Source organism: Colias philodice, chromosome 10 (assembly GCF_061535455.1).
Source record: "Colias philodice isolate Cphi_HAF_F1 chromosome 10, ilColPhil1 Martin Lab GWU primary, whole genome shotgun sequence".
Lineage (NCBI taxonomy): Eukaryota > Metazoa > Arthropoda > Insecta > Lepidoptera > Pieridae > Colias > Colias philodice.
In genome coordinates this window covers 11,312,948-11,439,005 of record NC_143095.1, presented here as the reverse complement: position 1 = coordinate 11,439,005, position 126,058 = coordinate 11,312,948, and the positions used below count along the sequence as shown (strand labels likewise).

The 126,058-nt window shown below is 34.1% G+C and overlaps 4 protein-coding genes across 4 annotated transcripts; 2 read left to right on the top strand and 2 right to left on the bottom strand.

The window, feature by feature from the left end:
• Nucleotides 1-19,973: 19,973 nt before the first annotated feature.
• On the bottom strand, nt 19,974-75,423 carry LOC149485474 (uncharacterized). The gene is made up of 8 exons (XM_089700331.1): nt 75,130-75,423; nt 60,005-60,181; nt 25,732-25,875; nt 24,922-25,083; nt 24,232-24,408; nt 23,298-23,501; nt 21,027-21,271; nt 19,974-20,503 (listed from the first exon to the last, which is right to left on the bottom strand). The coding sequence occupies exons 2-8, from the start codon at nt 60,153-60,155 to the stop codon at nt 20,438-20,440; spliced, it is 1,149 nt and encodes a 382-aa protein (XP_089556457.1). The 5' UTR covers nt 60,156-60,181; nt 75,130-75,423; the 3' UTR covers nt 19,974-20,437.
• A 1,617-nt stretch (nt 75,424-77,040) lies between these two features.
• Nucleotides 77,041-78,930, bottom strand: LOC149485473 (uncharacterized). The gene is made up of 4 exons (XM_089699635.1): nt 78,831-78,930; nt 78,252-78,346; nt 77,660-77,901; nt 77,041-77,139 (listed from the first exon to the last, which is right to left on the bottom strand). The coding sequence occupies exons 1-4, from the start codon at nt 78,861-78,863 to the stop codon at nt 77,090-77,092; spliced, it is 420 nt and encodes a 139-aa protein (XP_089555761.1). The 5' UTR covers nt 78,864-78,930; the 3' UTR covers nt 77,041-77,089.
• Nucleotides 78,931-82,711: 3,781 nt separating this feature from the next.
• LOC149485472 (uncharacterized) lies at nt 82,712-109,050 on the top strand. The gene is made up of 8 exons (XM_089700279.1): nt 82,712-82,848; nt 84,966-85,050; nt 85,521-86,242; nt 103,555-103,573; nt 104,398-105,557; nt 106,462-106,572; nt 107,821-107,951; nt 108,391-109,050. The coding sequence occupies exons 1-8, from the start codon at nt 82,745-82,747 to the stop codon at nt 108,558-108,560; spliced, it is 2,502 nt and encodes an 833-aa protein (XP_089556405.1). The 5' UTR covers nt 82,712-82,744; the 3' UTR covers nt 108,561-109,050.
• A 6,468-nt stretch (nt 109,051-115,518) lies between these two features.
• Nucleotides 115,519-124,880, top strand: LOC149485471 (uncharacterized). Its single transcript, XM_089700326.1, has 5 exons — nt 115,519-115,712; nt 119,937-119,955; nt 120,222-120,893; nt 123,813-123,943; nt 124,420-124,880. The coding sequence occupies exons 3-5, from the start codon at nt 120,370-120,372 to the stop codon at nt 124,488-124,490; spliced, it is 726 nt and encodes a 241-aa protein (XP_089556452.1). The 5' UTR covers nt 115,519-115,712; nt 119,937-119,955; nt 120,222-120,369; the 3' UTR covers nt 124,491-124,880.
• Nucleotides 124,881-126,058: the final 1,178 nt, after the last annotated feature.

The following is a 126,058-nucleotide window of genomic DNA, read 5'->3' as shown; positions in this document are numbered from 1 at the left end:
GTAAAAGTATAATTTCATAGTTAACACGTTGAGAAGTTCCCTGTATAAATATATAATATACATATCTTGTATAAATACATACATAATATGCCTATAGATCTTTACTCAATTATTTTATTTTATTGATTTTTTACAAATTTTATTTACACACTATTTTATTTTGCACCAAATTTCGAAACAGTCAGAAATTAATGACGCACATATTATATATACGTTTTAATATAGAATATTTTTTATTTTACAACCTTTACAACTTGATCATTAGGAATTTATTACCTCTATTGTTCGAACAAAAATAAGTTACCGACTTTAAGAACGTGCCGACAATGTAAGTACACTATTGTTTCTTAGAAAACATTTTAGGAGTATACGATAATAAATCTATGACTCACGTAAACACGTGTTTGCTTGATTGGTGTCAGGTGTTCAATTATAATTTTATGAATTCAAAATTTATAAGAATAAACCTCAAACTCTCTGTCCAATCAAAATCCGCCTAAGTCGAAATCCTTTATAAGCTGAAAACGGCAGTGGCCGGCGTAAATATTCAAATAGGTAGCGAGGAGCGAAGTGACGAGCATCTTAGGTTAACTTTTGAACTACCGCACGAGCCGAGCGAGCGAAGCGAGCGAGTTGCAGCAGCGGCCGGTGTAAATATTTAAATAGGTAGCGAGGAGCGAAGCGACGAGCATCTTAGGTTAACTTTTGAACTACCGCACGAGCCAAGCGAGCGAAGCGAGCGAGTCGCGGCAGTGGCCGGCGTAAATATTCAAATAGGTAGCGAGGAGCGAAGCGACGAGCATCTTAGGTTAACTTTTGAACTACCGCACGAGCCGAGCGAGCGAAGCGAGCGAGTTGCAGCAGCAGCCGGTGTAAATATGTAAATAGGTAGCGAGGAGCGAAGCGACGAGCATCTTAGGTTAACTTTTGAACTACCGCACGAGCCGAGCGAGCGAAGCGAGCGAGTTGCAGCAGCGGCCGGTGTAAATATTTAAGTAGGTAGCGACGAGCGTGTGACTAACGTATTTCTTTAATATTGTATATAGTAAATTATTTTTTGAAAAATAAGGACATAAAGAAGTTTCACTTCTTACGTGTGTACTCTAGTACACGCACACATTTTTTTTTTTTATTATTAATGTTACTTTACATTATCATGTTTGTGTGTATGTAATGTTATGTTGTTCGATCGTAGGACTTTATTAGATTGTATTGTTGGCAAATGGCCGCAATGATGCCAAGAGAGGACATCATAACGTTACATCAAACACCATGGCTGCAGACTATAGTAATTTTTTATAGTAAGTTAAGTATATTTTTTAAAATAAATGTTCGTGTGTTTATAAAAATGTTTCACCGACTCTTGAACTAATATTGTATTGTGTTTCACATTGTTATCTTTTGTCTGTCAGCAGAATTGTTAGGGTTCGTTGTGCGAGTTAGTAATATAAATAAAGATAATTTAATTTGATTTTGTTTAAAAATGTTCCACATTTTTTTTGAAAAGGGGGGAATATTGTAGGTGCTGTGCTGACGCAGGATTTTCGGTCGCGTCGCACAGTCACATAGCGTCGCTCCCCAGTTGTCCCGTAACTCTCGCCACCGACCCACGTATTGTAGTAATAAATTAAAATAGTATATTTTTTGTGTAATTTAGAAGAAATATAAAATTTAATTGGCCGCTATCTTTAATTTCATCTCCCTACACACAGCTACACTAAATGTACTTACGCCAACAATTTCATAAAATGTCAGTTATTGATACAGGAGGATCGCCTTATGAAATCATATTAGTTCTTAACAAATTTTACATTATTACAACCAATATTGATGTATCTGATGGCTTAGCCAACGGTTGTGTTGGAAAGTTAGTGTATATTGAACGTGATGACAGTGATAACATCATACGCTTATGGCTTGAGTTTCCTGGTAAGATAGGAGAGAAAATTAGGAAAAAAGCTGCCCATCATATTCAAATTCTAAACATTAGTAGAACAGCAGTCCCAATTTTATGAAGATCGTCATCTGTACCAATGAATAGAAATAAGACAATATTTGCAAAGAGAAATCACTTTCCATTAGTATCTGCTTGTGCGCTTACAATACATAAGTCTCAAGGTGGTACTTTTGATCAAATCGTTTATGAATACAATAAAAGTCACAGTCAGCAGCTGTTATATGTAGCATTATCACGAGTAACTGATATAAATGGATTGTTCATTGTCTCAAACACCGATGACAACAAATTTTATCATGGAAGAAAGCGTCCAGGGGGAATAGTTGATTTACAGTGTGAATTTGAAAGACTTTCAAATTATCGCCTAATAACACAACAGGAAGAATTATATAACCTTGTAAATGAGAGTAACATTACACTATTTTCCTTCAACTGCCAAAGTTTACGTGCTCATGTTTCTGATCTGAATGATAAAGTATTAAAAAGGTCCACATTGCTGTTATTTTCCGAAACTTGGATGAAAAATGACGAACAAATTCTTATTGAAAATTTTTATTGCGTTACCCAATACAAACGACCCAACTCAACTGCTGGTGGAGTAGCTGTATATAATTCATCTACAGATACACTGAACAATGTAACACCAATTCAAAATATTTCACAAACGATATTATCACAAATTTCCGATGAGGTTTCACAAATTGGTGACATCGCCTTGGTTCGATGTGTTAATACGAATGACCAACCTGTGATTATCGTTGTTATTTATATTTCTACAAATACTAGCCTGACAAATATCATAAAATTTATTCATCAGCACTTCACAATTGAAGGTTCTCGACTTTTACCGATGATTCTAACTGGAGATTTTAATGTTAATTTTCGCTCTCAGGAATCTCAGCAGTTAATTGATTTTTTAGAAGAAAAATTTGATTTATCTATGAATACTTCTCGACTTCATTCAACAACGCGTTTCGGTACAACGATAGATGCTGTAGGTATTTTCAAGAAAAGTAGCAAATTTAGAGAGTAAAATTTATGTTTCACATTATAGTTACCACAAACCTATAATTTCGTACGTAAGAAATTATTATGACATTCAATTACCTGTTTCGAATGAATAATATTAATATAACATTTAAATAATCTTTGTAAAGCACATGAATAATAAATATAATTAAATTATAATATAATATTTATTTATTTAAGTTAATATTTAATCATTTCAGTGATATATGTCGTCAACGCCAAAGAAGTTTTACTTCGATCGCGCGTAAAGGTTACACGCACACACTTTTTTTTTTTTTTATTATTAATGTTACTTTACATTATCATGTTTGTGTGTATGTAATGTTATGTTGTTCGATCGTAGGACTTTATTAGATTGTATTGTTGGCAAATGGCCGCAATGATGCCAAGAGAGGACATCATAACGTTACATCAAACACCATGGCTGCAGACTATAGTAATTTTTTATAGTAAGTTAAGTATATTTTTTAAAATAAATGTTCGTGTGTTTATAAAAATGTTTCACCGACTCTTGAACTAATATTGTATTGTGTTTCACATTGTTATCTTTTGTCTGTCAGCAGAATTGTTAGGGTTCGTTGTGCGAGTTAGTAATATAAATAAAGATAATTTAATTTGATTTTGTTTAAAAATGTTCCACATTTTTTTTGAAAAGGGGGGAATATTGTAGGTGCTGTGCTGACGCAGGATTTTCGGTCGCGTCGCACAGTCACATAGCGTCGCTCCCCAGTTGTCCCGTAACTCTCGCCACCGACCCACGTATTGTAGTAATAAATTAAAATAGTATATTTTTTGTGTAATTTAGAAGAAATATAAAATTTAATTGGCCGCTATCTTTAATTTCATCTCCCTACACACAGCTACACTAAATGTACTTACGCCAACAATTTCATAAAATGTCAGTTATTGATACAGGAGGATCGCCTTATGAAATCATATTAGTTCTTAACAAATTTTACATTATTACAACCAATATTGATGTATCTGATGGCTTAGCCAACGGTTGTGTTGGAAAGTTAGTGTATATTGAACGTGATGACAGTGATAACATCATACGCTTATGGCTTGAGTTTCCTGGTAAGATAGGAGAGAAAATTAGGAAAAAAGCTGCCCATCATATTCAAATTCTAAACATTAGTAGAACAGCAGTCCCAATTTTATGAAGATCGTCATCTGTACCAATGAATAGAAATAAGACAATATTTGCAAAGAGAAATCACTTTCCATTAGTATCTGCTTGTGCGCTTACAATACATAAGTCTCAAGGTGGTACTTTTGATCAAATCGTTTATGAATACAATAAAAGTCACAGTCAGCAGCTGTTATATGTAGCATTATCACGAGTAACTGATATAAATGGATTGTTCATTGTCTCAAACACCGATGACAACAAATTTTATCATGGAAGAAAGCGTCCAGGGGGAATAGTTGATTTACAGTGTGAATTTGAAAGACTTTCAAATTATCGCCTAATAACACAACAGGAAGAATTATATAACCTTGTAAATGAGAGTAACATTACACTATTTTCCTTCAACTGCCAAAGTTTACGTGCTCATGTTTCTGATCTGAATGATAAAGTATTAAAAAGGTCCACATTGCTGTTATTTTCCGAAACTTGGATGAAAAATGACGAACAAATTCTTATTGAAAATTTTTATTGCGTTACCCAATACAAACGACCCAACTCAACTGCTGGTGGAGTAGCTGTATATAATTCATCTACAGATACACTGAACAATGTAACACCAATTCAAAATATTTCACAAACGATATTATCACAAATTTCCGATGAGGTTTCACAAATTGGTGACATCGCCTTGGTTCGATGTGTTAATACGAATGACCAACCTGTGATTATCGTTGTTATTTATATTTCTACAAATACTAGCCTGACAAATATCATAAAATTTATTCATCAGCACTTCACAATTGAAGGTTCTCGACTTTTACCGATGATTCTAACTGGAGATTTTAATGTTAATTTTCGCTCTCAGGAATCTCAGCAGTTAATTGATTTTTTAGAAGAAAAATTTGATTTATCTATGAATACTTCTCGACTTCATTCAACAACGCGTTTCGGTACAACGATAGATGCTGTAGGTATTTTCAAGAAAAGTAGCAAATTTAGAGAGTAAAATTTATGTTTCACATTATAGTTACCACAAACCTATAATTTCGTACGTAAGAAATTATTATGACATTCAATTACCTGTTTCGAATGAATAATATTAATATAACATTTAAATAATCTTTGTAAAGCACATGAATAATAAATATAATTAAATTATAATATAATATTTATTTATTTAAGTTAATATTTAATCATTTCAGTGATATATGTCGTCAACGCCAAAGAAGTTTTACTTCGATCGCGCGTAAAGGTTACACGCACACACTTTTTTTTGATTTTGTATTGTGCATATTTTAGGCATATCAGTCGTTTTTAGTGCATATTTCGGCCTTTTTTAGTGCATATTATTTGCATGCATATTTTGGCATTTTGTTAGTGCATATAATCCGATGTCTAATAATAACTATCAATTTAAACCTTTAGAGCTATTACGCACTGTCGACCAGTCGCTGGCGACTCAGTCGCCGGCGACTGTGACTTACTATAGTTTAAATAGGGGCTTGCGCACTTAGTCGTCAGTCGTCCAGGAGTAGGTAAACGCGTTTACGCGACATCCCTGTTTATAGTCAAATTTATTACATACCTACGAGGTACATGAATAGTGAATACGCTACAAATTGAGAATTGTCGTATTTCGAAACGACGGAGTTCAATACTATAAGACAAAATTAAAAATATTGTAATGACGTCAAGCTTAGTACCTACTATTTTTAGTGTCGTCAATGATTGCGATTATTTTTATCGATCTATTTTAGTCCATGCGTTATAATTTTGTCAATTAATGCTTGTAGTCGGGGCAAGAAACTAGTCGACCGATAGGCAATTATTAGGTCTACCAGCTGGCAGCTACGCTACTATTTAAGTTACCATAGATAAAATTAATTACACACTAAAGCTATACCGGTTACATTATATTATTAACTATATTTCTGGAATAATATTGAATTCCTACCAGAAAAATATAAAATAACATCTTAAGGTAGCATTCGGATCTGGGCGGTCGCGACCTGGCAGCCGCTGCCCCGCAGCCGCGACCGTGGTCGCGCCGTACCGCTTCGTAGGGAATTGTATGCGATAGTTACCGACGCAAGCGGCTTAGTTGCACCATATTAATAGTTATTGAAGATAAATGACTATTTTAACAATAACAGTAACGGTTACTTTTCAGTGACTGCAAAATGTGTTTCACGAAAGTATTTTTTTACATAGGTAAGGTAGTTAAAGCTATCAGAGTTGCAATTCAAATGACATTTTATATTTGTAATTTGACGCTTCTAACAGTTATTTAACGTTAACGTTAGCTTTAACTGGTAAAATTTGAATTCATAGTACCTATAGGTAGGGCCTACATTCGCTGTTGATTTTTTATGTTGACATTTAAAAATAAAGGTCCAGCAAAGAAGTCAGTCGTACATTACACAGAGCAAGTAATATGTAGACCGTACATTATGTAAGGCCTACATCAGCTGTTATGCTCACATAAAAAAGGTCCAGCAATTTTATTTGTTTGTTTTTAGTTAATTAGTTACTTACCAACATCTATTTCCTCAATGGTTAACCACAATTAGTTGTAAAAAGATAAATTCGCTATCAAAATGATGTTATTTGAATATACCATTTCCCTAATCATACTTTAAATAATTTATTTACACATTAGCAGTTATAGGTAACATACTTCAAATATCTAATCCTTCCAACTATAATAGGTATTATAAATGCGAAAGTTTGTGAGGATGGATGTATGTGAATGTGTAGGTGTGTATGTTTGTTACTCTTTCACGCAAATACTACTGAACCGATTACAATAAAATTAAGCACACTTATGTAGGGTAACTTGGATCAACACATAGGATATGTTTTATCCCGGAAATCCCACAGGAACGGGAACTATGCGGGTTTTTCTTTGAAAACTTCGTGAATTTGTGGTACCCCTCTAGAATTGTTTAGAGATTATTTATCAAATAGGACTCAATTTGTTAAAATTGGTGATGTACAGAGTCAAAAGCGGTCCATAAATTTTGGCGTTCCTCAGGGATCGGTACTCGGCCCTACGCTCTTTTTAATATACATACCTAAATGACCTATGTAATCTACACATACCTGACGCGAAGTTAATAAGTTTTGCTGATGATACTGTTATTGTTTTTCAAGGGGAGACATGGGAATCTGCTCGTTTGGCAGCTGAATCAGGCATGCGATTGGTAATAAATTGGCTAAATCATAATCTTTTAACTTTAAATTTTTCTCTTAAAATAATACTAGACCTCCCCAAAATTTTACCATAAAGGCGCATACGTGCTTAAATGTAGGAAACTGCGATTGCTATACTCTTTGTCCTGTCGTGACTGTGAGGCAATTATTTATCAAAGTAATAGTCCTGGAGCAGCACACAGTTCCTCCATCTACTTCCGTTGTTACAAAAAGAAAAACCCGCATTGAAGAGATTTACTGTGTGCCGGGTTGTAAAACTCGTTTTGCGAAAAATTTTGCATATTATATTGCTCCCTATTTGTATAATTATATTAACAATAAAATTAAAATAAAAGAAATGAGTAGATACCTTTGCAGTAAATCTTTGGATAAATTTCTGCTTCGCCTCGACTACAACGAGACAGAAAAACTGTTTGTGGCTAGTGCCTTTTAGTACCTATTACTTAAAGTTACCTAATTATTGTTTATCCTCATAAGTTTTATATCTTTAAGCCGTAGTGTAAACTTTGCAAAAAAATAAATAAATAAAAATAAAATAAAAATAAACTTCCCTACTGTAACACAGTGGCGTCAGCCACTAGCACGGAGGGAAGTAATTTATGTTTATTTGTAATAATTACTATGTCTTACTGAAATAGATATTGATGTTTGATGTTTGATGTAAATTGTTTGGAGGTAAATATATAAATATAAATATACTAAATATACTAAATAATAAATTGTTGTGGATAGTTTTTAGAATTTTATAGTAGAGTGCTAGTTATGCATTTAATTAATTTATGGCATTTTTTTGTATGTAATTTCAGTATTTATACTCTAAGAACAAGCATATTTTGTATGTCACAAAGTTTATCTCGTGCCTTTTATACCTACGAATCTATGTTGATAATACTGTGATTTCAAAGACTAAAATTGTTACATTGTAATATTGGTGGTGGCATGGGCGTAGCTAGCCAAAGGCACAGGGTGGGGCAAAAAAAAACCGGCCAAGTGCGAGTCGGAGTCGCGCACCGAGGGCTCCGAACAAACCTACTTTTTATTATGTTGTAACTCTAAAATGAATGTTTTAGCAATTTTTCCTTTATCTATGCTATAAGACATTGCTTTTAACCAAATTTCAAGACTCTGTGTTCACGAGAAGTACAATGTAGGTTTTGATTCCCTTGCGAATTTCGAATTTTGCGATAATTTGCAGCATAAAATGGCTGTATCTTTTGATTGCAATGGCTTATAAGTTTGATTTTTTCACAGCTTTAAGAAACCGTATACTTGAGTATTCGATATAAATTTCAGCTTGATAACTTTACGCGTTCCTGAGGAAAAGTGTGTTGACAGACAAACCGACAGGCAGACTTTGTTGTGCGTCTGTCTGTCTATCTAAAAATAGGTACCTTTTTTTTCAAGAACGCGTGGCGGTATCAAGCTGAAATAATAATGAATAAATCAAAACAAACAAAATATACCTACAGCCGTTTATGTTGCAAATTTCATTCCTATATTATGTACCTATATAGTTTATCTGTCTAACATACAATAATATGATTTCTTTTTACCATAAAATATAGGTCTGTGTAAATAGAAAAATAAACCATTTTAAATAACTCAGTAAATAAAGCAAAACCTTGCACTTCCGATTTCATGTTTGTTTTAGGTTAATGGTCACTTATTGACCATAAAAACACAAAATGCAGACAGATCCAGGTGGAGCTTTGCTCGCCATCCTATAGTTTTTGACCGATATCTCGAAAACTATCCACTTTAGGGCAAAAGTTGCTTAGACTTTTTTGTAGAGAAGTAAAATTTCGCATATTTTATACCATGTAAAATTTTTTGTAAAACATACTATTTACGATTTATGGCCTATTTGATGAACCGGTTGATCGTTAAAATATTGGATTAATGAATAAAATGCATGTATGTAGGTACTTAGTTTTTAGGTCACTTTATTCTCTACAAGTTTTGTTTGAAATTTTTTTTCTAGTGCCCATATTTTTTGAGTTGTTCCACGTATAATGTAGAAATGCCGCCGCTCGGCGGGTGACGTGGCAGACCAAAAGTTTTTTTACGGATGTAATAAAAAAGAAGAAGAAATTTCCAATGCAAGTGGATTTTCACCGTTTCCGAAACGGCAAAATTTATGATTTTTTTTACTTGTAGAAAATTTTTAATACCTTTTTTAAAATATTTTCCTTAATTTTATTCTTGCATCCGAATATAAAATAACTACTCAATATTATTTAGTTGTACGAAATATATACGAAACATACATAGGTACCTTGAAATTTACTATTTATCGCCAAACGTTAAATAACTCAAAAAGCATTAGAAAAAAAAGTTTCAAATAAAGTAATCTTAATAAATGGATAATGCATATGTATAATATATTAATGCCTATGCATTTCATTGATTAATCCAATATTTAAAGAGTTACTTGCCAAAGATGATTAACCGGCTCATTAAATAGGCCATAAATCGTAAACGGAAAGTTTTACAAAAAGTTTACAAGGTATAAAAGATGTAAAATTTTACTACCTACAAAAAATTCCCAATATGTTTGCCTTAAAATGGATAGTTTCCGAGATATCGGCCAAAAACTTTTATGTAAGATTGCGAGCATAGCTCCACCTGGATCGTCAGCATTTTGTGCTTTTATGGTCAGTAACTTATCCTAAAACAAAAGTGAAATTGGATGGGAAATTTAGTGCGAATTTGGCTAAATAAAAACAGCTTTGAATGGGGTAACAGTAGGTACTACACTACTTTTTCTGGCACCAAAAGTGGTTTAAATCATGTAACATAGAAGCGCAAGCTTTTTGTTTAGATCGCATTTTTTTTGTGTCGCCTGACAACTTTCGAGTGAGAATTTTTTAACGGATATTAAGTTTTGTAGTCAGTACCTAGATAATTACGTTTTTAGGATTTGGTTAGGTACCTTCCAGGTCAGAGCCAGGGTGGGGCAAGTGCCCCACCCTGCCCCACCGTGGCTACGCCCATGGGTGGTGGTAAGGTGAAATAAATAAATAAATAAAAGGCGGGCGAGGCCGCGGGCGGAAAGCTAATTAATAATTCAAATAAAATTTACCTAACTAGCTATATTTTCTTTATCCGTACTACGGATTCCGTAGATACCTACATTAAAGTAGATTTATTTTTACACCTAGGTACACGCACTGCCTTTGCAGTAATGATAATCGGAAGCGACGGAATATGTGCTAGTCAATTGGCAATACTGTATGAATTTTAACCAAATAATGTTTAAGGGGATTACTATGGTCAAAACCGAAAAACACCTTATACATATTGAATTTTGTTGAGGAAACTGTTGGTACGATTGTGTTAAAAAAAATATATGTGATACTCAAGGATATAATTAACAAAGTGTATTGTTTACTTTTCATTTTAGAACGGCCTAAACATAAAAAAAATACATACAAATCAACCCCTTTTTGAACATAAAACGCATTTTGTTAGGAAAACGGCTACATATTTATACATGAAATTTATATCAAAAAATATGTTATGATATTTGTAATAACTTGTATTGTTTATTTTTTCAATTTTCATTATTATCGTTAAATTATCAAGAAAAAACTCGAAATTATAGTAAAACCCACATAAAACCTCACCTCTTTTGCATATTTTCGACGAAAGTTGACGGTGTCAGTTCGACTCGGACGGGGGACTGTACGTGCGGTTTTTTTTGCAAAATAACGCTAAAAATGTCCGAATTGAATGTTTTGTTAAATTAAACCAGATTGTAATAGGTATTTACATGAGCAGTGCATGAAATGAAGGTTTAAAATAGGTATGTAAAGATATAAAAATCTGTTTGTTAATTAGTTTTGTTTTTGAAAGGCGTCATTGAATTATATCCAGTGTCGATAATTTTTGACAGTAAAAGTAAAATATTATCAGAAAACACAATTACCTATAAAACAGTAACCAGACTTTCCCTGTGCCTTGAATATTAAAAAAAAAGATTAATTGCTGTTCTATCGTATATTTTGCGTCCAAAACAATCCATGTACTATAGGCCGGGAGATACTGACACAAAATTTTGGGTCATTTGTAATAGGATGGCGGTTCTACAGGGGTCTTAGTACGCAATGACAAAAAGAAAAATGATGGTCAGAACAGTGGTACCGGCAGACTAGTCGCGTGGGCTTAAGTCGAACTCATCGGATAAATTACGGAAGTCTAACGATTTGTAACACATTAGTTTTAGGATTTACCGATAGCCCATAAAAAGAAGTAGGCGGTAGTGTCATGCCATGCTTTTCCGGTGTGATTTAGAGCCCACAATACCGACGTGAATGCTTTGATTTAAAAAAAAATTAACCATTTGTACCAGGCTAATTTTTGCACAGGTAATCATCGTCCAGTAGCCATATACGAAAATCGCCATGCCATACTTTTCAGACAGTTCCAAATGGTCGCCATACCGCCGAAAATCAGCAATATTTTTTTTCGCTAAACGATTTATACCAGTATTGCATTTGGATTTTTGGAAAGTATTAGATAAAATGTGTCCATTATTATATTTGCCATACTTCTAGGGAAAAGTGCTTAAAAAACTTATTTATTCGACACGTTTCAAAAATACGACTGTACAATACGTAAAATACTTGTTATAGTATGGGATCGTTATATGTATTTTGTTTGTTTGTATACAATTCTACCTTCAAAAAGTTATCCCAGATTGCAAACATAGGGCGGACGATTGTGAGATTAAAAGCCAAGACGTAAAAAATAATGACGATTCGTACCAGTATGGCATTTAGATATTTGGAAAATGACGCAATGTGACCATTACTATATATTTGCCTTACTTTTAATAGAGGAAAAAATAACTACGGTAAAAATAAAAAATAAGAGATTTGATATTTTTAATTACTACATAAGTATTATTTATATATGTGCTATTTATTAAATAGGTTTGATGTCGGTGCACGAGCTTAATGCTAAGTGCTTAGTGCTTGGCACTTTGTTGAAACCGACTTATTTTTTAACGTAGTTATTTTTATTTAATACTTTAATAAAGTATTAGTCGGTTAAAAATTTGTGCCATACTGCTACAAACCGTTCAAAATCCGAGTAAAATCTTACAATGAAAAACTTTATTACTTATACACATTCGTCTCCTCCCATAGATATGGCATTATCACACTTCTGTTTATGATCATTCAGGAGCTGTTGAAAATAAAATTTAAGGTGGTACAAATCGTTTAGCAAAAAAAAGACGGATTGCACTCCCGGAGTGCCTGCAGAAGTGAAAACTTGATTATTAACGTTGAGCATGTTTGATATTTTGGAATGGTATCCGTCTTACGCTTTTTCGATCAGGTCACGTGTTCTGAAGCGAGTTTAAGATTTTATACCCATTCCAGAAAAAGTGCTCAACGCCGTTAAAAAAGTTTTCACTTCAAAAAATTGCTGATTTTGTAATGTGTTCAAAGATAAACAGTAGAAAGAAATAAACTCAGTTTAAAACACGTTACAATATTTTTGATAACACATTTTTTTTCTCGTCATCATTTCAAAGACGTAAGGGATTTAAAAAATTAACCTCGAACTAACTACAAAATACATAACAAGTCGAAAAAAACGTGATTTCTTGTCTGTTCCCCTATTTTTTTAGGTGTGTGTAGGTTGCATGCATATATTCCTACTAGGTATGAAGAGATATACAGAGAACGCTAAATACCATGGTCACCATTACCATTAGATACACCATGACATGGTAGAGGCCGTTCTATAGAATTACGTCAAATAATGTACTCCATCTTTTATATCTCTGTAGGTGAGATGTTCTCCACCCTAGTCATCATCAGGTCTCCAAAATATAGTAGAGTCCGTGTTGAATAAACTTAATTTCTAAATCGGTGTTTTCTTTCCCACTCTAGAACTTATAATTACTTGCTTAGTCATCTTAAGGTCTCCAGAATGGGTCATGTAGTAGAGACTTTGCTTAATACGGTAAATTTTGAAATATGAGTCTTCCTACATTCCATTTACAACATATATATAGTACACAATATTTACTATTCATAAATGTTATATGTTACTGCCTCTGAGAGAAAGCATAAATTAGGTGGAAACCACTAACACATTACGATACAATACGATACATTTTACAATTCCATAATCTTTGGTCACTTTTACTTCAACAATGATGTATATTATAGAGGGCGGTTAAAAAAACAAATTCAAATATAGTGACAGAATCATTAAGGTCGTTGAACCATGTAATTGCCTTAAACATTGTACTATTCAATATGTACCTAAACATATGTTTAGGTTATTGTTTATATAAACACATGAACGCACAGAACGATCACATAAACACATGAACGCACTTATGTATTTTATGGTATCTATATAAAAATTAAAAACGTCAATGTAGTTATACTGGTCCGGGAGACAGCAGCAGATTTTATGACCAAGTTCCTCTCAAGCGGTAATTAGTAAAATGCATCAAAGTATAGTATTATGAAGCCTCGTGAACGTCAGCTGGAGCTCGGTTGGGGGGAAGAGCGGTTGTAGCCTCCCGTATCAGCTGACGGTTTTTCCACCAAGATACAGCCAGCTGACATATATATTTATCCACAGTTACATATAAGCTATCATCAGGTAAATTTTTGTTTGAGAGGAAATAACGGAAAATAAATTTTTCTTTAAATTTAACTTTCATGTTCGAGACACCAGCTGACGTATAATACACCATGTTGTAACCAGCTGACTATTTTTTTTCGTTGAGATATTGGGTTAGCTACAATTTGACAAATTTTTAGCTGAGAGGAAATGAATGAATGAATGTATTTTTTTTCCTATGTGCGTGGGAGGCTACAACCGCTCACCCCCCCTAACCGAGCGCCAGCTGACGTTCACGAGGCTTTATAATACTATACTCTCATGCGTCTGACGAATTATCTCTTGAGAGGAAATAGTTGACCAAATTTGCACCTGGCTCCCTAACCATACGGATATCTAATCTATATTGTTCATATCTATATTTTTATGACAGAGGAAGAGTTCCAATGGGGATCAAATACCTAAGGATATTGTGGGCCAGTAGTTTGAGTCAAACTAGTAAAACACAGCACAACTTATATGTTACATTGTAACTGCCATAAAGAGGAAGACACAGACAGGGCACCTACGACCTACCGACATAGAAACAGTTATGCTTTAGAATTCAGATAATTTATTAATATAAATATTTGAACTTCAAGCTATTTGAATACATTACACGCATGCCGTGTGTTTTATAAATATAAATAGCTGTGCCCCGCGGTTTCACTCGATTCCAAATTTATTTACAACAATATATGTATTTAGATTCAACGAATTCCAGTTTAATTATTATTTATTAATAAGGTGGCTACTATAAAATAGAACCTTACATTAATTACAATCTGGTACAAATTCGAGTGTTTATTGTCACTTGCTTAGTGTCTGTTAAGGGGAAGTCACTTTGTTCGTACGCATTGGAATTCAAGGAATTGAAGTGTCAATAAATAATTGTGGTTGTTTACACAATAAACGTTACACTTATTCATTTGTTTAATCTGTGGTTATGACTTTCGTATGATATTCCTGTCTTAAACAATTATTATTTAAACTAGCTGCGCTCCACGGTTTCACCCGCGTACGTGAATGAGTTTATGCGTTTAGTCCTAATGTTCCTGTAGGAAAATCGGTATAGCCTGAGTTACTCCTTATAACAACAGCTTCCTATCTGTCAGTGAAAGTCCCGAAAAATCGGTCCAGCCGTTACTGATATTAGCTGGAACAAACAGACAGGCAGGCAGACTGACAAAAATTATAAATATATGTATTACTATTTTGGTATATGTACAGTGTATACCTACAGACACTCCAATTTTATTATTGTTATAGATTAATGAGAAACACCAAGTAGGTAGGTACTTTATCTGTGATGGGAAATATGTGTTTGGGTTTTAATATGTCATGTGTCATCAGTAAGCCACGGAATCTGTACTGCAAAGAAAGTGGTGGTTACGTTATATTATGTAGTAATTTATATACCTACTTACTAAAAATATAAAGCTGAAGAGATTGTTTTATTGTTTTAACACGTTAATCTCAAGAACTACTGGTTCGATTAAATATAGTATTATGTTCGACAGTTCATTAATCGAGAAAGGCATAAAATATATATCTAAATTTCCAAGTTTATATATAACAAAAAAAAATGTTTAAACCAAGTTCGGTAATTAATATCTAATACAACAAAGGTTGGTAATTAATAAACATAAATCAATATGTTCAAAAAAGGCTAGGCTTTTGTTAGTAAAGGAAAATGTGAAATAAAAGTCAACATAATCGTATTTTTATATTCATCTTTTAAACAGCAATGGATCGATCGTTTTACAACAGTATCGCTCAATCAAAATAACGTTACGCATTCTTGTGCTATACAAAACAACGGACAAATTACCTACGTTTATTTTATACTTATTATAAATGTTGATCATGTTTGACAAGGCAGAGGACATAATATTCCATCTATGGTTGTAAAATATGAAGTTATATAGTTCGTATGTGGTGACCCCGATTCTATATAACAAATTAAAATACGAAATGTCATTGTTTTTCATTTTATGGTACGTTGAAACGCGTTGCAAACTGCCTGGCAAGCACCTATTATATATGTATATACCATTACACCCACTAAGTTAAAGTTAAAGGTTTATAATTTAAAGATAATATAAATGTCAAAAACTCAATAAAACTGCTATAGGTCAGTATATAATGAATCAAAAACATTGATATGTACATAACTTCATATATTACAAATTTCATTGAATAGAATAAATTTTTACTTTACCTATCTAAAACTGCTAGATTCTTATTAATTATATATCTATTATGTCTAAGGGTTCGTTAGAATTCATGGCTTTGTAAAAAATTCAATTACTTATAGTCTTTTCCCTCCAATATAGTTAAAGATTTTTTTAATTGGGTTCATTTAAGTGATAATTTGTACTTTATCCATTATGTAAGTACATTTTTTCACATATTTTTAATAATTTTCAAACTACATCAAAAGCGCAATAGCCGCCTGAAAGCTTGTCGAAGCCTGAAATCCAATTTTCCATAAGAATTGAGAGTAAACGTTTTTAAGTTTAAATTATTATTAATTACTCTCTCCTTATTTAAATTCATTGCCAAACGACTTACAGACAATTGTTTTATTTTGCCCTTAATGCCAGCATCGACGTCACCTTAATTGCAAGGAATCTCTGTACACCTACGAAATAAATTGTTATTTCGAGTTACAAACATATTTCACTCACTCTATTGGAGTCTCACTCTATTGGTCACTATATTGGAGGAAACTAGACATCCTTATAGTTAATCATTTCGCCTTATCAAACAATCAATAGCATTCAATCGTGCAAAACACATCGCTCCCAAAATAAAACAATCCATTTACAATAATTTGGCAATAAACAATATTAAAATCTATATTAAAACAGGGGATCTTACATTACATGGCAATACGACTCTAAATAAAAGCTCTCATATACAAATATATATTTATCTAATTCTATTCTAGCAATTACAAACGTATTTGTAATACACTATTTTAATGTCATTGTAATAAAGTGTAATCGGCCAACAAAATAATTGTTGTTTTATAAAATTACGAATTAGAGTGACGTCTTTTAGTTTCCGTTGCTGTTACATAAGAATAATTAAGAGAAATATACGAAAAATAACGGAAAGTTTTAAAGCACTTTAAATGCTATGATCATCATCATCATCATCTGAGGCTCTACAGCCGCGAGTGGGCCTTGGCCTGGTCCAGTATTTTCTTCCAGACCTCTCGATCCTTTGCCCGGGTTCTCCAATTTTTCACACCTATCGTTTTTAAGTCCTGTTCCACGCTATCCAACCATCGGAGCTTTGGTCTTCCTCGATTTCTACGTCCATCTGGTTATGATCTTTAAATGCTATATCACTACATAGTATAAAACAATGTCGCTTTCTCTGTCCCTATGTCCCTATGTATGATTAAATCTTTAAAACTACGCAACGGATTTGATGCGGTTTTTTTAATAGATATCGTGATTCAAGAGGAAGGTTTTAGTTGTGGTTTTAGTATATAATTTATTATGTTTTAGACAAAGCGGGCGAAGCCGCGGGTGGAAAGCTAGTGATAATATACATATAAGTATATTATGTTGGTATCAGTAGGTTATATTGATCAAAATATTATATTGCTGGCCGCATTACAAGTACATTTAATTTAATTATTATAAATTACACAGCTCGAATTTGTTGAAAAATAAAATATAAATAAAATAAACGATAGCTTTTATAAATATCGTTAATATTAATATTTTCGAAATACAGTTTTTTCTTAAGAATGTTGATCGACTCTAATTCTAATATGTTTGTACCGTTACTACATTCGGCTTTGTAAGGTACAATTTAAAGATGAATTTGAAAGCGTATGTAACAATTTTAGATAGTTGAATACAAATATACAGTAATAATAATCAACTTATATATAAATAACTATCACATACATGCCATCCACATTTTATCTTCTATCCAATGGAAAATCTATTTTCATAAATTTCTCTCATCTCAATTTTCATCTAGATTCGTAAAAATTATAAAATTTATTAGTATAATTTAACATTCTTTTGAACTTGATCTATCACGAGATATTCTGTGTTTAAATATTGTAGTTCTGAAAATAAAATATGTAGTTTGTTAGTAAAATGGACGTAAAAAAAAGTTTATTTTAAATCATTTTTAAATACAGATTTTTTTTCTACAAGGCGAAGGTTATACGACTAACCATGGCACTAGAATAGTTGTAGACAAAATAAACCAGCCTATTTATACACTCACGTCAGTAATAATTAATCAAAATAAACTTGGAAATTCTTGTTCATATAAACGTTTTTTATTTTTAAAATAAGGGATTTGATTCTATACTTAGTATTATGTATTTACGATTTTGAAAGTATTTTTACTGGTGAGGAATCAAGTTAACCACTAGCACCCAAAAATCATATTTTAGGTGATAAAGGAAACCTAAATAATATGTATGTATAAAAAGACAATCTGTCTGAGGGCTGATTTTTCAATCCTTGGATAAAACTTATTCGTCGAATAATGTATAAAACTACCATTTTAAAAACGTATTCTAATTGTCCGTCTTTGATAGTTTACGTGACATTTTAATATTATCGTGTAAAATACTTTATTGGCCGAATAAGTTTTAACCAAGCATTGAAAAATTAGGCCCTAGATGGCTATCGTCTTTTTAATTAAGTAACAATTTATTGCAATTCTCATATTATATTTCATTCTATAGCTTCATTTTATATTCTTCCACGTTCATTTAAATAATGACTAGAAAACATATCACGCCAATCGAAGACCTCATCCAGACATTATTCTTAATTTAGTTAATTATTTCTAATTTTGTAAACACAGCAGCATTTAATAGCTAAGTAACTTTGATATATTTGTTCTGATTACAGTTTTTTTTGAAACCATCGTGTTTTACGAAAATTTAACAAAAAAATTAATGTAAATATTTATTCGACATCAGCAAGACTGATGACGAAATAAACTCTATTGCACGCCTCATAAGCGAAGCGTTGAGGTGGTACTGTCACTTCGCGCAAAACATCTGATTTTTCAAACTTAAAATGTCTTTATGTATCATACATTGCACTTGTAAGATAATACATACACACACATATTAAGAAAAAACACTATTTTTAACGTTCATGATATTTTTGATGTCATTTTTGTTATTTAAACTAGTTAAAAAACAGTTTAAAAAAGTTCTGTCTTGGACGTCCGTGTGTCTGTATGTGCGGATCCTTTTTCTTGTTAACACGATAGCGACCGAAATACTTTACTAATCGAGTCTTTTTTTTCTCTTACGCTTGAGTATGCTCAGGAATAGAACCCTTTCATTTTTCAGGGTCTGATTCGATGTGGTTTAATTGTTATTAAATAAACAAAAATAATAATTAATAAATATTTATTAAAAAAAATTATGAGGCGTGCACTTTTGGATTTTCCAAATTATTTTATATTACTCTAACAAAATCTGGAATGTGAATGAATTGTAACTTTAATAAAACGAGAAAAATTACTTAAGTAAGTATAATATATACAGGGTGATGTTTTTTAAATCATTACTCAATGATTTTATTTTCTAATATTTATTAAACGATTTCGTGGTTCTAATTAATAAAGCGTTTGGTTTAACTTTCAAGATGAAACGTCTGCTCATATGTTAATCTTTGCGTAGGTATCTTTGGACATTTTTAAATAAAAACAAATACATACATATTAAATGTATTATGGCTGATTTTTCAATCCTTGGTTAAAACTTATTCGTCGAATAACGTATTACACGATAATATTAAAATGTCACGTAAACTGTCAAATACGGGCAATTAGAATACGTTTTTAAAATGGTAGTTTTATACATTATTCGACGAATAAGTTTTAACCAAGGATTGAAAAATCAACCCTAAAATTTAAAAAATGTAGTCTAATTGCCCGTATTTGACAGTTTACATGTGACATTTTAATATTACGTGTAATACTTTATTAGAGGGCCGGGGTTAGTTTTAACCAAGGATTGAAAAATCAGCCCTTAGTGTAGATAAAACCAATGTCATCAAATTGATGACTATTTATTATTGTTAGGCCTTCAAAGAATATTGTTATCTCATGTATTCTTTCGTGTGATTCAAAATGTCATAAATTAAATGTATTATAGTTAAAAATACAAGCCACGCCTAATGATAACTAAGACTATCAATCTGGTGTCCGGCGGGGGTTAATGAAATTGTGCTTATAAACTAATAACACTCGATAGCATCACAATATCCACAGAGTACAAAAAGTCTTCATTCTCTAAGAGTCACTGAAATCACTTCACTCCAATAACACATTATCGTTAACTTCGCCAAGCCTGATGCATTTTGTTACACTATATATTTTTGTCTGTTTGTTCACTACATCCACGCAACGGCTGGAGTGCCGTCAGAGGACAGCGAGTCCATGGACCGGATGACGGTCGATGTCATTTGTTGTCAGTAAAGCGAAGAGCTGGAACACGGACCGTCAACTCCTTGGAGCTGATCGGCGTTTGTCACCAGCTGGAAGATAATATAACGATATAATATGCCTCTCGATGCATTTTAGAGTCTACGATTTTTAAAATAAAATTCACTTAACTCAACCAGATCTACGTTTTTTATACAATAGTTGATTTTGTATTAAAATTAGAATAAAAGTAGAGCTACTCAATTGAGTGCTTTTTATTTAAAAAATCGTAGTAAAATCCTTTCCAATAGACTTCCCAATTAAATATTGGGGGGGGGGGGAGGGAAAGTAAACACCGCCACGAGGCGAAATACTTGCCCTCCAACATTTACAAAACGATACAAATTATCGCTAAGGTCTAAGAAAAGATATATCTTTCAGGCTTACAAAACTATGGCTGTGCCTATAGCTTCCATCCAACATGTGCTTAGGTACGTCATAATTACATCACAGGGGCTTAGTTTTCTAACTGTATGTATCTGTCAATTGTGACTATGGTCTAGAAACAGTTTTTTTGGCAACTAACTGATATAACAATTTAGGTTTTATTTCTGTACATTATAAGAATGAACGTACTTCTCGAATTTCGCATACAGCCGGTAAAAGCCCATCGGTAGAGTTATTAGGAGATCTAGGAGATGGGGTCGGCGCGTGCTTCGGCAACTCTCGTCCGGCCGCCATCTTGTCGTGCAACTGAGCGAGACGCATGCTCATCTGCCTTCTCTCTTTCTGTTCTCTCTCTCTCTCCCACTTCTTCGCACTGTAACTCCTAATTGACGATGAGCTGCTTTGAACTGAACTTAGACTTGGACGTCGCGAACCTAGAAGTAAATTTTGAATTAGTTGTCTTTAAAACCATGCCTAAAGGCGAAGCATGGTAATTTGGAAGCGTGTTTGAATGCTTATGACTTCTTATAATTCCGAATGGAACCGCTACTGTGTACTTACTGATTATACTGTGGTAATTAATAATAAAGCTATAAAATTATATTTTTTATTGGTGGATAAAAAAATTACGCATGCTATTCATTCATGAGAATAATGTGTAAATTTTTGGGCGTAATAGCACACAAGGTTTATTTTTATCGAATCTTATGAATGTGTTAAAAAATCCTACAAGCTTCCATGTTAATTAATTGAAAGTATTTATTTCATATTGTTATTGTAAGCACTTATAATTAAACATAAGGCATTATACATGACACTTTTCACACGTTGACATGCGGTGTAACAGATACGGAAAGCGTAAGCAACGTGCTTCTTGTGAAACTGAAAACACAGCTCACCTTTTTTATCTGCACAATACCATTCGCAAAGCAAGCACTGGCAACATTTCTTGTGAAGCAGCAGTTAATTCAAAATTAGAATTGTGTTATTCCAAATTTAAATTTGAATTAGGAATATGAGGCCAACGTTACTTTCAGTTTCCTGGTTACACAAAAGCTGAAAGATAGAGCACGAAGAGAGATACAATATGAACATCGACGGCCATCTTGCTCACACCATGACGAGTCATGCGGCTATCAAGAGAAACAAAATGAGAACCGAAGTCTTGCTGGAAATTAAGACTGGCTGTTGTCATGTGTGCTAAACTACAATTTTTTGTTCACCAATGTTATAATCAAATCTAATAATGCCTCTAGAATTTAGATGATATGTCAGATTTCAGAAGAGAATAAATTGAACCTATTTCTGAATGTTTTACCAAACTAATTAATTATCTTTGAACTTTTGGAATCAGTTGTAAGTTTTTTTTGCAAGATGTGGATTTAATACATCTTTCAAGAGATATAAAAGTATCATTAAAACACTATAATGGATAAAATACAACATAATTGTTACAGTTCATTTTCAGTAATTAAGAAAAATTCAGATAACCAGCCAAAGAGAAATTAATTATTCTATTTAATTTTCATCAAAAGTTGTAGTCAAGCACACATAGCAGCCTCACACACAGCAGACAGGCTAACACCAAGACGCGACAACTAACGACCGGGACAACACATGCGACACACGTGTGCACTCTCCGAATACCAGCGTGCGAATGACGAGAAACTTTGTAAATATTGTTTTGACGGGTAGTTTAGAATTTGATTTTTTTAAATTTGTTTTAGTCTCGTTAATACAATATAAATATAATAATTTATTTAAGGTTAAAATGTAGTTAAGCTATCGATATTTTTTTAGATAAAAAAGTTTTTAATACATTTTATATTTCAGACTTGAGACAAAGGACACCCGCATAAATCAAGATGACTTCTTCTTCAAGGCTGGATGAAAAATATTTTTATAAGAAAACATTTTTAAATTTAGAAATTAAGAGTTGTTCACCTTTCCCGCGTTCATTGATATTGGGCTTTAAAAATGGAACACAGCTGAAGTACGGCATTGAGCCAGTAATTTATTTTATCTATCATCATGTAAATCACATTTGTGAATTTCGAAAAAAAGAATTCTAAATCACATTGTATCAATGACGCGTATCATATTGATTACAAACATATGGCTTGGTAGAGATCGCTTCCTGCATGACATCAAGATTTAAATACTTGTTTGTATTTTATTTTTTTATTTTCAACCGATTTCCAAAAAAAGAGGATTAAAATTTATTTTTAAAACATTTAAATGCTTTATATATGAGAAATTATTTCTATTAATAAAAAAATCAAAACGCTGACATTCCCAATTGGATTGTATTTTTTATTTATTTATTTATTTTTGTATTCTTTAAAAATTTCAAAAATAAGACAACCCAATTACTATTTTTTTTATTCTTTATTTATTACATTTACACCGCGGTATTCAAAGAGGCACGTCAATAACCCTTGCTGCATACATCCGCATCACCTTTGGCGGCGCACTTAGCGCGCGCGCCGCCGTGCCCGGCCCCGAGGTGGCGCGAGATGAGCAAGATGGCCGCCGTGCGCGCCGCACCTGCGCGCGACGCCGCGCGGCGTGACTCGCGGCGGGAGTCCAGCTCCAGCGTGCCGCTCGTGCAGCCGCTGCGGGACGACGCGCGGGAGGACGCTCGGGTCGCGCTTAGCGTGCCGCCTGTGGATAGATTGTAAAAAACGCATAGTTCCAATTCATGTGGACTAGATTTGTGCGTTTTCAAAGAATTCCGCATAGTTCCTGTTAATGTAGAAATTCCGGGATAAAAAGTAGCCTATGTCTTATTCTGGGTCTTCAGCTATATACAAAATGTCATTGTTATCGGTTCAGTAGTGTTCGTGAACTGGACCGCTCGTGCAGCCGCTGCGGGACGACGCGCGGGAGGAGGCGCGGGTCGCGCTTAGCGTGCCGCCTGTGGATAGATTGTATTAAAAAACGCATAGTTCCAATTCAGGTGGACTAGATTTGTGCGTTTTCAAAGAATTCCGCATAGTTCCTGTTAATGTAGAAATTCCGGGATAAAAAGTAGCCTATGTCTTATTCTGGGTCTTCAGCTATATACCAAATGTCATTGGTATAATATATATAATATATAATTAATAGGCGGTTTAGATCGAGTAGTGCAGTAAATCTAGTACCGACACTGCAAACTATTATAAGTGATTCTCCGTCGCCAAATTTCAGTCCATGATCGCACCTGATGAAGACTACACACTATTCGACCACCATCGCCATCACCACCAAAAATTAAAATATAAAATAAAAGGTGAAAAACATTTCATCAAAGTTCCGTATATGTAGAATCTGTAAACAATATCAATACTATTATTTTAAGTATAATTCACTTCACATCGATAAAATTTAGCAGGATAGATAACTAAAAACTAACCAGTATCATTCAAAGAGTACAGACAGGGTGGAGTGAGCCGCGCATCAGCTAGATGCGCGGGGTGGTAGCGGGCCTTCGTGTAGAGGTGCAGCACGAAGCACAGGAGGCCCGCCAGAACAAAGATGCCCGACGCTACTCCCAGCAGCGTCGGCATGTCCGCCGTCAGCAGCACCAGGTCTGGAAACGGTAATGAGAAATGTGGTTAAAATGACACCCCATCAAGTCAGAAAACTGGTAAATCCAGCCATACACGCGGTTTTATGAAAATGGTTTTAGGGGTATCATGTCAGTAAACCGGTAAATCAGTTAAACGCAGTTCTATAAAACCGGGGTTAAGTAGCTCGTTGTTGTCTGTTGTTTTCTACAAATGCGTTTATTTCCTATTACCGAAACGAATCTACGGAAATATCGAGAATCCATTGCAAAATCATCTAAATCATGTCAAATTGTTCAACAACATTTGCGTGTACTTACCAAAAAACAATACAAGAAATAATTAAAAAGTTAAAACTATAATGATATTGTGATTCAATGAAGCTGAAAGGGAAACATTTGTACCAAATTTCAGTTATAAAAAGTACGTATTTGAAGTTGATTATAGGAAAAAGCTAGATCGTAATATGTTGTTTCAAAAAGCATTTGCTTTGTCTTGTAAAAGTTCTACAAGAAAGACTTTGTTTCAAAGTATACCTTCAGTGCAGAAAACCCTCTGCGTCGGTCGCGAGTGGCTGGTGGTGTGGAAGCCGGGGTCGCACTGACAGTACGCGTTGTGGTTGACCTGGACGCAGGACGCGTGCGGGTCGAACGCGCGACACGTCTCCCGGTAGAAGCATTGCTCGCCAAGCTTCTTGGCTGGAATTCAAGTTAAAGATGCCTCGATACAGATTACCGCACATTAAAGACAAAAAAAGAACAAAAAAGGCATGTTTCTTCACTTACAGGAAATGATAACCTTAAAAAATATATTGACCGGATAACAATATTAGTTGTTTATCCATAATAGTGTAAATTAAGAAAAAGAACAAATAAAAACTGGTTTAAATTATTCATGAATTACTCGTGCATGAATGTTTGTACATATACAAATTTCAAATATTTCGTCGTCTATATGATTGTTTGGTTGTATCACTTTTATCACTCGTACCTCGGAAGTTTTGTAGTAGTTTCGCCCGCGGACAAAAGCAAGCCAAGTTAAGCGAAGCCAAGTATTTCTATAGCTTATTATTTTGTGTATGTACGTGGGTTACATCACTGCCATGTTATATCAAAATCCGTTCAAAAGATTTCACTTGAAAGAGAGACATCAATACGTTCTAAGATATTTTCGCGCTTATAATATAATTAGTTATAATTATTAGTTTAGAGGAATAGGTTTAGCACAATCTGTTATTAGTATCTATAGATTTAGTAGGATAAGTTTAGCAGGATAATATGTTTAGTACGATATATTCAACAGTCTATGTCCACTAGGATATGTCATATGTACTACAAAATACCCACGTTTAGCGCACCCCGTCGCAACACCCAGCTCCACAGAATGCTTGGGGTCACACTGGCATGTGCTCGACCTCGGCTCGCAGTAGACATGCAGCAGCTTCGAGTTGCACGTGAACTCGCAAGGGGAGCCCAGGTAGCGACCCTTTTCTGGAAAGATAAAGAAAAAAATTAAAAACAGACAAAAGGTTATGCCGAGAGCCGACACGAACAATAGTATCACCATTAGATATATACAAAATTGCATCCCGCTGTCTGTCTGTCTGTCACTATGTATGAATAGATTTTTAAAATTACGCAAAGGATTTTGATGCAATTTTTTAATAGAGGAATATTTAATATTTATCCGCACGAAGTCAGGGCGGATCGCTAGTGTAATATAATTAGGAAGCTTAACTGTTGTTAAACTGTAATTAACTGTAGTTAAGGCCTCCCCCACATTGGGCGTAGGCCGAGCGTACGCGTTTCCTGAGCGTGCTGCCGGCGTCGGCGCGGCGCGGACGTCGCGTCAGCGCGCCGTCTGTGGGGCGCGGGCGTCGCGCCATCGAACGCTATGCAAGCGCTGCGCAAGCGCCGCGCCGACGCGACGTCGCGTCTAAAGCACTCGGCCGCCCGCGCCGTGCCCCTCGCACTCATGGAATGTGTGCGCGGGGCACGGGCGGCCGAACGCCCATGGAACGCGACGTAAACGCGGCGTCTGCGCGGCGTTCACGCAGCGCCCGCGCGGCGCTGGACAACGCGTAGCCCGCGCCCCACAGACGGCGCGCTGACGCGACGTCCGCGCCGCGCCGACGCCGGCAGCACGCTCAGGAAACGCGTACGCTCGGCCTACGCCCAATGTGGGGGAGGCCTAAGTGTTGTAAACACGTTTATGTGTTATTTTGTATATCACTACATAGTATAAAACAAAGTCGCTTTCTCTGTCCCTATGTCCCTATATATGCTTAAATCTTTAAAACTAAGCAACGGATTTTGATGCGGTTTTTTTAATAGATGGAGTGATTCAAGAGGAAGGTTTTAGTATTTAATTTATTATGTTTAAGACAAAGCGGGCGAGGCCGCGGGCGGAAAGCTAGTGTGGTATAAAACAGAAGTCCCAATTAATCAATCTGTCCTAGCTAGTATTTCTAGTGGTAATTATAATTTATAATAATATTATCTGTGGTCCTAGTTACTATTCTTACCTATGATTCGACTTAGATTATTAGATTCATGTACGAGTATGTCTATATAATTTCGCTAAAAATCTAAGCTTCATTTTATCTTGACAATTGATTATACCAAAATATCAATATTATAATAATAACCAAACAACAATACTCCACAAAAATTACATTCGACATTTATAAAAAAAATACAAAACATTTCATTGGCAAAATTCTCATTTATCTATACTAATATTATAAATGCGAAAGTAACTCTGTCTGTCTGTCTGTTACTCAATCACGCCTAAACTACTGAACCAATTTGCATGAAATTTGGTATAGATATATTTTGATACCCGAGAAAGGACATAGGATAGGTTTTATCCCGGAAATCCTACGGGAACGGGTTTTTCTCTAAAAACGCGGGCGAAGCCGCGGGCGGAAAGCTAGTATTCTATAAAAATATTTCTTCACGGAAAGTAAATGATGAGGCCACTTCGGAAGTAAAATAACGCCCAAATAAGTACACATGTAATAAAGATTGTGCTCCATTTTTATTGTCAAGTCAGATAACTGGACCATAAAAGGCAACATCCTGTATAAGTAGATGTAAAGGGCACACTCTGTATATGTCACATGTTTGCGTGCAAGGCATTCGATGTCAATGTGAATTAGAATTTAGAGCGACTCATTTTTAGGAATATTTTCAGGAAATACGATGTATAAAGTACAGAATGTATTGAGGTTTGCGAACATTTTGTTACCGGTTTCCGCGTAGTCGCAAGTCGCAAATCAATTACCAAATTGGGTAGCGAGGGCACCCTCGTAGTCGCAAATTAATTACCAAATCAATATCAAATCAATAAAAGTGGAACAAGAAAAATCGTGCCGAAAAAGGCATAATAATTATAAAAAGTATCCTGCAAGTCATAAACCATTGACCACTGTACTACATAATTATACGGATTGTAGGATATAAAAATATTAGTAGGTACACATACTTAATTACAAGAATTGCAGAAATCTCAAATGATAACCTATAAAAGGTATTCTTAACGTCAGGAAGTTATAAGGCCACATGGCGGAAGGAGCTTCGGAAGCGTCTGCCCTTGAAAGTCTCTATAGAAGCAGATTGAATAGCAATATTGTTCTATTACTCGGTTGCGTCTGTATTGTTCACCTAATGAATTGTTTGCGAGTTTTCAAAACGTACCTACAAAGCACACGTACCGCGCCGGAGAAATTCGAGTTCAGTTCGGAAATTTCCCTTCAACTCATTCAAAGTTATAGGGAAATTTTTGAACGAAGCTCCTCAGAATTGACAATTTACGTGTGAATATCGCTTCCTTTTTAATGATACTCCTCATGTTTAAGGCAATGTTGTTTTGTTTATATCAACACCATTAAATGAATGAAAACTGTAACATTCCGAAAAATATGCGTTGATATTAAATATCTATGTAAAACCACATAAACTTGATTATTCAACATCTCTCATCTATTCAATTTATTGCAATTCAAACATTGTTACTAAAACTAATCTTCACAAGTCGAAATTCAATCCATTAGTTCACTAACTATCCTTTAGTAAGGACCCGACTCCGACCAATTTCTCTCCTGCCCCCCTAGTCAAGTGGCTTTCTGTTAGCGTAGCGTTCAATAGAATAGACTACGAATGTATGAGATTGACGTAACCTGTAGATACGTAGACTACGAATGTATGAGATTGACGTAACCTGTAGATACGTTTATCTACAGCCTACGTCAATCTTATACATTCGTAGTCTATTCTATTGAACGCTACGCTAACAGAAAGCCACTTGACTAGGGGGGCTGCACACTGTAGTTAGCATCCCAAATAACCAACTATTATGCCCTCACTCTAAAAATAGCAAATAATTAAGCCATACTGTTCAATTGTATTCCAAATAAACGTTGCATGAAACGACCTTAGTTTAGGGTAATAAATAAAGGCAAGCCTCCAATGGAGCCATGACCTACCGTTATGTCACAGCTTCGTACAGATTTTTGTCCAATTAAAATGTGCATTCAATTATCACGGTCGACAAATTGTAAGTAATTAATTCAGTGGCCCGCATTGCAATTCGGGTCAGGCTTTATGCCTGTCTCAGATGCTTTCCAAAATTGGATATGTCTGTCTATTATACCACAAGTGCTATTTTCTAGACGGATATTTTACGACTGTTCTTTATACGGAACCTAGTATATTATTATAGCCCAGTGAAATTAGGTAAAAAAAGGGGTCAACCTCGGAATGAAAGATAATAAGCTGGAAATTGGTAAAAACCTTTGTTTTGGTACCCTAAATATTGTCTCAAAAGTCACAAATGCTATCGTGTCCGCGTCTTAAGATATTGAAGGTCAAAGGTCACAAAAAATGATTTTTCGCGAATATCTCGGTTCCTATTGCTTAAATGATATTTTCACCTATAATGAAAGTTGGAGAGTATAAAATTCTCTACAACTTTTGTCTAAACTTTTTTTTTATACGATCAACCGTTTTTGCGGTAGAGCGCGAAGAGTGCGCAGCGTACAGTCATATATGAGCTAATGCAGGGTCAAGCGTGAGTTACGGTTATAATTAAAAAAATTATAATTATTAAGCAATGCCCATTATTTCTGTACTTATTCTTAATTATTATATTTAATTATTCAACTATAGTATATTATTAATTCTGGATTATCTATTTTAGTTATATTTTAAAATAAAAAGACAGTATGGAAATATATTTTAGATATATCTTTATTTTTCACTAGCGGGCCGCCCCGGCTTCGCCCGTGGTACATATTTCGCAATAAAAAGTAGCCTATGTCCTTTCTCGGGTATCAAAATATCTCCATACCAAATTTCATGTAAATTGGTTCAGTAGTTTAGGCGTGATTGAGTAACAGACAGACAGACAGAGTTACTTTCGCATTTATAATATTATGAGATTGATATGTTGACGGGCTGCTACACTTGTTGGTGGAAGTGTTGACAATTGTACAGGTTTATTTAGTTTTGTTAATTTGATGAATTGCGTGTAGCGGAAATAATCAAGGTTGTCCTCAGTCACACAAAATCAGTAATTAAAAATAGATTTTCATTAAGAAATGTAGCACAATTGCAAACTAAAAATAAAAGCCTTGTGAAAGAGTTAGATAGATATCATAGGGACTTAGAACATTATAAAATGATATATGAAGTGGAAACTACTGAACTAAAGGAGAAAATAGACTCATTAAATGATATATTACATGACCTCAACCAAAAATATTCTGCTGCCCAGTTACAAATCAATGAGCACATAAAAGAGGCAGATTACCTTATAAAGTTAAGCAATGAAAATATGGATCGTTTCGAGTCTCTAACCAATAACTATGTATGTAAGTGTTCCATAAGTGACAAGGAGCAACCGTCGCCCCATAAGCCCATTGACTGCACTGACATGCATAGTATTCCATCCACGGCAACAATTTCATCTTGTAAAACAAAACATCTTTCCATGCAGGAAATTATTGTGTTGTCGGATAACATTGGTCAGGGATTTGGCGCTTTGCTTAACAACTTAGGGCATAAAGTAACTAATTTTTGTACTCCTAATAGTTCATTTACATATATCATGAATTCATTAGATAATTTTAGTTTTAATGAAAATAGCATTGTTGTTATATTATATGGAGATAGTCTTAATCTAAAAAAACATGACATTGATATAGGATTTCAAAAAATGTTGAAAATTAGTAGTGAGACAAAATGCAAATTTATGTTGTGTACATTACCATATTTGCCTGGTTTGACACAAAATCAATATAGATTTATCTATAACATTAACTTAAAATTATATAATTTAACAAATCATCATAGTGATGCATTTATATATTTTGACATAAATTCATGTACAAAATCTTTTTGCTTGACAAGGAATACAGTGTATCTGCCATTTAGATATAAGAGAGAACTTGCTATGTTAATAGCATATAAAATTATTAACCAGTCTGGTACATGTTTGGTATCAGACCATCGATCTACTATAATTTTATGTAGTAGTAATTATATACATCAACCGAGGTTAAGTGTTGACGGACAAACTAGCCCTAAGCTAGATTTAAACTAGTATGTAAGACAACAGCTAAGCAGCCTTTTTCCATTGTACATCAAAATATTCAAGGCTTGGCTAGCAAATTATTAGAAATAGAATTATTTTTAAATCATAATAGTATAAAAATATTTTGTGTAACAGAACATTGGCTTAAACAATGTCAGTTGTTATTAAATATTGATAATTATAAATTAAAAAGTATATACTATAGGGCACATGCTATTCATGGAGGTTCTCTTATTTTTGTACACAATAGTGTTAAATGCAAAGAACGAACTGACATTGTAAGTCTTTCTGTAGAACGCACCATTGAACTGTCCTGTGTTGAGCTTGAGCGTTATATTATTGTTTGCGTATACAGACCTCCTTCCAGTGACTATAATATGTTTGAGACAGTCATGGAAGAAACATTAAAGCGTTTAGGCAGGAGTAAAAAGAAGGTAATAGTATGTGGTGATTTTAATATTGATTTACTTTCACACACACAGACGGTAACACGAATAGTTAATTTGTTTCACTCATTTAATCTGTATAAAGTTTTTGATGAACCCACACGAATTACACCTACTTCTGCAACTTGTATTGATAATATATACTGTGATTGCAACTGTCTAGAAAAAAATATCCTCAATATACTGACTTCAGATCACTGTGGCCAGAAAGTAGTTTTGGAATGGGATTGCATACCTAAGTTTAAAAGAATTAATGTTAGGCCTATAACTAAAAAAGGCATTGATAAATTTAGAGATAATATTAATAATAAACTGCCTAACCTGAATGATCAATCCTTTTATAATAATCCTTGTGAAATGTTTACAAATCTTTTTAATTTAGTTCATAATGAGTTTAAAAAAATATTTAAAGTTAAATCTTTAAGTATCACCAAGGATTTACCATTTAGTCAATGGGCAACACCTAGTATACACAGATGCAGGAACATTCTATATGAGTTATATGGCATGAAGCAATATAACAAAGACTTGTCATTCCATAATTATGTTAGAAATTATTCAAAAACTTTTAAAAAAGTTTGTTTCACTGCCAAGTGTCTATATGTCAGAGATAAAATACGCAACTCTGATAACAAAGTTAAAACTGTTTGGACAATTATTAATGGTGAAATGGGCAAAAGCCGGACAAATAGTACCATAAAACTTGTAAATGCTGGCAGGGTAATTGACAAAAGTGCTGATGTTGCGCTTGCTTTTGAAGATTTCTTTAGTAGTGTCCCTGTTAGTATTACTAAAAAATTAAATTCATCATCAGTGCTTGCGGAGTCCTATTTGAGGGACCATGTTGCGGAGTGTAATGTATTATTTGAATTGCGACATGTGACTGCAGATGAAATTGTTAAAACTTTTAAAACATTAAACTTAAAAAAAACATGTGATCTCTGGGGAATGTCTGTGAATTTAGTAAATAATATTATAGAAAACATTGCCAACCATTTAGCGTTTATATTTAATCAATGTTGTGACTGTGGTATATTCCCTGATTTATTAAAGTTTAGTAAAGTTATTCCTTTATTCAAAAGCGGTGACCAAGAAGACTGTAATAACTATAGGCCTATTTCTATTTTACCATGTATTATGTAGTCATTTTGTTTCAAATGGTTTACTGCACGCCAAACAGTTTGGTTTTACAAGGGGGCGCTCTACCACTGATGCTGGAATAGCTCTTTTGTCACATATATATAAAGCATGGGAAAATTCAAAGAATGCTTTGGGGATATTCTGCGACCTTTCTAAGGCTTTCGACTGTGTAGAGCATTCCACTCTATTACGGAAACTAAATTTTTATGGTATCAAAGGTTTATCTCAGGACCTCATAGCTTCATATCTTCAGAACAGGGTACAGACCGTTGTTGTTAATGGAGAGAAATCTTGCGGTGCGCCGATTAACATTGGTGTTCCGCAGGGATCTATCTTAGGACCGTTTTTGTTCTTAGTGTATATTAATGACCTACCTTATTATTTGCAGGATATGTGTGAAATAGTACTGTTTGCAGATGATACCTCATTAATATTTAATGTGGATAGATATGACACAAATGTTGACGAAGTAAACTCTGCTCTTTTACGCATATCTAATTGGTTTAATGCTAATAATTTATTATTGAATGCAAAAAAAACAAATTGTGTAGAGTTTATCCTTCCAAATGTAAAAAAGGTCAAAAGGGATATCATTTTAAACGGGGAGGTATTATACCCTGTCGAGTCTACTGTTTTTCTTGGTTTGACACTAGATGAGAAGCTACAATGGGGGACCCATGTTGCCACCACCGCTGCTAAGCTCAGCTCAGCTGCATATGCAGTTCGAAGAATAAGGCATCTCACCGATGAAGATACGGCTAGATTGGTTTATTTTAGTTACTTTCATAGCATTATGTCCTATGGAATTCTACTATGGGGCAGGGCTGCAGATATAGAAACTATATTTATATTACAGAAAAGAGCCATACGCTCTATATATAATTTACGTGCTCGGGACTCACTAAGAGATCTCTTTAAGAATATTGGTATCCTCACTGTACCATCACAGTATATATTTAATAATGTTTTACATGTACACAAAAACGCGGACTTACACACAAAAGTAGGAGATAGACACTGTTATGGCACAAGGAATAGAAATAAAATTGAAATGCCATTTTATAGGTTAGCTAAAGTTAAAAATTCATTTATGGGCCAAGGTATACGTTTTTACAATAGAATTCCTCATAGTATTAAAGAATTTAGTAGTGTTAAATTTAAAACTTATTTAAAAAATGTATTAGTTCAGAGAGCCTACTACAGCATTAAGGAATATATGGAAGATGAAAATCCATGGAGGGTTGTCGCGTAAGAATAACAGGACAGTTCTTTGGCATATTATGATAATATATAATATTATGTAGTTAGATGTAAGTAACATGTAATGTAAAATTATATTGTATATGGACATGACTTTAAAAGAGCAACTATGGAGTTTCTTGCCGGTTCTTCTCCATAGATACTGCTTTCCGAATCGGTGGTAAATTTAAAGAATGTAATGACGATTCAAAAGTGCTTCTGGAAGAAGTCTAATTGAATAAATAAATGTTTGAGTTTGAGTTTGAGTTTGATTCTGGAGCATTATATAATGCCAAAAAGATGCGCACTCCATTTTAATATAAAGTTTGTACGGGGCAGTTTTCTTGTTGAAATACTTCCACCAGTTTATCCAAATTGGTAATTTTCTCCAATGCTCTAGTAACACTTTTTTTTCTTTTTTTAAATCGGCTATAAATAGAAATGATCATAGGGTAGGGACAAGTATTTCCAGTTATATAAGTATTTAAAAATTTACACGTTTTAAAGGAAACATATATAATGTCGTTTTATTTTAAAATATAACTAAAATAGATAATCCAGAATTAATAATATACTATAATTGAATAATTGCTTAATAATTATAATTTTTTTGTCAATAATTGACTTTATACAACGTACTGATAACCGTAACTCACGCTTGACCCTGCATTAGCTCATATATGACTGTACGCTGCGCACTCTTCGCGCTCTACTTCAAAAACGGTTGATCGTATAAAAAAAAAGTTTAGACAAAAGTTGTAGAGAATTTTATACTCTACAGCTTTCATAATAGGTGAAAATATCATTTAAGCAATAGGAACCGAGATATTCGCGAAAAATCGTTTTTTGTGACCTTTGACCTTCAATATCTTAAGACGCGGACACGATAGCATTTGTGACTTTTGAGACAATATTTAGGGTACCAAAACAAAGGTTTTTACCAATTTCCAGCTTATTATCTTTCATTCCGAGGTGAAACCCCTAATATGACTGGGCTATTATGTTATCTGTGACGAAACAGAAGAAGCGGCTTTTTCCTCTGTGAGATTATAATTAGAGGGACTTGTCGGGGGTTTTGGCTTTAAACGCCGTTTGTAAATTTAGTTTTTTTGAACGTATAGTAAACGTATCTTAATCTTCTTAACGTATATTTGCGTTGGTTGTGAGAATCGGATTATCCAATTTCCTTCTCACTTCCTTTCTTGTATAATCCTCTTTTGCTTATCTTTTGATGCGATTAAGAATTGGGGACTAAATTGCCTCTATCGAATTATTAATATATAATTATTATTCGTTAGAAAGTCTTCAAATAGTGGAGGTTAACGTGATGAAAACATCTAGATTCAGTTGTTTAGGACTATGGAGAACCCGCGTGCTGACCGAAGCTGAAAAGTAAAAGTAAATTGAACTAAAGAAAAATACAATAACCTTCACAAGTAGTTACCACAATATTTCTACCTGTGTACTATTTTTAGCAGAAGAAATAATTGTTACTTATTATCTCTACGAGCTTGTAGTTTGTCAATGATGTTGTAGTAATTATGTTGATAATATTTTATTTTGTTCATTCAAAGGATTACGTCTTTTAAGAAACCTTTTATTTATGAAACACAACGTTACATATTAAAATATACAGCATGGTAAAATATTGGAGACTAATATACCATAGCATAAGGTAATTATTGAACCATCATACTTTGATATTGTTAAATCCTGCAGTAAAAGAGGCAATATAGCTTAATAGGCGTAAGTTAAAATGAAAACGTTAAACTACGTAAAACGTGATAAAACGTTAATATTCAGCAGAAAATGGCGCGATAAATTTGCCGCCGCTTTCTGACAAAGCTTGATAAATAAGGTGTCACCATGACGTGCCAGGGCTCAGGTTAATCGATTCTCAACTAGGCCTTCATCATATTAGTTATATTTATAGTCATTTATAGTCTAGGTGTGACTGGTCAACGACCTGATAGACCATTAGATGCCCTGGAAGGAATAATTTGTGTATTGCCAAATGCTGAATAAGCATCTGCTTCTGTGTTCCTGGTAAAGATTTGAGATGTTCATCTTTTCCATTTAATAATTAGGTTAGGTTTTTATCCTAATTTAAAGAATTCTATTTATTTATTGAGAATAAATAATACGACAGTAATCAAACACACGTAACAAAATTTATATTAATTCTTTATATCGTAGGTAATGGAATTGAAATATGAGATTTTATTTAGAAACTTTGGTAGATAGAAGCGGAACCAAATACTGGAAAAGATTAAAGACGTTGAAGGTTTTTATAAAATAATAATAATATTGTTGGAAGCTTTCCAGCCTCGCGGTATGCAAAACCAAATTAACCTCTTCTATTCCAGTCCTATCATTTAAAACTATATAGTCACACCTATTGCCTTTGCTTATAATTAATGCCATAATTAATCGATATTATTCACTAAATTCCAATTATACCTAACACAAAAGAAATTACCGACTGCAAACACAAAGCAAAGCAAAATCCCGTTCACACCATTCTACGACGGTTTAAGCCTCATTGAAATTTGAATTGTATTTCAGAAACAGCTGCAGATAACAGAAGGCTTTGGGCCTTGGATGCGAGGCCGGGACGACCTCGCTACGATTATCCACTGCAACGTTGGTACTGCAGTGCTAAATGGATTCAAGCGGGAAAATGGGGTTGTGTCTCAAGGAAGACATGTGTTGACGAATAAAAGCTTCTTTAGTGGTGTTAGAGGTGTAGAATGTATGGGCTTTTGAATTAGTTGAATGAGTGTTAACCTACATTAGGCAATATGCATCCATGATGTGTCGAAGGAAATAGATAGATACCTAGTACGAAATGATTCTCTTGAAATAAGCTTTAAAATAAAACAATCTGAAAGGTATAAAAAGGCAGAAAAACAGAACAATGTTATTAGAATATAATTGATATAATTGTATATAATAATATAGTTTAATGAATATAATTGATTGAGTTTGTTTCGCCAAATTGCCAGACAAGAATGAAATGCGAATTGCTATTCACTGTCCAATAGTGATTGTATTCTCTATTTTTTTGAAGGTATAGGTACAACCACATAAATAGATAATAAAACTATACCAAAGTTACAATGAAAATGTTTATGCAATAAGCAGCTGCAAGCCCGTCAATTAAAGAGAAGCTATTCACAAAGTTACACTAAAGTGCTCTTAAAAAGCCATATTTAAAAAACTGCATTCGTAACTTGTGAAGCGTGACAAAGAAAAGTTTGAAGCGAATTCTCTAATCCCAACAGTTACAAGCGATTGTAGCCAGCTGACAAAAGTTTTATTATTTCTGTTATTTTCTGTTTTTAACTGGAATCGGATCTGCAATTGTGAAGCTCATGGCACTTATGGCGCGTAAATAATTCTGTTGTTCAGTTTAGTTTTATAATTTGTATCGACCCGGCGAAGTTTAAACTTTGAATAAAAGTTACATTGATTAATTGCGTTGTTTTGTACAATATACTAATATTATAAAGCTGAAGAGTTTGTTTGTTTGGACGCGCTAATCTCGGGAACTACTGGTCCGATTTGAAAAATTCTTTCGGTGTTAGATAGCCCATTTATGGAGGAAGGCTATAGGCTATAATATGCTTTCGCTAAGAGCAACAGGAGCTGAGTACTGCGGGTAAATCCGCAGGGCACAGCTAGTGTAGGATATGGACCAATTTTTTTGTATGTTTTGACGGTCTATTATGACTATATTAGACTACTATTCAAGTATAAATAAGTCAGAGCTGGGAGCATGACTTTGAGGAGGTAACTAAACGTCTCCAAGGCGACTGTTTTTATTTCAAACAAATATAACTACGAGTATGTAAGTAACTATATAAAAGCATCTGTAAAAAGCAATGTATCTGAACAAAGTGCTTGTGCTCGTGTTCGTGTTGATAAGGTGTTGATAGTGACCACTTAACGCCAGGTGGCCCATCTGCTTCTTTGTTTACGCTATTACAAAAAAAAAATTGTGTGGTTTTATGAAACCACGGTAAAAGTGAAACTTAGGCACAAAATTATCGTATTTGTACGATAATTATCGTACAGTTCGACCGTCACGCGACATGCGCTACACAGAGCAAAAAGTTTGAGACGATGTAATAAAAGTTTCACTTTAAAAACGTTAATGTTTCTAGATTCTTAAACAAAATTAATCAAATTTTTGATTGATTTTGAACTTCCGTTAAAATTTCACCCCTCTTGAAGCAAATTTAAATTGATTCTAAAATGAAGAGACCATCATGTTTTTAGTGGAAAATTTATGAAATTAGCATACCGGTTAATTCCTTCAGGGTTCAGAGTATGAATATTGTAATCTCTTTTCAGTGGCAATTACTATTCTGTTTTCTTCCTACTATGTTTAAATTTGAAACACAAATTTGAAAATAGACCTTAGAATCTTTTAGTCATTTATTTAAGGCTTATAATTTTTCGGGTCTTATAAGTTTTTACGTAAGATTTATATAATGATATCATTTTCGAAAGACTTTGTGTTTGTATATTTTTTAGACCCGAGAAGTCTTCAATTAAATTATTTTTAAGTTCTAAAAAATTAGGGTGCTCTAGAAGAATGATTATACTATATCAGCTACTTAGTAAAGTTTTAAGTTTGTATTTTACATTCCCATATACTAATAAATTTCACAACTACAAGTAATTTATATCTGGGACATTTCGTTTAAACCATCCATATATTCAATGATAAAAATATCAATATACCGATAGATAACTGAGATAACGTAAACACATTCAATTGATATTCATAAATTATTATTTGCGTATGAAATAACATTATTAACCCGGCAAATATTTGATTTTATTTCACATAAAATCAGGTCAATGGCATACTGAAATAATAATAATTAATCCTGTTTGTAATTACCTAAATTTCAAATCATACCAATTTAGTTCTTGTTAATTACACGATGTGATAATTAAATGGCTTTTAGTGCTGTACCTACTAATTAAATAAATTGAAATAACCCTAATTCCAATATTTACGGAGTAATAAAGTAGTAAATAATAATTTAATCATTAATTAATGTAATGTGTATGACCCATTGAATGTACCCATAAGTTCTTATATTCTGGATTTACAAATATAAAAAAAATCTTAATGGTGGTAACTACTCGGCTTCACCAAATTTCGCAAAATTCTTTAATATGTATCTGTAATCGACAAAAAAACATTAAATATCATACGTCCGTTGGATGATTTGCTATTAATCTATTATAGGTGATGAAAATTTTGTCTAAAATAATGATTCGATAATTGTAGACAATAACTGTTTTACGAACATTATTATTGCTTTTCTCTTTAATATAAAACGGCAATATTTTTTTACAGTGACTGTCAATATGCTCTTTATTGATTGTTAACCCAGTTTGTTCATAGATTGTCTTTTATGAAGAACGTAGCCTGTTTATTTATAACTAGCCGTCCGCCCCGGCTTCACCCGTGGTATCTACATGTTTACGTTTTTTTTCATAAGAACCATCCTCGTACTTCATGGAATAGATTCCGCAGTGCACGCGATGACAGAATTTTTATTATGGAATTTTTTACACCTTGGGTTATATTATTGCATTTTTGGTAAGGATCTCTAATTTTTTTGAAAATGCAATATAGCCTATGTTGCTCAGTGAAGATGCAGCTTTCTAATGGTGAAAGAATTTTTGAAATCGGTCCAGTAGTTTATGCGTGAAAACCATAAATACATAATTACAAACCTTTCCTCTTTATAATATTAGTATAGAAGTATAGACTAGCGGTTCCGTCCCGGCTCCACTCGGATTGACCCGGGATAACAACAAAAGAAAATATAGCCTATGTCACTCGGGAATAGTGTAGCTTTTAGCTAGTGAAATAAGTTTTCAAATGAATTTCTCGATTCTTGAGATATTTTCGCGTAATCAAGGTTTTGTAACGAAACTCATCAGGAACGACTCTATCGATTTTTATGAAATTTTGTGTATATTCTGAAATGACGAAAAAGACCACAAGGTTTTCTGGTACGAGCACGTGATAACAGTAAGTGAATATCCGCATTTACTCACGACGATATCAATACTTAATATAAGAAAATATACCTTTATTGTTAGGTATTTATTACCTACACGTGCTGAAATTTTCCAAGCATTTATTTATTGTAGACGTCAATTTTCTTAAGCTTCAAAAGTAATTAACGTAAGACGTAGTGAGCACTCAGCAGAAGTTTCAGCTTTATCGTATACAATGAATACTGTCTCAACATCTTTTAAGAGCTGTAAAACAAAAAGCGTTTTAAGGAGCTAACTTGTTGTAAGTTGGTTTTCGACGTTTTGTAAGGTCAAGTCAACGTTAACTATCACTACATAATATAAAACTATTTTTGTGTCTGTGTATGCCAATCTATCTTTAAAACTAAGCAATGGACTTTGATGCGGTTTTTAAGATAACTAACCTAGGGTTCTATGCGAAGTTTTTAGTAAGTATTAAGTATATACTTTTTCAAGTTTAAGTCAAATCAAGTGAAGGTGCGGGTGAAAAGCGAGTTTTAATATTTAAAAAATAAATTATAGTAGAGTTAAATGATAGAGATAAAACAAAGTAAAAAAAAAAATGGTTGCCTGTAAAGTCGGTTTTACGGGCGAAGATTTTACGTGACAACGTCTTTTTCTCGGTAGAATATTTATGTGCTGCGCGCGCGGCAGACCGCGGGCCTCTCTCTCGTTCGGTGACTCATCGTAACGTTACCGAGCGTTATGTTACAAACAGACGTTCGAATTTGGTACGGACCGCACCGTGACCTTGGTGCGCTCCGGACCATATTCGATCATGTGTACAGTGGTCCGCCGGACATAATTATTATTATTGACGGTACGGTTGGTTCGATGGTTTTTTCATCCGAACTTGGTGCGGACCGTACCAAATTCGCGCGTGTGGACGGGCGATCGCACCGGACAGCGCATTAGTCGACTATATACTTATTACAGCTTTAGTCATAGTTCTACCGCCAAACAAAACGGACGTCGGTCGATCGTTATCAATGGCGATGGCGTCGGATGACGTGGCTAATACTGAAAAAAGATTAATTATATAAATTTTAGAACTCTACAAAGATTTATGATATGACTGCATATGTCTGAATGAATCCCTGTCTTTTAAATATAATTTTGCCCATTCTTTTCTCTTCGTTTTCTTCTTTTCAATGGTTGTAACTTGTACTTGTACTTGTACCAAAAGAAGCCTTGAACTGAGGTCTACATGTGAAAAAAATACAACATTCTAACCACGAATTTATTACGAGAAATAGATTTTCAAGGAATTCGGTTTGACTTTTAATGAGATTACTATGATCAATGCTCGAAATATTCACAAAAAAAGGAGATTAATTTGTATTAATTTGATATTATTGAATTGTCTTATAAATCTAAGATATTTTTTTTGTTCAGTTAATTTATTACATATAAAGATTATGTACCTACCTACATATAATAATATATTGAAATATCGACTATAACTAACGACTAAAACATAAACAAAAACTTGGTAATAGATAGATGATATATATAATTTTGTTTACTAGGGACAACCCTGACATTCTTTGAAAATCTATATCTCGTAATAACTTCGTGGCTAGAATGTGGTATTTTTGTCACATGTAGAACTCAGTTCAAGGTTTCTTTTGGTACTAAACAGAGCTTCTACTAACGCCTGCATATAATATAAAAAAATAAAAACGAAAATCAGTAAAAATTACAATACTTTCGCCTCTATAGACAATATCGAAAATTTCAAAAAGGGATAATTTGCGCCTTTAATCACTTCATATATTAGCAACGTAATAAATTATCTAGTCACTAGTGTATCTATTTTTTTATACGAATTTATTTAGCTCAGTCGGCCGCGAAAATTCCAATATTTTAAATGTTTTTTTAAAAATCGTAAATTTAATCATAATTTTTAAACAAAGAATATTTTCTTTGTGCGGCAATGCCTGGACGGATAGCCGAAACCAATTGAATATTGAAACTATAAAGGCGAAGCTGCAAATTAATTAAATGTAATTTTAAATTATCGTGCAAAGATTTTTATACATTCGCTTTAGAAAATGAAGAGCTATTAAAAGCTGTTTCTTCCAACAGCAAATATAAATGCCAAAAATAAATTTTCTCTATTTAACATTGCTGTTTTAATTATCTCCCGTTAAAAATAACTAAAACTCGTATTTTTGATGCTGTTAACCCTTAAATCAAATACTGGCAACCCTAGGTGCGGTGCGGTCGTGTGGCGAGTCGATCGCACCGCACGAGTACGGTGGTCCGGTGGCACCAGTTCGAACGTCTGTTTATAATTTTACACTTTTTCATAAGTGACTCCCAGTCGCAACCTAATTTAAGACGTTGTCACGTCCAAAAATCTAAAATATTTATTCCGTAAAAAATACAACACAACAATTTACACATTATACAGTTTACAATTTTACCAGTCATTGAGACACCCTTTTAAGTAAGCTTTTAAGCATTTAAATGTTTGTGTTAGAACATGTCGCTCTTCCGACATTACGTCATTATCTTTTATTGTTACACGAATATAAAAGTAAATACATAATACTATTAGGACCAATTTAAATTGTTTTTATCAGTAAATGCCACTAAAATATATCTATGCCTATATACTCGTAAGTAGGTATACAGTATAGGTTAGTATATCGCTTGCTACTAGGTAGGTATACCTATATGGTTTGCTGCGATCCACATTGTGGTGGAAAGCAGTTTGACACAACACGTTTTAATTGAAACCGAGTGTAGATACGTTTAGTACATCCTTACTAATATTATAAATGTGAAAGTAACTCTGTCTGTCTGTCTGTTACTCAATCACGCCTAAACTACTGAACCAATTTGCATGAAATTTGGTATGGAGATATTTTGATACCCGAGAAAGGACATAGGCTACCTTTTATTGCGAAATATGTACCACGGGCGAAGCCGGGGCGGACCACTAGTAATATATAAAGTACACACATAATAAATGATAAGGTGAGCTAGCGAAACGTTATTATTTAATCTATACATTTAAAAGTCACTGGTAAAAATAGAATCTTGTAAATAGAACCGAAAAAAAAAATACAAAAAAAATTCCCGTCAATCAATTTTAATATTATGTAAGCCGGTTATTCTTTTAAACATTGGAAAATGAAACTGTATATTAAATCAAATGTAATTAAATTGTTAGCGTTAAATTCAACTTTAATTGTTTCGTAGCGTATCAGACTAACCACGAGCCGACTGATCCTAACCATAATCTGAATAAAGTGTTGAATTTATATTTACTGTGAAACATGCTTTTATACGAAGCGCTTGTCTACATTTTTATAGTATTACAAGTCGTAGACAGTTTATGCATTACTAAAATAAAATAGAACATGTAAAGAATAAAAGTAGTACAATAATATGGAGAACAAGCAATATTTTTGGAAGTTTAAACGATTAATATCTAAGTGATCATGCGCAGTAGACTGGAAACATTTCAGAAGCTGAAATAATGGCTGAAATAATAGAGACCATACCCTTGGTACTATCCACGAGAGAAAGCTAGTTCCAAATAATTTGGATATTTGAAAGTTTGTGAAAATAACATAAAGATCACTTTAAAATGGATACTAGTAAAGCTCATAAAAGCGCGTTTTAAACTTGTAAGAAACTTCAGGAGGTTACTTATAAAGATGGGCGATTTAACTGGATAACAAGTTCAAAGTATACAAAACGATAACTAATGTTACACAATGTTATTTATATTTAAAACTAGATTTCCGCCCGCGGCTTCGCCCGCGTTTTCAAAGAAAAACCCGCATAGTTCCCGTTCCCGTGGGATTTCCGGGATGAAACCTATCCTATGTGTTAATCCAAGTTACCCTCTATATGTGTGCTAAATTTCATTGTAATCGGTTCAGTAGTTTTTACGTGAAAGAGTAACAAACATCTATACATCCATACATCCATACATCCATACTTACAAACTTTCGCCTTTATAATAGTATTAAGATAAAATTTCATACTAACGTAAACACTGTTAGAAATCAAGTGCACCTATCAAGTTAAAGCATAACATTAATAAGCAAGGATCCATTTTTATATTATTTGCATATACGTAAGAACTAAACTCAATCCACACAAATTACACTATTCCTTTTCTCAAAAGAAAGAAGTCATATAAATAAATTATAGGATCATTTAATGCCGTCTCAATTCAATATGCCTTACGTACAATTCCTTTACAAAAAGCCGTGCACAATCATAGCAAGAACCGGGATTTAGTTTTTATATTCATTCCATCCGTGATCTAATTAACAATTCAGTACCGACGTTCCCTCGAAGCCGGAGTGAAATATTGTAAGGGAAAGACGTTTTAACTGGCTTTGAATAGCTTGCTGAAATGAAATATGTTACCATTGTTGTAAGGATTAAGAAGAATAGATTCTCATAAGTGTCGAACGAACCACTTTATAAAATACGGTCCGCCCCGGCTTCGCCCGTGGTACATATTTCGCAATAAAAGGTAAAGGTAAAGGCCTATGTTCTTTCTCAGGGTCTAAAGATTGTCTGTGCCAAATTTCATCAAAATCGGTCCAGTAGTTTATGCGTGAAAACCATACACACATACATAATTACAGACCTTTCCTCTTTATAATATTAGTATAGACTAGCGGTCCGTCCCGGCTTCGCCCGTGGTACATATTTACGTTTTCCGGGATAAAATATAGCCTATACGGATTCGGAAGAATCCCTCTAAGTAATGGTAAAAGAAATTTTGAAATCAGTCCAGTAGTTTTTCACCTATTCAATACAAACATACAAAAATACAAAGCTTTATAATATTAGAATAGATGTTCGTGTTATAATATCATTATTTTGTGTATAGTAGAATAATATTGTAAACTATTTAAAATGTATATACCGCTAAGTAGGTTGGTAAATGTAAGGTTGTCTTGGCAGAACAACATTTACCTGGTTAGTAAGTTAACTATAGTCTATAACACTACTTGCATGTGTATAACAAAAACATACATAAACGAGAATTTATTCTGGTTTAAACTGCAGTTCATAAATTTTCCAAATACTAGCTAAACTAAGAGGCATCCTAAACTACGTTTACGTATGCGGAAAGTCATTGTTTCAACCAAAGCGTTTAAAACCTATTTTAAAGCTCACCTAATCTCGAAGATCCGTTAAGAACCGTAGCTTCAGTACCACCACAAATTGTGTCAAATTATATTCGGTTTTACTACAAACTTTCCCGCAAGTAACTACACTTAAACAAACGACCTATTTCTCAGTTTATTGATCAAAGCGACTCTCATTCGTCACGTGGAAAATTATATGTCGTTTATTGTCAAGCATTTAATAACTGTGTAATGAAATAGTTCGCTCATGCCAGAGATAAATAGGTGCTAGTTGTAAACTAAATTTCATATCCACGCTTTCATATATATTATTATTAGATACTTTATTTGGTATCTAAATTTAGCATGACATTGGTATTTTTATCAAAACACTAGCGGTCCGCCCCGGCTTCATCCGTGGTACATATTTACGTTTTCTGTACATAAGAACCATCCTCATGCTTCAAGAAATATAATAAAAAAATAATTATCGAAAACGGTCCACCCGTTCACGCGTGATGCCGTGACCAAGGAAAACGGGTTTCATTTTTATATATCAAACATAGAGCCGCAATTAATTTATATTCGTTTTACCATCCATACACTTCCAAAAACTAATGTTATTGGTTCTACGACGTAGCAATTAGAAAGTCGATTTATTTCGTGCTCATATGATATTATAGTCTAGTAAATAGAAAAATATATTTTATATATCCTTAGATTATATATATTTTATATATCCTTAGATTCTCAAACCACTGAGTGGATATATTATCCATTTTGTGCCGTTGTAACTAGTTATAAGTAAATTTTATTTATTTTGTATGTATAACATATATATAGTACAAATAAATGTATTTTCTTTCTTTCTTTCTATATTTTCGCTTTAGGAAAGAGTGAGACTAAAAAGAAAATATAACCAATGTCAAACTATTTATCCAAGAAAGTTGTCGTGCATAAAGGCGTTTCACAGCACTCGGAAAGCATATTGGAAGTTTTGAGAAAAGCTTCGTATTTAAAGGTCAGCTTTCACAAAGAAAATTCTTCAAAGAATATAATGCTAGAAGCGTGTACATAAACATCAGTGCTAAATATTTACTAAAATATTTATAAAAATTAATAACTAAATTAACGAGAATTTCAAGTACACAATTTATGAAGAACTAGCTGTTACCCGCATTGCTCCCCTCCTATAAGTCTTAGCGTCACGATATATCTAGCCTATATAACCTTCCTGCTTCCAGGATAAATGGACTATCTAACAGTGAAATATTTTTTCTAATCGGACACGTGGTTCCTGAGATAAGCGCGTTCAAGCAAACAAACTCTTTAGCTTTATAATACTAGTACAGCTTCTCAGAAGCTCCAGTGATTGTTCTAAATATAGGTAACCTAAATACATTACCTTCGAGACACGTCTAAAAGGGAACTAAATCTATTGAAACACGCAATCTAATTGGTGTTTGATAGTTAAGTCCAAGCGTAGGACTGGACAGTTGACCTATATAATTAATAGACTGAAACGATATGGATTCTTCCGAAGAGAAACATTTGATTACGACTCTGTTACATGCTGCAGCGAAGGTAGAAAGTAATGCTGTTTAAACAACAAATAAATCATGCTGAACTCAAGAAATTATTCTATTTATACAGATACTTGGTAAATATTCAAATTTCAAAGTTTGAATTAAGTCTGTAGGTTTAAAGTGGGTCAAAGGAGTAAGGAGGACATACAAACGTTGGTTACATACAAGCTTACAGTTGAAAGCGTTCTAAGCGTATTAAAAACGGTTATGACGGTGTGATGAAATGAAACTAATCTCTTCATCACTACATAGTATAAAACAAAGTCGCTTTCCCTGTCCCTATGTCCCTATGTCCCTATGTCCCTATGTCCCTATGTCCCTTTGTACGCTTAAATCTTTGAAACTACGCAACGGATTTTGATGCGGTTTTTTTTAATAGATAGAGTGATTCAAGAGGAAGGTTTATATGTATAATAACATCCATTATATAGTGGAGAAGTACTGTTATTTTTGAGATTTCTAATGTGATGTCGTAAAAAATTACATTTTCTCCGCTTACATTGCAAACGCAGGCTAAACCCTACGAGTTTTATCAAAATAATGTACTAAGTATTATACACATTGAAAAGATCTACAGAAAAGTCCGCGATGGTATATGTCTATCTCTTATGGATAACCCACAATAACTTTTTTTTGTCATTTACTTTTTACGACAAATAATGGCAAATTTTCGATGCGATTTTAACCAATACAGCATTAATCCTTAACAAATTAAATACCTTGAATACATTGTTCATTTAATATAGATCTATATGGCCCTTTACACCGTGTGATTTAAGTGAATATTTTCGAAGATATTACAGATTTAAAAATTGCGGGACGTAGCGTTTGCGGCGGTACCGGCCGGCCGCCCGGCTATCTATTTTATACCCGTGCGAAGCCGGAGCGGGTCGCTATGTTTTTATATACAACGTTCACAGTTTTTCTGTAGTGTATTTAGTATCAGCATTGCACCCGTGCGAAGCCGGGGCGGGTCGCTAGTCTTATATATAAAATTCTCGTGTCACAATGTTAGTCTGCATACTCCTCCAAAACGGCTGGACCGATTCTCATGAAATTTTCTGTGCATATCGGGTAAGTCTGAGAATCAGCTAACATCTATTTTTCATATGTACCACGGGCGAAGCCGGGGCGGACCGCTAGTATTAAAATATAATGAGTAATTGAAATTGGGGATTCTGTATTGTACAATACACGATGTGAAAGCTTGTAATCTAAGGTGAAAGCTATTTGAGCGGTATGCCTTATACCAAGAATCAAAAAAGACCCTTAGAGAGGCTATAGCGACCGCGAAGGAGAAGGCATGGGCCGAACTGCTTGACACACTGAATCTTGACCCCTGGGGGCGCCCCTACAGGCTGGTCATGAACAAGTTACGTCCTTGGGCTCCACAAATAACAGCTAGGTTGGAGCCGGCTCTGCTTAAAAAGGTGGTGTCTACCCTTTTCCCAAGTCGAAATACAACTGATTGCGTGCATCGATGCTTTGATCAGGGGGAGTCGACCTGCACGGGGCCTATTCCGGACGTGTCCTTAACCGAATTGGAGGCGGCGGTGGGTCGCCTGAAAAGGAAAACTACCGCCCCGGGCCCCGATGGCGTGCATGGAAGAGTATGGTCACTTGCCCTCTCACATGGACTGGCCCCACGATTCTGCGAACTACTCACGGAATGTTTTAAGAACGGGAGGTTCCCAGAACGATGGAAAGTGGGTCGCCTCGTTCTGCTTAAAAAGAGTGGCAAACCGGCCGACTCTCCATCAGCCTATAGGCCGATTGTCCTGTTAGACGAAGCTGGCAAGCTCTTCGAGCGTATAATTGCCAGCCGCATCCAAAATCATCTGGCACTAACGGGACCGGACCTCGAGGAAGCGCAATATGGCTTTAGGCGGAGACGGTCTACAGTAGACGCCATAGCCCGCTTGCGCGACATCTGCGAAGGGTGCGTTTCCCAAGGTGGGGTTGCACTGGCAATATCCTTGGATATTTCCAATGCGTTTAATACCTTGCCTTGGGACAAAATTCTAAACGGCCTCGCTCGACATCGCCTACCGCCGTATCTCAGAGGAATCATCTTGTCTTACCTTGGTGGACGTAAAATTACCTTTCCGAAAAAACATGGCTGGGGTAGCCACAGGGTTGCATGCGGTGTTCCACAGGGCTCTGTTTTGGGGCCTCTGTTGTGGAACATCGGATACAACCACGTGCTGCAAGGAGTGCTGCCGCAAGGTGTAAACGCCATCTGTTACGCCGATGATACCCTAGTCGTGTCTACTGGGCGTGACTTTAGAGAAGCACGACTTCGTGCTACGGCTGGAGTGGCACAGGTTGTCGCCAAAATTAAAAGTCTAGGGCTAAAAGTAGCACTTGAAAAATCAGAAGCCATATGCTTTCATGGACATCGGAGGGCTCCACCGTCTGGGGAGGAGATAGTGGTGAGTGGGGTGCCCATCCGAATTGGGCCCAGACTGAAATATCTCGGTCTGGTGCTCGATCCGCGATGGACATTCCAAGCTCACTTCTCGGCACTGGCTACAAAGCTCAGCACCACGGCAGCGGCTCTCTGCCGTATCATGCCGAATATTGGGGGGCCAAGCGGGGCATGTCGCCGACTCTTTGCTGGCGTTGTGCGCTCTCAGGCGCTGTACGGGTGCCCGATATGGGCTGATAAGCTTTTAACACGTAACACTATCGTGCTGAGGCGGTCGCAGCGAGTGATAGCTATAAGGGTTGCAAGGGCGTACCGCACCGTTTCTTACGATGCGGTGTGCGTTATAGCTGGAACTGCACCCTGGCACCTCGAAGCGGCCGCCCTGGCGGAGGTCTACTGGCGCAGAGCGGAGGCAAGAAGTAGGGATTCAGGGCTGCCCCCAGAAACGCTCGAAGCCTGGAAGCGGGAAGCGCGCGATGAAGTATTCCAAAAATGGCGACAAGAACTTGATGTGTCCTGCGTGGGGGCCTGGACTCTCAACGCGATTAGCCCGGTGCTGAGAGAATGGGTAGAGAGACGGTGGGGGTCACTCACCTACCGTCTTGTGCAGGTGCTGTCGGGGCATGGATGCTTTGGCAGCTACCTGCATAGGATAGGGCGTGAAGCGGCCCCCGCCTGCCACCACTGCAGCAGCCAGTTGGACTCGGCCCTACACACCTTGGTGGAATGTCCAGCATGGACAAGCGAAAGAAGGCCTCTCGAGAGTTTGTTGGGAACCCAAAACGAGTTGACCCTGCAAGGCCCCGTTAAGTTAATGGTCGCTGGCGACACGAATTGGAATATGGTCGTGGCCTTCTGCGATACTATTATGAGGGCAAAGGAGGACGCAGAGAGGGCTAGGGAAAATGACCCAGCGGCTGACCCTCTGCGCCGACGTAAACCAGGCAGACGCAGACGTCTCTACGTCGAACGTCAGCCTTAAATTAAATGAGAACAAACACAGGGGGAGGTTTACGTAGAGACGAGCATACTACAGTTATGCTCGCTGCAAGTAAACCGGCCCCCCCTGTGACAGATGGCGGATAGCCCGGTAATATAGTGGCGTTATCATTTTTGATACCGTCACCTATTGCCAACTTATGGGCTTGGTCGGGTCGCCAAGTTGCGGCACTCACCACGTAGGCGGCGGGGGTATAAGGCCTAGCTGTTAACCCCTGTCGCCGAAGGTGAACGGTGGCCACCGTTGGGTTTTAGTGGGTATGGCTTCCTGCGAGTCCCACATACCCCCTCATACAGCAAAACTGTAGAGGGGGATGCGTAAAAGCATTTCCCAACGTTAAAAAAAAAAAAAAAAAAAGGTGAAAGCTATTTAAAAATATATATATGAAATTCCTTACCGTCGGTAATCAATACAAGAAAGTAAAATAATCAATGAAAATAGTACATAATTAATGCATCAACACATAATATCTATTTCGATTAATGTTTGGAAAGGTATTTCCTCGCTGCCATATTCTTGTTAACGATTCTAAGTATATAAGTAAGTACATAATATGTACCTATTATAATATTGTATGTTATGTTGTAAAAGTTTATGAGTTACGTGATTTCTCCTTGAAGAAAATGAATAAAGAAAACATAAACATAACTTTTTAGTAAGCGAATAATATGATTGTTTACAATACTCACATTTCTTGTGTAATAAAACAGAAAATTACTTACATGTAGGAATGTTAAATGAAATAAACACTTAATAATAATACGACTTTTTAAATACTACTCACAACTTGATACGAAATCTATCGATTGAAACACCATAATAAAATTCTTTTTTTAACTTTAACTTTTTTTTTATAAACGGACAGGATTATTTTTACGTCAGTTGAATTCTACATTCAAAGCACCTAAATTTAATGAAATAAACGTAGCTTATAAGTTATATGTTTTTATTTAAGTTTATATGTTCTAAATATTCATACATGAGAATCCTTTAAATTACATGTACTACAATTCAGGCGCAATTTATTATCTGTAACAAATGACTGCACGTGAGACTGTCAAGCCGTTCGGATATTTTTTATCTGTAAAAAAAATTTTGAAAATGGAGCGCGGGAATCGGGGGCAAATAGTATCTTATCTGTGCAACCGTCGCGTCGGTCGTTACTTCCTCGCGTTACAAAAACCTATTTATAACAGGGATTTGGATGTGCGACGGTAGCAGATTAGTTCTAGCTGTGACTTATTTTGTAGCAATTCACAGGAGTCTTTATTATGTAAGTGTTTCTGGTCAATTTGTGATGTTTGTTCAATAATATTTTTGCGGTTGTAATACGAATAAAATGTAAACAAGCAGTTTGGTTTGCCGATGATATTAAATATTTTGTATGAAATTTTGTGATATGTATTTTAATTTTTAACGTAATAATTATATTCACATTTGAAAAACTAATATTTTGTATACTTATCTGTTTCTGTATGTCGCAGCGAACTAACTGAATTAGTTTTTCAATTAAAAAAGCCTAGATGACGCTTTTGAAAAGACCGTTTAATAAGGAGGCTATGAACTATAAAATATTATTATCCTTAAGTTTCCATTTTGTATTTAAAATTTCATTAAGCTTATTTAAAAGTTTAATTTTATCTCGCGACACTTTATAAACAAAATAAAGCAAACGAAAGTTATTATAATTCTAATAGACTGAAAGTTAATATAATAAGATTAATTATTTATATAAAATATATTTTAAATTAAATTTTTTATAGAGATAGATGAAATAATTGAGGATGTAAAATCTAATTTTCATCCAGGTTTAGTTTATCTTGATAATCATAACTAGTGCTGTTGGAATTAGGTTGTTGTTAAATTTTATTTAACGTTCTGATCAAACATTATTTTATTATTTACTGTTATTAATTTTTTAAAGTGGACTGTAGAAAGAATACAAACACATACAAATATGTAGTTTTAAAATAGTTGTTACTAACCATTGAGATAATATTAATAGGAGACGACACCGCCTACATCACTTATGTTCCACTCAACATACGTCATGTGACGTATGTTGAGCGGTATTTTTTAATGGTTTTAAAGTGAAACGCATCAAACATGCCTTCGTGTGTGTTACGATATTGCACAAATAATACAAATAATACGGAAAAGTGCAAAGGAATAACTTTCATCGTTAAGTACCTAACTAAATAATAATTTTTAAAACTTAGTTAGAGCAAAAAAATGGCGCACAGATTTTGTTCGTGGTGTCTCCTCCATACGTAGTAATATTATCTCAATGTTACTAACAAGGAGATATAATCTCAAGCATTACTTAATCGATTTTCTATACTTTTTTGGTTTATATATTTCAGGCGGAACCGGAACCATCGACTAGCCATATCGATACGCCATTACGTTATAAATACAGCTCAAAATTGATTCCAACAAAGCCTTCATTATGATTGGCTGGTTGTTTGTTGGCATCGAGCCAAAATACGATTGCATAATCACAAAGTTTATTGTCATGGACCCAATGTCTGATGACATATGCTTTTTACATTCTAGTGGAAAACTCGTTTAAAGTTTGGACATTTATTACCTACTTTGGTTATTTTAGTCTATTTTCATTCAAGCTGTTATAGGGGTAGTTGAATTAGGTTGGGATTAGGGATTTATTTCGTTATGGAAAACTCAACATGCATTTCAAGTTTTTGTGTGGCACTTTTCGATTTAAATTTCCATCCCCTGTTTCACCTAGTTTAAGTTTAATTTCGTAACAAAAAGTTAGCTACGTCCTTTTTCTATTTACCTACATGTTTCCATTCGTGAAAATTTAATACTTAGATTATCTTTCAAGCCACTATACGTACTCGTATTATAACCCCAGAATTCTACAACAAAAATCACATAGAGATCTCTATTATCTTCTTAATACTATTATAAAGGTGAAAGTTTGTATGGATGTTTGTTACTCTTTCACGCAAAAACTACTGAACCGATTACAATGAAATTTAGCACACATATAGAGGGTAACTTGGATTAACACATAGGATAGGTTTCATCCCGGAAATCCCACGGGAACGGGAACTATGCGGGTTTTTCTTTAAAAAACGCGGGCGAAGCCGCGGGCGGAAAGCTAGTTATACAATAGATGTACGCAAAACGTATGAACATCCTCATTATACCCAAATATTATAATCACATTTTGACGCATAAATGGCAGTTAGGTACTCATGAATTCATGAACTTACGCTTACGTGAAGCGGCTACGAATTACCTTGATCGGTTGATGCAGTTAGCAGATTACGGTCAGAGGTTTAACAACATTTCTCGCTAGCGTTTAATGTTACTATACAGGGTGTCCCGTTATCGGTAGGTATACTAAGCGCGAAGGAACTTGTAGTTTTGCATATACTGATCACGTAAAAAATACTTAAACAAAAAAATTAGGTCAAAAATTGTTTGCTAAATTTTCCTTAAAATCCATGTTTTCTTCTCTAGCTCTTCACGCAGCCGGCATATATAACGCTTCGATAATGTGAGCATTTTGTCTACGAAAACATAATCTTAAACGGTAGCTCACGTGGGGGTGGCAAACTTGGGCTGGTTGGTTTTTAGGGGTACACACATAGAGTTCTACGAATTCATCTATTTGAAAAAAAAAATGCGTCTGGAATTTTATGAGTATTTTTTAAGAACTCAGCGTATGCAAAAATATATTAACCTCCTTAGAGCTTAGTATACCGACGGTGGGACACCCTGTATAGTGTCACCATAATGCATAAAACCAAAACCAAATAAAACGCAAACATTCATTTATTCAATTAGACTTCTTCTAGAAGCACCATGTTAACGAATTGGTAGGTAGCTTTTGACTTTTACCACTTTCATTACTACGTACATTTTTGGTTGAAATCGCCTTCGTGGTTAAGTGGGTAGTACCGGTAGCGTGAACCGAGGTGTCCTGGGTTCGATTCCCGATGGCAAACAAAAAAAATTTGATCACTTGTCTTAAAGAAAAACAATGAAACACGTATAGTGCATTTGCCCCATACCCCACAAGTAAACCCGATAGGTACCTACTTCTCTTTCTTATTTTCATAAAGATCAAGAGTATTGGTACAACGAAGTTCAGCAAACACTTAGAGTGCTTGCATAATTGTATTTGCAGACAATGTCTTTGATTCCTTACAACAATATTTGCACTAAGTAATATGATAATCTCTTGAACGAATGCTTCAGTGCGCTTGCCTTGTGAAGGAATTTATAATAATATTTAAAGAAAGGGTAAGTTATCAACTTGTGTGTTACGGAGCGACAAATTCACATTTGAACTATAGATTTTTCTAGATTACCTAACTGTTAATTAAAGACAATTTTTCAATACCAGAAGACTAATACAAAAAAAAGAAACTAACACAATAGGTATTTATAAAAGCATTAGTGTGCAAAGCTATGCCCTCGAAAAAAGTAAACATTATTGTGTAATAGTCATTAATAGGACCTAATTCAGTTGTGTATAATGTAAGTATGTAGGCAGGCATTTAGGTATTAAAATAAATAAATAATAAATAAATAAATAAAGTATGTAGGCACAAATTACGAAATTGTTACTACATAAGCCGTATTGCTTTTATTAGTAAGTACGTAAAAAGGTATGTAGTCTTGTAGATGCAAGCATTTACTGAATTTCCATTTCAGACTATGCGACTACGCTAATGACTAAAAGAAAGAAATTACGATAGCAGAGTGGAGGTGCCTCTAATGAGTGTATATCACTGCTTATTTTTAATAGCGTACATATTTTTTTATATGCCTTGCTATAATAGAAAGGTATCCTTTACCGCGGTTGTATCGTTTACGATACTAACAGTTACAGTTTTAGTACAGTTTTGTTAGCAGTTTACAATGTAAACTGCTAACAAAACTGACATTTCTTAATTACATATTTAGATAATTTATTAGGTATTAGACAAAGTGGGCGAAGTCGCGGGCGGAAAGCTAGTACTAATACGTTGAACGTCTAGATCAGCATACCGATAACACACATTTGTGTATAATCTACATCGAAAGTTCTAGTTCCAGTCCAAGGTCCCATCGGAAGTATACTTGACACGCTTAACGCTAAGAGGTCAAACCGCGAACACTTAGACGTTTTATTATATTCCACAATAGAGTTTAAGTGGCCCTCGTTGCTTTTTGTGCTAATAGACAAAGGGTTTAGAAATATATTTATAGTCTGTACTGGTTCCTTGGTGCACAAAGAGCTAAGGGTAGACAGGACTAGGTGTTATCTGTTTTGTTATAGCATAGTATATCATAAAGCTTTCGACTCATGACTAAAGAAAAAATTCTGAAAACATGATGCTGAATTATTATTATGCAACTGTGTTAAATTTTTGTCTGCTCGCTCCGACGCTGTCCAGTATAAGATTTTAAAAACTTTTCATAATTTTAAATTACTCCTATTTAAAAAAGACAAATTCAATATAGATAGGTTATTAGGTAGTATTTGGTTTGTGATACTAATCCGATTTTCTTTAACATAGGTGTTAACCTAATAATATTATAAATGCGAAAGTTTGTGAGGATGCTTTCACGAAAACACTACTGAACCGATTACAATTAAATTAAGCACACATATAGAGGGTAACTAGGATTAACACAAAGATAGGCTTTATCCCGGAAATTCCACGGGAACGGGAACTATCCGGGTTTTTCTTTGAAAACGCGGGGAAGCCGCGGGCGGAAAGCTTGTTCCTAAATATATTATGTTTTGTTATTTCTAACGCTAGGTACAAATATAATTCACTTGTGTGAGATAATAATGTAATTGATAGAACTAACCCCCGTAATTATCTCAGATTGATGTTGTAAGTAAATATTTCTGTTTAGTTATATGGATAGAATTATCGGATGTATAGCATTTTTTTTATTCAAAACAGACCAGGCTTCTTATAATTTGCATTAAATATGTTTAATTGAGTCAATAAAATATTATACAACAGATATTTAATGACAATCAATGAGCTATTAATTAGCGGCGTCTTTGAGGAAATTAAGCCACTGTAAGCGTAACATAATTAGTGATACGTAATTAATTGTAGATATCATATTATTACCAATTCTAGAACATTCTCAAATCATCGCGAATAATTTTTGATAAGAAGTTTTAAATGTATTGCGTATTATTTAAGTTTGAAAATATCTAAAGGAAGTAAATTAAATACATTATAAAAGCTTCTGAACTGATAAAATAGGTATCATAAAAATAATATTTTTTTAAGTTCATTAATCTTAATATATATAAATCTCGTGTCACAATATTTGTCCTAAACCACTTAACCGATTATAATAAAATTCGCACACCATGTACAGTTCGATCCAACTTGAGAGATAGGATAGTTTAAACATGTAACCGGGGCGGACCACTAGTGAAGATATAATTATACTGAAATCAAGAGGAATATGATATGGATGTTGTTATTTTCCTTATATAATGAACAGTAGAAATATATTCCGTGCAAAAAAATATTTTAAGGTAAGTATGTACATAATATTATGCTGAATCGTAAAGGTTAAAAGTTAATTATTTGGAGTCTGATTTCGTGTGAATCGCACAGATTCGTTCTACGGTCATTTTGATATTATACGTACATGATGAAAATGTTATAATTAATTTGAAAGATGTACCTAAAATTAAATGAGTGAATCCGTATAAATAACTAAGAATCGCAGTAATTTTCATATCAACTGCAATTGCAATATGTAGATTAAATATTTTTTCCACAGTGTTTTCGTCCTGAAACCTGTTATTATTAATTTATATGTATTATTTCTATTCCTTTCATTCCTTATGAATTTGCTAATTTCTGAACAAAGTGATAAAATGTTTATGAATACAATTTACCACTGTTAAATCGACGATATTTGTGAAAATTGCTTATAGCACTTGGGCCAATAATTTCACCATAATAACAAGCGAAGCATGTTCCGTTTGATAGATTATGTGGCTTCCGCCATAAAGGTTAAGGGTAGAACTAGACGATAACATCTTTGCTTTGTAACCATCTACTACATTGGTAAATTCAAGCCTGATTATGTGGCATACCAAAGGGTTACCTATCTCAATTTCGAATTTTAATATTCCGAATATCATAATCCAGAAAACGTTTGGACATTTTTTCATAACCCCGAATTTTAAAATTTCGAAGTTTTGTTTGCCATATAATCGCAACTCCGAATTTCATTTGCCCATTTCTTTATTTGTACGACGTTTTACAATCCAGACGAATGAGTTCCAGACATACGAAATCTAAATGCACAAAATCCAGATGACCGTAATCCATATGCACGAAAGCCAGATTTTTAAAACACAAATTTTTGAAATACAGTTAATTGATATCCAGACAAACAATGTCCAGATTTTTGAAATTCAAATAAATGATATCCAGCAAAACGTAATCCTTCCATGGGGACGCAGCACGAACCTAACCTAACCTTCTAATTTCTGAATAGATTTTAACACTTTAACCTTTCTGTAATGGGCAAGAAAAACAATAGCGAGTCGGTTCTGGCACTCGCCGGCCGCTGCCGCGGCACGCTCGCTTCGCTCGCTCGGCTCGTGCATGGGGGGTCACAGTTCAAACCTAACCTAACCTACTGAGTCGAATTTGACACTTAAACCATTCTGTAATGGGCAAGTAAAACAAAAGCGAGTCGGTTCTGGCACTCGCCGGCCGCTGCCGCGGCACGCTCGCTTCGCTCGCTCGGCTCGTGCATGGGGGGTCACAGTTCAAACCTAACCTAACCTACTGAGTCGAATTTGACACTTAAACCTTTCTGTAATAGGCAAGTAAAACAATAGCGAGTCGGTTCTGGCACTCGCCGGCCGCTGCCGCGGCACGGCAATAGTTTATCTGTTATACGATTATATGGGAACCAAATAAAAAGATTATGAAAATTTGGCAATAGTTTATTTGGAAAATGGTACGATGGGAAACAAAAAAAAGTATTCTGAGAATCTGGTAAAATGAGATCTGTATTATGAGAATACGGGAAACAAAAAAATACTTTTTAAAAATCTGGTTTTGATGCATCTGGAAATTGATTCATCTGGGAAATTAAAAAAGGAATTTTAAAAATTTGTCATTCATTACATCTGTCTTTTAAAAGTTCTAACAACCGTTTTCGGGGTTTTAAGATTCGGGTAATAGAAATTCGAGTTTTTAATAGGTTACCATACCAAAGATGTGTGAGGTATGAGCAACTTATATAGACTTAACAGATTTTTTGGGTAGTTGGACTCAGGTTTTTCTTTGTCAGGAGGCGTTTGGCTTTGTGTAATATCGCACATAGTATATGGATGTGCACCATACTTATATACTACTAGCGGTCCGCCCCGGCTTCGCCTGTGGTAAATATTTCGCAATAAAAAGTAGCCTATGTCCTTTCTCGGGTATCAAAATATCTCCATACCAAATCTCATGTGAATTGGTTCAGTAGTTTAGGCGTGATTGAGTAACAGACAGACAGACAGAGTTACTTTCGCATTTATAATATTAGTATGGATTTATACTAGTTACATGCATTTAATGAATATTTTCAATTTCTGCAGCACCTTCTAGTTCTAAAATAAGCATACATGATACAATATAACAATAGATTATATTCCATTTATGTATATGTATAGACACATTAGCATACTATGTTCTCTGACTTGACTGGTTATTTGTATTCGCTATTTATTAGACCTCCCCTTATTTATGAGAATCGTAGCGGATATCCATTGTCTTGATTGATTAGAGAAAATTGGCTTACACTCTAACACCCGTTAAGGTTTCTAAGTTTCAACCTAAAGCTGATAATAATTGAAGGCAGGATTTTGTAGTAAAACTTCTTTAGGCGCGTTGAGAGTAACATTTCAAGGTCGCGTCATGGCAATATCGTCACGTCATGGAGTAAGGCAAAGATTTTGGTCTTTGAATCTTGCCAAAGAAGTTTCACTTCTGACACGTGTGCTCGACACACACGCTCTTTTTTATATCAGGAGTAGTCAAGCATTTGACCATCGCTTCGTAAGAAAGCGACAAGCGTGGTCTAAGATGGAGCATGCTGACCTAAAAAATGTCCATACACTTTTCATTTGATCAAGACCAGATTATAATACACCTAAAGACTGTAAATGTAATTAAAAAGCTATGTACATGTGTGTTTTAGAAAGAAATAATTAAATTATATATTTATTTCATAATTTTCGGAAAAAAAAACGGAAGTCTCTTCAATTCCCTACTGGTACGCATGACAAAGTAAAAAGCAATTGATTAAGATTAAAAAGAGGAAGGTTTACAGTCTACAGAATAGCAAAAAGTAGTAATATTATGTGAAAACTACTGTATTTCCTTATCATTGTTGAGTGCGATGAGTGATTGAATGACAAAGGCGCGTAGGCGCGTCACGCGTATTGTACCCAGTCATTAACTTTACCGCCCTTGTCAATTCTATCCTTATCCCTTCTCGCTTTTATAATGGTTAAATTTTATCTAAGGTTAAAGCTCTTTAAATAATTGCTGGTGGTAGTGTCGATCTCGTTTACGTAAGGTATTCCTTCATCTCGGGTTTTAATAATAACAATTCATATTCATTATTCATAGTCAGCATAATAAATGAATAAAATGAATAGGAAAACGACCTTCGTTTTCCTGTCCACCTAAATAAGCAGTCGTATCGAATTTCCTTAATGTCTTCACCAGTTATCCGGAAATCTGTTTAAGACGAATTCGTCCTTCTATTTAATTTTAAAAATTAACTTAATTTAACAACTTATTGCTAACTTAACCACAAGCTAATGCAACATTTTTATTGAGTTTGACTATTCCAAGCTTTGTCTAATATAAAGACCTTTTATTTGTAATCTGTATCTACTTATCAGAGGCATTGATTCTTTTATGGTGGAGGAATTCGCATGAATTAATTAAATTATGACTTATACCTACTAACCGAAGATAAATACACTTACCAGAGATATTAATCCTAGCCTCGTCATAATAATCAAGGACGAACTCGTCGTCCTCCTCCGGCAGGGGCTCCTGGGGGTCCGCGCGGCGGTGCGTCGCGTTGGGGGCTCCGCTCACCAGCAGGGCGCAAAGCACCAGGCCCACCACCTCCATGCCGTCATCACCGCGCCGGGGACGCACTGGGAAAAGAATAGTGAATTAAAAGAATGGAAAGAAAAGCAATGGCAGAAATTGATCAGAATTGATGATGGCTTGACTGACCGGTTGGCTTGGTTGGTAATAGCCCTGCCTTCCAAGCCCGAGGTCATGGGTTCGATTCCCACTCGGGGCAAATATTTGTGTGATGAACATAGATGTTTACTCTGTGTCTGGGTGTTAATTATCTATATAAGTATTTATTTAAAATTATATATGTATGTTTATCAGCCATCTGGTGTCCATAACACAAGCGAAAAGCTTAGTATGTGATCAGATCGTGCCGTGTGTGAAAATTGTCCTGAAAAATTTTGTCCTGAATAGAAGTGAAAAGTAAGATAGAAATGACTAGAAGTAGAATAGAGGTAGATAGAAGAACTGATGAGCAATTTAGAAAGCGTAGATTTCATAAGAGAGATTTAGGGGTACATAGGTACAAGGTAGGATCCGGTGATCTTTGAATAGAATGCAATTTAAAGTTACGTTTTATAGAGACGCTTTCCGCGTAGAAAAATGAGATACCCAATGGGAATTAGATATTTTACCCTTTTAGGGTATGTCACACTCTATTTTCCAGATACAAAATTAATCATTAAAACGCTCAAAGCGTCGTCAAATAATATAAGATTATTTAAGTTCCTAATAAAATAATTTATGATGAAAGAAAATAAAGGTGTCTTATCATATTATTTATTCAATTTGGCTTAGAAGAATCCAATAATAAATTAGATAAAGTAAAAAATGAGAGTGGGCAGTTAAGTAGATAGAAATAAGGTCTGTTGATGAGTGGGCGATTCCTTCATCTATCAAATTAATAGATTCAGTGGAAATGGAAATAGGATTACAGTATAGGTATAAAAGATATTATCATCATCTCCTGGGACACAGGCCTCCTATGAGGGTACAGGCCATAATCCACCACGCTGGCCAAGTGCGGGTTGGCGGATGACACATATCGTCGAACTTTTGATTCTTCGACATGTCGGTTTCCTCACGATGTTTTCCTTCACCGTTCGAGCAGTGGTGATGTTACAACATGCGCAGATAAATTGAAAAATCAATTTATTTCCTGCGCGCTCGCCCGGTCTCGAACCCCGGACTTATCGATTCGAAGTCCGAGGTCTCACCACTGAGCCACCACTGCTCTCAAAGATATTATATCTGACCCAAATCCTCCAAGATTTCGATTACTAGTAAAATATTATTTACACAATAAATGAAAATGAACGAAATATAATATTTTATCTCGAAAGCCAGTCGAAATTGTTTTTGTAGTTTGAATGTCATCAATATTCCGGGGATTTTATTTGTCCACGAAAGATAAATTTGTTTTCATTTGACTCGGCCGCGTTCAATAAATAGTGAAAGTAGAAATTTATTACTGGACCCCTGTCTGTATGTATATTGTATATTATAATATACTATTCGAAAGCTTTTATCACCTAATTCGGTTTCTGAGGTATTCAGATTTAATTGAAGACATTTTTGAGAATCTTCATTTGAGCATACATTCTTCATTAACGATACGCTGACAGTATTAAAAGGCACCTTTTTATTTATATTTTCTCCTAAAGTTTTTTTCTCATCGTGACGGGATAGTAGTGCTCGGTAAAAATAAGCTGTAGTTATAGGTGTATACAAATTCAGCCCTGTACAATGACGTCTTAAAGCAGTTTTATTTCCGGTGTGGAAAAATGGAAGCGCTTTATAGGTATAACGCTATCTCTTTCTAACACCGGAAATAATATTATTATAGACATCATGGTCACCTGAGAGTTAAAATGATCTAGAACTAGATGATTAGGGCCATGACATTTAGGTCTAAGATTTGGATATGCGCAGTATGGTATGTTTATTTTGGAATAAAACGCCTTTTTGTTAAAAGAAAATCCATTTTATTATAAAGCACGTGCTGGAAGCGTCACACGAACCCATAGAAATAGGGTAAACATCTTGTTTCATATTAACATAATTCAATTATTGTACGCACTTTGTAATGTTTACTTGTACATAATACAATATTTACGTTCTAAATAAAAATATAAAGAGGTATCTTTCTTTTTAAATCGGTAAAAACACTGAAACACTTTTCCTTCAAATTTTTTAACTGGACTTTCAAATAAAATGAAACATTTTATTCCCTTGTTTAAATAAAAATAATGATATTTCAATAATTACAATAATGCACTTATGGTTAGGGAGCCAGGTGCAAATTTGGTTAACTATTTCCTCTCAAGAGATAATTCGTCAGACGCATGAGAGTATTCAGTATAGTATTATAAAGCCTCGTGAACGTCAGCTGGCGCTCGGTTGGGGGGGTGAGCGGTTGTAGCCTCCCACGCACATAGGAAAAAAAAATACATTCATTCATTCATTTCCTCTCAGCTAAAAATTTGTCAAATTGTAGCTAACCCAATATCTCAACGAAAAAAAATAGTCAGCTGGTTACAACATGGTGTATTATACGTCAGCTGGTGTCTCGAACATGAAAGTTAAATTTAAAGAAAAATTTATTTTCCGTTATTTCCTCTCAAACAAAAATTTACCTGATGATAGCTTATATGTAACTGTGGATAAATATATATGTCAGCTGGCTGTATCTTGGTGGAAACACCGTCAGCTGATACGGGAGGCTACAACCGCTCTTCCCCCCAACCGAGCTCCAGCTGACGTTCACGAGGCTTCATAATACTATACTTTGATGCATTTTACTAATTACCGCTTGAGAGGAACTTGGTCATAAAATCTGCTGCTGGCTCCCGGACCATTAATAAATTTCGTGTATAACAAATTATATTTATTTCTTTGCCTTTTCAAAACGTTATATCCATGTTATCCGATGACGAGAGATGATATTTGTAAACATCTAATGTAGGGACACACATATGCAATTCGCTGACCGAGCTTTTGTATATGTGTGCGTCCACATTGTTTCCCCGACGCTTTCTACATTTTATTAGAATTATTATTTAGTAGTGCTTAACGGCTAGTTCTAACAACACATATATTGTGAAGAGTAATAAAGTGATTAAAGGAAAGGCATTATTATTTGGGCAACCTTAGGGGGCAGAAGCACTACTCAACATTGGTGACCCCGACAAAGAACATCAAGAAATTCTAATACAATTAAATATTATTTTGAAGACGAAGATTTATTAGAGAATTTAAATTTTAATATGGCAATGCATACATCTAACTTTTACGGCACCCTTTCGGCGGAATTGGCAAAAATCAACGTGCGCCTTGCTAACATCGAGCGCTCGCGATCACGAGCAATACATCGGCGACCCAGAACACCGTCACGCAATCTTCGAGAATCGTCAAGGTCATCTTCGAAGCGACGTCGTCCCGGCGGACCCGACTGGTTGTGCAGCTACCACTTCAGGTTCCGTCAGCGCGCTCACAGGTGCATCCAGCCGTGCGCGTGGAAGAGGAGCCCCAGCCCCAGCGCAGCAGCCGCCCAGCCGGAAAACTAGACAGGCAGGTGCAGACTACGGCGGAGGTCTGTACCATCACGCCGTGCAGCCGTCTCATGGTAATAGATTTAAACACTAATTTAAAATTTTTAGTAGATACCGGTGCCAATGTTTCCGTTTTGCCCGTATCTAAAAATCCATTTAAATATCATAAATTATGTCGATCAGATCTTAAATTATACGCTGCTAACGGTACAGAAATTGCAACATATGGCATTAAATCAATTGTTTTAAACCTTAATTTAAGAAGACCGTACCGTTGGGATTTCATTTTAGCAGACGTCAAACAGCCAATATTGGGAGCTGATTTTTTAACACATCATAAATTATTAGTTGATTTGTATCGAAAAAAGTTAATTGATCAAACTACCGATTTACATGTATTAGCCTCCTTAGTTTCGTGTACGCAACAATCGCTAAATTCTGTGTGCAAAAGTCATCCGTATTACGATTTATTAAATATGTTTCCTGACATTACTAAACCGATGTCGTTTAAAGAAACTACATCGCATAACGTTTTACATTATATAGAGACGAGCGGCCCACCTATTCATGCTAGAGCTAGACCGTTACCCCCGGATAGATACAAAAAGGTGAAGGAAGAGTTCAGGGTTATGCAAGAATTAGGTATCTGTAGGCCTTCTAAAAGTGCTTGGGCTAGTCCGCTTCATATTGTAGTTAAAAAGAATGGCGAGTTAAGGCCGTGCGGAGATTATCGACAGCTCAACGCAATAACAAAGCCCGACAGATATCCAGTTCCGCGATTACACGACTTTACTTTTATATTGGCTAATAAGAAAATATATTCAAAAGTGGACATAAATAGAGCCTATCACTGCATAAAAGTTGCCCCATGCGATATAGAAAAAACTGCTATTATTACTCCTTTCGGACTTTTCGAATTTCCCCGTATGAGTTTTGGCCTAAGGAACGCCGCACAAACGTTTCAACGTTTTATGAACAATACCGTTTTACAAGGTCTCGATTTTTTATTTTGTTATTTAGATGACGTAATAATTGCCAGCGAAAATGAGACTTTACATCAAGAACATTTGAAGCTAGTATTCGAACGTTTCAATACATACGGCATATCTATAAACTTAAGCAAGTGTAGCTTCGGACAGTCGCGTATAGAATTCTTAGGTCACGAAGTGAGCGTAGATGGAATTAAACCGCTCAAAGATAAAGTCGAAGCCATAGTTAATTTTCCTAAACCCGTTACAGTATCGGATTTAAGACGATTTTTAGGAATGATCAATTTTTATAGACCACATTTACCTCATTTAGCGTCACATCAATGCGAACTTAATAAATATTTAGTGAATTCTAAGAAAAATGATAAATCGAAAATTATTTGGAACAATGTTAGTGAAAATGCTTTTGTGCAATGTAAGATAGGTTTACAGAATGCCGTCACATTGTCACATCCCCTTTTAGATGTTCCCTTAGCCTTGATGACCGACGCTTCCAATACCTGTATGGGTGCGGTATTGCAACAGCGAGTAAAAGGTAAGTGGATACCCCTAGGATATTTTTCCAAAAAATTTTCGCCTACCGAACAAAAGTATTCTACTTATGATAGGGAATTGCTAGCGATTTTTCAAGCTATAAAATATTTTAGGAAATTATTTGAAGGCCGTCCTTTAACTATATATACAGATCATAAGCCTTTATGTCATGCATTTTCTAAAATAGGTAATGACAGTAAAGAAACGCCTAGAAGGACGCGACAATTACTTTTTATAAGTGAATTTACGGTCGACATACAGCATATTAGCGGTAAAGATAATATTGTAGCCGATACTTTATCGCGCGTAGAAACAATTGTTTGCCCGACTGTACTCGACTTCAACGAACTTGCTGACTCGCAAGCGAAAGACGAGTACTTGATTAATATGACACGAAGTGGGCATAGCGATAATAATGTAAAGTTTAAGAAAATGTATTTACCGACTTGTAAAAAAGGAGTATATTGCGAAGTTTCAAATAATATTATTAGACCTTATTTAACAGAATATTTTAGAAAAATTGCTTTCGATAGTGTTCACAATTTAAGTCATCCCGGTATACGTACGACTCGGAAGATGGTCACTAAACAATTTTTTTGGCCTAGTATGAATAAAGATATAGGGAAATGGACCAAAGCGTGTGTATCATGTCAAAGGTCGAAGATTTCGCGTCACGTCGTTTCAGATATAGGAAAATTCCCGGAAGTTTCGCGATTCGAGCATATCCATGTGGATTTAGTTGGTCCATTGCCGACATCTCCACAGGGATTTAGATATTTATTAACAATTATAGATAGATGTACGCGTTGGCCTGAAGCATTTCCCGTTAAAGAAATTACTGCAGACGTCGTTGCTAAGCATATTTATGAAGGATGGATAGTTAGATATGGTTGTCCCGTCCGTATTACAAGTGATCAAGGACGTCAATTTGAGTCGAGTCTATTTTTAAAATTAATGTCATTTTTGGGTATTCATAAAATTCGTACTACGCCTTACCATCCACAAAGTAATGGCGCGGTGGAAAGATGGCATAGGTCGTTGAAAGCAGCCCTTATGGCGAGACTGCTCAGTAGTAATAAAACGTGGATAGACGAATTACCCACTGTTATGTTAGGGTTGAGAGCAGCAATACGAACTGATAGTAATGTTAGTGCCGCAGAATTGGCCTTCGGTAAAACTTTACGTTTGCCTGGCGAGTTCTACGATAGTTCTACAAATGACTGTGACGTAAACGATCCTTATAGTTTGGTAGAAAAAATCCGTGAAACTATATCTCAGTATCGCCCGACGAGAGATAAGACGAACGCAAAGAAAATATTCGTTTATTCCGATTTACAAAGTTGTAGTCACGTTTTTGTTAGAGACGATGCAGTTCACAGGTCTCTAAAACCGCCTTATGATGGCCCTTATCTAGTGTTAGAACGTAGTTCTAAAGTTTTTAAGATACAATTTCCGGATCGAGTCGCACGCGTTTCCATTGACAGGTTAAAGCCAGCCTTTATTATAAAAGATGATGTTGATGTGGAAAACAATATTGTTCCACATAACACATCTTTATCGAAGTCGGTTCAGCATGCGCCACCCATAAGCGTAACTAGGAGCGGTCGCGTAATACGACGACCCGTGCGATTCGCGATATAGAACTTTCACACAGTATTTAGCTATTGTCTTTAGTATTATGTGTATTGTAATTAAATTTATTATACTTGTGTGTTATACACCTTTTTTTTAGAATGTAAGTTTATATTCGTTTACATGTAGCTTTTGCGTTTTATACAAATTTTTATATTAATTATTTAACATATACAACGTTTTAAAGTAACTTAATTTGTTTTTATCGTTTCATATTGTTAATCATTTCATTTTATGTTTTACGTAAATATGATTAACATTACATTGCATTGTGCATATTTTACATTTTTGTGTGCCTATTGCGAAAGAATGAAGTAATGCGATAGTTTTGTTTTTGCGCATTGAAGATGCCTATTTAGTATTTCCTGTTTTTGTACTAGATTAGTAAGTTATATCGGATTACATAGGTAATAATATGGTCACTCATTTAACATTTTTATTAAACTTTATTTATGCAAGTATTTAATCACATTCATTTATTAATCAGCTCGCAGTGGAGACAGTTCCATCTTAGCCATTAGTTTATATAATATTTTTTTTTTTTTTGTAACAACATGGGTAACTACGCAACAAAAGAGAAAACTGGAGGAGTTGCAAACGTGCAAATAGAATCCAGAAGTATAGACGATCACGTCAACACCATGGTTATAGTAATGATCATATTGGCTGTGATCGTTACGGTCATAGTTCTATCGGGCCTGCGTGGTTTTTGCCATCGCCGGATCAGGAGTTGGCTACGCCGCGAGGTGGATAAGGCCAACCAAGGACGAGCGTCCGCGACGCTAGGGCAAGCGACCCAGCCTGCGCCGCCCACTGCGGGATACGCGTAAAATAAGTAATATCGTAACGTAGTTGTAACATAATGATAAATTCATGTAGTGACTAGTGAGTGTGTGACCATATCTTAATCTATCTACGTATTCCGATCAGTTTTAATTAGGCTAAGCCGTTTAGATGTTATATCTTTTAATGATGTAGAATTAAGAAATATTACGATTTCATATGTGTATTCAGTATTGCATTGTTATCTCATTTGTATTTTACGGTAATTTCTGTGTTTGTCTTTGTATTTTTTGGAGTGTATAATTTTTTTTGAAAAAGGGGGGGAATAATGTAGGGACACACATATGCAATTCGCTGACCGAGCTTTTGTATATGTGTGCGTCCACATTGTTTCCCCGACGCTTTCTACATTTTATTAGAATTATTATTTAGTAGTGCTTAACGGCTAGTTCTAACAACACATATATTGTGAAGAGTAATAAAGTGATTAAAGGAAAGGCATTATTATTTGGGCAACCTTAGGGGGCAGAAGCACTACTCAACATCTAAAAATAGGATTATATCATTATTCTGGGCAGTGCGCAGTCAAATAAAAATGTCCTGATCGTAATGATATTTGGTTCAATGATTTTCTAATAAATATTAATGAATTTTCCAGAATACCGGAGATGGATGCTGTAAGGATGTGACATGATCTTCATGATATATATATTACTAGCTTTCCATCCGCAGCTTCACCCGCGCAGTCAAAGAAAAACCCGCTTAGTTCCCGTTCCCGTGGGATTTCCGGGATAAAACCTATCCTATTTTCCGGGGTAAAAAGTAGCCTATGTCCTTTCTCGTGTATCAAAATATCTCTATACCAAATTTCATGCAAATTGGTTCAGTAGTTAAGGCGTGATTAAAGTAACAGACAGACAGACAGAGTTACTTTCGCATTTATAATATTAGTATAGATTATTATATTATATTTATTTATTTACACTAGGTATCTGTGACGCGCGGTTTTTCCCACGAACAAACTCGCACCGAAAATGAAATATTTCTGTAGGTAGCTGATGTGTTATTCTGAAGTCTAAATTATAATATAATAATACTAGCTTTCCGCCTGCGGCTTCGCCCGCGTTTTCAAAGAAAAACCCGCATAGTTCCCGTTCCCGTGGGATTTCCGGGATAAAACCTAGCCTATGTTACAGGTTACTCGTGGATAATGTAGCTTTCGAATGGTGAAAGAATTTTTAAAATCGGTCCAGTAGTTTATGAGCCTATTCATTACAATCAAACAAACAAACAAACAAACAAACAAAGTTTTCCTCTTTATAATATTAGTGTAGATAAACTTTCATCTTGCTTTCATCCAAATCCAAACCTTCGCATTTATAATATTAGCAACTAACAAGATTCATTGCTCTTTCCATGTATTAGATCTAATTTTAGCTTCTAGGTTCATATTTCTATATTATTTTAATAGGAGGCTAAACTCATCAACTTCAACATCTCTAGCTTTGCCCCGCGGTTTTACTCGCAGTGTTCCGCTCCTGTTGGTCATAGCGGGATGATATTTAGCCTACAGCCTTCGTAGATAAATGGGCAATCTAACATCCAAATAATTTTTCAAATCGGTCGAGTAGTTCCCGAGATTAGCGCGTTCAAACAAACAAACTCTTCAGCTTTATAATATTTCTAGTATAGATTTGTGTAAAATGCCAAAATAACAAATTACTAGCCATTCGCAAAATATATTCGTTAGTAGAAAATATATTCGCTTTTTTTGGCTAGAATTAGTGCTTTATGCAGTGTTGAAAATAGAAATGATTCTATTTTATTCAATTCTTGGTGGAATTATTGCGGCAGCCCAAGCCCGTGTAAATACCGCATTGGAATACATTTATTTGCTTCGTAAATGGTTTAAAGAATGATTTATGAATAATTTAAAGACGCTCAATAAATATTTATTTAGGTTTGCAATTTTAATGTTCACTCTTCGTTGAAGTTTATGAAAAAATATAGGTACTTTAACTTGCAGTTAATAATTTATTATAGGTAACTTTATTTTCAGTACAAATATGTAGTTTTGTATGTAAATCGGTCTAGTAGTTTTTGGGTAAAACCATAACATACAAATGAAATATTATAGGTACCTACCGACCCATAGATAAACGTTTAGACTATTCACTATTCAGTTTAAATATATCTAAATTAACGTTATAATATAGTATAGTAATTTAATCCATACTTATATTATAAATGCGAAAGTAACTCTGTCTGTCTGCCTGTTACTCAATCACGCCTAAACTACTGAACCAATTTGCATGAAATTTGGTATGGATATATTGTGTTATCAGGAAGGGTTGCAGGCCTACGATACAAGCTGTCTTAGTGTAGGTCTGCAGGTCATATTATCTTTTTAATCATCAGGTCCTATTATGATATCCTTGTATTTTTATGTTTAATTAATTAAGATAATTATTTCTATGTATTTAATTTTGTATTTATGGTGAATAAATGATTATGATTATGATTATTATGATTATTTTGATACCCGAGAAAGGACATAGGCTACCTTTTATTGCGAAATATGTACCACGGGCGAAGCCGGGGCGGACCACTAGTTTCCAATTAAAATCATACATTATAAGTTATAACCGAATGTGCACAAATATTTAAAGTATTGACATAATTTACTTAGTTACATGTAAGTGAAGTCCCGTGTCCCGTGTAGTGGGGTAAGTTGCAGATGCATTATGCATACATTTGTTTCACTGATCCATTTCCTTTAGGGACAAGTAGGTGATCAGCCTTCTGTGTCCTGCCAGACCGAGACATTTATTTTTCTTTGTCTCCACCGGGAATCGAACCCAGGACCCCTCGGTTCGTAGCGTAGAAACGCTCACGCGTCAACCACTGTACCAAGGCGGCCGGCGGTCAAAGTTACATGATGCTATAAGGAAAAAATAATAGTTAATTAATTAAATTCTGAATATTAAGTGTGATTTTATTGTCGTCAAAATGTTATACAGTAACATATAACTGATATAGTCTATGGTTATATTTATCCGTGGTTTTATTACAACGATGCTTTAAATGTTGAATTGTTTATCTGTGTGAATTATTTTTGATATTATTTGTGGTTTTATACAACGAGCTTCACTTATCTGTTTATTTCGCAACTGGATATTCCATTCTATCACTTCAAAGACAAGGCAATTTAAGCCTAGGAATACCACATTCATAATGTATATCTGCATATTTCATGATTTCAACTTAGTTGTTACTATAGTCTATAACTCAACTCGCATCTTAAATATACTGCATTTCTCAAGTATTATAACCGAGTGAATTAACGAAGGTGTTAGCAATGACTCAAAGCTTAAACTGACGTTTAAATACGTGTGTATTTACGCTTATGCCGGTTAACTTTTTCAGCATGCCTGTGGTTGTGCATTGACGCACTGCAGTTGGAGCTTTTGACCTTATATAAATGGGCTATATTAACCTCATCCAGTTTTTTGGTATAATAGTTCTTGTTGGTAATTGTAGGGTAGCGAATAGAGGCTTGTTTCGATGTAGCTTGATAAGGTTTTTGGCTCAAAACTAAGTTTTTATTTCAAGGATACTATTGTGTTGTAATTGGTTGGTACATGTGTTTATTGTGTCCATTACTTATCTTATTTACGTAAATTATATTTCTTGTTTTATGTAAGTATATAAAATTGAGTCCAATTTAAAAATATGAATTTTATAACTTCTCTCAAGTTAACATTCAAGACGTTTAGGTACTCTACAGAGCGCTACAAAGAAATATACTTACATGCACTCGAAATACATAATCCCTTTTCTCGTGTAGCCGAGTAGAAAATTATTATGTCTCACGAAACTAAAGAGCACATTGAAAATGCTAGCTCTAAGCGTAAGAAAGCGACTTGATGATTGTTTAATATGTATCTAAATAATATTTGCGAAAGCTCGGGTGAGTGTATATATGGATGTATGTAACTGCATCATAACCAAAATACTGAACAGTTATTGATGAAGCTAAACAGAGTTGTAGATTATGTGCATCATAGGGAATTGATGCATCACTAGTTCCTTATAAAGCAGAATAAAAGTTATTTAAATAACTTTTAAGCTATTGCATATAGCTTCTATCGCGGGCCTTGAGCGTGGGGACCGAATCCAGAAATTTAGTAACGAAAAACCTCACGCTTCCCACTCCGACGGGCGCGGAGGTTTGGCTTGAAGGCATAGCATGCAATAGCTTTACCGCGGCAGTCTCCGAGTGCCACACGTCTTTTTTTACACGCTTTATATTAGCTTCACCTGTATGTTTGTAACCGACTTCTTTGGGCGCGATTTTGACCCACTTTAAATGGCCAGATTTCGTTCAAACTTTGTAGATTTATTGAGGACCGATGACAATACACTAATTTGATAAAATTTTTTTTTTTTAGTTCGTTTTTCTATAAACAGCGTGTTTTTTAGTTTTATTAAACTATTATTATTTCATTTTATTAGGAAATAATTCGTGCTTGGCTATTTGTACATAGCGTGGTAGATTGTGGTAGAGAAGGTCTGTAATTTGGAAAGCCTTAAAACGATTATCTTAACGGAACTATCAATAGAACTTCAAAGACCCAATAATGAAATGACATCTATTAAAAAGAATATTCAGAAAATATATTGCAATAGCACTCCCACATAGATGTGGATAGAAATAATAATAACATGTACGCTCAAAATTAAATTATTTCGCTCCGTTTATTATTGAATTTTCAATGCAATTTCAACGCTCATGTATTTAAATGCAGGAACAATTTATTTATAAAACTATGAACTAAATGTTGAAGTTTCAAACTATATTATACAAGCTTGTTGCCCTGGATTTGTTTACGTTTACGTAATAACATTGTTTTAGAATAAAGATGATTATTTTTCCGACCCAAATATCGACCAATAGAATTGCACCATTCGACGTCACGTGGTACAACCTACATGGTATTATAGTGATAATTTTTTGAAAATTTTCTCTGGTCGTTGACGTCAAACTGACAGGTTCAATTCAATTGTGAAATTATTGGCCGACATTTGGGACGGAAAAATAATCCCCCGAATACCACACGAGCTTCAAAATTATGTGGCATTTCCCTCAAGGTTCCCTGCAAACAAATAAAGTCGTCAAGTTTTTCAGGAAAAATCAATTTTTTAACCTTGACTAAAAACTTGACTCCTTCAAACAAATGTTTGCAACGAACCTATCGGAAAATACCCGATAATTTTGAAGCTCTTGTGGTATTATAAGTGATTATTTTTTGTTGCGAGAATATAAGTACAAAATCTATTAGACCCAAAAAAATATATATAGGTATTGTTTAAAAGAACTACAAAACCCGCTGTAATAAGATAAACTTACGAAATTATTGATTGTCACCGATAAGTGTCCTTGATAAGCGTACAAGGTGTAATTGTATCTATCCCTTTGAAGTGGGTCAAAATCGAGTTTAAAGGAGTACTAGACTCCTTGTAACCCGATTTTGACAAACATAGAAACTTGAAAACATACACTAAGTGAAGCGAATAAAGCATGTTGAATAGATATAAAACCTTCAATTAATATAGTTCAAAAGTAGTTAATAAATAAATGGTGTTTTATAGAAAAAATAATATTTCCAACTCCCATTTGTACACATTACATTTTCTAAGATCGTTTAAGTCCGTGAAGTTACTAAACTAAAGATATAAGTACAAAGTTTGACGTTTTCGTTTGATTTATTAGCCGTGTTGAGTTAAAGTATGTGAGGAATTATTACGATCATCTAAATTCTTATGGGATAAATACACCATAGTATAAAATTATAATATAATGTGCACAGTATCTTAAGATTTTTGAATGATGAATGAATTGACAAAAGAAAATTGAAAATTAGTAACTATAAACTACAAATAATTTGTAGTTTCTATAATATTAATTTTAATATTTTAATTAATCTTTATCTATTTTATACATTCATGAGAAATATAACATTCAATATACTTACAAACTAGACACGGGTAGTTTCCACTTTATAGTTCTGCACTTAATGGTGCAAAAGATTTATGACTGAAGAAATCTGTCCTAGTTTTCCGATCTATTAAATTTTTCTAGCCCTTGACTTAATTGGTCATAAAATCTAACACAAATGACATAAATGAAATTTTATTTTCTATCTGTATTCTAAGTTATCCGAGAGACTTTGTTCTGCAGTTTGGTTACAAAACTGTTCACGATAATTTTTTATGCATAGTGTAGTTATTGATTAATAATAACAATGTCTAATCCCGTTGGGAATGATAATCTGAATAAAAATGATGAATATTTTTCCAACAGACATGTTTGTAAATATTTGTAAAAGAAAAAAAAACATTTTTTTGTCTATCGCTATATAACGCTATACTACAAGCATAGCATTGTTTTATCTTATTATTACTTCTTATTTTAGTTTTATTTAACATAAACTTTTATAATTCAACAACAGGATTCCCAGACCACAAATTGATAAAACAATATAGTATTATATTATCTGTGGTTTCACAGTAAAAACCCTTAACAGATTGCTGTATTATATTTAAGTCTGTTGATGTTATTTACAGTGAGATTATATATTTTTCAAAATAATGTAATGTAATAGACAACCCTTATTTATTCCCATTACAATTTACAGGGACACAATATGCTTCCTATAAGTTTAAGTTACAAATTACAATCAAGTTACAAACCACCACGCTGTCTACTGCGGCTTTGTAGTGTCATATGTCGCCACTTTTGGCACAGCTTTTGGCTCTTAGACATGAGGATTTCCTTACAAGAAAGTACTGTAATAAAAAGTACGTAGTGTATTCAATAATTTTTGACTTTACATCTTTACCCAAATTAGTTTGTTAATACATTTGAAATATGCACTTAGATATTAAAATAAACATTCGCATTTTAATAATACAATAAAAAACACAACGATATATCGTACGACAAATTTATCGTACCCTCAAAATGTAAACAGGCCAATAGGCTACGCGTGCTTAGTTCGATACAATTAGTAACGCTTTAAAAATAAGCGTAACCGATTGTGTTAATACCATGTTGACATTTAAGAGATGTTTGTACTCTCTAATTAAAAATTCACACGCCACGTTAAGGCGTTACACACGAGAAAATTGTTCAAAGAGAAATAAGGGAAGGAAATATTTGATGGCTCTATCATGTTAGGTAACCGAGGATTGTGTGGAAGCAACTTAATTTTATTAGATGAGCTTTTTATGACTAAAATGAAGGTGAAATGGATTTTGGTAAAAGGGTGTACCTAGTTGTAGTAAATTCTAGGATTAGAACAATAGGCGCTTCATGTGTTAGGTACAATATCGTCTTAATACTATAGTTTCCTTACAAAAACATTAATTAAAGGTAGTTAAAGATTCGTTTTACTGAAAACTGGAATATCTTGAAATAGTTTATGTCAAATTAGCAACGCTTTCTTACCCACAAAGGGAAAATTCACCCACCTCTTAAGCCAGTTACGTAAGACAATCACAAATCTCCACACTGCACATCACTCAAATACAATCTGTATTACTTTTAATTTAACATTTCATATAAAAACACCAATTACAAAATCGTATAATAATGCACTTTCGATTTTAGTTCACATCCGTATCACTAAGCGCTGGCTTGTATCCGAACTTTTTGGTGATGGTACGTGCGGGCTGGTGATATTTTAATTAAAAAAGAAGATAGTGTTGTGATTCGAAATTTAAACGTGTTTTATAAGAAGGGTGGAAACGAGCGCGTGCAGTGAGCCGCGCGGTCGCGGGCGGTGACGATCGACGGTCCGCGCCGGCGCGAACATTGCACCCCTTTGGACAGAGACGAATCGGCGGAAAACTGTTTTTTTATATGTATATGTGTGTGCTGATCAATGTCACATTAAGTCCTTGTAACGAGTTTATTTACTATCTAATTGAATGATCGTGATAAAACAGATATTTTGGTAGAAATCGATATGTGAAGCGGAGTAACCTACATCATAAATATAGGTCAAGGTAACTTAACTATTAAGTATTCTTAATTATTATGATTAAGTTTGGTTTTTTAATAAATAATAATTAATGTTAAGTGTTAACCAATTAAGCGCTTGATGATTTTATAATCTAGGTATACTAATATTATAAAGCCGAAGAGTTTGTTTGTTTGAACATGCTAATCTCAGGTACTGGTCTGATTTGAAAAATTCTTCGGTGTATTAGATTGCCCGTTTATCGAGGAAGGCTATAGGCTATAATCATCACGCTAAGACTAACAGGAGAGGAGTAATGCGGGTGAAACCGCGGGGCATAGCTAGTACAATAATAATATTCCAATTTTTTAAATATTTATTTTATAACATACCTACTTTACTTAAATAATATACAATCATACAATAAGTAATACAACTTTAGTTACAATTTTTCGTTTGACATACAGTGCAAGATAACAAAAAAAAACTTAAGTACCTACTTAAAACTTTAATCTATAAAGATATAATAATCCTAAGTAAATACATTTTTAGTTTAAAGTAACAATTACAAAATAAAACATTTGGAACTGCACATAATGAAAATAAATACAAATTCAAACTCATGTTATCTATCGTCAGTATTCTAGAACCTTTCATTATTTATTTAGCAATTTTCTAATACGTCCCTATGAAAACGTCTATTTGCCGAGTGCGGGCGACAATCCCCGAAGCCAGCCGACGCGACCCGCCTGAAGTTCTCTAGCTAGCGTAACTTGACCTGCCCTGCCGTTCAACTAATACAATTTTCGTGGTAATCTCAAGGATAAGTGCTCGTGTTGAGGTGTCAAGCGTTTATGGTTGTCATGCGCGTTCAGAGGCGGTGGCACGAAATATAGCTTTTTGATTATTTAATCTTTTTTGAATACGATCTTTAATTTGTTCCGCATAGGGTAAACCCTGTTTACTAACACAGTTGATTACTAATCTATCATTTATCTATAAGAGGTTTAGAGGTGCGTGTTCAATACAATAATGCTTTGGGCGGAATTTACAAACAGTATATCGTTCTTTCCTTTTCCTGGGATTTCTGAGCGAAATTCATTCGATTTCAAAAGTCTCATAGATATACAAAAGGTGTATTTTCAAGTATAATACTTTATCCTTGCCGGTTATAAAGGATTTCCTTAATATCTGACCTGCTGGGAATTTCCCGGGTTCTCAGACCCTATATATTATTTACATATAAATGAACTTAATAGCGTGAGCTCTTTATATAACAGTTTTTATATACCATTAATTACAATTTTAAATACACTTGCGATACCTTTTTAAAATAAATAGGAATAATTACACATTTTCAAATAGTTTTTGATGTATTCTGTATTCGCTGCACATCTGAAGATCTGATTTTTCCTTAGGATTATTCCTTTAGTTTGAAAATCGTTTACCAATATCTATTTTCTTGTATATTATAAATTTTTGAATTGTATAACTTCCGATGGGTTTGGCGCTGGAAGATCTGTGAAAGTAAACAGCTTTTCTTAGTGTTATGAATGACAAATTAAATAAATCCCTCGTGTGCATTTCATATTTCAATGTTCATTTTGACTCACATCAATTTTTTACTCGACAAACAGTGGCCTGTGTCTTTTTTCAAGGATTATTCTACTTTACTGCAATGGTCTGATTTTATTTTATATTTTTTTGTTGGACAAGAGAGAAGTTTGAAAGATCATTTAGAATTAATGTAGCATCCTCCTGTTGAAATACTTCTTTAAATAAGTATTTCGATACAATATCAAAAAAAAAATGTTGTGTGGTTTTATGAAACCACGGTAAAAGTGAAACTGTTCGAACGGTTCCGAACAATGCTTTGTGTAGCGCATGTCGCGTGACGGTCGGCTGCCGAGTAGGTATACCTACTCGGCAGCCGCTATACACGCGACATGCGCTACACAGACCAAAAAGTTTGAGACGATGTAATAAAAGTTTCACTTTAATAATCACAAAGATGTACCTACACTATAATATGTACTCACGATAAGTCCCCGCCTTCAAAAAGGTCAGTGCTTTCAAAACACCCACAGTAGCCCCGATTATCCCAACACTAACGCCTCCTATGATACCAGCAGCCAAGGCAGCATCTGATGGTTCATCCCTCGGTATCCTGTACACCAGGCTGGCTGTCTCGTTGCCATGGGGACCAGGAAGGTCAGACTCTATAGTGATGAGCAGTTCTTCACAGGTAAGTGACGATATATCGATGTTTAATGTTTCGTTCCTGTAAAATAAATAATATTTTTTGTAGGTAGGTAGTTCATTCACATTATATTATCTGTTTCAATTATTTAACTTTATAAGATGTTAGTTTCACTTATATGTGTTTATTTATTTACATAAATACCAACAAAAGTCAAAATATATAATATTTTAAAAATTATGTGACGTACACAATATTGGATAATAATTATGTTTACGTCAAAATGCCTGAACATGGCCTGAACCGATTTTGACAAAGGATACTTCCTGTTGCGAATTGTTGTCAAGTGGGAAATTCGAAAATTTATGTATTTAAATTAAATTTATTTAAAATTTATGTATTGAAGTATGAACGTGATTACATATACTTACAGAGATACCGTGGTGTTGTCGGTTTTATACTCCTCCAAATCAATTGTTAAAACTTCACATTGGTCGGTAACACTTACATGAACAAATGCCAATACCTGAAAATTCGATTTTGATTGTTGTGAAGATCTCACATTATATTTAGTACAGGGAGGGATTCAAAAAATCCTCAAACTCTCACTTAGTAAATAGATGATTATTTTACATAGGACCAATAATTATCAATTTAAATAAACAAAAAAATATAGAACAACTTCACGCTGAAAATCATTTCGAAAAAGTTCTTCTTGGTCTTTTCTTTAGAAGGTACTATAGTGTAATTCACAGGAGATAATTATTAAGTTGCTAGTTTACCGCCCGCGGCTTCGCTCGCTTTGCCTAAAAACTAATAAATTATATACTAAAACCTTCGTCTTTAATCACTCTATCTATTAAAAAAACCGCATCAAAATCCGTTGGGTAGTTTTAAAGATTTAAGCATACAAAGGGACATAGGGACAGAGAAAGCTACTTTGTTTTATACTATGTGATGATGATGATGAATTATTATCTTATGGATATAAATATAGATTTAATACATACCATGAAAGACACATAAACAATATATGCACACATATTGAATAAATCCGAATACTCATATGCACTTTATTCTACACTTCACATGACACGACTATTCACAAATAAATCAGTTTTATTATAAGTATACAATATACATTTTCCCTATTCTTGTGACGCACTATATTAACCTATATGCAGGAAGATTGGTAATAATTATTTGTAAAATAGAGCACCATATAAGGTATGTTTAATAAATAAGATGATTCTTAATTCTAAATAAGAGTGATTCATTTGACGGTAACGCCTTTACGCCCTAATAATAGCATTTTAATTTCTTTTAGAAGCGCTTTTGATCTTTATAATATTTATGTCGTGGCCATATCGTAGATTTGCTCATTTCATGAAATGATTGATCATTTCACGAAATGGTCGCATTTCATGAAATGGTTGAATGTCTATTGGCCACATCATGATGTGGTTTGAGCTGATCAATGATAAGAAATCGTTTCTCGATATGGCCAACTAAACGCGCGGTTTTTTCATGAAATGATCAAAATTATTTGATCATAATATCGTAAAATAGTTACATTAATTATTGGTAGAGGCGCTGCAAGCGGTGTGTTTATGTGATAAGATGGCGGCCGCTGGCGAAACTTCATAGTTCGATTTATTACAATATGAAGAAATTCATAGAAAAGAATTTACAACGAAGAGGTTCGAGTACTATGGAAACTGCGGAGGTCTTATATTGAAGAAAAAATGCGTCTAATATCCTATACATACATAACTATATTTATATATAAGTATCATACTACATTTGTTACTTTTTTAAAAAGCGATACGCTTCTGGCACTCGCCGGCCGCTGCCGCGGCCGGCGGCACTAACTATGAGAAATAACAAGTTCTTAAAATATTCAGATTTTTTTTAATATTTTATGTATGAAACGTTGCCGATTTAACGATCTGATCAAAATATGTTGGCAATTTCATGAAATGCGACCATTTCGTGAAATGATCAATCATTTCATGAAATGAGCAAATCTCCGATATGGCCACGACATTTACATAAACATTATAATTTAAGTACTTACCATTCGTTCCGTATGGATTTTCTACCGAGAAAAACTGCCAGGAAACTTTGTAGACGTTCTTTCATATCCATTCATGTTATTAAAAATCTATAATATAAAAATGAATCGCAAAATGTGTTTGTAAGCTCATAACTCGAGAACGGCGGAACCGATTTCGTTATTTTTTTTAATTTTCCTAGAGGTATGAAGATAATTTTTATGGAGATAAAACGTAAACATAATGTACCACGGACGAAGCCGGGGCGAACCGCTAGTAATTAGCTAGCTATTACGACACTACAGCTTTTTTATTAGGGTAAAAGGATAAGCACAATAGGAAATATAACTTCATCTATCAAGTATAAATTATAAACAATTATTAATTTTATAATAAAAATTAAAAAATAATGTACATAGATGCAACGCCATCTAGTTTCTTACTAAGTAAAGTAGCTATGACGGAAAACAACACAAACTATACGATTAGAACAAACCAACCTGAATATGTTTTTTATATAAATTTTAATTTAAAAACATTGTTAAATAAAAAAAATAGTTAAAAAAGTTCGTTATAAATACTGGCATCGAACCTAACTAAAGCACAAATAAACGTTAACTACTGGGCCTATAAATTCTTTGAATATCACACTTATCATTCAAATATATGGAGCATTGTTTTTACAATAATATATTCTTTCACATCTAAAAAAAGCTTTCGACGAATACTATCAAATCTATGTACGGTAGTAAAGTATAACCTATTGTCAACTTTATTTTCATATAATTTAAGGGTGATAATTCCATATAAATTTGCTGTTTATACGATCTTTTGTTATTCAAAGTGACATCCGTCTATCCGCACACAATATATGTCATTGATCTCGCTTCAACTTTCTGTTAACATAACAATAGTTTGCTTGTCCGTTCGTAGCAGTTAACATTTGGTGGATTTTTTTATATTTCCGGGCCCTTGTCACATTATAAGTATTAATGGTTTCATTTAGGATGTTTACTTTGTCTTGTAATTGTTTTAAGTGATTTATTATCAAGCCAAATTGAAGATGAGAAAAAATATGGTTTTGGAGGGATGTTTCTCTTTTATGCAAAAGCTTTTCGATTTGGTAAATTATTTCGGTATGCAAAGAGGTAAATTTTTGAAGAGAAACTTCTCAAGGTGCCTTAGGAGTAAAATTTCAAGGTCGTCATGGCAATACCGTCACGTCATGGAGATTTCTGTATCTTTGAATCTTGCTAAATAAGTTTCACTTTTGATACATGTGCTCGGTACATACGCTCTTTTTTATTTATTAGTTAGATTTGTATTTTTGTAAGCAAGTAGATAATATCTTAAGATTTAGAAATTATTTCATTAACAGAATTTTAAGAGTATTTTTTTTTAATAATTCTTCAAATAATATGTACCTGTTTCGAACCCACGACCCTGCGTCAACAAAGTAATAGGCATTCATCCAAGTGCATTCTGCATCACATTCAAATAGTGAGTAACATCCTTCATTGTTATTCTTAATATTATCAATCGTATCACGCACAAACCATCCTTTTATAAATAGACTGACACATTAGCAATATTGTAGAGAAAAGGGAATATTTACTAGATTTACACCCGCGGGTTCACCCGCGACCACAGAACTAATATAGTTCTGTGCCCGGGACGGCAAATGAAATTCTCATAGGAATAAGATGTTTCACCGCGGTAAAGAATAGCTTATATCACTTCCTGGCTTTTTCACTATTTTCAGATACCAAATCAGAAATTTTAATGACCTCCTATAAAGAGTGAATTTCAATCATAACATCCAGGGTTCCCTTGTAAAGAGTAAGAAAAAACGACACAAACTGCTTATGATATTTCTGAAAAGGAAGAAAATGACGCCGACTTTCTCTCTTATCCAAGAGAAAAGACCTTTATCAGGTCATTTTTTATATACTTGAGTCATTAGTCATAGTAATATACAAGCTAATAACGAATTAAACGTAATACTTAATTGCTCCTTAATTGAGTATGTTTTCAATAATTGGATAATCACCTAAAATGAGCCAATAAGTAAATGTGTGTGTACTGTACTTCTGAAACCATACCATAATCTGCGCTTAACAAAACTATGTGTTTTAGTACATAATTGTATACTACGATGGGACAAAAAAGATTCATTTCTATAAATAAATAATTTCTATGGTTCTGTATTTAAATACATATTTTTGTCTGAGTACATATTATATGCTAGTCTGGGTGTAAAATTAATGTTTTATCTTCTTTTTTGTCTTTCTTCTTCTAAGCGTGGTGCTATGATACTGCAGATAATTTTTCTGCTCATAAAATGTAATAACAATCATATTTTTATTGGCACGAGCCAGCGTAAAATTTGATTGACGTGACCATATGGGTCTATAAAGTTTCTTCAAGGAGGTCCCTGTTTTTATACACGAGATGATTTAATTGAGAAAAAGCTTATTGTAGATTGAATAATTAGATTAATATTAATGGTCTTTTCAACACATTTTAAGAAAGATGACAATTTTGCCGGAATTGCTCATTTTAGTATGCTTATTATTACACGAATTAAATATATACAGGATTAGTTCATACCATAATACTACTAAATACTTCCAAAAAATCCTGACGCAAATTAAAATATAATGAACAAGCGTATCCCGGTCGTTAACTAATTGTTCTGTATAATTATTGCACTTCGGTTTTAATGTAAAAGGAATAAGGGTGAGTTTCGATAAGTTGGCATAAACAGATTTATGTGAACATCCTTTCACACGCATTGATAGCTCATATTGTTTTTAAATTCCTTGCCATTTGGTTGTGTCCTTACAGGATAGCAAAAAAAAAACTTAAAAATGTGTTCAAAATTAGTGATCTGTGCTATATTTTTTTTCTGTGGAGTGATTTCGGTAGCGTCTTTGAAAGTGGATTCGCCTGGTGTTTGTGTGGTGACCAAACAGTATGTATGATATTGTTTTTGTTTATATTTTAAATTTTTAGTCATTTTATTTAAAGCATAACTGTTAGTTTTAATTAATTGCGTCAAAATTGTAGATAACAAATAATTAACAGTGTTATAATATGAACAATATAAGTCCTGCCAAAAACTATATACATATTATTTACTAGATTTCCGCCCGCGGCTTCGCCCGCGTTTGCAAAGGAAAACCCGCATAGTTCCCGTTCCCGTGGGATTTCCGGGATAAAAACTATCCTATGTGTTAATCCAAGTTACCCTCTATATGTGTGCTAAATTTCATTGCAATCGGTTCAGTAGTTTTTACGTGAAAGAGTAACAAACATCCATACATCCATACATCCATAAATCCATATATCCATACATCCATACAAACTTTCGCCTTTATAATAGTATTAAGATTAAGAAAGATTCTTCACTACTTCTAAGAAATTTTATAAATTATATTTCTTGAAATACTACATGATTTTTAAAATCGACGTGTGGAAGGCAATATTTATATTACCTGTGGGATCTCCATATGATATTAGAGATATGTAGTATATAGGGTTTCGGATCGATCTACCTAGTTTATTGAACTTATAGAAAAACTAGATTTCCGCCCGCGGCTTCGCCCGCTAATAATAATAAAAATTACATTATTATAAGTAAAACATTAGATCATACTGGGAGTCTTGGGTAAGGTGTTTTTAAAATAATAAAAAATTACATGTAATTTGCAATTTGCAATTTTTCTAAGGAAGTTATTAGTATTACTTTTAAAACAGCCTAGCTAAATGCTGCTTAAATAAAAAAAGATATTAGTTTTAAAAATATTAAATAGTTTTTACTGAAGAATATGAAATAGAGCTTTTACTGAAGAATATTAAACAGAGCTTTTACTGAAGAATATTAAACAGAGCTTTTACTGAAGAATATTAAACAGAGCTTTTACTAAAGAATATTTAACAGAGCTTTTACTAAAGAATATTAAACAGCTGAGCTTTGACTGAAGAATATTAAACAGAGCTTTTAGTGAAGAATATTAAGCAGAGCTTTTAGTGAAGAATATTAAACAGAGCTTTTACTGAAGAATATTAAACAGAGCTTTTACTAAAGAATATTAAACAGAGCTTTTACTGAAGAATATTAAACAGAGCTTTTACTAAAGAATATTAAACAGAGCTTTTAAAAAATAACATTAAAAAGAGAGCTTTTACTGAAGAATATTAAATAGAGCGTTTACTGAAGAATATTAAACAAAGCTTTTACTGAAGAATATTAAATAGAGCTTTTTTTGAAGAATATTAAACAGAGCGTTTACTGAAGAATATTAAACAGAGCTTTTACAAAAGAACATTAAAGAGAGCTTTTACTGAAGAATATTAAATAGAGCTTTTACTAAAGAATATTAAACAGAGCTTTTACAAAAGAACATTAAAGAGAGCTTTTACTGAAGAATATTAAATAGAGCTTTTACTGAAGAATATTAAACAGAATTATATGCAATTTATTTTAGAATTACCTCCAAATTATTGGATTTCTAAAAAAAAAACACTTACTTCACTCACCTTTTTGAAATTAAACACAACATTACAAAAGTATATGTTAACTGAAAAGCATTTTTAAACATTTTAAATTATTAAAAAGGGGTTCTAAGCGATTTTTTCGCCGTGATCACAGCAACTATATATCGTGTTTTTAATCTCTTGTAGAGGCTATAATATCTACAAACCAAGTCTTTAAACAAATTTAATTATACATTTAAAAAAACTAGAAAAATAATTATCACGACGCGGGATTCGAACCCGCGTCTTTAGCCTGAACAGCCTCTAGTCCTCTAGTCCCGCCAGAGCAATCGAATTTATTCTACTCTTTCTTTTTATTTTCTTACTAGCTTCCGCCCACGAATTTGTACGTGCATCCCCGTTTTTCCCCGTTCCCGCAAGAATTTCGGGAAATCCTTTCTTAGCGGATGCCTACGTCCTAACATCTACCTGCATGCCAAATTTCAGCCCGATACGTCCAGTGGTTTGGGCTGTGCGTTTATAGATCACTATATCAGTCACCTTTGAGTTTTATAGTATATATAGATTTTTAAATATTATTATTGTTTACAGAGTAAGGAAAACCAGATACACTTCAGTGACCTTCGTGAAATGGTGCAGAGGCAGAAGATGTACAGCTGTCAAGAAGAAACCTATAGTTAGTATTATTATTTATTTACTATCCCTCACTAATATAAATTATTACGTTATTAATAGTAAGGTAAAATACATGTACCTATAAGATATCGGTCAATAATAAATAATAATGTAAAGCTTGGAAATTAAATTAAAAATAAAATATATGAAGGTATGTAAGAGCTTTATCGATCGTAATGAAATATGATAGATGAACAAACAGATAAATATGATTATATTTTCATATGAATACTATTGGTATAAACTTATTATGCCTTTTCTGGCAATGGCTCTAGGAAAAGAAGGCCAAGAAGGATAAGTTGAAATTTACGATTTCTTTATAAAGCTTTTCAAAGGAAATTTCCATTTTTTCGAAATTTTCATCAATATGTATATAAGTATTACTATGAAGGATTTCTTTGCATTTATGCTCATTATGTTAATTTAAGCTATAATGATTTCAATAACATTCAATCCAATTTCTAATTTCAGGTGTACACAAAGGCAGAACGTCAAACAGTATGCTGTAAGGGATGGGTCTACGAAGCGACAAGCGACTCTTGCGTGCCGTCTTGCAGCACCGGCTGCTATGGGGGGCGTTGTGTCGCCCCAGACCAATGCGTGTGCGACCCACCGACCATACTCGATCCTCAACACAACAATACTTGCGTTACACCAATCTGCACCCCAGACCAACCCTCACTATGTGTAAACAGCGAATGCCAAAACAACACTTGCATCTGCAAGCCAGGATATGAGAGATACAACACGACGCACTGCTACCACTGTGAACCAGATTACCAGATCGATGAGGACTTTACATGCAGACTACACTGCGCCCCAGGATATGCTGTAAATGGAGACCAGTGTGAACCAGTGTGCTATACGTGTGTAAACGCGAAATGTGTACAGCCAAACGTATGCCAATGCTATGAAGGTTACCACGGTTTTGGGGATGTGTGCGAACCGGTATGTAACTGTACGGGTAGATGCATAGCGCCCAATGTGTGTGAGTGTCCAGAAGGGTATAGGAATATAAGTGGACAATGTGAACCGATTTGTGATGGGTGTGTAAACGGAGTGTGTACAGCTCCTAATGTATGTACATGTTATGAAGGTTTCGCCAAGAATACAAAAGGCGAGTGTTATGATTGTGAAAAGTCGTGTACTAATTGTGATGATGCTGGGAACTGCTTGGACAATTGTACTGCTATGTGAGTATATTTTGCATGTTATAGAAGTTAAGTTAAGCGGGTGGTATAAAAAGACTAGACTGCTTGGTGAAGCTTTTGAACGATATTGCATAGATTGATATTTACCAGCGGACAGATAAACTCAAACAAACTTAAACATTTATTTATTCAATTAGACTTCTTCTAGAAGCACTTTTGAATCGTCACAGTCTTATCATTTACCACCGATTCGGAAAGGGAGAGAACCGAGAAAAAAACTCCATAGTATGTCAAATAATACTGCTTATATTATTACCTATCTACAACGGAGAGCCGGTCAACTGTGAAGTTGCTTATTTTAATTTATATCAATTTTGCATTTTAATTTACATGCATAATAAAATTATGCTAAAACTTTTTTTCCTGTGTTTTAAGTTAGCGTCAAGAGAAATTTCTTTTTCTACATGTTCATTAATAATTATAATACATGGCTCTCTGACTGTTACGTTTTAAATGCTGCTAAAAAAATCTACCTACATGTTGATAATGTTAATTTAGTGGACATTAAGTGGTATTACATATAAATGTTCATCAGATCTTTGATTTGCTTTTATAATATCACTTGTCTATAATAAATTAAACATCTCATACACTTTTAAGCACTTTAATAAAACACAGCCCGTTTATCTCACAAAAAATGTACGCCTTAAAATTAATTCGCACCGTTTTTTATTATGACATTTCGAGATAATATTCACGGAAGGCGTTTTAAACTTTTAATTTAACATTGTTGGTTTATTTAAGTGTATCAAGTAAATTTATTATTTTGAAAACTAACTGCTAATTTATGAAAACTATGTCTCTATCACAACTCTGATAATTACTTCACCTTATAAGCACAGAATAAATAATAGTAGCTAAACGCTATTATTATAAGTCAAAATCCGTCCAGCTTAGGCTGTAGAGCTTGCTTAGAAATAAACATAAACTCGAAGAACATAACCCTCCTTCTGTCGCAGTCGGGTAAAAATCTACGTCATACTAAATGCATTATTGACGCACCTTAGTGCGCATTTAGAAGCCCTGACCGAGTTCTTATTAAGCTCATATAGTAAGTGTGACAACAAAGAAACTTACAATTTAAATCTTTGGCTTCTAATACATGAAAAAATATATACATATATATTTTCATTACATGCGCTACACTATTTTTATTCTCTTTCTTCCCGGTTTTAATAGCATTGTATAAATGGTATTCTTCAAAAGGAGATTAATTTATAATTTTGTTGATTGCTCCATGTATGAATTAAAAATGTTATAAATAAAGAAATAATAAAATCATACCTATGAATGAATTAAAAACATACCAATTAAAACACCTTTATTAATGAAAAAAAAAGACGGGTTGCACTCCGCGAGTGCCGGCAGAAGTGAAAACTTGATTAATAACGTTCAGCATGTTTGATATTTTGGAATGGTATCCGTCTTACGCATGGAATATAAGGGCTAAAAAAACCGTCTTACGCTTTTTCGATCAGGCCACGTGTCCTGACGCGAGTTTAAGATTTTATACCCAACGCCGCTAAAGAAGTTTTCACTTCAAAAACTGAAATATATGTTCCTACGCTTAGGATGTAGAACCACCTTTTAGGAACATCGGTTAAAAATATACACCTCATGGACACCTCTTATAAAAATAAAGTGATACATGATTACCTTACAAAAACTCAATAACAATGATGATGCACACACATAATTAATAGCTACATCTTGTTAAACTAATTTAAATACATAAGTTATAAATAAGTCATAACTTAAAGTTAATGAACCTATAAATTATTGTTCTCGTGTGAAATCAATGAATAATGATTTATCATTTTCGCGATATCTATTTCCTGTCTCCCAGTCGTACTATTTCTAAAATATGTAGTTGGAATTATCAACAGCAACATAAATCTGTTTGTTTGTTTGCTTGAACGTCCTAATATCAGGAACCATGAGTCTGATTTGAAAAACTATTGCTCTGTTAGGTATACCATTAATAAATTATTATTTATTTAAGAAATTTATAAGAATGAATGAATGAAAAATTCTTTTTTATACTCCATATAGGATACGTTATATAAACTTAACAATAAATTAATCAATGTACAGTAGGCGGCCTTATCGCTGGCAGCGATCTCTGCCAGGCAACCCAAAAAAGATGAGGAAATTAATCAAGAAATAGTTTGCTTTTGCAAAATAAAACTTACCTTTCCCAGGTTACCATTTTTATTATTTTTACTAATTATGACTAAAAAATTTAGCATAATCGTTTATTTATTTTTTCTATCTATATTTGATACTATTATTGTATGGTTCACTTATTTTTTTTACTATTACAACGACGACTTTGTCTAAATTATCTATACAGTATACTATAATGTTTGAAAGCTGAAGAGTTTGTTTGTTTGTTTGAACGCGCTTATCTCAGGTACTACTGGTTCGATTTGAAAAATTCTTTTGGAGTTAGATAGCTCATTCATCGAGGAAGGCTATATATCATCTCGCTGAGACCAACAGGAGCGGAGCATTGCGGGTAAAACCGCGGAGCACAGCTAGTAGATAAATAAATCCGCAATGTTCTAGAAATAATAGAACATATTAATTAAACTTTTAAAATTCCTATTACACATTGTATTCGTTTTTATCAATAGGAAAATTCCTGTCCTGTGGTAGATAATGTAGGATATTGAAATGTTAAAAATATTTGAAGCATTGTATCCTTTAAAACAAGTGGGATAAGCGTGAATATCCCTTGTATGGTTTGATGTTTCAGAACTGAATGTGTATGCTGTACAAATAGTATATTGTTCTATATTATATGTTCTATATAGGGAAATGACGTGCTTTAAGCTAGATAATAACTTTTCCCTGTTCTATGACAACAAATAAGTAATATCATAATATGGATACTTACATGCTTCATTTTAATAAAGGGATTTGGGTACTTTTATATGGGCTAGTGGCGTCGTGATGACATTTCGCCGCCAGTGATGAAACTTGTCAGAAAAATCTTATAATAATCATCTAGAATCTAGATTGTAGGTAAATGAATAATACAAAACCAAATATCTCTGTTCCTAATACCATTAGCTACTATTATGTATTCTGTGCTAATACGTTTCGAGATTTGTGTACACAATAACTTTTGCTTACAATATATTGCTCTTTTAAAATATTCAAGTTTCATCACTTGCCGCGATAGTTCATCACGACGCCATCTTTACCCAAACCCCTTTGATATTTAGAATAGAAATATTGAATAATTGAGCTTCTATCGCGGGCCTTGAGCGCGGGGACCGAATCGAGAAATTCCATAACGAAAAAACCTCACGCTCCCCACTCCGACGGGCTCGGAGGTGTGGCTTGAAGGCATGCTATGCAATAGCTTTACCGCGGCAGTCCCCGAGTGCCACACGTCTTTTTTTGTTTATTTATTTATAATGGATCTTTTATATTATTATCTGTAAGAAAGCACTTTCAGATATATACGCTTTCTTACGAAAATAATTAGGTATTACATTCATCAAAGTGTAAGAACAATAAAAAGATTTTTTACAATCATCGGAGAAATAAGAGTCGTTTAACCAGATTTGGAAAATTTAATATATATTTACATTGGGATATTCACAATACATATTTACTTACAAAATATTGTGCAATAATTTATTATTATTTACACAGATTATTACCCATAGGGCCGATTTTTCAATGCTTGGATAAAACTTATCCGTCCAATAAAGTATAACACGATAATATTAAAATGTCACGTAAACTGGCAAATACGGGCAATTAGAATACGTTTTTAAAATGGTAGTTTTATACATTATTCGACGAATAAGTTTTAACCAAGGATTGAAAAATCAGCCCTTAATGTATTTTCTTCGTAAAAATACCTACATATTGCGAGATTCTAGAAAACAGATTTAGTAAATCTATACTAATATTATAAAGCTGAAGAGTTCGTTTGTTTGTTTGTTTGCTTGAACGCGCTAATCTCGGGAACTACTGGTCCTATTTGAAAAAAAATTTCGGTGTTTGATAGCTCATTTATCGAGGAAGGCTATAGGCTATAATCACAGGCTATAATATATCATCATGCTAAGACCAACAGGAGTGGAGCAATGCGAGTGAAACCGCGGGGAACAGCTAGTTGTTTATAAGAATTATAGTAGAATTCAATGGATGTGAGATTATAAATTTATACGAAGAATAATACATAAGACTTCGTAATGGTGTTTATAAAATTCCTGTTACACATTGTTTTCCTTTGTTATTATTTGTTTTCAATAACAACGAGTTGCGGTTGCATTTTAATTTATCGAAAAAATATATTTCTTATAGTATCTACTATATAAATAAAGAAAATAAAATAAAATAATTTGGAAAATCCAAAAGTGCACGCCTCATAATTTTTTTTTAATAAATATTTATTAATTATTGTTTTTGTTTATTTAATAACAATTAAACCACATCGAATCAGACCCTGAAAAATGAAAGGGTTCTATTCCTGAGCATACTCAAGCGTAAGAGAAAAAAAAAGACTCGATTAGTAAAGTATTTCGGTCGCTATCGTGTTAACAAGAAAAAGGATCCGCACATACAGACACACGGACGTCCAAGACAGAACTTTTTTAAACTGTTTTTTAACTAGTTTAAATAACAAAAATGACATCAAAAATATCATGAACGTTAAAAATAGTGTTTTTTCTTAATATGTGTGTGTATGTATTATCTTACAAGTGCAATGTATGATACATAAAGACATTTTAAGTTTGAAAAATCAGATGTTTTGCGCGAAGTGACAGTAGTACCCACCTCAACGCTTCGCTTATGAGGCGTGCAATAAAACAGCTTAAAATAATAGCTGAGATTAGTTTATACACTTAAATTTTATTGTTTTATGGAGAAAGCTTTCTAGTAGAGCCATTTTAATAGGCAACATTTGACAGTTCAACAAAATTCAACAACGTAACCTAGTAACGACAACATAGAATAACATGATATTTCTTTCTGTTAGATCTGCACATTTGCTTAACTTTTTTCAATAACGATTACATATTTATAATAATAATGAACGATACAAGTAATTTTAAGATTTCATTTTACTGATGAACCATTCTAAACATAATAAACAATTTCTGAATTGAAGAACTGACGTCGCTACAATTTTGTGTCAATAAACCTTTTTTCTTTTTAAATACCAGAGATGTTACTCTAAAAATCGAGATCTGACATCTAGAATCGAATGCATTGATTACTTGTGAACAAAAATCATCATAAATTAATAAATTCGATTTACAAATGTTTAAAATCCGTATCGATTAATTCACTTTAATCGATGTTTTTAAGCAGGTTACCTCTCTTGGAAGATAAAATTGATAGACGTCAAATGTTGCCTATTAGATTGGCTCGACTATACATATTGCACGCCTCATAAGCGAAGCGTTGAGGTGGGTACTACTGTCACTTCGCGCAAAACATCTGATTTTTCAAACTTAAAATGTCTTTATGTATCATACATTGCACTTGTAAGATAATACATTCACACACATATTAAGAAAAAACACTATTTTTAACGTTCATGATATTTTTGATGTCATTTTTGTTATTTAAACTAGTTAAAAAACAGTTTAAAAAAGTTCTGTCTTGGACGTCCGTGTGTCTGTATGTGCGGATCCTTTTTCTTGTTAACACGATAGCGACCGAAATACTTTACTAATCGAGTCTTTTTTTTTCTCTTACGCTTGAGTATGCTCAGGAATAGAACCCTTTCATTTTTCAGGGTCTGATTCGATGTGGTTTAATTGTTATTAAATAAACAAAAATAATAATTAATAAATATTTATTAAAAAAAATTATGAGGCGTGCACTTTTGGATTTTCCAAATTATTTCTATTTTCTGTCCTAATTCTCAAGTTCATGTTTCACAATACTTAAACTTATTTATTGCGATTCCTAATATGTACCTATCTTATATTATAAATGCGAAAGTTTGTGAGGATGTGTGTGTGTGTGTGTGTGTGTGTTTGTTACTCTTTCACGCAAATACTACTGAACCGATTACAATGAAATTTAGCACACATATAGAGGGAAACTTGGATTTACACATAGGATAGGTTTTATCCCGGAAATGCCACGGGAACGGGAACTATGCGGGTTTTTCTTTGAAAACGCGGGCGAAGACGAGGGCGGAAAGCTAGTAGCCTATAATACCTATTTAGAATATGTATCGCACTAAAATAATTTCACTAAATAAATCAATGAATTAAGCTATTTCATATTGTTGTGTAGTGTGTACAAACATGCTAATGGAGCAAATATCTTTAATTTTAGAAGAAAGAGCTTTTCTATAGGGAAACAATTGAAAGTATGACATAACAATACGATAATAAGTGATAAAATAACAGTCAAGGACATTATATTATTCATATATAATTAAGTGTTTGATAATATTGCATTAACGTTGTTAAAATACATACAGGATGGTTAAAAAGAGCTTTTTCCATAAAAATCATACAAATATTTTTTTGCAATCTTTTTATTGTTTAATATTAATTAAAATAGGTCACATGGCACCAAAAATGGTTAAGTGTGAGTCAGACTATGAACAATAAAATTTATTCTTACAAAATATACTATGACGTGAGTGTGACGTCACACAACCATTAGGGTTGTAAGTTGCAACCAACGACGTCATTGGCTTTGACAAGCAAAGAAAACTGATGGTCCTTCTTCACAAGGGATAGCGTTGGGCGAGTAGAGGCAATCAGGATAGTATAGAGGGCCTAAAAGCTCGGCCACCATTGTAGATGTTTGTTCATAATCGCCGTAGTGGCGGCAAACATTAACGACTATTTGTTGGGCCATCGCTGCCCATTATGTAGAGAGCCTATAAGATATGTAGTAGTCGCCAACTGTCGAAATTCCTGCACCTCAATATAATCCTGTATGCCATTGCGTGATATATGTAGCTAACATTCGCCACATCTTCATAGTAATATTGCAATGTATGTTTAAAAGGGAACAATTATGTACGACCAATGTTTAATGATTAGGAATATACTCAACACTTCCAAATTATTAACTAAATGCGAATAACGTCCCGCCGAAGGCCAGACGCTATTAATCATTTAAAAAAATGCTTTGTTGTTTTTGTACCTCAGATAGGTTGGCTATAAAACATACAGTAAGTAGACCGTAAAATAGCTGGTCGATTAGTGTAACGTGACACGAATTTCAATCAATGGCTCATCGCCAATCGCTCGTTTGATTTGGCTTTGTGAAATTAGGGATCCGTCAAAATGTGTATGCTTGAAATAGATGGAGGAAATTGAATGCATTTTGTGTTTGGTACGTAATGTTTGCGTGTATGGGTGCTAGATGAATCTGCCATTTAAATCATCATGATGCTTCAAAAAGTAGATGATGATATAAGGATTCAATTTTAGTATTATTTACTGGGAGTAGGTTGTAGGAGTAGGAATAGCAGAATTTTTAATTTTTTTGGTGTATTAACGAGTATTAGCTGTGTTTTACCTGAAAATAAAACACATATTAAATACTTACCTATATTTGAAGCTTACTTCATTGAGAAGGCACCTAGCTTTTTCCGCCTATTTTGCCCTCTCTTTCCGTTGTATATATGCTATCTCTCTCGCACACCTCTCCACCAGGTGGCGGGGCGCACGATAATGTGCGGGCGCTGGATGTTTTTTCATTGAGTCGAAATCCACAACAGGTGGACGTTAAGTGTAAGCTTCAAATATAGGTAAGTATTTAATATGTGTTTTATTTTCAGGTAAAACACAGCTATTAAACACTTGACCGTAATTTGAAGCTTACTTCATTGAGACCTGTTTGTTACCCACCTGGTGTACAATGTGACGCCAATGTGAATTTGAATACATAAGTAATTACTTATTTCTTTATTTGAAAGAGTAAGGTGTGCAGATAGTATACCTACTAATAAATCACACAAATTTTTATATTATATAATATATTAACAATCCCAGATGAAAAGTTAATCAAATAAGAACCAAAAAGTTAATCATAATGATTAAAAGTATTAGAACTTATGAGATTGGTTCAAGCGTACCTTAGTTAACCTTTTTGGGCTTGAAAAGTTAAAGTTACTACAATTTCCACTATCTTTAGCGTAAATTTGCGAAAGCGCCAGTAACGACTTTCAATTACGCATTTAGATGTTACTTACAAAATGAAGCAACAGCTGATCCCGACGAGGCAAAAATACCTCAAACTCAAACCTTTATTTATTCAATTAGAACTCTGCAGAAGCATCATTGAATCATCTTAACATAGAATTACCAAATGTCTCAACTCACACAGTTTTAACCCAACCTGCTACAAGCGGACAAGAAGAGACCTTGGTCCTTACTTTTGGGGTCAGAAGTAAATTTAAAAGATCACCCCTTGAATAAGGCAATAAAATAACAAAACAGGTAAATGGTTTAAATTATAATACAGATTTTTAACATCCAATTAAACCGTGCGGTATCTTTTAATGTTTAGAGCCAACGTCGCAATCATAATCTAAACATGGCTGATACTTTCAGTACAATGTATGAATTATTTATTTAAAACTGATAGGTCATAAACTCTGTACTGGAAACAAATATACTGAACTCAAGAGACTAAAATGATAAAGAGCTTATCTGTGTCCCAAAACTGCAATTACTACAGCTAAGTACGTTACTTTTAATCAATTCAGTTTTAAGATATAATTATGATTTACATCAGAACTTATATACCGAAAGTCTCGGGACTACATAACGTGACTTATTTATAATAGTGTTTGTAGTTTGTAGCTATATGAACGTCAGATAGGAAAAGAGCCAAATTTATCCAGTCAGTAATAAAGGATTTTAACTATACTTATTATAATTCAACCAACTACTACTAGCTACTCCGTACGTCTTTTGGGTAGACGGAGGCAAATAGGATTTTTATTACAACTATATCATTTGATATTTTGAAAATGTACTCCACATTTTCATACCGTCAGAGTCATTTTGCAGATTATAGTGGTGCAGCACTGAACACTGTCTATTAGGTGGCTGGTGCTGCTGACCGGGCCTTCAGTTCCGCTTTCCAGAATACCTTCACCCTTCTAGGTGCTACTACTACTGAAATAGCGGTACTCTATCGCGTCGTTCAGGTCTCTAACTGACAGGATTTCTCATATTATCGTAACAACCTCGCTCGTTCTAATGCTGGGGCCACACTAACGGGAAATGCCATTAATTAACGCGATAATGGACGTTAAATTTAGGTGTAGCCAGTATTATTTAACAACGCCATTAACATTGCCGTTTGGCGAGGCGATAGCTTTATCGCGAGAATTAACGCAATGAAGCGGTCACACTACGTCCATCTTGCTAGAATTTTAGTAAAATTAACGCCGTTTTTATCGCCAACAATCGGCATTCACGTTGACCGTTCAAGTGTAGCCACCCACTTAACGCCTTAAAAATTATCGGAATAATTATCGCGATAAAGGTCATTAGACGTTAGACGTTAGTGTGGCCCCGGCATTACGAGAACAAATTATCGCCAAGGAATTCTGCTGCAGGATAATGGCAAGAGAGATTATAAGCTTAACTATGCATTATTATGCTCAGGAATATGGTGGATTTTGAATAATATCGTCGTCTGAAAGTATCTCCTTTCGATTAACTTCATTAAGGATGCAGATCTGATCCCATCTTTGTTCCGTAGGAATGCTACGACAGTCTAAACGTTACACTGGACAAAGAAAATTGCCCTAAATATAGTCGGTTGTTCCAACATCCGTAATATGGCTAGCCTACCTTGCTAGCCCTTGATTGTAACTGCTACCAATGCAGGCATTGCTCTCGTGTTGTCCACAGTTGTGCGAGTGCAAAAATGAAGAACAGAGCTCGTGGGGAGCTATGTCCAATGAATCTGTGTTAAGATTATGACAGTATAGGACAGTTAGCTGTGGATGCGAAGACAGGACATTACTTTATTCATCCGTAAACACGCGAGGCAGCCACGGACAGCGATATAGCAAGAACTAAACTAGCAAAGTTTAGTTCGCTTACCAGACTTATATTTTAAAAGCCGTATAGTCTGTACCTACTGCATTTCATTTATTGCCCCCCCCCCCTCAAAGCAAAGAAATGAACAGTCATTTGGCAGAGCTTTCTCGTTAGGGTAGGGGTTCCAAGTAATATCTAATAATAAGAGGCTTTTGCTTGGATAGATTGACTTTCCGTTATTTATCCTCTATCCTATGTAACTCAACAGTCAGTATTCTCAGTATTCGTTGAGTACTTAAACGTTTTACGTAAATAGTTGTATATAACTTTATTATACAATATAATAATCCTGGTGGGATGACAAGAAACTTGTCTAACAAACGATTATCCTAATCCCTCAGCGATTTATTGTTTGAGCCCTGAAGAAAAATCTCATGGGTGCAATAATGAGGTCAAATGGGTTGAAAAACGAGTCAAATAAATTGCCTACAAGACCGGGCAACTAAAATAGGCCTCTGAGAGGTCAAATATACGTAATCAATCGTTTGAAATTTGAAATTTGATTTTGAATCAATCGTCATTTGTTACATTCAATCGCTTTGCGATTAAAAAATCTCTTCCGATGTTTTTATATGAAAATTGGTCGGCTAGTGCCATTGAATGACGATACCAAACATACCGTTGACACAAGGCTTGGTGACAATCCTCGAAACCACCGCCACAAATCATCTGCGAGATGATATTTGATCCGACTCGCCTTCCTTTGTTGTGAATAGGCTTTACATTGGTAAATACGATTTGTTCAATTCCAATTTCCATAATTGGTAAACCAATGGTGGTTTCCTGATTCCTGAAGCGTAAACTTTTAGGATACGAAGTATCAATTTCATGCGCCCATTATTTGACGTCTCTAACCTTTATTGTATTTATTAGGTCATATTACTATACTGCCCACTGTGAAGAAGATTTCAAAACCTTTTTCTACCTACCTTAGAAGAGTGAAGATCCGATACGGTCATATCCAAAACTTCTTTCGTGGGTCCTCGTTGACGAAAGCAAATATCTATGATCATTTTAATGATCAATCCTTTGTATATTTGCACCAATCGCCATCAAAGCCCCGCGAGGGCTGATATATATTTGCACCATGTCTCCGTGAGGTACTGTTGTAGTCAAAGCCCCGCGAGGGCTGATATATATTTGCACCATGTCTCCGTGAGGTACTGTTGTAGTCAAAGCCCCGCGAGGGCTGATATATATTTGCACCATGTCTCCGTGAGGTACTGTTGTAATCAAAGCCCCGCGAGGGCTGATATATATTTGCACCATCTTTTCCGTGAGGGACAGTTGTAATCAAAGCCCCGCGAGGGCCGATATATATTTGCACCATTTCCCTGCGAGCGACAGCTGCGCGAGGGATGTTTGTAACTAGAAATAAGTAGGGCCTGCCAAAAAATGCTTAAGAGACACCCTGCGAGGGTGGATTTGACCTGGCTAACCCCTGCGAGGAGTAGTGGCCACATTTATGTATTCTGCTTCGAGCAAGAATACACCTTAGTGCTAATATAAAATTAGCAGTAAATAATCATTTAAATAATATAGCAATTAACAAGGTCCTTTAACTTATATTCCAATGTTAGCGACAACTGTCCAGGATGAATCAATAAGAATTGATTTGACAATGGTAATTAATTATTATGTTTATATAAAAAAGAACTAACTATTTAATAAATTCATAATTCAAATCAATTCACTAAATTTTAAAATGAACTTCGATTCATATTTATTTTTGTTCATGCAATCGATGTAACATTTAGTTGCTTTATATCCGTTTTAACATTCCTTACGAACGCAACCATACCGTCGTAGGACGTTATATTTAATTGCACAAAATAATCTCCACTCACCCGCAATTTTTTACTTTTTGTCAAGGTGTACAAGTTTATAATATTATTCTAAAACGTTAGAAGTGAATTGTAAATCCTTTGAAATAAATGTATCTAAATCTAATTTATATTAAGGTATCTCGATAATTATTATACGATAACCCTTTCAGCACAAGTTCAGTAAACCAAAGAATTTAATTGTAAAATTTTGGTACTTACTCGTTTAAACAAAAAAGTTGCATCATTTGAAACATAGGAAACGTAATTTTCAATCAAATTAGCCGTGTGTAATATGTCTATTTTCACATAAAAACGGATCAGAATAATACTCATAAAAGGACACGTATAGACTACGGATAGTTTTGAATGTGTGGTACATTCATGGTACGTATCTACTATACATGAGCGAATTCCATCATTATTCAGTTGAGCGGTAACTCCCGTACGATTTATAAAATAATATCACAACATGTTCTGACATGTCGTGACTTCTTGGAGCTGACTCATCTCGTTCGATAATTTTTAGTAATAAACTATTATAGGAATTTCGAACCGTTCCTAGCGATAACGACAATGTAATAAAGTCGTAGCAATGGATTGTATGCCTGTAAAGCTTTGAGTTGGCTCATATCCATACTAAGTAGGTATTAATTGTAATTTTTCCAAGAAAAATTCACTTGTAACCTTGTAATAAAAACACATTATTAAAAATGAAATAAATAATTAAAAATATCTATATACAAGAGAGGGTATTTGATATATCTAGTAATATCAAATAATCACAAAAGTAATATTAACGATTCGAGTAAAGCCGAACGGTAACACCGTTAAAATAGCTTTACTCACAGTATTAAAAATTCAAATATTAATTAGTACATATTGCATAATGAAATATTTCAAAAGAAAAGTTACTATTTCAAGTAAAATGTAACGGTTGTATCGTTAATTTTAAATATATTTATTCATGCTATTAAGTATTTAAGCATATTGAAAAATAAACGATTGCTGAAGGATTCATTAAAAACCTCAGCATTTTAAATAAAGTCCAACGATTATACCGTTGACTTTAAAGATTTTTACTCATTTTTAAGTAAAATATTATTAGAATAGATGTAAAAATAACTCACTGTACCGATCCGACGGGATACACTTTTTAACACTTTTAGCACTTGCTTTAAGCAATACTTAATACTTAATAGCACCAAGGTTGTAGTCTTGTAGACAACCTTCTCGCGGCGGAAGCTAGACGCCAATGAAAAAACATCCAGCGCCCGCACATTATCGTGCGCCCCGCCACCTGGTGGAGAGGTGTGCGAGAGAGATAGCATATATACAACGGAAAGAGAGGGCAAAATAGGCGGAAAAAGCTAGGTGCCTTCTCAATGAAGTAAGCTTCAAATTACGGTCAAGTGTTTAATAACTTTAGTATTATTCGTTAGTATTAACGAGCTTTCAAGTTCTAATAGTTTTCTATTTAAATTCTAGCTAGAACTAAACGTAAACTTAACAAACGTTTCATATAAGGACAAATATGCAGATTTAAAAAAACCTTTAGATTTCACATGCATGATCAACATTGTTATATTTTCAAATATTATTAGTAATAAATAAAACTTTCTTAAATTATTAATACATATAGTGTGTAACTTTGTGTAAACTAATTAATACATTATTTTATCCTATATTGCAAAACTTTTTGCAACGGAACCCACGACCAAATCGACACTGCTCTCACCGATCTATCGTCATTTAATAATCGGCTTTCGTTTTGCACGTGCAATTTTTTTTATGAGATACCCGACAAATTTGCATAGCAATTTTTGTATATTCACCTCTCGTAGCAAGCATCGCCGGATGTTCCGCTAGTCGATGGGAAATGCCATTGTTTGAGCCGTAAGTTGTAGCCGAGAAATGTGATTTTAACCGACTTTAAAAATTGAGGTCTTGATAAGGAGGTGTCATGTCAGTTGTTAATTGAATTATTTGCAAGTACATATTTTGATACAGTAAAATATTTTTAAGAGACAAACTACAAGGGAAAAAGGGTATTTTCTATACAATTTAATGGCAATGCTAAAAATATGTTTTTATATGAAAAACAAGTCAATAACTGCTTTAAAAACAACCGACTTCAAACTTGCACCTGCAACATTTACAAATACAGACAAAAATGCTCATAAAATAAAAACTACTGGGGCTATCCGAATAAAATTTTTATGGGACCAATTCGACACCATCCCGCATCGAACAAAAAAAGAATCACGTAAATCGGTTCAGAAACCACGGAGTAATCGGTGTACATACATAAAAAAAAAAAACATACCGGCCGAATTGATAACCTCCTCCTTTTTTTTGAAGTCGGTTAAAAAAAAAAATGTAGAGATATTAATAAATAAGTTAATATTAATAGCATCTAGTACGTCTACATCGCAAGGTTTCAATTCAAGATTCCGTTGGCATAACTCTTACATACCTGGTGCTACGATTTTATAGAGCTTTCCTAACGTTTTAAAGTGAAACTTTTTTTACATCGTCTCAAACTTTTTAGTCTGTGTAGCGCATGTCGCGTGTATCGCGGCTGCCGACCGTCACGCGACATGCGCTACACAAAGCAGTGTTCGGAACCGTTCGAACAGTTTCACTTTTACCGTGGTTTCATAAAACCACACAACATTTTTTTTTGTGTTATTAAAACGGCCTTTCGTTTTTATAAACATTAAAATAAATATATTTCTTATAATTTATACTTATAACAATGGATATTTTTAGATGAGCACCAACTTCTATGGAATATGCGTATATCTTACATTATTCTCAGTAATTTGTGAATAGTAGGTACCCTACAGTATGGATGATTTTTAATTGTTATATAGTACTAGCTTTCCGCCCGCGGCTTCGCCCGCGTTTTCAAAGAAAAACCCGTTCCCGTAGGATTTCCGAGATAAAACCTATCCTATGTCCTTTCTCGGGTATCAAAATATCTCTATACCGAATTTCATGCAAATTGGTTCAGTAGTTAAGGCGTGATTGAGTAACAGACAGACAGACAGAGTTACTTTCGCATTTATAATATTAGTATGGATTGTTAACGATTTACTATACAGATAAAATTCTGTATGTAGTAAATCGTCTCGAAGCTATTCAGTTCCTATTGTTTTGCCAAATTTCAATTAATACAGAACATCCCTATATCAAAATTCAGTGTTAAGTTACATTAGAATATAATCTATAACACTATCTTTTCGAGCTTTAAATTAACTCCATACATCTGAGTATTGTGAAATAAAAGACTATCTATCGCCCATAAAAAGTCAATCTCTTACAGAGGATCCGTTGTGAGGATACGATGCATACATCGTCATAATTATAAACATAAAACAACGTCCTGTATGTACGTTTGAACCGTCAGTTGTTTACGTGTAGTGCAGGGGACTGACCGTGTTTTTTGTTGCGTGCGGTTGTGATAATTATTATCAGTTTTAGTGGAACTATGGATGCTCTAAGGCTGTTGATTTTGCTCAGTTTGATGATAATTGTCGTGCTCGGATTGAAGGAGGGCGACCCCCATGTTTGTCTAATGTAAGTGCTTTTTAAAGGAGAAAAGTGGTAATAGTTTGGCAGTTTTTGATAAGGCTTGTGCCCTCAAATCCACCATATTATCAAATAGGGTGTATTTCAGGAATTGAAGGACCTTGTAAGATAGCCTAATAGTTGATAGATAGCTTGGTAATTAATTGTAGTTTTTGATAAGGCATGTGTACTATAGATGACAGGGTGGATTTGAAGGGTCTTGTTAGATAGCCTGATATTTAATAGCTTATAGCTTGGTACACTGCCACTTTTACATATGTTATCAAAGATGATTTGTAATGTGAGTGGGTGTATGATACAAGTTCAAGGTCATTGATAGAAATCGTGGTACTCTCTATTATTTTTATTTATTCATTATTAATAAATTCAAACAGTTGAAGTATACTTAACGTATTTTCTACAATTTGAAATGATCAGCCATTTTTTGTATAAAAAAGTAACTACCAACCATCAACCTTTTGTTGCTATAGTAGTATCTAGATTTAGTAGAATAGTAGAATAATAGATCGGTAACTAAATAATGAATATTTAATAGAAAAGCTCAATTCCAAAAGAAAATAGTTTTGGCGCGTTCTGTTAGTCTTTTAAATTGGCGGGAAATGGAAACGAAATGTATCTTATGGGTTCTCGCTCTCCGCCCTCTATCTCGAGAACGGTTCACCGTATGAATTTTTTTAAACAAAATTTGTAGAGAATTTCGTATTCTACAATATTGATAACTAGCTGTGCTTCGCGGTTTTACCCACAGTGCTAAGCTCTTCTGGTCTTAGCGAGATGATATATAGCCTATAGCCTTCCTCATTAAATGGACTATCTAACACCGAAAGAATTTTTCAAATCGGACCAGTAGCTCCCGAGATTAGCGCGTTCAAACATACAAACAAACTCTGCAGCTCTATAATATTATAAGTATAGATTAATACAAAAAGGCATGAGAAACCCCCAAAGATCATAGAGCCATTTTTACAGAAATATACACAGAGCTACGCAAACACCAACGAACATAATTATTTTAGTTAATTAAGTACTGGTAATCTTCAAAACAAGATAACTAATTGTAACGACATTCAATTATGACGGTTAATTTTCCGTTTAGGAAACAATTAACAAAAGCACGTGGTTTTGTTTGAATAAATTATGTTATTATACATTTTAAGTATATTTATATGTATACGCTATAATAAATACATCCTTTTTAAAGTATGCTTCGTCTATTTTCATGTTTTTTCTTAAATGAATACATTAAAAGGAACATTTTTGCATCGCATCAATTTCTATTGGATGTAGCAATTGAGCAACGATGCAAAAATGTCTACATATTTAGGTATAAATAAACTATCAAACACAAAAATACTTTATCAATTCGAAGCCAATAATTCCTGAGATTAACGCGTTGAACCAAACAAACAATATTTCGGACAGGGAAAAGTTACGAACAATACCGCAATTTTAATAGAGTACGTACAAATACGATTGTACGATAAAATATTATCTCCGAATGATTCATTAATTTAAAGGACCGAAACACAAACATAATATGGTAAAGTTAATTAATAAATTAATTATAAGTACTTGCATAATCGACATGTTTGATTGCTTTTTGACATTTTCTTAAAATGATTTCTAACTAGATCGATTTACCGTTCTTGAGATCTCCTGCATACAAAATTCCATGAAAAGTACGGACGAATTTAAGTAACCGTAATAATTAGAAAAGATACAAATATAAAATATTATGTCTGGGTCTAAGTTTCTAAGATTTTAAATATTATGCAGTATTTATATACATTAAAATTAAGTTATTTTGTTTCAGGCGAGATCCGAGGACCAAGGTATGTACCTACATTTATTAGTCGATGTTGATTTAAAGTATTTACTTCTACATTTAAAGTCGTATGTCCACACATAGTAGAATACAATGCTTGAAGCATTTGTCTGTTCTGTTTGTATGTTAGATCATGAAAATAATTGTTATTGTTAGTTCATGAAAATAATTGTTATATAAATTTATAAAGAATAGAAAAAATTCGATCACGAGGTGGGACTCGAACCCGCATCCTTTCGTGCCATTCCGGGGCGGATGCTTGACCAACTCAGCCACTCGTGACCCGCCAGAGCAATCGAATTTATTCTATTCTTTCAGTTTTATGTGTCTTAGGGACACACCGCGCGCCATCTATTGCAATGATTAACAACCATTTCAACCAATATGAAACACTTTTCAGTGAATACAATATTGTGACGATGAAACACGACCTTCGAACGAACAAAAAAGGTCGTGTTTCATCGTCACAATATTTCAACAAAAAAGGTCGTGTTTCATCGTCACAATATTGTATTCACTGAAAAGTGTTTCATATTGGTTGAAATGGTTGTTAATCATTGCAATAGATGGCGCGCGGTGTGTCCCTAAGACACATAAAACTGAAAGAATAGAATAAATTCGATTGCTCTGGCGGGTCACGAGTGGCTGAGTTGGTCAGGCATCCGCCCCGGAATAGCGCGAAAGGATGCGGGTTCGAGTCCCGCCTCGTGATCGAATTTTTTCTATTCTTTATAAATTTATATTTATAAAGCATTTTAATGCCATAAAACCAAAATATCAATTTCAATAATTGTTATCCCAATTTTAATAGTCTGACATCATCTCTTTCAGCAATTGAAGTACGTGTGCTGTGAAGAATATTTCTTCAACTATACGACTAAATCTTGTGACCCTAAATGCAAAGATGGTTGCTTGCGAGGGCGGTGCGTCTCGAAAAATCATTGCACGTGTACACCACCCTTGATTCTGCATAATAACAATGAGTGCGTTGACCCCCCGCCTAAATGCGATAAACCTTGCACAAACGCCAACTGTACAGCCACAAACACATGCACATGCTACGATGGATACGAACACTCAGACGCCTTCACTTGCATCCCCAAATGTATTCCATCTTGCGTACACGGGACATGCGTCGCGCCGAATCTATGTGCGTGCTACCAAGGCTACACAATAAACAATAATTCCGAATGCGAACCAGTCTGCACAAGCTGTGAGAACGGCAAATGTACAGCACCAGACACATGCGAATGTAATGCCAACTATCAAAAGATAAACGACAAATGCGAACCGATCTGCCAACGACCTTGTGAAAATGGAATTTGCACTGAGCCTGATAAGTGCGCTTGTCATGTCGGTTATGAAAGAGACCCGCTAGATCCGTATATCTGCCGGCGGACTTGCGATACTCCATGCGTCAACGCTTCCTGTGTATCGGGCGTGTGTATTTGCCACCCCGGTTACTCAGCAGTTAATTCGTCAACCTGCGCTCCAATCTGTGACGATTGTGCTCATGGAGACTGTATAGCTCCTAAAACATGCAAATGCCACGAAGGTTATACTTTAGACGATGGAAAGTGCAAGCCAATTTGCAAACGGGGTTGTGTGAACGGCTCCTGCATTGCTCCAGATCAATGCGAATGCTTAGGGGGATATAGAAAGACTAAAGACATTGCAGTATGTGAACGCGATGAGCCCATTTGTGAGAATTGCGATAATGGGAGGTGCGTATCACCGAACGTTTGCTTCTGTAACGAGGGCTATATAATGGTGGATGGTTCTTGTAAAGCGACTTGTTCGAAGCCCTGCGTTAATGGAGAGTGTGTCGAGCCGAACAAATGCGAATGCCTCGATGGCTTTATTCGAAACGAAACAGATATAACGTCATGTTACAAGACGTGCTCGTGCGATAATGGGGTCTGCGTGGACGGTGAATGCATCTGCAACAGAGGGTTTGATTTGGTGAACGATACCTGTCAAGAAATTAAGCCGTAAGTATCTTTTATAGACATAAAATGAGTTTATTTTTGTGTACATCGTTCGTGTTCAACTAGACATCTATTTCTTTATATAATTTTGCAAGATCAATAGTTTTAAGTGCGCACCTGTTGTATGAATTATTCCTAAATATTGTTATTGTTAAAAGTTAACGAACTGTGTGGGGTTTAGATAGTTTATGAATCATAATCGAAAATTAGCACTAGTTCATCGTAACTATTATTATGGTTAAAATCGATTGTTTGAAAAACATAGCGTGTATCTGTTTAATGTTAATACGCATATGAATTATCAACAATGTAGAGTTAATAAAAAAACAGGATTTTCTTAAGATAAAATAGGTTATGTATAAATGTTTGCCTGTGCGAAATTTATTTAATATTAACATTGCGTATCAATTGAATTTAAGCCTAATATAATGTATTTCTGGACTAAGCATAGATAGAAGAAATAAAATAAAATAACAATTTTCAGACATAATATAATAAAACGAAATTAATTCGACCTACTGACCTTACATCCATACTAATATTATAAATGCGAAAGTAACTCTGTCTGTCTGTCTGTTACTCAATCACGCCTAAACTACTGAACCAATTTTCATGAAATTTGGTATGGAGATATTTTGATACCCGAGAAAGGACATAGGATACTTTTTATCCCGGGAAAAAGACGCAATCCCAAAAATCCCACGGGAACGGGAACTATACGGGTTTTTCTTTGACTGCGCGGGCGAAGCCGCGGGCGGAAACCTAGTTATACATATATACAACAACACAATCGTTAAATTAACCAACGTTCCGAAAATAATGAAGTTCTCAATTTGTAGTGAAGTTTTTATCAAAACTAATGACTCAAACCTTTTCATATTATTCATGATATATGTTGTATTTCCAGAATTGACTGCAGCAGTTGTAATAGCGCCTGTCCTGATGAAGCCTGCTGGTGTGTGGATGGTAGACCATGTTATAAGGTCGATAACAGCGCTGAAGAATCTTCAGCAGTAAGGTGTGGTAATAGAGTTATTTTTTGAATGAATTACACATGTAGGAAAAGTGTCAAAGTATAAAGTTCTAGTGGTCAAAGGTGAAATCGATAAATATAAAATACACACGTGTAATTAAAGAAAATCAGACACAAAATAGTGTATAAATAAACTAAAAGGAAGAATAGTAATATGACAGAAAACATGAACTAACAAATCATATTTTCAACTGACAATATATTGTAGGTAATTCAAATAATGTAATGCAATTTAATGTGTGTCGTAATAGTCGTTGAATTTGCTGTTTTATTTAATGACTTATAGACTACAGGCCCGTGTTGAAAAAATTATGGGTCATTTGACCCACCACCTGACCTATCTAGAATGATATAAGAGCATAAAATAATAAGATTCAGCACTATGACGTCACTTGTAAGCTGTCCACCTGAGTGCAGTTGAGAATTCGAAGGTTCAGGTAGAGATTTTCTCCCCTTGTCTCCATGATTTTTGTACGGCGTTGCGGAATAATTGATTAAAAGTAGTATAGAAATAGTATGACACAGATGCCGTACAAAATCAAATGACCAAATTTACCCCGGCAACTGTCGAAAAATAAAAATAAATTCCGACTTTGTGGACCACCATTTTTGTACGGCATCTGTGTCATACTATTTCTATACTACTTTTAATCAATTATTCCGCAACGCCGTACAAAAATCATGGAGACAAGGGGAGAAAATCTCTACCTGAACCTTCGAATTCTCATCTGCACTCAGGTGGACAGCTTACAAGTGACGTCATAGTGCTGAATCTTATTATTTTATGCTCTTATATCATTCTAGATAGGTCAGGTGGTGGGTCAAATGACCCATAATTTTTTCAACATGGGCCTGTAGTCTATTAAGGACAACTCGTCAAGTTGTTAAATGTAACATTCAATGTCTTGACTGAACGTAATAAAGTTTTGGATGAATTACACATGTCAGAAAATTTTTCTAGTGGTAAAAGCTGAAATCGATATAATATAAAATACACACGTATATTTAAAGAAAATCATACACAAAATAAGTGTAAGTGTACATTTAATAGTCGTTGGTTTGGGTAAGGGGATGGGTTAGATTAGTTTATTGGTGTTTTTAACTACACAGAAATAGGACATGTACTCGATATTCAATTGAGTGTCACCATTAAATGAACGCGCAAGTCATTCAATGAAATAGCGACATGTCCATACCAGGAACAAATGATCATAAATAATAAAATATCTGCAGGTTGGCTGGCCTCGAGATGGGATGGCTGTTGGGAGGCTGCGTGGGAATCCTGCTGGTGACCGCGATGATCATCGTCATAGGCCACATCTGGAGGAAGCGGCGCGAGTGTGGAACGGAAACGTTGGCCAACGGTACGATAGCTAATCACTTAGTCATCCTTATCGCACTGCTAAATTGCGTTTGACTACCTCTATTATCTGCAAATACATGTATAACTTGTTTATTTTCAGTCCAGTTGTAAAGTGTAATTGTAAATTAGTTTTATATTACTATTTGTGTAAATCAAAACTATAAGGACTACTTATAGAAACAAATTTGAGGATCTACGAAATACGAATAGGTGTTCCCAAGGGCCATGTTCTAGGTCCCACTTTATTCTTTGTAAAATAGTTTGGCGTTGATTTTTACTTATACATTATGGGGATACATTTTGTATTTAAGCTTTTTCGATTATTTATATCGTATTACATTGTTAATTTAAATAAAACTACGAACTCTCAATAAGTATAATACTTATATTTATTGGCCAAAAAAAATAACTATAAATCTCTTTATATCATACCTTTTCAGGTGAACTCGGTAATAGTCCTTGGAATGGCAGCGTCCTCTTCGCAGCTCCGGAAACACTAAAGAAGCGAAATCTTAGTTTGCATGATATTCATACAAATATCGATGAAGATGACGAAAATACAGAAATTGATCCTCTCGCGCCTGCTGTGGTTTCAGATCATAGAATATAACGTAGTCATAACGTAGTAAATATAATAGGTGCTATCTAAGAGATCTGATTGGTTGAATATATTCTCATTGATGCACATGATTGGTCCGTTGGTGCACATGATATTTTACTATTTGTTGGTTTTGTTTATTATACTGCGAGGTATAGACACTGAAATGTGGAATTTGTGTTGGATTTTATAGCTTATTAGATTAAACTAGAAAAGTCAATTTTAGTGACCTGATAGATATAATAATTTTGATAATGTCCTTGAAAATATAATGATCGAAACAAAATTTATATTAGGTGATGACGCGGATTTTACTTATTGGATGAAACAACGAATTACGAAATTAAATACGAAAATGATGAAGAGCCGTTGGTTTAAAATGCAATTTTAAAATCAATGGTGTCATTAGGTAATAGTTAAAAATAATTTTATATAAGAGTGAAAGCTGTGACAAAGGAGGTGCTGTAGATACTGACTGCTGCATTCAGAAACGTTTAACGATTTTCAATATTAGAGACATATATGTTTGTATTATACTTATAAATTTCAGGTGAGGTAGATACTTGATTTAGTATGGGTTATAAATAATTACTTTGAGAGACAGATAAAAGAAAAACATCAATTATTATTAAACTAGCGACCCGCCCCGGCTTCGCACGGGTGCATAGCTGATACTAAATACATTTCAGAAAAACTGTGAACGTTGTATATAAAAACATACGCGGCCCGCTCCGGCTTCGCACGGGTATAAAATAGATAGCCGGGCGGCCGGCCGGTACCGCCGCAAACGCTACGTCCCGCAATTTTTAAATCTGTAATATCTTCGAAAATATTCACTTAAATCATACGGTGTAAAGGGCCATATAGATCTATATTAAATGAACAATGTATTCGAGGTATTTAATTGGTTAAGGATTAATGCTGTATTGGTTAAAATCGCATCGAAAATTAGCCATTATTTGTCGTAAAAAGTAAATGACAAAAAATAGTTATTGTGGGTTATCCATAAGAGATAGACATATACCATCGAGGACTTTTCTGTAGACCTTTTCAATGTGTATAATACTTAGTACATTATTTTGATAAAACTCGTAGCCTGCGTTTGCAATGTAAGCGGAAAAAATGTAATTTTTACGACATCACATTAGAAACCTCAAAAATAACAGTACTTCTCCACTATTTTAATGGATGTTATTATACATATAAACCTTCCTCTTGAATCACTCTATCTATTAAAAAAAACCGCATCAAAATCCGTTCCGTAGTTTCAAAGATTTAAGCGTACAAAGGGACATAGGGACATAAGGACATAGGGACAGGGAAAGCGACTTTGTTTTATTTATACTACTAGCGACCCGCCCCGGCTTCGCACGGGTGCAATGCTGATACTAAATACACTACAGAAAAATTGTGAACGTTGTATAGGTATAAAAATATAGCGGCCCGCTCCGGCATCGCACGGGTATAAAATACATAGCCGGGCGGCCGCAAACGCTACGTCCTGCAATTTTTAAATCTGTAATATCTTCGAAAATATTCACTTAAATCATACGGTGTAAAGGGCCATATAGATCTATATTAAATGAACAATGTATCCATAGTATTTAATTGGTTAAGGATTAATGCTGTATTGGTTAAAATCGCTTCGAAAATTAGCCATTATTTGTCGTAAAAAGTAAATGACAAAAAAAAGTTATTGTGGGTTATCCATAAGAGATAGACATATACCATCGCGGACTTTTCTGTAGAGCTTTTCAATGTGTATAATACTTAGTACATTATTTTGATAAAACTCGTAGGGTTCAGCCTGCGTTTGCAATGTAAGCGGAATAAATGTAATTTTTTACGACATCACATTAGAAACCTCAAAAATAACAGTACTTCTCCACTACTTAATGGATTTTATTATACATATAAACCTTCCTCTTGAATCACTCTATCTATTAAAAAAAACCGCATCAAAATCCGTTGCGTAGTTTCAAAGATTTAAGCGTACAAAGGGACATAGGGACATAGGGACAGGGAAAGCGACTTTGTTTTATACTATGTAGTGATGATGTAGTGATTATGAACCTTTCTGAGTGCACTCAATGAAAACTGTCGTTCTTAGAGAACTTATAATGTTTCTAGAAGGTTCTGTGTGAACAGCACGATTGTAGTTAAGTAGATATAAGGTTGATATTTAATATCGCTCGAATTAAGTTGAATTTATATAGAAACGCTAGATTTTAAATAGATATTGTTTTAACAAACAGTTTTTAATATGACAGATATTTTGAGAGATGAGAGATCACAGTGTGAGATATACTGATAAAGTTGCTGAAATACATTTTAACTTTTAGATAAGTGAAATAGGACACATCTAGATGTTGTGAATTGTTCGTATAACAAATACTCTTTTTTAAACAAACATCTCTTAACAATAATCCAAGTAAATTAAGAAGAGTGATTATTTTTGGAGTACAATATTTTTTCTTAAAACGGGTTTTTCCATAACGTTAACGTTTTGTATTATCTGTACTTTCCAGAGACAATAAATCTTATATCAACTTATTAGGATCCTTTTAAATAAATACGTAATATTTATTGTTTCAAATTTGCCCTCTACGTTTTCATTTCACCTGTAGTTTTCTTTTTCAATTCAATTTGAAAAATAGAGATTATCTTATGTTATTACCATGGCCAAATAGATAAAATTTTATGAATAATTAACCGAAAATCTACCTTGATTTATCATTGTCATCTATATAGCTCTAACAAAAAGCATACAATGCATCTTATTAGTGTTTAAAAAGGTGACCTTTGTTTTGCGCAGTATATTTTTGGAAATCAGTAAAAAGGGTTGTCACCTGACCAAAATTTTCTAATGAAGGTATTGATTTTCATATTTATTTATTTATTTTTATTTATAAAGCATGTCGCTCTTTGTATATTTCTTGTAAATTGCCACTTGTTGATAGTTTCTCTTGTTACTTTTTATTATTTATTACTTAAAGTGAAATGTAATTCAAAATTTGTTACCTTAATAAAGATCGATAATTTTAAACACTGTTTTATTGTTTTACCTTTATATTTTTTAACGATAATAAGAATGACTTTGGGCTGTGAAGTGTACTAGGCACGGCAGGGCTGAAGTAATTTTATGGTCACCCATCAATAGATGATCGCGACTCGCCTAGTTTAACTCACTGGAAGTGTCAACACTAGAGCGCTCGCGCCTAAAATTTTCCTTAAGTGCACGCGTGGGTTACATATGTCACCCATTACGACGCACGTTTTTTTTCATAAAAATCGTAGTTTCAAAAGTAAACGAAGTATTTATAGTAGGGGAGGCCAAGAGGGGATTTTGGGATTTACTCGAGCGCGTCAGATTACTATAAGGGACGGTACCTTAGCTATTCATTAGTACCTCTAGTCAATATGAGCAGTTATGGTTGGTGGGTGCGCTCAGGGGCCCCGCTGGAAAATTTGAATAATCCATAATTCCCTAAGGTTGAGCTCGAATCGTCAGATTAGCAAAATGGGGACTTCTTATATTGTAATTAACCCCCCCATATATTAATCTGACGCGCTCGAATAATATTACTTTAATTTTTTACCCTTTCTTCATAGCGATTAAATCGCCACTTAAATCGTCAGATTAACGTATACTTTTTTTCAGTGACGTCCTGGAGCATGCAAAATATCAATATCTAACGCGCTTGAGTATTTCCAAGCCAATTTTTTTCTTTTTTAAATTAAAAAAAAATCAAAAAACCCTTCCCCACCGCTAAAAGTGAAAACATTATAGGACCTTTTTTTCTCGCTATGGTCTAATCTACCAATTCTAATAGGTTCCCGTGACGCTCGAGTAAATCCACATTTAGCATCCTGGGCTCCCCTACTATTATTTACGAATCAACTTTATTTTTAAGTGATGAGACAAAAAATATATCAACATTTTCTCATTTCACTTAAATTATGAGCTAAACATAAACCTCTATGAAAAGTAACTAATTTTTGACTTATTGTGATCAATCAGTTGTTATTACTTTGGAAACTACAAATTTGGTAAAAATAATCATCTAATTATAAAGTTTAAGAATAAGTTGTTCTTATCCAATAAAATTTTCTTCACACATAGGACATAATACAAATTGGTGATCTGGACAAATACGCCTATTTTACTTGCTCCACTATTTGCGAGTGCTGCGATCTCTCGCTCTGCTGCAAAAGTCACACCGCCCTTTTCCACCGCGTGTAGGCAAATTTTGTACTGGAGGATATTCAGACATGCACCAGAAGTCTGGCTTTTAATTTTATAGCTCTGGGTATGTTTCCTTTGGAAATTCATCGCGTCATAAGGGCCTTCACAAGTTCAAACCCAGCCTCTTGCAAATATTTTCGGCGGATTGTCTTGACTTGGAGATTATTCAACTGGTAAATTACTAGACTACTAGATTCATAACCGGCTAACTGTGACAATGGCATTTTATCTTTGACTACACACCGTCACTTCCCAGTTCCGTGCCATATGCATGAGGTAAATTGATTGGAGTAGGTAGTGGGTTCTTGTGGGCTATTATCTTCTTCTTCATCCTCTGCAATGATGGAGGAGGCAATGACGCACTGCTTTCCGTCAATGCCTCCTCCAGTCACCTACTTATAGTCAAATCTTTCGATGCAGATGCCATATCAACCTAAAAAAATAAGTGTGTCCTAGCACTCTTATAAATTTGAGCATAAAAGAATATGAGTATTTTATTTCGATTTTAGTTATTTTAGATTTTAGTTATTAATAAATTCTTAAAATTATAAATTTATCATAAAAGCAGTAAAAAATAAAAGTAATAATTAACTTACTTGAGGGTATACTTGATTTTCACTCGTAATTGTATGATTTCAATGACTTCCTAGAAGGCTCGCGCGGGAGACATGCGTCACCCATGTACTTTAATACATTCACAGAGTACACTTCGTTGCACCAAGGAAGCTGGCGCGCTGCTAAAATGTCCGGTGATTGGTAGTCGGGGAATACCTGAGACAGCAACACTCAAGCACGATTCTTTAAAAAATTATTTAGCAATATAATACACTGGGTGACCTATGTCCCCCGCGCGAGTGCTCTAGTGTTGGACTTTGCATTAACTCATTGCATTTACAACGAAGTATAATATGAGAAAATATAAATCTGAAACGAGTGAATCCCAGTAGGCAAACTTACCTATGTTTCTCCTGGTAAATTTGCCTAATTTATTTATTTATTATTACAAAGAACATGTTACATGCGTTTCAGTAAGATATATAGGTACATAACAATTATTACAAATAAACATAAGGTACTTCCCTCCGTGCTAGTCGCTGACGCCTCTGTGTTACAGCAGGGAAGTTTATTTTTATTTTATTTTTGAAGTGAAAACTTCTTTAGCGGCGTTGAGCACTTTTTCTGTAATGGGTATAAAATCTAATGCCGGCTGTACACACTCGCCGAGACACACCGAGACAGGCCGAGAACGAGTATGTACATGGTGCATTCGTCTTGTCTCGCTCTCTCGTGTCCCGCCTCGGTTGTCTCGGTTACTGGTCGGTTTTTTGCGCCCGAGTCAAAGGGTCTCGTTGAGTCTCGCGAGGAAAACGAGAGCGAGCATGTACACACTTGTTCAGTTAGTTGCTCGCTGACGTTATTTATGAACGCACGTGTTTCACTATGTGGTCTAATGAACGAGAATTACAGTTTTTGGAGTGTTATCAAACAGAACCTTTTTTATGGAACTTATTTTTTATGGATTTATTTTAAATTGGCCAGAAGGTTCTGCCACCAACTCAGCCAATTGATTTTCCATTGTACTTCTGAAACAAAGAAGCGTTTCTATTGATTCCTTAAAAATACAATAAAATACATTAACTATTCAGGAAGTTTTTATATTTATTTCCCTGTTTCTACTGCGGTGCATGGTATTCATCCACCATCTTCCTTTTCTCCATGGTTTGAGAAATTTTTTTTATAGTAAATGTTTAAAAAATTATAATAGCTCACGGCACAAAGACAAATAGCAGCAGCTATTTCTACGTCCATTCTCGTGTAAGTCTTCAGTTCAAATGTTAGAACGAGTGTGTACAGGCATGCTCTCGACGAGAGTCTTTTCGGCCGAGGCTCTCGACGAGAGGCTCTCGACGAGTGTGTACAGCCGCGGTTAAACTCGCGTCAGGACACGTGACCTGATCGAAAAAGCGTAAGATGGATGGAGAGAACTTAACGTTAATAATCAAGTTTTCACTTCTGCCGACACTCCCGGAGTGCAACCCGTCTTTTTTATTTATTTATATTTATATACAGGGTGTCCCACTATTGGTATACTAAGCGCGAAGAGACTTGTAGTCTTGCATACACTGACACTTGCATGACTGATCACGTAAAAAATACTTCAACAACAAAATTACGTCAAAAATTGTTTGCTAATTGTATAATTGAGTGCATTAGCCGAATTTACCAGTAAAAGAATACTATTTTTTCTTCAGTCCGTTCTTGATTATTTTAGGTAAACTTTCCGAACTATTTTATTCGGAAAGATATTGTATAAAATAACATTGAGGAACCAGTATAACATTGAGGACGTTGTTACAAAATATGTAGCTCAGGCTCTAGACAACAAATCTAAACGATTAGTCATCTTTTAAGATTTAACTAAAGCTTTTGATACCGTTTCAATTCCACTCCTTTTGGCTAAGAAGTAGTGTATTGGTAGACCATATTATAATTATAGTGCTAACAATAGTAACTAATATTTTTGTACATTATAAAATGTGATATATCTCAGTAGATATCCACGTCACTTCCTACTTCAAGTCGGTTAATTTTTAATTTAAAATATTTTAGCTTATGTTACTAATAATGAATTTTGCCTGTACCAGTACACACTGACAGGGTAGATCATGAAACTACCTTATCATAAAAAATCATCAACATGAGCGTAATATTATAATAATTATTCGTGTGACAATACATTAAAATTAAATAAAAAAATTAACTGCAGGGGACTGATCGTGTTTTTTGTTGCGTGCGGTTGTGATAATAATTATCAGTTTTAGTGGAACTATGGATGCTCTAAGGCTGTTGATTTTGCTCAGTTTGATGATAATTGTCGTTCTCGGATTGAAGGCGGACGACCCTCATGTATGTCAAATGTAAGTGCTTATTTAAGAAGAAAAGTGATAATAGTTTGGCAGTTTTTGATAAGGCTTGTGCCCTCAAATCCACCCTATTTGATGATAGGGTTATAATCAAATAGGGTGTATTTGAGGGACCTTGTAAGAGCCTAATTGTTGATAGATAGCTTGGTAGTTGGTACACGGGTAATTGTTTGTAGTTTTTGATAAGGCTTGTGTACTATATATTGATTCAGATAGTTACTCCCTTCGCTATGTTGATAACCTAATCCTTAGCTTTCCTTCCCACCAAACTAATTACTTCGGAAATTCCTTTGATGTAACCGCTGTCAGACTTTGGAATTCTTTGCCATTAGCTGTAAGACGAGCTTCCTCTCTTAAGTCTTTTAAAAATCTTTTACACCAACATTTTTTAAATATAGCATTTCCTTGATATTAACTGTACCTATGTATTTTATTTATATAGTTATTAATGATTAATACAGGTTTTTATTCTATGACATAATAATAATATGTAATATATTATACTTATTACTTCCTATTTTATTTTTATCTTATAATAATATTTTTTTTTCTCTTTTACTTCTTCAGCCACCCGCGCTACATTAATTATATTATATATCTATCCTCTACCTTAGGTGGCCTGGAAGAAAGCGATAAGGTCACCTTTTGTACTTTACCTCGCATCCATACAAATATATATACTGTACATTATAATATTAAATGGTGTGATACAATAAATGGTTAAATAAATAAATATATATGACAGGGTGGATTTGAGGCACCTTGTTAGATAGCCTGATATTTAATAGCTTATAGCTATTAAATACCAAGCTATAAGCTATGCTACACTGCCACGTTTTAATATCGGTTGAATTATTAAATTAGTTGTAAGTGTAAGTGAGACGCATGTAAAAAGCAAATTTTTTATTCACATGTTATCAAAGATGATTTGTAATGTGAGTATAATACAAGTTCAAGGTCATTGATAGAAACTGTGGTTCTCTCTATTATTTTTATTAATTGCAATTTCATCCATACTTAATATTATAAATGCGAAAGTAACTCTGTCTGTCTGTCTGTTACTCAATCACGCCTAAATTACTAATAGACCGGACTCTCAGTGGAGTTTCGTTTGCAAAAATAGCGGACCTAAATCTGACTTCTGATATATATTGTATAGATCCCAGACATCCTATAGACAGATGTTGCCAACCAGTTTTGTGGTCCCCCTCTCCCCACCCCGGTAATTAAATATGGCATACAAAGATAAAAATAAAAATTTCCCAAACATGCCGTGTGGGGTATCAAATGAAAGAACTTATTGAGTAGATCACGAATATATAGCATACTATAACATTTCTTACACTTTTTCTAAGATTTTTTAGAAAATTTACGAAAATGCTCCATTTTTGAGTTAACTTTAAACCACTATAGATTGAAAACTCATGAATATATTTTTTAAATTATTATTGTAAATAATTAACAATAGTCCATTGTTTACGATTCAATAGTTCGTACAGTGAAATAGTTGCATGGGGGAGTGGGGGGAGCATTCAAATATGGCGAGTATAATTTCAAGATTATGCCAGAAATAAAGGCCTAATACAAAAGTATCGGTGTCAGGGCTTAGAATAATTATCCCTGCACTGTCGTTGTGTTTGACAGAATGAAAAATATGGCAGAACATTCTTGAATCAGCTTGAATTCAGTGAAAGTTGCGCCTTGCAATTTAAAACATTTTGTGGGGTCATCAAATCCACCACATACATATAGCTCACTTATATTATATTACGAACTATTGAATCGTAAACAATGGACTATTGTTAATTATTTAAAATGATAATTTAAAAAATATATTCATGAGTTTTCAATCTATAGTGGTTTAAAGTTAACTCAAAAATGGAGCATTTTCCTAAATTTTCTAAAAAATCTTAGAGAAAGTGCAAGAAATGTTATAGTATGCTATATGTTCCTGATCTACTCAATAAGCTCTTTCATTTGATACCCCACACGGCATGTTTTGGAAATTTTTATTTTTATCTTTGTATGCCATATTTAATTACCGGGGTGGGGAGAGGGGGACCACAAAACTGGTTGGCAACATCTGTCTATAGGATGTCTGGGATCTACACAATATATATCAGAAGTCAGATTTAGGTCCGCTATTTTTGCAAACGAACATCTCCTTAGAGCCTGCTCTATAAACCAATTTTCATGAAATTTGGTATGGAGATATTTTGATACCCGAGAAAGGACATTGGCTACTTTTTATCCCGGGAAAATGACGCAATTCCGGAAATCGCACGGGAACGGGAACTATGCGGGTTTTTCTTTGACTGCGCGGGCGAAGCCACGGGCGGAAACGTAGTTATTAATAAATTCTATTGAAGTTTACACGACGTTTAAAACAGTTGATGTTTACTCAACGTATTTTCTGCAATTTGAAATGATCAGCCATTTTTGTACAAAAGAGTAATTAAAAATCATAAAACTATCGCCTGTAGTAGTGGAATAGTAAGTAGTATTAGATCGGTAACTAAATTATGAATATTCAATAGAAAAGCTCAATCAAATAGAACATAGTTATGGCGCGTTCTATGTTAGTCTTTTGAATTGGCGGGAAATGGAAACTAAATGTATCTTATCATCTCTCCGCCCTCTATCTCGAGAACGGTTCACCGTATGAATTTTTTTTTAAACAAAATTTGTAGAGAATTTTGTAAAATTCAAATTCAAATCAAAATTCAAATTGTCTTTATTTGCTGAATGTAGTTACAAAGCTGAGGTACAAATTTTATAGGTTCTTAGACATTCTGCTCGTAGTTGAGCGTGCAAATATCTTAAATTATAAATTACATTATACAATATCCCACCAAAAACATAAATGTAAAAATTGGAGCCGAGTTCAATCGTTGACTTAATTTGCCAAAAAAAGAAATGAGATCTAAATGTGTGCCAAGTTCTGCAGACAGTCCAGAAATTTATTTACAAAGATGTATTAAGTTCTTAGGTTGACTGAAAACTCAATTGTTTTATTTTCCCTTAGAGAACAATGTTTATTCCAAAATATGACTTTTTTAATTTGAATAATATAATTATTTTTACAAAGCAAACAACTAATGACCTATTGAACCCCATAATTTGATGAGGCTAGTTTTACATACCTACTGTTTATATTTTGTGAGGTTCTAAAAACTAGCCTCATCAAATTTTACATTTATGTTTTTGGTGGGATATCATTACTTTTTGTACAGAAAATTACTCTGCAAATTTGATTTACTTTATGAATATAATACCTTTTATATACGATTTTTTTTTTCTTGCGGTTTCTCTGTATGGTTTGTTTAGTATTATTTTCTATATTTTCTTGTATGTTATGAATGTCAGCGCACATTGCCCCGTCATTATCTGCAATTTTTTAAACTCGTTTTCTGTTTCTAAACATCCAGCGTGAATTTGTACACACACTATTTTAGTTTATTATGCACTGGTAATCTTTAAAACAAGATAACTAATTATTGTAACGACACTCAATTATGACGTTTAGGTAACAAAAGCACGTGGTTTTGTTTGAATTAATTAATTATAAATTTTAAGTATATTTATATACGCTATAATTAATACATCATTTTAAAAGTATGCTATGTCTATTTTCATATTTTTTCTTATATGAATACAAAGGAACATTTTTGCATCACTGCTCAATTTCTATTGGATGTAGAAATTGAACAGCCATGCAAAAATGTCATGTTACATATTTATAAATAAACTATTAAAAACAAAAATACTTTATCAATTCGAACCAATAGCCAATAATTCCTGAGATTAATGCGTTGGACGAAACAAACAATATTTCGGACAGGGAAAAGTTACGAATATTAACGCAATTTTAATAGAGTAGGTACGTACAAATACGATTGTACGATAAAATATAATCTCCGAATGATTCATTAATGTAAAAGACCAAAACACAAACATAATATGGTAAAGTTAATTCATAAATAAATTATAAGTACATCAACGACCGACATGTTCTTAAATAAAAATTATTTCCACCTAGATCGTTTTACCTCGAAACCTCCTGCATACAATATTGCATAAAAATTTTCATATAAAAAACTAAAAATAAACCATCAAAAAATGATTTTTAACTTTTAAGAAAACACTTTTATGGGTCGAATTTTAACACTACAATATATTATGCAGAATTTATATTAAAATTCATTTCTTTTGTTTCAGACTAGATCCGAGGACCAAGGTATGTAAATTTAGTAGAAGATGTCGTTTAAAGTTTAAAAATTCAGAGAATAATATTTTTGCATAATAAATATTATCGGTTATCCGCATTTAAAATGTGAAAAATCGCAAATTTCATTTCTTTTCATAGAATTACTACCTACGACATTTTACAAGTCGTGATGAATCAAAATGCTTTAAGCTATATTATCTTTTTTATGTAACCAGTTTATGTTCATGACAATAATTGTTATCCCAATTTTAATAGTCTGACATCATCTCTTTCAGCGATTGAGGTACGCGTGCTGTGAAGAATATTTTTACAACTATACGACTAAATATTGTGAACCTAAATGCAAAGATGGTTGCTTGCGAGGGCGGTGTGTCACGAGAAACAATTGCACGTGTACTCCACCATTGATTCTACACAATAACAATGAGTGCATTGACCCCCCCCCCGCCTAAATGCGATAGATCTTGCACAAACGCCAACTGTACAGCCACGAACACATGCACATGCTACGATGGATACGAACATTCAGACGCCTTCAATTGCATCCCCAAATGTACTCCATCTTGCGTACACGGGACCTGCGTCGCGCCGAATCTATGTGCGTGCTACCAAGGCTACACGATAAACAATAATTCCGAATGCGAACCAGTCTGCACAAGCTGTGAGAACGGCAAATGTACAGCACCAGACACATGCGAATGTAATGCCAACTATCAAAAGATAAACGAAAAATGCGAACCGATCTGCCAACGACCTTGTGAAAATGGAATTTGCACTGAGCCCGATAAGTGCGGTTGTCATGTCGGTTATGAAAGAGACCCGCTAGATCCGTATATCTGCCGGCGGACTTGCGATACTAAATGCGTCAACGGGGCGTGTGTGGACGGTGAATGCATCTGCAATAGAGGGTTTGATTTGGTGAACGATACCTGCCAGGAAATTAAGCCGTAAGTATCTTTTAGTCTATAAAATGAGTTTATTTTTGTATACACTTTTGTCATCGTTCGTGTACAACTACACATCTTATTGCCTTAAATAATTTTGTAAGATCAATAGTTTTTAGTTTGCACCTGTTTTATGAATTGTTCCCAAATAATGTTATTATTAAAAGTTAACGAACTGTGTGGGGTTTAGATCGTTTATGAATCATAATGGAAAATTAGCACTAGTATTATTACGGTTAAAAGCGATTGTTTGAAAAACATAGCGTGTATCTGTTTAATGTTAATTACATATACCTAACAGAAGAAGATCGCCGACGCTGCAGTTTCAGCGTATTGTGGATATGACGACGGTTGACCTCAATTCGGCGACTCGTGTTATTTTAAGTTAATTAAAAATTCATTCTATATTCGATCGTCGAATAGATTAGAATATTTTTAGATATAATATTTTATTGTAATTTTTTATCCCACCAAAAACATAAATGTAAAATTGGAGCCGAGTTCAATCGTTGACTTAATTTGCCAAAAAAGAGATGAGATCTAAATGTGTGCCAAGTTCTGTAGACAGTCCAGAAATTTATTTACAAAGATATTGTATTCACTTCTTAGGTGAACTGAAAACTCAATTGTATTATTTTCCCTTAGAGAACAACGTTTATTCTAAAATATGATTTTCTTTTAATTTAAATTATATAATTATTTTCACAAAGCAAACAACTAATGACCTGTTGAACCTCATAATTTGACTTGGCTAGTTTTTAGAACCTCACAAAATATAAACAGTATGTAAAACTAGCCTCATCAAATTATGGGGTTCAATAGGTCATTAGTTGTTTGCTTTGTGAAAATAATTATATATAATTTAATTAAAAAAAAATCATATTTTAGAATAAACGTTGTTCTCTAAGGGAAAATAAAACAATTGAGTTTTCAGTTCACCTAAGAACTTAATACATCTTTGTAAATAAATTTCTGGACTGTCTACAGAACTTGGCACACATTAAGATCTCATCTCTTTTTTTTGCAAATTAAGTCAACGATTGAACTCGGCTCCAATTTTTACATTTATGTTTTTGGTGGGATATCATTACTTTTTGTACAGAAAATTACTCTGCAAATTTGATTTACTTTAAGAATATAATATTTTTTATATACGATTTTTTTTTATTTTTTCTTGCGGTTTCTCTGTATGGTTTGTTTAGTAGGTATTATTTTCTATATTTTCTTGTATGTTATGAATGTCAGCGCACATTGCCCCGTCATTATATGCAATTTTTGAAACTCGTTTTTTGTTTAAAAGATTACATGATTTTCTAAACATCCAGCGTGAATTTGTACACACACTATTACCAAGATGCAAAGATCGTTGTAGAAGAATCGTCGCCTTACTCCATGACGTTACGGTATTGCCATGACGCGATCTTGAAATTTTACTCTAAACGCACCTAAAGATGTTTCACTTATATAGTATTAATATTACGCAAATTAAATCATTTCGACCTTCGACGAAGCCTTCTTCCATAACACTGAAATTAAAACTAAACTAAACACTCATAAATAAAGAATAAATAAATGTGAATATGTAAAATTATATATTATTTTTAACTGTATGAGCAATATTTTTATTACAATTTTCTTTTATTTTACGTTTAATAACAGTTTTGAATAAAGAAATCATGCAATCGAAGTAATCCGCCCTAGCGATACTAGCGCGAGTGAGTGTGATGTCAGAGGCGCATCGAATCTACAGATGTTTCGTGCTAAAATATGTAAACTTCAATAATCTATATCTCAGTCATTTATTGATGGATTTCAAATTTTTTTTCGGCCACTGATTAGTTTTGATCTATATTTTAACACTATTATGGTGAATATAATATTTTTAATTTTTATAAACTTTTCCATCTTTACCTACTTACTTACAAAATTAATGTCATTGAAAAAAAAATTAAATTCATATAAATTCACTGTTTTCTGAATTTTTTTCCTTTGTACACTTACTATTACCTAGTTGATTACAAAATCTGAACTTTCTAGGTCATCTGGAAGTGGGTTAGGTTTTGTTTTGTCAGTCTTAAAAATTGCGATTTTTGGATATTAATATCTACGCAACTGCTTAATCTGTATTTATGAAATTTAAGGTTCTTGTTTATCTTAGGGTCCTCTTTATATGTACCAAATTTGGTTTGTTTATGTTAAATAGTTTTCGAGTTACAAGGGGGTGAAAAGTGGCTCCAAATGGTTCGTGTAAAAATACACACGGCTGCTGCTCGCCAGTTCTATTCGCTTGAACTCGGCTTGACACGCTGCCGCGTGTCTAGATTAATTAAAGTATTAGAAAGTTTTTTGTTTTTTTTTCCAATCTGTGGCTATCGCATACTTATTTATCCTACCGACTGCGCCAAATAAGTATGCGACAGCAACAGATTGGAAAAAAAAAAATTAATTAACTTAAAATAACACGAGTCGCCGAATTGAGGTCAACCGTCGTCATATCCACAATACGCTGAAACTGCAGCGTCGGCGATCTTCTTCTGTTAGGTATATGTAATTTGTTTAAAATTGATATTATATAAAATACATACGTGTAATTTAAGAAAATCAGACACAAAATAGTACAAACTTAAAAGAAATAATATAAATATGACAGAAAACATGAACTAACAAATCTAAAAATATGTAGTTGAATGTAATTCAAATAGTGTCATGCAATTTAATGTCTATTTGATTGAATGACGAATGAAGTCAAGTTGTTAAATGTAACGCTCAATGTTTTGACTGAACGTCATTTAGCATAGTCGTTGGTTTGGATAAGGGGTTACTAACCTAGTTTCATGTTTTTTTTAATGAATGTCGCCACCAATGAAATAGCGACATGCCCATAGTAGAAACAAATGATCATAAATAATAAAATATTTGCAGGTTGGCTGGCCTCGAGATGGGATGGCTGTTGGGAGGCTGCGTGGGAATCCTGCTGGTGACCGCGATGATCATCGTCATAGGCCACATCTGGAGGAAGCGGCGCGAGTGTGGAACGGAAACGTTGGCCAACGGTACGATAGCTAATCACTTCCTGTCATCCTTATCGCACTGCTAAATTGCGTTTGACTACCTCTATTATCTGCGAATACATGTATAATTTGTTTATTTTCAGTCCAGTTGTAAAGCTTAATTGTGAATTAGGTTAATGTTACTATTTGTGTAAATCAATGCTTTATGGAATACTTATATAAACAGATTTGAGGATATAGTAATGAATATTTTACCAATAGGTGTTCTCAAGGGGCCATGTTCTAGGCCCTACTTTATTCTTTATGTATATAGATAAAGGCGTATATTTATATTGCGCTTTATGTATATTGAATTTTTTTAACTTTTAAATGGGGAGAAATTTGTATTAAAGCTTTTTTCATTATTAAAATTGTATTACAATGTTAATTTAAATAATACGAACTCTCAACAAGTACTATGTTACTTATATTTATTGGCCAAAAATAAACTATAAATCTCTCTATATCATACTTTTCAGGTGAACTCGGTAATAATCCTTGGAATGGCAGCGTCCTCTTCGCAGCTCCGGAAACACTAAGAGTTAGATAAAAGAAAAACATCAATAATTATGAATTTCTGAATCTTTCTGAGTGCACTGAATTAAAACTGTCGTTCTTAGAGAACTTATAATGTTTCTAGAAGGTTCTGTGTGAACAGCATGATTGTAATTAAGTAGATATAAGGTTGATATTTAATATCGCTCGAATTAAGCTGAATTTATATAGAAACGCTAGATTTTAAATAGATATTGTTTTAACAATCAGTTTTTAATATGACAGATGTTTTGAGAGATGAGAGATATACTGATAAAGGTGCTGATGGCGAACTTATCATATTTTGGCGTATATTTTCATACATTATTTTAACTGACAGATAAGTGTAACATATCTAAATGGTGTGAATCTGGCTTCTAGTGTTCGAATAATACTCTTTTATCAACAAACATCTCTTAACACTAATCCATGTAAAAATATTTTTAACACTAATTTAGAAGAGTGACTATTTTTTGAGTACAATATTTTTTTTAAACGGGTTTACTATGACATTTTCCATAATCTATAGTTTCCAGTGACAATAATTCTTCCATCTAATTATTAGGGTCTTTTAAGATAAATACGTAATAATATTATTTTTTTCAAATTTGCCCTCTACAGTATATTCATTTCACGTTTAGTTTTCTTTTTCAATTCAATTTGAATAATAGAGATTATTTTACACTAGAGGTCCGCCTCGGCTTCGCCCGGCGGGTATCAAAATATCTCCATACCAAATTTCATGCAAATTGGTTCAGTAGTTTAGGCGTGATTGAGTAACAGACAGACAGACAGAGTTACTTTCGCATTTATAATATTAATAGTATGGATTATTACCATGGCCAAATCGATACAATTTTATGAACTGATAAATCTTCCTTGATTTCTTTTTTTTGTCATCTATAGCTCGCATCTCTAGCATGGTAAAAATTTACCAAAATTTTTGAATGTAGGTATTGATTTTCATATTTATTGATTTATTTATTTTTATTTATACAAAATGCATCTTTGTGTATTTCTTGTAAATTGCCACTTGTTAATAGTTTCTCTTGTAAATTTTTATTTTTTATTACTTAAAGTGAAATGTAACTCAAAATTTGTTACCTTATTAAAGATCGATAATTTAAAATATGGTTTTATTGTTTTCCCTTTATATTTTCCCCCCTAATCTTTTAAGATTTAATTAAAGCTTTTGATACCGTTTCAATTCTGCTCCTTTTAGAAAAGTTGGAGTAGGAAGTGTATATTTTGTAGACCATATTATACAGTGCTAACAAGACCGCCTCCTTGGTACAGTGGTTGGGGCTTGAGCGTAGAACCGAGGGGTCCTGGGTCCGATTCCCGGTGGAGACGAAGAAAAAAAAATGTCTCGGTCTGGCAGGACACAGAAGGCTGATCACCTACTTGTCCCTAAAGAAAATCGATCAGTGAAACAGATGTATGAATAATGCATCTGCCCCTTACCCCACTACGGGGACACGGGACTTCACTTTTTAACAATAATAACAAATGTTGTTGTCTATACTAATATTATAAAGAGGAAAAGTTTGTATGTATGTAAGTATGTATGTATGTATGGTTTTC

Bases quoted from the DNA above. Each gene is read 5' to 3' on its own strand.
- LOC149485474 (XM_089700331.1), bottom strand. From the start codon at position 60,155: ATGGAGGTGGTGGGCCTGGTGCTTTGCGCCCTGCTGGTGAGCGGAGCC. The intron at 25,876-60,004 runs GTAAGTGTATTT...TTATCTTTCCAG, and splicing joins GGCTAGGATTAATATCTCTG to AAAAGGGTCGCTACCTGGGC. The intron at 24,409-24,921 runs GTATACTTTGAA...TACCGTTTCCAG, and splicing joins GAGGGTTTTCTGCACTGAAG to ACCTGGTGCTGCTGACGGCG.
- LOC149485473 (XM_089699635.1), bottom strand. From the start codon at position 78,863: ATGTGTGCATATATTGTTTATGTGTCTTTCATG. The intron at 78,347-78,830 runs GTATGTATTAAA...TCGAATTTTCAG, and splicing joins TTGTTTATGTGTCTTTCATG to GTATTGGCATTTGTTCATGT. The intron at 77,140-77,659 runs GTGAGTACATAT...TTACTTTCACAG, and splicing joins TTTGAAGGCGGGGACTTATC to ATCTTCCAGCGCCAAACCCA.
- LOC149485472 (XM_089700279.1), top strand. From the start codon at position 82,745: ATGTGTTCAAAATTAGTGATCTGTGCTATATTTTTTTTCTGTGGAGTG. The intron at 85,051-85,520 runs GTTAGTATTATT...TTCTAATTTCAG, and splicing joins CTGTCAAGAAGAAACCTATA to GTGTACACAAAGGCAGAACG. The intron at 105,558-106,461 runs GTAAGTATCTTT...TTGTATTTCCAG, and splicing joins ACCTGTCAAGAAATTAAGCC to AATTGACTGCAGCAGTTGTA.
- LOC149485471 (XM_089700326.1), top strand. From the start codon at position 120,370: ATGAGTGCATTGACCCCCCCCCCGCCTAAATGCGATAGATCTTGCACA. The intron at 120,894-123,812 runs GTAAGTATCTTT...AAATATTTGCAG, and splicing joins ACCTGCCAGGAAATTAAGCC to GTTGGCTGGCCTCGAGATGG. The intron at 123,944-124,419 runs GTACGATAGCTA...CATACTTTTCAG, and splicing joins AACGGAAACGTTGGCCAACG to GTGAACTCGGTAATAATCCT.